This window comes from Nyctereutes procyonoides, unplaced genomic scaffold, assembly GCF_905146905.1.
Source record: "Nyctereutes procyonoides isolate TBG_1078 unplaced genomic scaffold, NYPRO_anot_genome, whole genome shotgun sequence".
Lineage (NCBI taxonomy): Eukaryota > Metazoa > Chordata > Mammalia > Carnivora > Canidae > Nyctereutes > Nyctereutes procyonoides.
Window position 1 is genome coordinate 22,261,123 of NW_026575040.1, and position 121,896 is coordinate 22,383,018.

At 37.3% G+C, this 121,896-nt stretch overlaps 1 protein-coding gene across 9 annotated transcripts; it reads left to right on the forward strand.

Annotated features, from left to right (window-relative positions):
- Positions 1 to 34,472: 34,472 nt before the first annotated feature.
- ATOSA (atos homolog A) lies at positions 34,473 to 121,688 on the forward strand. 9 transcript variants are annotated; one of them, XM_055320115.1, is made up of 14 exons: positions 35,446 to 35,896; positions 64,480 to 64,594; positions 66,284 to 66,372; positions 96,042 to 96,226; positions 97,469 to 97,671; positions 97,939 to 98,064; positions 99,216 to 101,055; positions 102,803 to 102,922; positions 105,346 to 105,425; positions 106,371 to 106,479; positions 110,837 to 110,995; positions 116,361 to 116,429; positions 118,436 to 118,635; positions 121,104 to 121,688. In XM_055320115.1, exons 3-14 carry the CDS (start codon positions 66,312 to 66,314, stop codon positions 121,255 to 121,257), a joined length of 3,306 nt encoding a protein of 1,101 aa, XP_055176090.1. In that variant the 5' UTR covers positions 35,446 to 35,896; positions 64,480 to 64,594; positions 66,284 to 66,311; the 3' UTR covers positions 121,258 to 121,688. The 9 variants fall into 9 exon arrangements, 8 of the variants coding, with proteins under 8 accessions (XP_055176094.1, XP_055176093.1, XP_055176090.1 ...); XM_055320119.1 differs by lacking the exons at positions 64,480 to 64,594; positions 66,284 to 66,372 and adding an exon at positions 34,473 to 34,617 and having other exon boundaries at positions 35,781 to 35,896; XM_055320118.1 differs by lacking the exons at positions 64,480 to 64,594; positions 66,284 to 66,372 and adding an exon at positions 35,043 to 35,409 and having other exon boundaries at positions 35,781 to 35,896.
- Positions 121,689 to 121,896: the final 208 nt, after the last annotated feature.

The following is a 121,896-nucleotide window of genomic DNA, read 5'->3' on the forward strand; positions in this document are numbered from 1 at the left end:
GACTCATACATGTGCTTTTTTATACTTGCAAAACCTACTCTAGGAAACTACATTTGGCTTCCAGCTCCGGTTTGGCACTAACGAATGTTTCTTGGGGAAGTCGTCCAATAAAGGTAAGCCTCAGTTTTCATCTTTAAGATAAAGGAGTTAAAGTAAATGATCTCTAGGGCTTCTTCCAGCCCTTTGGTTCTTTTACAGTCTATACCCCAGATTGCATTCCACACTTGTGAAAGTGGCCCTCAAACCTGGGCAGTAACAGTGTGTTATATTAATGAGTCTTTATCAAATGGCCCTGGGTGTCCTCCATCCTCGTAGGTTAATCAGATCAAGTGGCACCGGTTTAATCAGAAGTTAAATGTGAATGCTGGGAGAAAATGGCAAATAAACAGTACTTTTTTTTGCTATTTCCAAACATTTTTAGGGGCAAAGCCACAGGCAGTATTTTCCATAGTATTCCTGTTCCAAGGGATATTAATAGGATCTTCTTGAAAAGGGAGGGTTTTTCTTTTTTTGTTTTTGTCACTTGGCTAAACAATATCAAATTAGTTTCCTTTGTAGAGAACCTTTTAATACTTATAGAGATTATTAATTATTAATCTCCAGGAAGAATATTTCTTACCTTTTAAGAATTAATGCTTGCAACATAGCTTTGGAAGACATTTGTGGAAACATTTGGGATGCACTGATTGTCGCTAGCACCTCAGAATTTATACCCAAATCAAAATGTAGCTTTTGGTGATGGCTAAATGAGATATAAGATGATGAGGTTATTTGTTTGTTCCCTCATAAACCCAAGTGCAAGAATTTACCTGCCTGCATGTCAGGTCTTCAAATACTCCCCCTAGGAGATAATATACTTAATGCAATGCCTAATCAGATCTGTCATGGTAATTGGGGGGAATGATACTGGTTGTTTTAAAAGTTCCCCAAGGGCAGCCCCAGGTGGCTTGGCAGTTTAGTGCCTAGGGTGTGATCCTGGAGACCCGGGATTGAGTCCCACGTCAGGCTCCCTGCATGGAGCCTGCTTCTCCCTCTGCCTGTGTCTCTGCCTCTCTCTCTGTGTGTCTCTCATGAATAGATAAATAAAATCTTTAAAAAATAAATAAATAAAAATAAAAAATAAAGGTTCCCCAAGAAGTCTGTTGAAATAAAACTCTGGACTGGATGTAATCCACGGAAGGAAGTCTTCTTATTATTTAATATTCTTATTATTTACTCCTCATTTTTAAAATCTAACCCAGCATGGGGCTTGACCTCACAACCCTGAGATCAAGAGTCACATGTTCTATTGATCTAGGCAGCCAGGCACCTCTCATTAACATTTTTCATCAAACTTAACTCCAATGACTTTTAGCTATTTTTGAAAGTCAAATCTATCCCTGTGGCAGACTGTATTTTGTGAAGATGCCTGCAATAATTCCATCCCACAAACTCTTCCTACAATGAAAGCTTGAGCCAGATTATAAAGATGTCAGGCACTCTTTTTTTTTTTTTTTAAGATTTTTTTTTTAAATTTGCTTCAGACAGAGATAGAGAGAGCATGAGCAAGGGAGAAAGGCAGAAGGACAGGGAGAATCTGACTCCTTGCTGAGCCAGGAGCCCGACGTGGGGCTTGATACCAGGATCCTGAGATCCTGACCTGAGCTGAAGGCAGACACTCAACCATCTGAGCCACCCAGGAACCCTATGTTGTGTACCCTTGCTCTGTTGTTGTGTCTTACTCTCTTGTGACCCTCATTCTTGGAATCCAGCTACCATGCTATGAGGAGGTCCAAACAAGCATGTGCAGAGAGACCACATTGAGAGACCATGTGTAGGTGCCTAGTCAATCACCCACATCAATTGCCAGACATATGAGTAAAGATATCTCTTGGGACACCGGGGTGGCTCAGCAGTTGAGTGCTGCCTTTGCCCCAGGGTGTGAACCTGGAGTCCTGGGATCGAGTCCCACATTGGGCTCCCTGCATGGAGCCTGCTTCTCCCTCTGCCTATGTCTCTGCCTCTTTCTCTGTGTCTCTCATAAACAAATAAATAAAATCTTTAAAAAAAAATGAGTAAAGATGTCTCCATCATATTCCAAACTTCAACCATTGAATCACTCCACCCTTCTTCCCAGCTGCAAACCTAAAATCACAGAACAGAGGCAACCTGTCCCCTCTCTGCTGGGTCAAAATTCCTAATGCACAGAATCTGTGATCATAATACAATGATTATTTTATGACCTTAAGTTCAGGGTGGGGGCAGCCCCGGTGGTGCAGCGGTTTAGCACCGCCTGCAGCGCAGGGTGTGATCCTGGAGACCCTGGATCGAGTCTCACCTCAGGCTCTCTGCATGGAGCCTGCTTCTCCCTCTGTCTGTGTCTCTGCCTCTCTCTCTCTGTGTGTCTCAATAAATAAATAGAATCTTAAAAAAAAAAAAACTCTTAAAAAAAAAAGTTCAGGGTGGTTTATTAGGCAGTCATAGTAACTAAACAATCAGCAATGGATAAAATGTGTTCCTGCTGAGGAAATTCAAAAGAATGTGCCAAAAGTTTTATTTCGTGAATGTTTAGAATTTGAGATTTATCATCCTTGCATCTTGGACCTCTTTGTATTAGAGATGTTTAGATTTGGTACCCAAATCACCAGCATTTAGCATTTGACTTTCTCCAAATCATAAGTTATTGTTAAACAGAAAATGTCCAGGGATTTTAGAATCCTAAAACGATCAGCATGTGCAACTCAACGTTTAGAAGCAGAGCTCATGAAAACAAATGCTTTGAGGAGCCTAAGAGATAAAATGAGTGAAGAAGAGATGTGGCCTAGGGAAAACAAGAGCTTTTCAACCAAATTACTAGTGTGTGACTTCCATGGGAAAGTCACATGGTCCCAACTTCCCTTCTGAAACTTTTGAGGAAGCCCTATTGGCCAATTGCAATCCCTGCCTTGCACCAGATCTCTTTTACAAGCTCCAAAGGACACTTAGAGCCCTGGGACATCCCCAGAATCTGAATTCTTTTGATGTTGAAACATAGATTCAAAGGTCATTCTCAAATTAAACTCACTGAGCCTGACAAATATGCTGGTGCCACAGGGTAGTCTTGATTAGACTCCTCAGCAAAAAATTAGTCTGAGAACTAGAAATAGGTCATTTGCTCTATAGGATCCCATCAAGTTTCCAGGAATAAATCAATTTCATAAATTTGGTTTGGATTCCTGAGAATTCTGGGCTCTGTGAGCAACAGTTTGTCTCCCCCACCAACACTTCAGAAATGTACATTCATTGTAACCTGTGAAAAAACAAGCAATTCCTTGTTTATTGTTTTTTAAGATATATTTTCAATCAATAGATTATTATTTTAATAATTGTCTTCCCTTTTAGATGGGAAGCTTCCTTGGGGGAGGCTTTGCCTGTCTTGTTTGTTCTTGTATCCCCTGCATTCAACACAGTGCCTGGCACACATTAAGTATACTTACAATAATACTTAGTCAATGAATGAACTGTATCCCACTCATTTAGTCCATGCACATACAGTAAACACTTACTGTGTGTCAGGTATTGATCTTGGAGGTGGAGGGGGATGCCTGGTTGGCTCAGCAGTTTAGTGCCTGCCTTCAGCCCAGGGCATGATCCTGGAGCCCCAGGATCGAGTCCCACATTGGGCTCCCTGCATGGAACCTGCTTCTCCCTCTGCCTGTATCTCTGCCTCTCTCTGTGTCTCTCATGAATAAATAAATAAATAAAATCTCAAAAAAAAAATCTTGGAGGTAGGATAACGTTATGAGCAATACGTTGGCCCAACTCTGGGCCAATACATAGAGGCCCAACTCTGCCTTGGGGCACTTAAAATTTAGTGAGGGGAGCGGCCTGGAGAGAAATACCCAAGTAAACAAATACACTCAATAATTTCAGGTAGTGCTAATAGCTCTGAAGAAAACAAAGCAGTGTCTGGTGATTGAGGGGAAAATCAGGGCTATTCCTTAGAAAGACTCTTATCACTAAGCTAATGAATGATGAGGAGCCAGATATCTATATAAGGGAAGAGCGTTAACAGTGAGATGAGTGTTCCAGCAGCAGGTATAAATCTTTTTTTTTTTTTTTTTAGTATTTTATTTATTTATTCATGAGATACGGAGAGAGAGAGAGAGAGGCAGAGACCCAGGCAGAGGGAGAAGCAGGCTCCATGCACCGGGAGCCCGATGTGGGATTCGATCCCGGGTCTCCAGGATCGCACCCTGGGTCAAAGGCAGGCGCCAAACTGCTGCGCCACCCAGGGATCCCTCCAGCAGCAGGTATAACCAGTGCAAAAGTCCCAGGGCAGGATTTGGCTTATTTAGAGGATATGATATGTTGAGAACACAGAGTAGCTGGACCACAGTGGAAGAGGTCATGTGACTGGGGATAAAGTTGAGATGCTGGCAGGGGCAGAACAGGAAAGACCTTGGAAGCCACAACACAGTGGGATTCCAGGGCTGCAGAGCAGCAAGCTGTAACAGGAGTCAAAGGAGCCTGTCCATCTTCGTGGACCTAAAATAACATATAAATGCGCATATATGAGGAACAGAAACCTCACTAGTTACAGCTGCAATCTTTCAGGTGCTATTCTCAGACCAGGATTCTGAACTTAAGGACACCTGCTGCCTTTCTTTGGGATCAGCTGCCAGCAATATAGCACCCTGGGGGCTGGTCGGCCACTCACTAGCTCTAGAAACTTGGAGTTCTGAGTTCTTGTGTGGCAGATATCAACCTGATTCAACATCATGATCATTATCATTATCTCATTAAAAAACAGCCTCAACTTTACTGTGGGTTGAAGGAATCAGACTGCAGTATCATCAGGAACCAGGCCTTAACAACAAAACTATTTGGGGTGGGCCAGGCTGTCACAGTCCAAGGGCTCCCTCTTCCAGTAAGCCAGGGCCCCAGGCCTCCCCCTTTAGGGACTTCCTTGTGGGCTGCTCCTACCACAGACCCCGCCCTCTGCCTATTTACACCAGAAGCAGCAATCTAGATGGGCCTAGCTAGCTGTTGTCTCCAGGCTCCGGTTTTGTCTTCTGTGGCAGAGAATGCTTCTGGCCTTGGTAGAAGGGACTTAGGAGGTATGTGTCCTGAGAAGCGGAGGAGTGAAAGGGGGATGAGGGTGTATGGGGGTATGTGGTGGGGTGAAGAGGTTGAAGAGATTAAGCTGGATGGAGGGCTCAGCTTTGTAATGGGATGAGGTAAGAGAGATCTGGAATATTCCAGGAAGATAAAGCAGAGATTTGGTGCAACCTTGGGAGAGGTGAACCAGGCCTGTATACATTGTTATGTTAAAAGGTCACTGTGAAAAAATAATCTATAACTTGACATTTTGTAACCAGTAGCTTGGTCCTTTAAGAGAGACAGCAGAATTCAAGCTTTGGGGCAAAGTTCTGCAACTACATGAAGATGTTATGTGAACTTTTCAATTCAGTAGTAACCACTTTACTACGTAAAGTCCAATGATTTTGCAATGATAGATGATCAGCAAGAGCCGTGCAGGTTAATAAATACTGACAAAGGAGCTCCAAGGTAGTTACCATGCCAAATGTAAAATTTCAAAATAATCGATCACAGGGTTTGGGAACTAAAAGGGAATTTAGACATCCTCTAATCTGGAGGAGGCAAGACTGACCCACTTGCCTAGACATGTTTTGTATCATGAAGGCCAACTGGCAGAGCCTGCTACCTCTACTGACTCAGTTGTCACCAGTCCCTAACGCTCACCTCCTGTCAGCCAACGCCACGGAATTGTGTTACATGGCTGGGCCCCATAGAACTTGACATTGTGACCACTAGTCAACCAAGAAACCCATTTTGCTAAGTAGAAAGGGAGAAGACTTGTATGATGTGTTTTTTTTTTTTAAATTTTTTTTAAGATTTATTTATTCATTCATTCAGAGAGAGCGAGGAGAGAGGCAGAGACACAGGCAGAGGGAGAAGCAGGCTCCACGCAGGAAGCCCGATATGGGACTCGATCCCGGGTCTCCAGGACCACACCCCGGGCTGCAGGCGGCGCTAAACCGCTGCGCCACCGGGGCTGCCCTTGTATGATGTGTTAATAAAAACATTGCCTATCTGCAAACAATTGGATAATACTGGGGTGAGTGACACAAGATTTAAAGTGAAACGCTAAAGCCGAATTTGCTCAGGGCCCTGGAATAGAAAAAATATATCATTTTGAATTGGTGCTATATTATTTCTTTCCTTAAAGAGTTTAACAGAAACTGTCTTCAATCCCAACAATTTTGTGGGGTAGATTTTACAAAATAAAATTATTTCCTCTTCAAAGACTGAGAAACAGAGGCAACTTCAACACCCATACTTTGATTCAGAAAAATCCTCCAAATCCTGACCTCTGTTATGAAATTAGTAGGATAAGCAAACGTCACAAATCTTTTTTTTTTTTTTTTTTTTTTTTTTTGTGGACAGCAAAGCAAGGTTTTTTGAGCAATAGCAAAATGCTAGTCAAAGCTCCTGAGGAGGGAGGGAACCGAGAGGGTTGCTTACAGACATCACAAATCATGCACTGCAAGCAGGTGTCCCCTGCTGGTTAACAACAACCATCCTCTCAAGTGCTGTGGTTCGCCAGGAATCTGAGGATAAACTTTCTAGCAAATGATAATGGTTGTGGGGATTACTCCTTTTCTCTGTCTTCCCAGTCTTTACATCTCAGGAATCTCTCCCTTTCTTTTTCTCAATTCCTCTTTTTTCCAAAACAAGAAAACCCAATTCCTTTCGTTTTGGTTTTGGTTTTGTTGTCCTTTACAATTATGGGTTATACTGATTAGTTAACTGATCACACTTTAGCATAAATACATTTGCATGTTTGTGTTACCCTGGCCAATTATTCACATTTGAAGATTTTGTCACAAATGAAAAGCTTTGCTGTCCAAAGGATTAAGATTCAGGTGAGAAGTTTATTTTGGGTAGGGGCTAGGAATTTGATAGCCTTGACTCTTGAGGCTGGATAGAAAATATACTTGATTTACCGTTTGGAACCTGAAAGAAAGTCCTTCTCCTTTTCCCCACCCCCTTTTCTGTTGAGGAAGCAGGAATTTGAATTTCCTCACCTGTCAGTGAAAGGAGAAGGTTCCAGAAGGAGTAGGATGCTATGGTTGTAGAATCACAGTCCCCAAGCTTCGGAAAGTGGGACTGACCCCAGCTTCGCTCAGAGGGATTAGCCTACCCTTCATTTGTTCATTTTTCTTTGTCCTATTTACTACTGTTCTAATTTGATAGTCACTGCGATTTTCCCAGGGTAACTCCACTCCTTTCTTGAAGTCCCAGAAAACATCTGTAAACCTCCTGGTGTTTCCACTGTCTGCTGATAAGGTTTCTGTGGCACAGAGATAGTGCGAGTTGCAACTAAGATTTTCCTGGCAAAGTTTATCCTAAACAAAACTGCTCTGGGACTCACATGTGAAAGGCAAATGAATTTAACAATGCGATTTTGTGTCTTTAATGAGCACTTCTTACAAACATTCTGTTATTAAACTTTTATTTACTGAAACATTGTAAGAATAGTACAGAGAACTTCTGTATATCTGGTACCCAGATACACCAGTTTTTCAACATTTGCCACATTTGCTTTATCATTCTCTCTGCCTCACACCCCTCCCTGCTATTTCATTTTTTTCTGGATCATTTGAGAGTACATAGCAAGTATCATGCTCTTTCAAAGTGTATATTTCCTAAGAACAAAGATATTCTTTTAAATAACCACAATAAAATTAACAAATTCCAGAAATTTAATCTTGTTAAAATAATCAACAATCTGATTCCAATTTTGTCAGTTGTCCAAATAATATTCTACTCTCCCCGTAAAATTATATCCTGTCTCTTTAGTCTTCTTTAATCTTGAATAATTCCTTAGTCTTTCACGACTTTGACATTTTTTAAGAATGTAGATTATTTATTTTATACATTCTTTAATTGGTTCATCTGGTATTTCCTCATGATTAAATTCAAATTATACACCTCTGGCTGGATTATTAGATTGATGATTTTGTGTTCTCTCCAGATTCACATCTGGAGTCATATGGTATTTGTCTGCATCTACTAGGTGATAATGATTTTAACCACCCAGTCATTGTTTATTTCTTCTCTGTATATTTATTACTTGTACACTTGGAATCAATAAACACTCTTTGGAAAGACAGTTAATTCATCCAAATACCCTGCTCCTCATCAAGCTTTCTCTCCTACATTTAGTATCCATTCTCGTTAATCTAAGATTGTTCAAACTGATCTTTTCCATGATGGTTGCAAAATGGTCATTTTCCAATTTTACACCACTGCCTCCACATTTAATTAAGCAAGATCAGCTGTGAGGAAAAATCTTCCCTTCTGGGCCATTTTAAGTGTATTTACAGCTGTCTTGATAAAATTCACATATAATATAATCCACCCTTTAAAATCTACAATTCAAAAAAAAAATCTACAATTCAGTGGGGTTTTTTTTTTGTAAAATATATATAATATGAAATTTGCCATCTTAACCATTTTTCAGTATACAGTTCAGTGGTATTAAATATATTTGAACTGTGCAACCATCGCAACCATCACTATCATCCATTTTAATAACTCTTTCATCTTATAAAACTGAGATTCTGTACTCATTAAACAGTAGCACGTTGTCCCCCAGGTCCCCAGCAACCAGCCCCTGGCATCTACCACTATACTGTCTGTGTCTATGGTGTTGACAACTCCAAGTACCTCAGTGGAATCATACAGTATTTGTCTTTTTATTACTGCCTTCCTTCATTCAGCATGATGTCCTCAAAGTTCATCCCTGTGTAGTATGTTGCAGAATTTCCTTCCTTTTAAGGTGGAATAATATTCCATTGTATGGATATGCCACATTTTGTTTACTCTTCTATTAATGGGCACGTGGTTTGCTTGTACATTAGCTATTGTGAATACTGCTAAGAACATAGGTGTACAAAGATCTCTCCAAGACCCTGCTTTCAATTCCTCTGACTATATACCCTGAAGTGGAATTGCTAGATCATAAGGTAATTCTATTTTTAATGTTTTCAGGAATTGCTATAGTGTTTTCCATAACAGCTATGCTATTTTACTTTCTCACCAACAGTACACAAGGGTTCCTGTTTCTCCACATCCTAACCAGCACTTCACGAAGTATCTTTTTTTGATAGTAGCCAGTCTAATGACTGTGAGGCGATATCTTATTATGGTTTTGATTTGCCTTTCCCTAATGATTAGTGATGCTGAGTATCTTTTCACGTGCTTATTGGCCATTTGTACATCTTTGGAGAAATGTCTATTCAGGTATTTTGCCCAGTCTTTGAATTGGGTTTTTTGTTTTTTTCTTGTTGAATTTTAGGAGTTCTCTATATATTTTGGATATTATTCTCTTATTAGATATATGATTTGCAAATATTTTCTTCCATTCTCTGGGTTATCTTTTCACTGTGTGAATAGTATCTTTTAATGCACACAGTGTCTTAATTTTCATGAAACCCAGTTTTTCTATTTTTTCTTTATTTCCCTATGCCTTAATGTCATATCTGAGAAATCACTGTCAAATCCAGTTTCGTGAAGTTTTGTCTATTTTTTTCCTAGGAGTTTTTTTACATGGTGTCTTACATTTAGGTCCTTAGTCCATTTTGTGTTGATTTTTGTGTGTGATGTTAAAGATGATAAGTACTGCCCCATTGGATGAAGCAAGGGTAGCAAAATCTTGCAAGTCCTGAATCTAGGGCTGATGGGTAAATGAGTATCCATTGTGCTATTCTCTCTATCTTCGTGTATGTTTTTTTGTTTTTGTTTTTTTCTGTCCCATCCTACTATGCTCCCCCATCCCAGCCCTGCCAACTCTGGGTTGTTACTGTCTGGGGATAGGTCTGTCAGGGAGGTTCCATTGATTGAATGGTAAACCCCATGAGGGACGTGGGCTGTCATGGTCACTACCGTGTCCTCAGCATCACCCAGCACAGTGTGACAAATGGTTAAACCAGTGAATGAGCACATTCTCTGTGTAAAGAAATCATCACATCAATTTAAAAGAAAATACTAAATATTGTATATCAAGTTTCTTCTTTGGACCAAGCTTGTGCTAACTGCATTATTATTATTAATAGTGGTGATTAGTAGTAGTAGTAACAACATCAAATAAAAAATGAATCCTGACAAGCCATGAGGTTGCTTGCTTTTCTTTAAATCCTCCACCCCCAATCATGCTCCCTCCATCCGTCCTCCCCCTAGTCCTATTGCTTCCATCTCTCCTCCATCTCCAACTCTTCATCCATTACAACCCCCTTCTCCTCTTCAAGGAAGTAAAGGACTCAACACAATGAACCAACTAGCCCTAACAGACACATACAGAACACTTTACCCAAAAACAATGGAAGACACATTCTTCTCAAGTGCACACAGGACACTTTCCAGGACGACTATATAGACCACAATGTAAGTCTCAATGGATTGAAAAATTTACATATCTGGGGCACCTGGGTGGCTCAGTGGTTAAGCGTCTGCCTTTGGCTTAGGTTGTGATCCTGGGGCCCTGGGAGTGAGTCCCACAGCAGGCTTCCGGGAGGAGAGATTTAAGAATCTTAAAAAAACAAAAAAAAAACAACCACAACAGGACACTACTATTCTCATCCCAGAAAGACTAAAATTTAGAAGACTGAAAATATTGAGTATTTTTAAGGATGTAGATCTCCATATTGCTAATGGAGGGTGCAAAATGACATAAACTCTTTGGAAAATCATTTGTTCGTTTCTACTAGGGTTAAATGTACGTTTGCTTATGAAACAGCAATTCTATTGTTATTTCTAACAGAATTGAATGCAAATGTTCTATCATTTGTACATTATATTCAAAGCAGCTTTATTCATAATATCCAAATGACGGAACAACCCAAATGTTTATCAACAAATAAATTGTGACACATTTATATCATGGAATACTACCCATCAATTAAAAAAAGAAATAATTGGCTCTAGCAACAAGATGGAGAAATGTCAGATACTGTGTTTATGAAAGCCTGACACAAAACAGTTGTAGTATATAATTCCGTTTATATAAAGTTTAAGAACAAGCGAAAGTAAAAGGTGTTTATGAAAATCAAATAGTAATTAATGCTTCAGGAAATAGAATGAGAAGCACATAAGAGAATCTCATGGGATACAGGAAATATTCTATAGTTTTATCTCAATGGTGGTTATCTATACATATGTAAAAATTCAAACTATATGCTTAAGATTAGGGACTTTACTATATGTATTATTACTAAGTATAATAAACTTGTTCAGATCCTCAGAAGTGGTAGTACTTTGGGAAACTCAAACTATGGCATAACCATTTGGCAAATGGTTTTAATATGGTCCCAAACAGTGGACCCAGTGGGAAGAATAAAGTTATTTTGGGGGAGTAAAAGAATGAAAATTGAAGTATTTTGAAAGTAAAAACACACTGCACAAATGCACAGTGTTAGCACAAGCATGTCCAGCCTTGGACCAATGAAAACCTGAGTTAAGCCTGTGTCTCAAGAATCACTGAACACAGTTATAACATTGGCCTCAGTACATTTTTTAAAGTTTATTTTTATTCAAATATAGTTGTTATATAACATTGTATAAGGTATACAACATGTTGATTTATTTTTTTAAAGATTTTATTTATGAAAAAAAAAAGATTTATTTATGTATTCATGAGACATACACACACACACACACACACACACACACACACACACAGGCGGAGACACAGGCAGAGAGAGAAGCAGGGCTCCATGCAGACAGCCCGATATGGGACCCGATCCCAGGACTCCAGGATCATGCCCTGAGCTGAAGGCAGACGCTTAACTGCTGAGCCACCAAGGCGTCCCCAATATGTTGATTTAATATATTTATATATTTCAATATGATTACCACCTGAGCACTAGCAAACACCTCTGTCATGTCTATTTCCTATGTTCTCTCTTCTTTATCATGTGTGTCTTCACACCCTTAGCACTTAGGACTGAAGAACATCTTGTTCCTTTCTGCAGGGGATGGAAAAATATCTTTGAGGGAGATCATTTGGCGAGAGAGAGAGGGATTCACAGGGTGCCATCTCTAAGGCCTGACACTCCCACATTCTTGTCATTCCAGATAGGTTCCCCCAATGCAACCTTAAATCCCTACCTCCACCTACCTCCACTGGCTTGTAAGGCCCTCAATGTTGCTCTGATACAGTCTCCTGTCTCCTAATTCGTCTTCTTGCTTTAGATCTCTCCACCCTGATTCCACTGTCCAGCAGCCATAATGACTTACCCAAAAAGCAGCTCCACTGAAGTGCTTCCCTTTGTCTCAGAATAAAATTCCAAACTGGTGGTAAACAGCCTTATCTCCCCCACAGGCACACTACACAAGTTCTCAGAATGTGATATCAAGTGGAAATGTCCCCAGGTTACGATCACCTGGCTGAGAATTCTAAGGGTGTCTTTTTTTATTTTTTTATTTTATTTTTATTTATTTTTATTTTTTTATTTTATTTTTTTTTTCATTTGTACATTTTTAAAATTTAAATTCAATTTGCCAACATATACTATAACACCCAGTGCTCATCCCATCAAGTGCCTTCCTTAGGACCTGTCACTCAGTCCCCATGTCCCCACCCTCCTCCCTCTAAGGGTGTCTTATTCTTGCCCCCTACTGTTGCATCTGAATTTTGGGTTCGAGATTCTGAAGGATACTAGTGATGTCAGCAGCAATTCTGTCATTTTCCTTCCTGCCTTTGTCTCCCTGAATTGTCAGCTCTACAGTTTCTAGATTTCCAAACCTAAAGGACATTAAACACTAGACATGGGCCTTCCCCAAACACAGCTTCCTCTTCTGTAGTGTTCAGAATATGTATGGGTGTGGCATCAAGTACTTTATTCTCAACATAGAAATCCTTCAGAATCTGAAGTTTAGATGTTTGGTATGAAATCAGATTAACTACCAGGGGAGGAAGGTAGATACCTATTCTTTTTCCTCCTACTTTCATAGGTATAACACTACAATCTTCTTGGAAGGGCTATATACATGCCAAATTAAAACTTGCTCAGAACCAGATTATGTTAAACTAAAAATCTCTCAGAAGAAATAGGGAAGAATGAAAACATGTATTAAAGTCATTGTGTAGGGGCGCCTGGGTGGTTCGGTCAGTTAGGTGTCTGCCATTGGCTCAGGTCATTATCTCAGGGTCCTGGGATCAAGCCCCGCATCTGGCTCCCTGCGCATCGGAGAGCCTGCTTCTCCTTCCTCTGCCATTCCCTCTGCTTGTGCTCTCTAACTTTATCTCTGTGTCAAATAAATATAATTTTTTAAAAAGTAAATAAAGTCAGTGTGTAAAATGCCCAAACTTGGGTATTTCCTAGGCAGCACTAGGTTTGTAAGCCTGTAATACATAATCCACAGTGCAAAGGTTCAAAACGATCGTTCAAGACTTAGCTTCAGGGAGTCTCTCACCACTCCTTGACATGAAAAATGTTGTGAGTTTATGTATTTGGGGAGAAAGGGAGTCTAGCTTTTAGATTCTCAAGGGGATCCAGGACCTCTTTAAAAACCAAGAAAAATAAGTCTTACAGTGATTAGGCTTATTATTTATATCTAGAAGCAACTACTCTTCATATTTACCCAGAGCACATGCAAATAAGTGATATCTAGCTGATTGAATGCTATAGATGCTTACAATTCCTGAGCACAAAGATAATTGATAATATTGTTGTTTTAGAATTGCTTCTCTACTTTATTGGGAAGAAAGCAAGACACACTTTTTGCTTGTTTTACCTGTCCCATGGAAATTATCTCTGGTTCAGTTATTTATTTCTTTTTTATTATTTAATTTTTATTTTTTATTATTATTTTTTTTTATTTTTAATTTTATTTATTTATTTATTTATTTATTTATTTATGATAGTCACAGAGAGAGAGAGGCAGAGACACAGGCAGAGGGAGAAGCAGGCTCCATGCACCTGGAGCCCGACGTGGGATTCGATCCCGGGTCTCCAGGATCGCGCCCTGGGCCAAAGGCAGGCGCCAAACCGCTGCGCCACCCAGGGATCCCTATTTTTTATTATTTTTAAAGATTTTATATATTTGTTCATGAGAGACACACAGAGAAAGAAGTGGGCTCCATGCAGGGAGCCCGATGTGGGACTCATTCCTCGGATTCCAGAATCACTCCCTAGGCCGAAGTGAGATGCTCAACCACTGAGCCACCCAGGCGTTCCTGGTTCAGTTTTTTAATATACTTACCTCAAATAATTATTTCTTTAACAAAAGAAAACTCTAATAAAAGGAAAGATTATCCTTGCTTGTGGTTAGAACATCTAATTGTCATCAAAATATCAGTTCTTTCTATAAATTTAATGTGATCCCAGTAAAATTACTAACAAGGTTTGGGGTTTTTTTCTTCTCCCTGGAGCTAAATAAGTTACTACCAGAATTCATGTAGGAAAATAAGTACACAACAAGAGCTAGAAGGCTTGAAGAGGAAGACCTGTGATGGGATAAGGGGAAGGGACTAGTCCTATTAGATAAGTAAAACATACAAAAAGCTTTTATTCTTAAAACCATGTGCCACTGGAACAGGAATTAAAGTGATCAATGGAATGGGAAATCCAGAATAGTCCTAAGTATGTAAGGAAGTCAAGTATATGATAAAGATGATTTTTCAAATCATGAGGTAAAAAAAAATTTTTTTTAATGAGGGTGGGTTGATACCATAATACTACTGGATAGTCCTTTAGAAAAAGATAAATTAGATCCTTTCTTCGCAGAACACACAAGAATAAAGTTTAAATGCACCAGGAATCTAAATGTAAAAAGGTCAAACCACAGTAATACTAAAGAAAACATGGGTAAATTTCTCTATATTGTGGGTATAGAAAAAAAATTTTTTTTCAATTTTATTTATTCATGAGAGACACAGAGAGAGTCAGAGGGAAAAGCAGGTTCCCTGCAGGAAGCCCAATGAGGGACTCCATCCCAGGACCCTGGGATGGTGACCTGAGCCAAAGGCAGATGCTCAACCACTGAGCCACCTAGGCGCCCCTCCTGTTGTGGTCTTAATTTGCATTTCCCTGATGAGTCCTATAAGGGCCGGTTGGAGTTTGCCTCCTGTTTATTCCCCATGTGTTTATCCTCCTTTTCCAAGTTTCTGTTCAAACTTTTTGCCCAAAAGTTTGGTTGGCTTTTTCTTATTGATTTGTAGGAGTCTTTTTTTGGTGGTTCGGAATCCTTTGTCAGATATATATATTACAAATATCTTCTAGTGGGGACTTGCAAGCAGATTTATCTATAAGTAAATGGAATTTCATGATCTTAAGCTGAGGACTATCGGAAGACTGAGGGGAAAATCTTGGCCTATTTCATCATGTTCTCATAAATTAAAGAAGTAAGTCCTGATCTCAGATCAATTTTCTTAAAAGGTATTTTGTTCAATTCAACTAGCCATTTTTATGAAGTATCTGTTAAAGGCTTCTAGAGATTCCAGAGTAATTAAGATGGTCTCTTCCCATGAGGTATTACTGTTGAGCAAGAGAGGCAAGCAAGTCAACCAAGACTGCCATAGAATGTGAAAAGACATGTATAATGTGCATTGGAAATGTGAATGAAGGGAAAACTAATTTGGCCTTGAGAGGAGGCAATACTGGAAAAGGATGAGTTTTGAAGATGTGGCAGGAATTTTCCATGGGTGGGTAGGCCTTGCAGGAAACAGGAACAAGAGCCCCTGGCTGGCTCAGTCAGTAGAATATGTGACTCTTGATGTCAGGGTCCTGAGTTCAAGCCCTGTGTTGGGCGTGGAAACTACTTAAAAAAAAAAAAAAGGAAAAGGAAAAGGGACTGTAAGGAGCAAAATGCCCAGAGGAATGAAAAGGGCAAGTGCCAGGAGCAGTGGGGGTTGGGAATACATAGGAATTAACAGGAATCCAGTCAGGTTGAATTACAAGTATTTCTTAATTATGATATTCTATTAGTACATTTTTAAAAGATCTAGCGGAAGACCTAGTAATTATCATAATTTCAAAGTAATGATTATAGATGATGAGGTACATGTTTCAACTGTAATGTGATATGAAAATATCTGTAATTTCTATTAATGACTATCATGAGTTCCTCTAATACTATGGTTTGTTTCTTACATTCATAATCAAAGGAAATGCTAAATTTCAGTCAGATGTTTTAGTGCAAATAGAAATGTACTTTTCTCAATGTCACAGATCTAGTGAAGTCTGGCTATGCATCTCAGACTAAGATCCCTGTGATTAGAAGGACACCCTGAGGATAAGTCAGAGGTAGGACAGGCCACTTCAGTGGTCCAGATGGGCCTGAATGGAGGCTGAGGTAACAGGCGGAGGGCAGTGGCTCATATTTGGAATCAAATCCAGGTGTGTGTGTTGGAAGCAGGTGGGGAGATGGTTTGGAAAGTGGGAGAAGGGAATGCCTAAGAGGAAACTCCCTCAGGTTCCCAGCTTGGCTAAGAGAGTTGATGGCATCCCAAACTACACTAGCTTTTAGCTGGATTGTAGTAATTGTGTACTAACTAGCTAGTGAGGTCTGTTCTTGCCTCACTAAGGTCTAATTTCAACAAAGCAGTCAGTGAACTTTTCAAAGATAAGTAAGATTACATAATGTCTCTGTTCAAAGCCATGCAATGGCCAAAGTCCTCCCAATAGCCCTTAGGGCCCCATGTGACCTGGACCTCCATCTTCTCTTTCATCTCTTACTACTCTCACCCCCATGAACTCCCTGGCCTCCCCCATTTACTATGATGCAGCCAGTTGCTCTTCTCAAGTGTGCAAAAGAATGTTCTTGCCTTGGGCATCTGCACTACTCTTCCTTCATCTGAGACAGTCTTTCTTTAGACAGCCACACACTAACTTCCTTAACCTTCTTCAAGTTACACCAATGAGATGTATCTGACAACCCTCTTTAAAATAGCCTCTCCTTAGGCACCTGGGTGGCTCAGTTGGTTAAGCATCTGCCTTTGGCTCTGGTCATGGTCCTGGGATCAAGACCCACATTGGGCGCCCTGCTCAGCCAGGAGCCTGCTTCTCCCTCTCCCTCTGCCCCCTACTTGTGCTAGCTCTATAAATGAATGAATATGCAAGCAAGCACGCAAGCACACGCAAGCAAGCAGGCTTCTTCAAGTCTCACTTATTCTGTTCTATTTGTTCCTGCCTTCTGACATACCAGATCACTTACTCTGTTACCTACCTGTTCTCAGTAGAATAGAAGCCTGTTGCAGACAGGGACCTTTGTTTTGGTTCCTGTTGTGCCAAACCTCTAGAACTGTGATTGGGGCTCAGCAGGTGCTCAGCAAATATTGTTTGAATGAATAGGGGATTATGGTGCATCTCCAGGAAAGGAAGGGCAGGAGAGGAGCAGAAGATTTTAGGGAATGAATGTTATTGATTTAATCAACATGTGGGTTGTGCTGGTGGATGCAGATAGCTAGGTGGTCTGGAATTCAGGAGAAAGGGTGATTTGTACAGAATTGTAGATTTGAAAGCTGTTTGTGAGAAATACTTGAAGCTGGAGCCCATCCAGAGAGTACCTGTAGACTGATGAAAGAAGAAACTGACATATTTAGGAGGAAAACTAATGTTTAAAAAGTAGTTAAAAAAGAAGTGATTAGTTTTTTTCTTCTTTTTGTTTTTTTGAACTTAAGGGTTTTTTTTGTTTTGTTTTTTAACTATTGTTAGAAGCTTTTTTAAACTTCATTTAAATTCAATTAACATATAGTGTATTCTTAGGTTTAGAGGTAGAAGTGATTCATCAGTCTTATATAACACTCAGTACTTATTATATCACATGCCCTCCTTAATGTCCATCACTCAGCCCATCCCCCACCCATTTCCCTCCAGCGACCCTCACTTTGTTTCCTATGATTAAGAGCCTCTTAAGGTTTGTCTCCCTCTCTGATTCCGTCTTATTTTTTCCTCTCCTCCCACATGAGCCTATGTTTTTTCCTTAAATTCCACATATGAGTGAAATGATAATTTTCTCTGATTGACTTATTTTGCTTAGCATAATACCCTCTAGTTCCATCCACGTCGTTGCAAATGTCAAGATTTCATTTTCTTTGATGACTGAGTAGTATTCCATTGTACATATATATCACATCTTTATCCATTCATCTGTTGATGGACATCTGAGCTGTTTCCATAGTTTTGTTATTGTGGACATTGCTGCTATAAACATTGGGGTGCAGGTGTCCCAGCATTTCACTACATCTGTATCTTTGGGGTAAATACCCAGTAGTGCAATTGCTGGGTCGTAGGGCAGCTTTATTTTCAACTTTTTGAGGAACCTCTATACTGTTTTCCAGAGTGGGTGTAACAGCTTGTATTCCCACCAACAGTGCAAGAGGGTTCCCCTTTCTCTGCATCCTTGCCAACATCTGTTGTTTCCTGACTTGTTAATTTTAGCCATTCTGATTGGTGTGAGGTGATACCTATTGTGGTTTTGATTTGTATTTCCCTGATGCCAAGTGATATGAGCATTTTTTCATGTCTGTTGGCCATTTGTATGTCTTTGGAGAAATGTCTGTTCATGTCTTCTGCCTGTTTTTTGATTGGATTATTTGTTATTTGGGGTGATGGCTTTTTCTACTCTCCTTTATTTCTTTTGTACACACACAGAAATTATTAAATTTAAAAGTGGAAAAATATATGTGTTCAGGGAAACTGGTAAGACAATGGATTTTTCTAATTTTGGCAACCGTGCTCCTGTAAAACAGTGGGGTTTTGTGAGTGTTATAAATGCTTTGTTTCAGCATTATTCGTGTTTTTGTATTTTCTAGCTGACACAAAGGCACCGGGTCAAATTCTATGAATTCTTGAGTGTCAAAGGAGACAGGGTAATTATCTGCTTTAATTCTAAGCAATCATATATTAAAATGTACTCGGAAGACTAAGTGTGAAGTGCAGGGACTGATGGGAAAAGCTGCAAAATTTAGGATCTACGTTTGAAGGAAATGTATCAAAATACAAAGTAGTCACATCATATAGTGAGTGCACTTCATTGAGAGAACTCATTTATAGTTGCTGAACAAAAGAAAGGAGTGTTAGGTGTCAGAGAGAAGGAATTAAAGTGTGTTGGTACTGATCTCTGCATTTCTCTCAATTACTATCTTTTTTCTTTCTTTTTCGGAAAACCTTTACTATTCACAGATTTTTACCATAGATGAAATCTAGATTTTTTTTTCTTTTGGTAAATTGCATTAATTGCATTAATTGTTTCTATTGCATTATATTTGTGGATTAGGTTTTGGGTGCTTTTATTTTTTAAATTTTTTTAAAGATTTTATTTATTCATGAGAGACACAGAGAGACAGAGGCAGAGACATAGGCAGAGGGAGAGACAGGCTCCTCACAGGGAGCCCAATATGGGACTCAATACCTGGACTCCAGGATCACGCCCTGAGCCAAAGGCAGACATTCAACTGCTGAGCCACCCAGGTGTCCTTCTAAGGCATTTTAATAGGAATGGAATTAAATTTTGTTAAGTGTACTTTTCAGCCTCACATAATCATTTGGTTTATATTTCCTATAAATGGATAGGATGGTGATTTGTATTCATAGACATCATAATGTTGAAGCTGTTCTGTATTCCCACAATAAACTCTTAGTCATGATGTAATAATCCTTTACTATACCACCATGTTCTGTGCTAATACTGTATGTATTTGAGGTTTTTTACTTCCTATGTTCATAAATATGATTTGTTTCTTGTGGGTTTTTGTTTTGTTTTTGATGGAGGGGGAATGCTTTCCATTTGGTTTGTTTACCAGGATTATTGTTGGTCTCAGAATGAAATGGAAAGCTTCTTATCTTTATCTTTTTGTTTCCTTTTGTTTTTGCTGTGGGCAGTATGTATAACAAAGAAATCCTCTGTTCTTTGATGGTTTGGTGGAATTCTCATGTCAACTCCTGAAGTCTTCCGGGCCTGATAGCTCTCTCTAGGACAGATCTTTGGCTCTTCTATTTCTTAGATGATGATTAAGTCTAGTCTGGTTCTCTACCTACCTGTTCTTGATTCCACTTTATGGTTTATATTTTCCGTAAGACAATCCATTTCAGAGTAATTTTCCAATTTGCAAAAAAATCATGTGAATAAAATTTTGTCATAATTAAAACTATCTTCTGTAGCTATAGTTATGTCCTCTTTCTAATTTCTAATTGTTGCTTAAAGAGCTGCAGATATTTAAACTGCAACATATTGAACTGAAGACAAGAAATAATTTCTATAGTGGTCCTCTAGAAATCAGACTGTCTCATACTGCAATTAGAAGTTCAGGTGCTTAGAGCTTTGGGAATCATGGAAAGAAAAGCCCGATAAAAAATTTGAATGGTAGAATATAAATGAGAGTATCAATCCCTTGATGCTCTGACTAAAACAATAGCTTAGAGAGTCTGAGCAACTTTGAAGAGTTTAAGTGTTCCTGAAACTCTCTACTCTCACTGGACCATCTTATTTTCTTGGGAAACACATTCACTCTTAATTTTAGTTGATCTAAGAATTATAGCATTAAAATTTTTTGTTTGACTATTGAGTTACCAGCAGGATACATCAATGTCAATTCCTTGACATTTCAATTTCACCAAGCACCAGATTCCATCTTCTCCATTTTTCTTCAATCTGGCTTAATGAATCACTTATATCTTTATTTTCAGCTTTGTTATCTTGGGCAATCCATGCCATTAATTTTCAGTTTATCTTTTCCTGAGGATGAAGAAAAATGGCCTTTTTACATCAGAACTCCCTTTCATTTGTAGGTGGCACTATTGTAAAATGCTGGCATATAGATGTCATCACTTTATTCTTTTCTGTTGACTTCTGCAAGCCTCATCTTGTTACTATGCTTCTGGCTCTACTCAGTGGCCATGTCCTACTTAATAATTTATAGTTCTGTTAATCCTGTTTTCTATCCTTTGCTTTGTTTCCAGATACAGTAAATCTTAGAAAACTCTGAACTAAACTTTGTTCTAAATGTAGGTATTTCTAGATTAATGTGTGAACACATGCCATACCCTTATCAATGTAATATATTTGGAAAACCATGAATATTTAAAGCAAACTATAGATCACAAGTTTCTGAGACATACTAAGTTTAGGTTCATCCCTATAATACATATTAAGACCTGAATGGTCTAAGTATTTCAGACTAGACCATAGCACCATACAGGCAGGAGTCATGTCACTCTTATTCACTACTAATTTCCTAATGCTAGTACATGTCTGGCACATAGCAGGTAATCAGTACATATTATTAGTTGAATAATGAATTAACATCTGTAGGGAATTGAATTCATTGATGTATCTTGACATTTTCACTCATGATTTGAAAGTAATATAAAATTGCATTAGATGCCTTCAAGTTGTAACTATCAAAGATGTTTGAGTTGTCTTTGTTATAGGGGTTTATTGGAAGGATTCATGGAACCATGAAAGTAACAAAAAGTCTCAAAAAAGGGTTCACAGAAAAATGGACCATCATTCCCATTATTTAAGACTGGCAACACCTCCAGCAGCCTACTTGCAGTTCTTGGTTTAAGAGCACTTAATGCTCTTTCAGAACCGGAAGTCTGTTATTCATTTTTCCATTGTTCACCATTAGGGAGGCCTCTGTGTCTGTTCCAGCTGTAAATCTTTATGTCTGAAGCACATCACTACCCTTCTACCACCACCATCATAAAGAGTATGATTAGCTAGTCACTAGCCAATATAATGTATTACTTCTGGGCTGAGTTCTCTAGTGATAAACAACTTCACAGGCCACTTGCCAGCCTAGAGACAGTTGCCTTCAGGTCATGTATTGATCCTTAATTCAATCACTTGTGGCCAGGGGAGTAGGGTTACATGGCAAAAAAAAAAGATTACAGAAGAGACAGGTACCCTAAGTCATCTTGTACGGCCTAGTCTTCCAGTACTATTAAAAGCAATAACCAAGGTTTGTCTTGTATCAATATCTAACCATCCAAATGGCCATACTGGTTTTATTTTATTTTAATGCTGCCACATCTTTGCTGTGTGGATTTCATTTGCTAGACAAGCCATCAATACCTGTCATGTTTCCTAGAATCATCACAGTGTATCCTGATGAAGAGACAGAAATAAGCCATAATTTACTGAGAGGAAAAATGTCATGTAGAGCACATTGAAGAGAAATTCAATACACAGGCACTTATGAATAAGAACTGGAGAGGATTTTGTTTTGTTGGGTTTTTTGTTTTGTTTTGTTTTTCATATGTGACATTCCTATAAATCATAAAACATTTCTGAAGTACATTACTCTCAGAAAAACAATTTTGGTGTGATCTCTGCATGTTGGATTTTGCTGGTACACTTCATGAAGTCATGGGTAATGGCCTTTCTGGGATATAGTACAAATGGTGTTGAATTCCCAAAATAGGTGTTCAGGGTAAATCTATCGACTATTCTCAGAATTATGCTACACTGACCTGGTGCAAAGTAGTGATCTGATTCAACGCAACCACACCGTGAAATTCCCAGTTGTGAGGTACTTTCTGAATACACAGTGAGTTCAATTGGGCCCAGGCTACCTCTGTCCATTTATAAAGAGTTTTGAAGTTGTTTCCTCTCTTATGGATGACACGATTGCCAAATCAAAAGAGTATTTCTCGGTCCTTACTTTATTTATTTTTTTACTTCTCTGCAACAGCCAACATTGCTGAGTACCTTTCCTTCTTGTATGCCATGGTATCTTCATCTACTCCCATGGAGTGGCCACCATTTGTATGCTAATGGTTTCAGAGTAATATGTATCTAGATTAGACCTCATCCCCCAAGCTCCAGAGCAGAATCTTTCTTTACCTTCAGAATGTTTGTCTAGATACAGGTTTTTCAAACTTAGTGTGTCTAAAACTCAGTACTCTATTCCCTACCCTTATCCCAGCCTTCAGTAGCCAATCTGATGTTTCTTTTGTATTTCCTACTAGTACATGGTGATCTACCAACTATTCCTAGCCAGGTTGGGGTGGAGTGGTGGAGGCAAGAATGTTGTCTTCTTTTTTTGCCTATAGACAATTACCCAATTTCTATCCTTTCGGCCTCCTAAATCTCTTTCCAGTGTATCTTCTTTACTCCATTCCCACTGTTATTGCCTTGGTTGAGGTCTGCATATTCTTGGGGTTGGCCCATTGAGATAGCTTTCTTGCTACCACCTCTCCCACCATCCTTTTTCCATCACCATCTTCCACTTTGTTGCAGAAGCCAATTGTTTCTGAAATAATGTAATTATTTATTAAAATTTTTTAGAGTTTTCCACATGATAAAATCCAAATTCACTGCTAGGACTGTATTGGTTTGCTATTGCTGCAATAATGTGGCATAACAAACATCTCCAAAACATGCTGACATAAAATAAAATTTACAGTAATGGACATATGAGTTGGCTGTGGTGGTTCTACTAATCAAAGCTGAGTTGATCTGTGGGTCAGGAAAGGTGGTTAGTTCTTTCCACTTGTCTCTCGTCCTCCGGGGATCACCATGTTAGCCCTAGCAAGTGTTTTTTATGTTAATGGCAGAGGTACAGGAGAGCAAACAGCCAAGTTCTCTTAAGGTCTAGCTCAAAACTATCACTTTAGTTTCATTCTCTTCTTCAGAGCAAGTCGTGTGACTGAGCCAGGAGCTGGGAAGTTTATTCTGACTTAATATTGAGAGAGACTGCTCTTTTTTTGAGAGAGAGACTGCACTTTTATGGGAAAAGCAGGGAGATTGGGGTTGTGGTGGAGGATGAAGAATTGGGGCCGATGGCAAAAGACAAACAAACAAAGGCCTTTGTCTAATGCTGTACCTATCATTTACATTTAACTTCCTTAAATATGACTTTCTCTATATTTTTAAGAGATTTTATTTATTTATTTGATGGAGAGATAGAGCCAGAGAGCACAAGCAAGGGGAAAGGGAGAGGGAGAAGCAGATTCCCCACTGAGCTGGGAGCCTGAGGCAGGGCTCAATCCCAGGCCCCTGAAATCATGACCCAAAGACAGATGCTTAACCAACTGAGCCACCAGAAGCCCCTAAATCTGACTTTCTAATATGGCATCTTGAACAAAGTATGTTCTATCATGCTTCAGCAACAAGCTGTTTCATCTGTTAGGAACAACTTCCCCATCGCCATCCCACCCAATTTCGCCTGTCCAGTGAGCTCCTCTTCATCCTACAAAACATAGCTAATATGTTCGCCTTTCCTTCTTCAGCAACTCCTTGTCCTAGAGAGAAGAGATTTTTTCTTTTTGGGCTATTTCCCTTCTGCATGAATTTTTTTTTCTTGTAATAAAACTAAGTTGTAGTTATTTATTTACATGTGTAACTCCTTTTTAGATTAATAAAATTATTTGATGGTAAGTACTAGCTTTTCTGGCCTTTGTCTCTCTTGGGCTCAGCAATGTATTTGGCATACAAAGCTCAATGAGCGCTGAATTGAATTAGACTTATGTTAGACAGAAATGACATTTTGGAAATAAAGACCAATTACACTGAGTTGCAAGTACAGAATTTTGCCTGTGCAATTTATAATAAAGAGGCAGCTAATGTTCCCTTCTCTCTGAAGCATGGCAGTATGAAATTATTGAGATATACACAACAGTCAAATAAAGGAATCACTTCTGGAACTCTCTTTATGCTTGTAAAAGAAAAAGAAAACTAGGAGAATTCTCTTAGTGCTGAACTGAGCTTTTGGGTTCCAACAGAAGCAGCGGAAGTTTGATTTATTAAAAATACATAACAGATTACTCTATCATGCTCTATCCAGTATCTGTGAAGACTTTAGTATCAGTTATGTGTTTTACCATTTGTAAAAAGGAGTTGGGATTTTCTGCATTATTTTTGTGCAGTCTTACAATCTTTTGTTTCTGAAAAACCTAAGATGATAATACAACCTAAGAAAAGATTTTTTCTTACAAACTTTTTTGAAGGATAACACTCTGCTTCCAAATTTTATTTCTTGAAATACCTGATCATTTAATTTACCATTCACATTTTGAAATGGAGATTATTGCTATTCTTTACATCTACTTTTCAAGTCAAATAGTATGGATCCTTTTTTTTTTTTTTAACCATGAAATGAATATAGTAGAATTCTCCTTAGAATGCAATAAACCGGGTGGTGGTGGGGCAGCTGGGTGGCTTAGTCGGTTGGGTGGCTGCCTCTTGGTTTTGGCTGGGGGCATGACCCTAGGGAGGGTGGGACGGAGCCCCATGTCAGGCTCTGCACTCAGGAGGGGTCTGCTTGAGGATTCTCTCCCTCTGTTTCTCCTCCCACTCTCTCTTTCTCTCTAATAAATCTAAAAAAAAAAATGCAATGAACTAATATATTCTGATGAATAGATGTAAAGAATCTATAATTTGATTTATAGTAGACTTAATGGCTCGACCAGCTCATGGAGAGTTTAACTGTTTAGTCAAGTTCACCCATTACTACTTCTCAAAATAGCTTACACTGTTTGGGATAAGGTAGGTAGCTCTGAGCGTGATCCTTTAACAGGCTTGAAGAAAAATAACCTCTGTGAAAATTACTAAATCAAATGTGTGTTTTGAAGGGTCATACACCGCTATGCTCTAAGGTGCACTCTCATTAGGATGTGTGGAACTTTTGATGGGACCAGAGCAAGCGGCAAATTCCCTTATCTGAAAATTCGCTGCTCAAAGGCCCCACTGGTTGAGAATAGAGGATTTTCAAATGTCTTTTGTGTTATTGTTATTGCTAAGCCCCCCAATTCTATTTTTTTTTAAAGATTTTATTTATTTATTCATGAGAGACACACACAGAGAGAAGAGGCCGAGACACAAGCAGAGGGAGAAGCAGACTTCTCACAGGAAGCCCAATGTGGGACTCGCTCCCCAGACCCCAGGATCGTGCTCTGAGCTGAGGCAGACGCTCAACCGCTGAGCCACCCAATAGTCCCTAAGCCACCAAATTCTAAAGCAGTCCTCTCTAATAGAAATATTATGTGAGCTATATATGTAACTTTACATTGTTAAAATATCTAAATATGATCGTATTTAAAACATGATCATTTCAACATGTAATCAGTCTTTCCTTCTTTCTTTTTTTCTTTCTGGTTAAGATTTTTATTTATTCAGGAGAGAAAGCGGCAGGGGTGGGGGAAAGGCAGAAACAGAGGGAGAAGCAGGTTCCCCTGGGAGCTTGGAGCCCAATGCAGGACTTGATCCCAGGAGCTGAAGGTAGATGCTTAACCAGTTGAGCCACCCAGGAGCTCCTGTAATCAGTACTTTTAAAAGTATTAATAGAGGGATCCCTGGGTGGCGCAGCGGTTTGGCGCCTGCCTTTGGCCCAGGGCGTGATCCTGGAGACCCAGGATTGAATCCCACGTCGGGCTCCCGGTGCATGGAGCCAGCTTCTCCCTCTGCCTATGTCTCTGCCTCTCTCTCTCTCTCTCTGTGACTATCATAAATTTAAAAAAAAAAGATTTTTTTTAAATAAATAAATAAATAAAAGTATTAATAGAGATGTGTGGGTTTTTTTAAAAATATTTATTTATTCATGAGAGAGAGGCAGAGACATAGGCACAGGGAGAAGCAGGCTCCTGGAAGGGAGTCCATCCCAGGACTCTGGGATCACACTCTGAGCCAAAGGCAGATGCTCAACCACTGAACCATGCAGGCGACCTGGTTTATATTTTTTACTACTAAGTCTTTGATATCTAGTGTTATACTTACAGCATATTTCTATTTGTGTGCTACATTTTCATTAGAAATAGTTGATCTATAAATTTCCTTAAATTTGCAGTTGGAAAAAGTAGATTCACATACTCAAGTTGTTCCAAGCATGCTTCATTTTCTAATAATGAAACCAAGAACCTATCATTAAATTAATTAATTAAAATTAAAAATTCAGTTTCTCAGTTTCACCAGCCACACTTCATTTGCTCAGTAGACACATGGGACTAGTGGCTACTGACTGGCTGGAGCAGTTCTGGAGAACAGTGATGGCTTTAGATATTCTTCAGTAATTACTTGAATCTTTGTGCTGAGTCTGGTACGGCTCAACATAAGAACTACAAAGGAACTTGAGGTCATAGTTCATCTTTGCCCTTTAAAAAGATAAAGTGAATATGTGGTTTTAAGATCATAAATGTGGGGGCAGCCCCGGTGGCTCAGCGGTTTAAGCACCGCCTTCAGTCCACGGCATGATCCTGCAGACCCGGGATCGAGTCCCACATCGGGCTTCCTGAATGGAACCTGCTTCTCCCTCTGCCTGTGTCTCTGCCTCTCTCTCTCTGTGTCTCTTATGAATAAATAAATAAAATCTTTAAAAAAAATCATAAATATGTATTCAGACAAAAGACCAAGTGTGGCTCTAGAACACATGGTGAGGTAAGATTTTGGGCTCTAAAAGTCCAGAAAGGTTTAGGTTTGGGAGGGAATCAATGCTAGGGGACATGGAAAAAGCCCAGAGGCAGGAAAGTACAGGGTTTGAGTGGAAAACCAAACTAAATGGGACCAACATGAGGTAGTGATTAAGAACTGATGCACCTAGAACACTCTCTTTCACCATACACAAAGATAAACTCAAAATGGATGAAAGATCTAAATGGGAGACAAGATTCCATCAAAATCCAAGAGGAGAACACAGGCAACACCCTTTTTGAACTCGGCCACAGTAACTTCTTGCAAGATACATGCACGAAGGCAAAAGAATCAAAAGCAAAAATGAACTATTGGGACTTCATCAAGATAAGAAGCTTTTGCACAGCAAAGGATACAGTCAACAAAACTAAAAGACAACCTACAGAATGGGAGAAGATATTTGCAAATGACGTATCAGATAAAGGGCTAGTTTCCAAGATCTATAAAGAACTTATTAAACTCAACAGCAAAGAAACAATCCAATCATGAAATGGGCAAAAGACATGAAGAGAAATCTCACAGAGGAAGACATAGACATGGCCAACATGCACATGAGAAAATGCTCCGCATCACTTGCCATCAGGGAAATTCAAATCAAAACCACAATGAGATACCACCTCACACCAGTGAGAATGGGGAAAATTAACAAGGCAGGAAACCACAAATGTTGGAGAGGATGCGGAGAAAAGGGAACCCTCTTACACTGTTGGTGGGAATGTGAACTGGTGCAGCCACTCTGGAAAACTGTGTGGAGGTTCCTCAAAGAGTTAAAAATAGATCTGCCCTACGACCCAGCAATTGCACTGCTGGGGATTTACCCCAAAGATACAGATGCAATGAAAGGCCGGGACACCCGCACCCCAATGTTTATAGCAGCAATGTCCACAATAGCCAAACTGTGGAAGGTGCCTCAGTGTCCATCGAAAGACGAATGGATAAAGAAGATGTGGTTTATGTATACAATGGAATATTACTCAGCCATTAGAAACGACAAATACCCACCATTTGCTTCGAGGTGGATGGAACTGGAGGGTATGATGCTGAGTGAAGTAAGTCAATCGGAGAAGGACAAACATTATATGGTCTCATTCATTTGGGGAATATAAATAATAGTGAAAGGGAATATAAGGGAAGGGAGAAGAAATGTGTGGGAAATATCAGAAAGGGAGACCGAACATGAGAGACTCCTAACTCTGGGAAATGAACTAGGGGTGGTGGAAGGGGAGGAGGATGGGGGTGGGGGTGAATGGGTGACGGGCACTGAGGGGGGCACTTGACGGGATGAGCACTGGGTGTTATTCTGTATGTTGGTAAATTGAACACCAATAAAAAATAAATTTATAAAACAAAACAAAACTTATGCACCAAAGTCATGCTTTTTTTTTAAGATTCTATTTATTTATTAATGAGAGAGAGAGAGAGAGAGAGAGAGAGAGAGAGAGGCAGAAGCATAGGCAGAGGGAGAAGCAGGCTCCATGCAGGGAATCCGATGTGGGACTCGATCCTGGCATTTTGGGATCACTCCCTGAGCCAAAGGCAGAAGCTCAATTGCTGAGCCACCCCGGTATCCCCAAAATCATGCTTCTTGAGTGTGAATCCTGGTCTGATACTTCCTAATTGCTTGACCTTGGGCAGGTCATTTAACTTCTCTTTTTCTGTTTTTTTTTTTTTAATTTTTATTTTTTAATGATTTTACTTATTTATTTTTGAGAGAGACTATGAGCAGGGGGAGAGGCAGAAGGAGAAGCAGACTTCCCACTGAGCCAGGAGCCAAAGGTGGTACTAGATCCCAGGACCCTGGGATCATGACCACACCCGAAGGCAGACACTTAACCGAATTGAGCCACCCAGGTACCTCCTTTCTGTTCATTTAATTATAAAATAGGGATAATAATACTTCACAGGGATGTTGTGAGGATTAAACAAATTAATCTCAATACAATTATTCAGAATAGTACTTACCACTTAAGTATTCAAGAAATATTAGCTACTGTTATTAACTGTGTGGCTATTTGCTTGCTTTTGGAGTTTATATATAATAAAACAACCAGAACCATTCTATTTGGAACTTGTATCTCAAAGCAGTGAGCCCAAGTTTATATAAACTAATTTACAATCTAAATGTACAACCATTTTCAATGTTTCTGAGCCTTCGTTTTCCCCATTTGAAAATTTTGGAATAATTTAATCTATTTCATAATGTTATAGACATTAAGTGAGCCCATCAAGGAAGCAGACTTCTTCCACTTACTAACAGTAGCCTTAGGAAAGTTACCCCTCTAAGCCTCAATTTCCTAATCCACAAAATAAGAAGGTGGTATCAGGATCAAATGTATAATATGTGTGAAGTGCTGAGCACAGTTACTGCTACAGAAATGAACAATTATTAACTTTTGTAAAGATTTAAATCTTGATGACTCAGAGACCTCTAGCAACTCAGCATATCTGATTAAGGGTTTCCATGGCTGGAAGTTTAGAGGCTTTTGTATTTCTAAGTACTATAGTCACTTCACAGACAGGAACCAGAAAGAATCACTTTTCATTTCCTTATACCTGTGGTTATAGAAGGTAGACAAACAGGAGCCTCAAAAAAAAAAAAAAAAAAAAAAAAGACCAGCCAATCAATTTAAGGGAAGGTGGAAGATTGTTTCTAGTAAACAGTACCTTAGCAACAGCTCCAATCTTTCTCCCTTAGAAACAAATGAACTGTAATGAATTTAATGAACCATTGCAAACAAGTTAGCTTTGGAAAAGATAGCTTGCCTTTCCTCTTGTTGCTTCAAGAACTAAAAGTACACAAATTCTTTTTTTTTTACTCACTATGCAAGACTAGCTTTATCTCCACATTTTAATCACTTCTACCGTTCTTTATTTCCACAAAACTTGATGAAATAGATTTACCAATCATCATATTTAAAATAGTGTATTTTCATTTGATGATTCTCAATTACTTATTCATGATCATCCTTTAGCTGAGAGAACACAAAGTTGTTCTTTTGTGGTACTTGAGCAATTTCTTTCACATTTGCAACTGATTTACTGTGGTTTTTACCGAATTAAAGATTCCCATGTTGGGGCACCTGGGTGGCTCAGTGATTGTTTGCCTTTGGTTCAGGTCACTATCCCAGAGCCCTTGGATTTAGTCCCTCATCAGGCTCCCTGTGAGGTGCCTGCTTCTCCCTCTGCCTATGTCTCTGCCTCTGTGTGTCTCTCACGAATAAAATAAAATAAAAAAATAAAAAAATTAAAAATTATTTCCATGTTTAGGCGACCATTCAGAACCTGGAACTTTAGAAAACTTGCAATATCAGCAATACAATTTATGGGCCAAGAAAAAAGTATGGCAATAGTCTTTGCTAGAGTTCTGTGTTAGTTTCTTAAGGCTCAAGTAACAAAATACAGCAAACTTGAGGGGCTTAAGACAACTGAAATTTATTCCCTTGTAGTTCTGAAAGTGAAAAGGGTGAAATCAAGGCATTGGCAGAGCCATGCTCTCCATGAAGTCTCTGGGGGAGGGAAGACAGATCCTTACTTGCCTCTAACTAGATTCTGGTGGCTCCTGGCAATCTTTTGTATTCTTTTGGCTTGCAGCTGCATCATTCCAGTCTCTGTCACAGGGCCCTCTTCCCTGTGTCTCCTCTGTCTTCAAATTGCTCTCACTTTATAAAGAAACTAGAAGTTGGATTTAGGGGCCCACTTCCATCCAGCATGACTTTATCTTAACTATATCTCCAAAGACCCCATTTCCAAGTAAGGTCATATTCACAAGTACAGGAATTAGGAATTCAACATAATATTCTGGGGGGCACAGTTAACCCACAACACGTTCCTACTATCATGAGACTTCAGCCCAAGGACAGTGAAAACGTATCCTTCACATACGAAGTCAATGCTACTCACTGATTTCCCAACTCTCTAGCTTTGACCCAGTAAGGAGAAAATGCCAATTAGTATTAGGGGTATAGTTTACAGACAGGTACAAGAAAACTTTATTGGTCAATATAAAGTTTGACATGTATTGAACTCCTACTCTGTGCCAGGTACTTTGCTTGGTGCTAGACATAACAGAAGAAAAAGGTACCCATCTCTGCTTGGTGGACCTCACTTTGGTAGCTGGACTTGTTCCATGACCTTGGTAATAGTAACAGCCTTGTATTAATAAAGTGAGCAAACCAGTTATCGTCAACACCTCAGCCAGTAAAAGAACTTAGAAAGACCTCCATTAAATACACAGTTTTGTTATATGCTGCCTATTTCATTTTTTAAAAGGCTTTATTTATTTATTCATGAGACACACACACACACACACACACGCACACACACAGAGAGAGAGAGAGAGAGAGAGAGGGAAGCTCCATGCAGGGAGCGGGTCTCCAGGATCACGCCCTGGGCTGAAGGCGGCGCTAAACCGCTGAGCCACCTGGGCTGCCCCCTATGCTGCCTATTTCAACAGAACCTGTAAAAGTTGAGGAGATTATGTCCTTGCTGAAGATGAATTAACTTTTTTGAAGTTAATTATAAGTCTTCTAACGCTAGGGGAAAGCAAAATGGAGAGCAATTCAGACGGAAAAAGGGTAAGGTTCCTGTCAACTGTTTTGACTTCCTTGCTTCACCGACCCTTAACCTCTCACCAAGTAGGAACCATTGATGTTTGCTTTGCTTGGGTGCCCCCAAAGTGCAAACACATTTATCACGAACACTTAAAGAGTTGCCATTGTGGAAAGGTCCTTATTTCCAACCCACTCTGGATATGTTTTATACAACTATAGAATTGCTTTAGAATTAGAAAGCAAAGAAATTACCTTTGTTAGGGTCAAAACACTTCTTTTTCATAGGCGAAAAATGTGACTTGACCCAAGCTGTGCAACCATAGTAGTCAGTACTTCAAGCTCCATAAGAGAAATGACCTTGTTTTTCATCACCTTATATTGAGACTAGCATGTAGGGATGCTTGGGTGGCTCAGTGGTTGAGTGTCTGCCTTTGGCTCAGGGCATGGGGGTCTGGAGATGAAGTCCTGCATCGGGATCCCCACAGGTAGCCTGCTTCTCCCTCTGCCTATGTCTCTGCCTGTCTCTCTGTGTCTCTCCTGAATAAATAAAATCTTTGAAAAAAGAAAAAGAAGGAGAGACTAGCATGTGCCTAGCAAATAGTGAGTGCTCAGTAAGTGTGTGGTAAGTGAATGAAACAATTGGAATAATGATTTGCCCTAATGATCTCCAATTTTTAAACAGATTTAAGATTCCTAATAAAAAGCTTCAAGTTAGTCTAACAAATGTTCAGACATCATCATTTATCCATGTGCTATAGAAACTTAATTATTTAAAATGATTATTCTTTGTGCTCCATATTATCCAATATTCTCAGCTTCTGCTCTCAACATTTTTCTGGTCTTTATACTTTTTGCAAATTAGGCAGAGGAAGAGGAGCTAAATCACAGATCTAGCTCCCAGATCTGTTCACCCACTAAGCCTTTTACAATAGCTGTTATCTGGTCTCAGCTGTTGTGCTAAATTTAGGATTTTGGATTATCTGGAAGTGTTCTTTCTGTCTCCCATTACCAAGGTTTTATTGAGAAGTGACTGTAGAACAAGTAAAATTTCATAAAGGAAACTACATAATCCAGTATTCAATAATATCAAAGTCAGATCCACTGGGAGTTAATATTTGTAGCCATTACATAGATTATGGAACTGTTGCCATTTGACAGAAGTTTTATCTTCATGATACCAGAACATTTCCCTGAAAATGAAATGTTACCCTCCTGAATGGTCTGCCCTGTTTGGGTTAGATACAATCTTAAAATTAATCACTGCAGCTGTCCATGTAATTTTACCATACATATCAAAACATTTAGAAAACTAGTATTTTTCATCATTGAAATTTCATGTTTTTGATAGACAGGAGGCAAGAAAATTTTGCAATTTCCAATCCTGTACTTACAAAAAACTTCTCTGATGTAAAAGTAATACTGTAAGATTTTGGGAACTATGGAATAGTACAAAGACTTAAGTAAATCATCTTTAAACCTATGCTAATACTTTCCTGTTTTGATTCTTGTATGCAAAATCATTTCTAAAAAAAAAAAAAACAAAACCACTTTTTCAGATGAAACCAAAGAGCCTTGCAAATTTTGTACTTCTCTGTCTCTGTTTTAAGCTCACAACCCCCCCTCTGTACTTTGTCTCTAAACTGGGTAGCTAATAGCTTCAGCCCCTCGTTAAGACTGCCTTTTTTTTTTTTAATTACAGCAGATCCTTGTCATCTGTTTAAGTGATGACACGAATCACAACACGAAATGTCATCATGTCACATTGTTATAGGACAACAAAATTACAGCTCCTCAACAATAACACGGTGTCAAAAGTGTCCTCCTGCCATGAGTCAGTGTTTTAGACGTTATAAAAGTTATTTTTAGCCCAGCGAGTACCTCGGGAGCTTGGGTTCCGAATCCTACTAAAATCTCTAGTGATCTTGGGGGAAATGTAGGGTGACAGGGGCTTCTTGGTCTTTGCCTCCTCACTCGCTGACGCATGGCTGCCCACTCCCGTCTCCGCCACCTTAGACCCGGGTTCCACCATGTGCTGCAATCCACTTGGGCCCGGCCACAGCCCGGAGCCAACGTCCCGTGAAGGAGGAGGAGGAGGGGGGGGGGAGGAGGAGGAGGAGGAGGGGGACTATAATTATCCTCCCCGGCTGGGGCAGGCCCTGGATGACATCTCCCCAGTTACCCTGTGCTCTAATAGCGCAGCGCCGATTCCCGGTTCCAGTCGCGCCGCAGCGGGCTTCCAGGGCGGGCAGGGCCCGGAGCACGGTCGCGGCGCCCGCAGCGTCTCGGGCCTCCCGAGCCTCCCGGGCTCCGCGGGCCCCCCCGCCGCGCCCCCGCCGCGCCCCCGCCCCCGCCGCCGCCCGCACCTGCACCGAGAGCCGGGCCCGGGGCTAGGGCCCCGCGGCGCGCGGGCTGTTACCATAACAACCGGGCGCCAGCCGCGGAGGCCGCCGGGGAGGAAGTGACGAGCGGTGGGTTGGCTGTTGTTGGGACACGTGACCCGGGCCGTGTTTTGACAGGGCAAACAGCAGAGAAAGAGCTGGGCGAGCAGGGGGACCGGGAGCTGGGGCGCCAGAGCTAGAGACAGCGGGCGGGCGAGGAGCTGGCCGAGGCGCGGGGCAAGCGGGCCGGCCGGGGCGACGGGCGGGCGAAGCCCGGGGGCCGCGGGGCTCGGGTGCGAGTCGGGCAGGGGGGCGGGCTGGGCGCTGGGAGCGGAGCGAGGCGGCGGCCGAGGCGGGGGTGGATGGCCACGGGGGCTTGTGCCCTCGGGCCCCCGTGGTCCTCTAACGCAGCCCGGGGGGCCGCTGCGCGCCACGCTCCGCTCTCGCCGGCCCTGCGCCTCTCGGAGCCTCGGGTCTGCGGCGGGGTGTGATGTGAGCCGCCGGGCGAGCGGCGGAGCGAAGTGCCAAGAGGAGGAGGCTTGGGGACGGGAGACGAGAGCGAGTTAGTCAGCAGAGGTCGGCGGAGGGAGCCATGAAAACAACTCTCCGGCGGGGAGAGGGGCCGGCGCTGAGCTCCGGGCGGCGGAGCTGAAGGAAATCCGGGGCCCCGGGGGGACGGCGGGGGCCGCGGGGGGGGCAGGCTGCGCGGGGCAGGGGCGAGCGCCCGGCGGTAAACCCCGCTCCCGGGGCTGAGCTCCGGCCTGGCCGCGCCGGGCTGGGCGCTTGGCGGGGGGGCCCCCGGGACTGCCCGGTAGAGTTCGTTTGGGGCTGGGGGCTGGGCGCGAGGAGATGACTCGCGTTTCCTTCTGACCCTTTTATTGTGTAAACTCGGCCGCGGCGGCCGCAGGAAGGCTAGCCCGAGGGTGATCGCGCAGGTGAGGCCCCGCGGGGCGGGCGGAGCTCCCGGCGCGGCGCCGGGGTCCTGAAGAGCTTCCTGCGCCCGGGCACCCGGACCGAGGATCTCCGTGCCGGCCACTGCGGAGGGGCCACTCTTCCCAGCGGTGTTTTTTTTTTTTTACAAAGGGGTTAGTTAGCTTGTGTTGTTTGAACCTCCCCCCCCCCCACCTCCTCCTCCCCTCCGCTTGCCTGTACCTCCAGGTTATAAATAGACCTTTCTTTGGTTCGGAGACTCTGTGTCAAGGAAGGACACTTTGGCCCGGAGAGCGCTCGGGCGGGGAAGAGGGTTGCTCGGTCCCGGGGAGATGGGGGAGGCGGTGCACAGAGTTTTGCTTTCTCTCTCTCTCTCTCTCTCTCTCTCTCTCTCTTTTTTAAAGAGCTGCCGATGGTTGCTGTCACCGCAGTTAGTGCCAGGAAGAGGCCTGTTAACAGGAGGTTTACTTGCAAGGACCCGGGTGTCAGAGCGGGACTCGATTAATTTTATTTTGGTCTCTTTTAGCGTTTTGAAAACGGAGCAGTAGCCACAGCATCAGCGGCAAGCCTGTGGAAAGACCCACAAGTGTATTTCACAGCACCCTGGGTGGAAATTGAATGTGAAAATGAAGCCAGACCGAGGTAAATGACTTCCTTAAGCAGAATTTTTTTTTTTTTTTTTCCCTGTGCCCCATTTTAGAAGTGTTAACCTGATTCTGGGGCAGGATCAATTCTTTGCCTAGTACATATGACTACTTGTTTCTGTTACAGGTTCCAGCTGGTGAGATAGACAAGGGCGCACGGAAGGAGAGTTAGGATCTAGATGGGAGGATTTATTCTTCAAAAATGTTTGTAAAGTAGTAGTTTCAAGGGATACTCTAGGGTAACTCAAAATGAGATGATCAAGAACAGCATTTGTATCTTTTGCCACAGTAGTTGACATCATTTGAGATTTACCTTACTTATTTTTAGTCAATCTAACCGCAGCGTTAGAGTTTACAGACTTTTTCGACTTGAGATTTCGAACTTGATAAATTTAGAAAATTGAAGACAGAGGTGACATATGTTATTATGATTATTGCCTTTTTTTTTTTTAAGCTGATTTTTGTGCTTTAGGCAGACCAAAAGTTTGCAAAGTACTTCAGGGCCTTAGGTAAATATCAGTATAAGTAAGTGTGCCATTTCCTTTCCAAACTTGTATTTTCAGGATTTATGGGAATAATGTGTACTCTGTCTTTTGCAAGGACTTCAAAGGAATAAAGACTAATTTATCAACCTTCCTTTGATTAGTGGCAAGGACCAAGTTTAGAAGATTATTAATATAGAAGTAGTTAGGCGTGAAGGCTTTTCAGTCAGATGGAGGTTTGATTCCAAGGAACATTATTAGAAGAGGATTATTGTATTTGGTAGAGAGCTCGACTAAATGACAGAGTTGCGGCTTTAGGATTGGAAATGTTAATTTATCCTCCTATGAATTAAATTGCTCTTTTTAAAAAAGATGTAATAAACTGGTTAATATTTCCATACTTTTTAAAAAGTGTATTAAAAGACAAATTTTCTTCTCTAGTTAAAATACGTCTTTGGTAATACATTTAAGTTGCCCTAGAAAGAAGTGGAGAAAGCCATATTTCCTTCTTAAGTTAATGGTTTAAATTAGTTTTAAGTGTTTCTTAAAATCGGCTACATATGCATGAAGTACTATCAAGTGTAATGTTACTAAGGAGGTTGCTTGTGTAAAATGCCAAGTTGAGACTTTGAGATTACATCAGTGACTTTCGAAAAATGGCCCCAAGATCAGTAAATTGCATGTCAGAATAAACAAGCAAATAAATCAAAGTTGCTATTTGTTTTGGGTTTTTTGTTGTTAAAATTTGCTTTAAGGTTGTAAGCTTAAAAAATAATATTTGTACACGTCTCTATTTTAGCCAAAACTAGTACCAAACACAATAAAACATATATATGTATATATATTTACACGTACATAAATAGTGATTACTAAGAAAAATAAATGCATTTATTCATGAAGACTCATAAGGAAGTGACTTTTTTCTCCTTAAAATTATAGCTTTCTTTAGCATTATGATGTAAAAATGATGGAATTGCAAGTTTGGTATTGAGACTATATTTCATAATAGTAATAATATGGGTTTTTAGGCCCGTAGCCTTTAAGTAATATTTTTTACTTTGCAAAATAGCATAGGTAAACAGAAATGAACTTTTCACAAAACATATTTAACTCTTACTATGTGAGTGTGGTCTTGTTCTGTTTTCTGTTTTAAAATTTGCTGTCACAACCCACTGAATTGATTTCTTGACTGCAGTTGGAAAGGCACAGTGATGGGCAATACTTAGCTAGATGACAGTAATATCTCATTTTTTTCTACATTGGTGATTAAGAAACTATGAATTTTCTGTATAATTAAAACTTTACTTTTTAAGTGCCAAAAATATATTTTTCAGTTGTTATCATGTTATGTGGCTAGACCTCTAAAATAGTGCTAGAAATGCCCTGCAGAGGTATTTAAATTTATGAACTTTTTTTTTTTTTTTGGTAAGATCTGATTATAAATTCTCATGCTGTCAACAGTCTTTGTTAAAATGTTTATTCCTCCCTCCTTTTAATTTAAATGCTTTTAGTCTCTGGGCTAGAGAACTTACTCAGTAACCACACTTAACACTGAGTTCTCTATAAAATAAGAGTAAATAGGAGAACCCTTTAGATTTCTTTCAGAACTCTGAGTAAAGTAGGTGAATTCCACTGTAGAGAGAAACTCTGAGATATTTGCTTAATGGGGTACAGCTATGTTTCCAGAGAGTTTATTCTCAATAAGCAGCTGGTTGGCTAGTTTAAAAAGTCTGGTTTAAGTGAGGAACCATAAAAATAATGGGTTTAATTATTTGCCCTGTCCTTTTATCCATGCTCCAGGTTCTTCTTGGAGGTGAAGTGGAGTTTGTTTTTCAGTTACCTATGATCTTTCTTGTATAAATCACACCAGTAATATATACCTAAGATTTCTAGTTTTGACTTCTTAAAAGTGGAATAAGACTTTGCAGAGCAATCTGAGAATGGTATCTTTTACATTTTAAAAACATTTTACAATTATTTGTTAAATTTCACACAATTTTATGTGTCTTATGTACACAGAAGTCAACAGGGAATTTGTTTTGGAAGGAGAGGTAAATATATATGCTCATCAAATGTGTTCTTTCCAAGGCATTTAGCAGTTTTCACAGAAATACTTTTTTTGTACTCATTTCATTGGTTTATATGATATTTATTTATTTATTTATTTATTTATTTATTTATTTATTTATTTTGGTTCATATGATATTTAAATGAATTAATTATAAATAGGGTGGCATAAACAACTTTTGAGAACAAACACCAGAGTCTAAACATGCAACTCCTAGTAGAAATAGAAATGTGCAGACAACTAGAAAGTACCTTATTTGCTGCTGTTGTCTTCCAGTTTGCTTTTTTGGAGGCTGTGGATCTTGCTGACTGATGAGGGAGAAGTCAGGAGAGCTCCTACTGAACTTTCAGATAATTAAGATGTTATTATGTAGGACAATGGCTACATTTCACAGTAGTTAATAGTATTTTACCATAGTCTGAGGTTTAAAAAAAAAATCGTGGGGGAGGGGCAGAGAGAATCTTAAAATAGGTCCCTGGCGGAGCAGCCCAGCACCAAGCCCCACAGGGGCTGAATCTCACAACCCTGAGCTGAAATCAAGAGTCAGATGTTTAACAGACTGAGCCACTTGGGTCTGTTAAAATTAAAAAAAAAAAAAAATTATTTTCACATAGTTACATAACATTACTTGGGCAATGCAGCCAAAGATGAGTCTTTGATGTTATCATGAGCACAGGCTTTGGGATCAGACCTATGTTTGTATCCTTGTTCCATTACTTGCTAGCTAGGTAATCTTCATCAAATTACTTAATCCTGGAGAGTCCCAGGTTCTGTGTACAATGGGAGTAATTCTAATTTCTCATAGTTGTTAGAAATATGACAGCGGTTAGCACATAGTAGGTTTTAAATCAGTGGTACCTTTTATCATTTTAAGACATTTTAGATGCCTAATGGTTGGCCAGTTAGAAAATAATGTTCAGCAGAGGAAAGGAAATAATCATGTACAATAACCTCATACTCTTGTTTAGCATTCATAGTTCAATCTGTTAAGGCTCAAGCATATTTCATTGGCTCTTAATATATAGTCATCTGATAAAATATAAAAGCTATGAAAGGATGCTTTACATATATGTATAATTTCTTTATGCTATCATTTATTAGCTTAAAATGTAAGTGGTGGAATGAATGGACTAATCTTTCTGGGAATAGATTTTTTTAAAATCTCTTAAATGCATTAACTGTTGACCAGAGCTGGGCAGCTGGGAGGTTCAACAATGTTAGTCTATCTTATACCTAAGGATGCAAAGTTTGGACCTGGTCCCAGATAGATATTGAATGCCCGGTATAAGAAGTCTGAAGTGTGGCTTTTGCATGGAAACAATGGCAATGTTTTATGTTTTTAACATTTGATAATTATTTGTGTTATAAATGTGTGGTATTTCTGAAGTCCTAAATTTATGGTATTGTATGAAAACCTAAGTAGAATAAAAATCTCTTTAATTTAAAAGATAAATGTCAGCTTGCAATGCTTTGTGCTTTGGTTAGAAACAATTTTTTCATCAGACATTTCTAAGAATGTTATCTGAGCTTATCCAACAGTTACAAAAGACTAAGGTTTATAAAATCTAGTAAATCATCAACAAATTAATAAGCATATCTTTCAATTTATATTTGAATGCATAGTATAGCATTTATGATTCTTTTTTTTTTTAATTTTTTTTAATTTTTATTTATTTACGATAGTCACAGAGAGACAGAAAGAGAGGCAGAGACACAGGCAGATGGAGAAGCAGGCTCCATGCACCGGGAGCCCGACGTGGGATTCGATCCTGGGTCTCCAGGATCGCACCCTGGGCCAAAGGCAGGCGCTAAACCGCTGCGCCACCCAGGGATCCCTGCATTTATGATTCTTAAACACTAGTGTAAAACCTGTTCCACAAACAAAAAGCCAATTAAATGTTTTTTATTTTATTTTATTTTTTATTATTTTTTTTTATTAAATGTTTTTTAAAGTTAAAACTGAGAGGAGTACTGTCTTAGTTTTTTCCTATTATAATAGATTAAATATTTGTGTCTCCTCCCCCCACCAAATTCATGTGTTGAAATCCTAACCCCAGGAAATGATGATGGTTGGAGGTGGAGCCTTTGAAAGGTGATTAGGTCATGAGGGTGGGGACCTAATGAATAGCATTAGTGCCCTTATAAAAGTGGCCCAAGAAAGCTCTTCCACCATCTGAAGTTATAGTGAAAAGAGAGGCATCAATGAGGATGCCAGCTCTCACCAGACTCTGAATCTGCTGGTGCCTTGTGGATCTCCCAGGCTCCAGAACTGTGAGAAATAAGTTTCTGTTGTTTATAAGCCACTTTATGGTATTTTGTTACAGCCTAATTAACTAAGAGACTCCCCTCTTCTCCTTTTTATTGTATTATAAATTGCACTTTAGAGTTAGTATTACAGCAGTTTATGAATTTACCTAGGGTTTAAGGCAACCCTGTTAACCTCAGGCAATTGCTTCCTAGGCAACTGAAATAGGAGGAAAGACGTGGTAAGACCTAGAAAAAAAAAGTAGCAAGGGAATTAGTTGCCTTGTTTATTTGCTTAAAATAATTCATTGTTAGCCAGAAATGACATGTCTGAGGAAAAGAAATGTTGACTAGATTAAGTAGAGCAGCCTTTTATTAAATTCCCAAGTGGAGGTGGTGGTGGTAATATTAGTAATAACCGCTAACTGTTGTGTATACTATGTGCCAGGCACTGTTCCAAGTAGTTTACATGTATAATTCATTTAATCTTCACAGTTGCTCAGGGAAGTAGATGCTTTTGTCACCACCATTTTATAAATCAATGAGACTGAGTCAGAGAGACATTTGGTAAGTTACCCAAGGTTACACAGCTAACAAGAGGGCTTGCCAGCTTTGAAGCAGGCTCAAGTATATACTCTTAATCCTCTGACTGGTAGCAGTGAGTAATGTTAAATTGTTATAAGATACTGGGACCAAACTGGCCTCCAGAAAACACTAAATCTGGGTAAGCATTGTGATCTTGGAAAACTTACCTTCTTTGCCTCACTCTCTTCATCTTTACAATGGGGAAGTAGTAGTACCTTGCTTAGGGTTATTTTTAGTATTAAATAACTGTATTTAAGGTGCTTAGAACTGTGGCTGGTACATAGTAAACATTCAAACCTGAACTGCTTTTGTTATTATGAGACATACTTTTAAAAGTCAGTTATTTAGAGAAAGATGGGGAGGACAAAAGAAAGGAGTTAATTCAACTGCACATATACTTACTGTGATTTCAAGTCAAAAGTTACGGTTAGTCTATCATCCATTTACACTTTTGGGTCTTGATACGTCAGTAGCTATTAAATAATTGCTGGCTTGATAGAACTTCTGAAATTAGATACTACCAGGATTGATATAGCCATTCCCTGTCTGTTTTTGCTAGTCATCTAATAAGAAGGAAATGATTCAGTGGATGGAACACTGTCATTTCTTTGAAGCATGAGAAAAAAAATTGGAAGGTAGACTTGAGAGGCTAAGGTGTGTATAGCGAGCATGACTTAAAAGGTGATTTCCTTTTGAAAAAGTGAAGAAACCCATGCAAACTGAGCATGCTACATTGTAAGTAAGTATAGAAAAAAAGGATTAAATGAAGAAAATTTTACATATTTACTTCTTTTCTCTTTTCAGTCTAGTATCTAGTTATGGGAATGTTTTTTTCCCATTTGAGGCTGAGGATATTAAAAACACTGAGGTAATATTAAAAAACTGCGGTAATATCAAACTTAGAATTCTAACTTAATATTGATCTTTTTTTTGTAGTGTAAAAGCAGAATTGTTGTACCTGGAAACAGTACTTCTTTTTCAGTATGTAAACCAAAGTCAATTTGTCAATAGTTAATTCTGTCTTTGCTCAAATGGATGAAAAATCAGAATAGTTCATTCATCTTATCAGATTTTTCATAATAAACTGAAACAGTATAGACTGGGTCACAATGCCAGTATTAAGTCAAAATATTAGACAACAATTGATGTGTAATACTAATAATACTTTGCTATAATATAAGTTGAGGGTTTTTTTTTTCATATTTTCCTTTTCATATAAAAGATACTCCTCCCATAAAATTGTAATAAGGCCTTTTGCATTTTTTTTCTCCTTGTCCACCATACCCAGCCCTACAGGTTACCTTGTAGGTTTTTGACTACCATTCAGGGCCTTATATGGACTATTCCTTCTGCCTAAAAAGCCTTTTGCTACATGCATCAAATTGATGGCTCCTTGTCATCCTTCTGATCTTGGCTTAAATGTCACTTTTCACAGAGGCTTTCTCTGACTACTCTATCTAAAGTGTTCAATTAATGTTAGCTGCTATTATATTTATTTTATTTTTTTTTAATTTTTATTTATTTATGGTAGTCACACAGAGAGAGAGAGAGGGGCAGAGACATAGGCAGAGGGAGAAGCAGGCTCCACGCACCGGGAGCCCGAGTGGGATTCGATCCCGGGTCTCCAGGATCGTGCCCTGGGCCAAAGGCAGGCGCTAAACCGCTGTGCCACCCAGGGATTCCTGCTATTATATTTATTGAATTAGATGTCCTTTGTTGTCCTTTTTTTCCCCTCAAATTTTTATTTAAATTCTAGTTAGTTAACATACAGTGTAATGTTAGTTTCAGGAATAGAATTTAGCGATCCATTACTTATAGTATAACACCCAGTGCTCATCATAACAAGTATCCTCCTTAAGAGATGTTATGCTTTTTTTTTTTTTTTTAAGATTTTATTTATTCATGAGAGAGAGAGAAGGGTAGAGACTTAGGCAGAGGGAGAAGCAGGGCCCATGCAGGGAGCCCAATGCCGGATTCAATCCCAGAACTGCAGGATCACGCCCTGAGCCAAAGGCAGGCACTCAACTGCTGAGCCACCCAGGCGTCCCAAGAGATGTTATACTTAAAAACAACTTCAGGTTAAAGCTCTATATCATATTTGGTGTACTTGATGAAAGGATACTGATGCATAAAACTCTTAATCATTTCATGAGAGAATTGGCTGTAGGATTTCTTTAAACTTCCTACATTGCTTTCTCTATAATTTATACCTATTTTATTTATTTATTTTTAATTCATGAGAGAGGCAGATACACAGGCAGAGGGAGAAGCAGGCTCCATGCAGGGAACCTGACATGGGACTCGATCCCAGGTCTCCAGGATCACGCCCTGGGCTGAAGGTGGCGCCAAACCGTTGAGCCACCTGGGCTGCCCCTATACTAATTTTTAAAAAATTTAAACCCACAGAAAGGTAGAATCATACAATTAATGAAATACCTTCTCATAGGTTAATTATGAACACCTTACCACCTTCGTTTTATATTTCAATAGGTAAGTGGGTGGATTAGATAGGTAGACACGGGGGGGTTTCATTTTTATTTTTTGTTTTTATAATTTGAGAGTAAGTTGTAGACATGACACTTCAACCCTGAGTACTTCAACATAGAACTGACTAGTATCAGTATGTGAAAGCTGACCATGTACATTTCTTCCCATTTCTGTATCAATTTAGTTGCTTGTAATCCTCATTAGTGGCCATTTACAGCATGGAAATTGGCAATACTACAAACCAGGTTTTTTTGCCCTCTCTAGAGCCAGTTGTTAGACATTTGCCATCACACCACTGCATGTACCTCCTAAAAGTAAGAACATTCTTCCACGTACCTGCTGTACATTTATCATACTCAAGAAATCAAACACTGGCATAATGCTAATATCTAATATACAGTTTAGATTCACATTTCCCAAGTTGTCCCAATATAGTCTTCAGTCAAATTGCTTTCTATTACAGAAAAGAAGTTAAACCCTGATGTTGAACAACATTTAGAAAGGTTTTAGAGCATATCATGAGAATATGTAAAGGTAGAAGTGCATAGAAGTACTGCTGTTTGGGGAAAAAAAAATCAGGTCATGTATATAGGACAATTAAGATATTAGCAGATTTTTTTTTCCTTATTTAGCTTTAAACAAAAAGTTACTTGGACAAAATAGATTTAAGAGAATAATGAGTATTGATGAAATTCCAAGATTTTTTCTGTTTGAAAAGATTTGAATTGAGAGGAATTATGTTTTTAAAGCCTCAGGCTACCTCTCTGATCTCATTTTTTTTTTTTTTTAGTATTCTAATATCCCTGTAGTCTTGGCACATTGGTCTTTTTCTTCAGTCACCACAAGCATATTAATATTGTGGGGCCTTTACATTTGCTGTCCCCTTATGAAATACAAGTCTCATGACCCTGTCCTTTATTCCGTTTGACTTTGTGCTCAGTTGTCACCTCCTCAAAGAAGCCTTCCCAACCATCCTATGAAAAGCACAGCTCTTTTATTTTTTTCTGTACACTGCATTACTCTCTTCATATCGCTGCTTGACTGGGTGTTCTGTATTTATTTATTTACTTTTTTGTTTTTCTCCCTAGTAGGAATGTAAGCTTCATGAAGGTAGGGACTTAATGATGTTTATTCACTGCTGTGTTTCCCCATATGTGGACTGATGCTTGACATTTAGTAGCTGCTCAATAAATACTTATTATTAAGCGAATGTTGCATGAATTTTAGTATCTTTGTGATATGCCATAAAAGTCTTTTTTTTTTTTAAGATTTTTATTTATTTACTCATGAGAGACAGAGAGAGAGAGAGAGAGAGAGGCAGAGACACAGGCAGAGGGAGAAGCAGGCTTCTTGCAAGGAGCCTGATGCGGAACTCCATCCCGGCTCCCAGGATTATGCCCTGAGCTGAAGGCAGACGCTCAACTGCTGAGCCACCCAGGCGTCCCCATAAAAGTGTTTATCACTGGAAAATTTTATTCATTTTTCCCCCGTTAGTTTTGTAACTCTACGGATTAATTTTCCAGTATCAGCTTTTGTTTCTAATTGGGAATATTTATATCCACTTCTCAAAGTTACTAGAGAATCAAATGAAATAACTACATAAACATAAGACACTTGATAATTGACTGGTAAAAATGCATACCATCAGACTTTGTAGGAAATAATGAATTTCAGCTGGAGTGATTAATTTCATGGCACAGATCCATCAGAGGCAACAGCTGTGTTGAGCCTTAAAAGACATAAGACAGTTATGTTTGGGTTAGATAGGTGGGAGTTTGAGATAGGTGGAAGAGATTTAGGCAGGGAGGACTGGAAGAGAGGACAATCTGAGCAATTAAGATGTTTTAAGGGATAGCAGGTAGACTAACATGAATTGTAGGGCTTACTTACAAATGAGGAAAATTAGGGTTTTGAATGTCACACTAAGGGGTTCGAGCTTCATTCGCTTGATAGAGGGGCACCATTAAGTAGTTTGGTCTGATTGAAGAGAACTTTTTGGAAGAATAATTTGGCAGTATATTTCTTTTTTTTTTTTTAAGTTTTATTTATTTAACCTCTATATACCCGATATGGGGCTCAAACTCACAACCCTGAGGTTAAGAGTCCTCTGACTGAGCCAGCCAGGTGCTCTTGAGAGTATATTTGTATTATTTAATTTCATTGTAAGCAAGCAAAGAATTACTATTGAGTATCTGGCAGTCTTAAATCAGTTTTTAGCTCTCAAACTTATATTATGACCTGGTATTCTAAAAATTACCTGACACTCATCTCTACTGTTGGCTAATTTTTTCTTTTTCCTTTGCCACCATTCTTTGTAATATATGAGGGATTAGTGTTCCCTTTTATGAAAATTCTTGGGAGTATTAACATGTACATAATATTACAATGTCATAGCTATTGTTTTATGATCCTCTTTTGTCAGAATAGTTAAACTACATTATTTTAAAGCAGCTCTGTGTTATAACAAATAGGAGAAAAACAGGATAAATTTGGAAATTTTTCTCTCATTTCAGACATTTGCTGGCAGAAACGTCATAAACTCTGGGATTAGAGGCCTTTGTACCTTCCAACCACATGTGAACTATGGGAGTAAGGAGATCCCCCTCCCCCCCAATACTGAATAAGCTTTCCTACCTTTGTTAAGGAGGGAATGGGTATGTCTTCTCCCCGCTACCCAACAAAATAAACATTTTCACACCAAAGCTTCAAGGAAAAAAATTTTTTTTGGCCATAGGAGGGATTTGTTCAATGTATTACTAGTAGAAAGCACAAAGCAGGAAATCTTAGATCCTGTCATTCATAACTCCTTCAAAATTGTCTGAAATGTGTGTTCTTAAGTTAGATAACTCATTTAGAAGTTGGGATAAGGAATATACCTATGCTTTTGAGGAAGTGTATTCAAATCTCAGTAATTATTTTGTCCATTAAATGCTGGTCCTGGAGGCATAGTTCTACAGTCCAGTATATAACAACTGTGATCTGTGCTTTTTCTTTTAGCTTCTGTTACAGAGTTCAGGTATCTGCCAGGGAACTCTGAATAGCGAACAGTGAAAAAAAATCCTCAGGTTACACAGTGGTACAGATTAAATTCCATTACCAAGAGCTCAGGACACTAAAATCCTTTTGTTATTCTGAAATTACTTTGAAAATCATGCTGTTGCTAGAAATCAGAGTTGGAAAGGTCATTACAAAGTGTGAGTCTCTTTCATTTTTACAGTAGGAAAACAAGACCCAGAGAAAAAGAAGTAACCTATCCAACTATGAAAGTAAAACTCAGATTTCCTGCTAGTCAGTCTAGTGTGTCTGCACTTCTACCTTTAGCAAGAGCACAACTGCCTCTAGGTTCTGCACCAGAAATGACATAATGATCAATCAGCCTTCCTCAAGGAACTTGGAAGAAACAAAGACTAGGTGATTATATATTAACATTATTCTCCAAATAGAATAGAAGAAAGTCAACGGTAATAGTCTCAAAGTGAAAGACCTTTCATCCTTGAAATGGGATGGTAAAAAGAATATAATGAAATTAGAAATTAGAGATAATGTCAAATTTAAACATCAAGAATTAGTAGTATAAGCTTATTATTTAGAAATACAGAGAAAAATCTGTCTTTAATTTTATCATATGAAAAACAGGGATAGCTATAGTACTTAAAGGGCTATCATAGTGATTAAATGAAGTAATCCATGTAAAGTGCTTAGAATAGTATTTGATTATGAAGAAATGGTAAAATGTTACTTATTAATGTATTAACATTTCTTCAAAAATAAGATAAGTACAGTTTTTAGAAAGATGTATTTATTTATTTGAGAGAGAGGATAGTGTGAGGTAGGTAGGGGCTCAGGGTGGGTAGAATCATCAAACAGACTCTGCACTGAGTGCAGAGCTCAACTCAGCGCTCGATTTCAACCACCCTGAGATCAGGACCTGAGCCGAAACCAAGAGTCAGATGCTTAACTGACTGAGCCACCCAAGCACCCTAATAGGTATATATTGCAAATGTTCTACAAAGGAACCTACAAGGACTAAGAGGGTGACTAACCAAGGGCCGGGAAAAGTATCTTTGGTTAGGATGATTAAATAAGGCCTCTTGGAGAGTAAGGCAAGGATGTGAAAGAGGCAATTATGTAAGGATTGAGGGAAAGAACATTCTAGGCCAGAGGAGTAGTATGTGCAACGATCTTGAATTTAGAAAGAACCTGGCATGCTTTAGGAGCTGAAAGAACATATACCTTAATTTTTTAAAAAAGATTTTATTCATTTATTCATGAAAGACACACACACAGAGAGAGAGAGAGGCAGGGACACAGGCAGAGGGAGAAGCAGGCTTCATGCAAGGAGCCCAACGTGGGACTCGATCCCGGGACTCCAGGATCACGCCCGAGGCTGAAGGCAGGCACCAAACCACTGAGCCACCCAGGGATCCCCCATATACCATAATTTGTATTTCCTTCATTTGCTTATTTTAGATAGTCTCCTTTACTAGAATATTTGTTCTCCAAGGGTTGGGACATATCTGACTTCTTCCCTCACACCTGTGACAGTAGTTGGTAGGGAGTTGGCATTTATCAGACACTTGAAAAAACATTTAAGTGCCTGTTGTATGCTTAATCACCATCAGTACCTTATGATGAGGACTGTATTTTCCTTTCTCCTTTCAGACAGAAGTGTGGTAGGATGCAGTGAATTGTACATAGCTGACTTTTTTTTAAAAGCATTTGAATAACTGACTAGTATAAATTATTTCAAATATAAAATATAAATTTTATATTTTGAAATAGTTTTAGGGAATAAAAACATTTTTATTTAATTAAAGTAATTTGAAAAATCAAGTAATTTGAGTTAACCATTTTACCACGAAATTCATATTTTCCTGGTGGATCAGATGAAAATGCTCCCTGGGATGGTCATGGTTTATACCTGTTACCTCTGTCTAATCCTATTTCACAATTGTCTTCCTTCACTCTAAATGTGTCATTGTTTATACAAAGAATTTTATGGTCACCCTAATTACTAGCCATTTTGGTGTTCTAGCACACTCTGTAACTCCTATTTCTTTCTGTATTAAAATAGCTTAAGTATAGCTTGAGGTAGATCATTTGCCCCAGCTGTGTTCTGTAGGATATTACATATAATATTTTATAATTTGTGTGGACTCTTGTTTAAATCAAGGAATTAACAACATGGAATGCTCACTTGGATTTAGTACAAAACACTTGAACTTTGTTTCAGAAATGCTTGGTTTCTGAGATGTTTTTATCAAAATCACATATTTTGACAAAATGTTTTTATTCAAAGTCATCTGAATTCTTTTTTTTTTTAGTCATCTGAATTCTTAAGAAAAATGCCTTCTGTGATAAATTAACGATTACATAACATTGGTAAAATAACATCGTTTTTAGAATTTATTGTTAAATATAGTAAAACTTTATAGACATTTGGATCCTTTTCCTTCTCTTCTCTGAAACAAATATGCATTGAATGCTGTGCTGGAAATGCAATGATGAGTAAGAACTAACTTGTCCTCTGGAAAGGCCTCTGGTTGTGGTCTTTTCTGACTTTTTTCCTGAGTCAACAGACAGATCAAGACTGGAGGGTTAGTTACCCAGTGCTGTGTTGAAAGAGGCTTAGGTGGGGGAGTAGGGGACGTGGCCCAGAGGAAGAACATATCAGATACCTGCACAGATCTGTAGAACCCCTACATCCCACTACCCTCTCTTATTTGTAGTGATCTCAAATTTGGTTTGAATGTAGAGTGTGTGTGTGTGTGTGTGTGTGTGTGTGTTAGATATTTGTTTTAGAGAATGTGGAATGGAAATTTATTTCTCAGTAATTGCAAGTTTTAGTTGAAGTGCTCAGTTCATGAGGCCTTCTTAATTTTGCCCCCTAGTCAGTGTAATAACTAAAACCTTCCTTGTCCAAAAGGTTAGAAACTATTGAGGCAGTCAATGATAAGTACTTTTCACCAGGTTTCTGGGTGACATCATTGTATTAACTAAAATAATGTTGAAAATGAACAGCTTTGAAAGATTGATTGTGGGCAGCCTCGGTGGCCCAGCGGTTTAGCACCGCCTTCAGCCCAGCACCTGTTCCTGGGGTCCTGGGATCCAGTCCCACGTCAGGCTCCCTGCATGGAGCCTGCTTCTCTCTCTGCCTCTCTCTCTCTCTCTCTCTGTGTGTGTGTCTGTCATGAATAAATAAATAAAATCTTAAAAAAAAAGATTGTAGCATTTAAATGAGGGAAAAAAACAACTGTCTACCTCTCCACAAAAAGCTATACACAATAAATTACAGAATTTGTACATTCTGAATCTTTAAATATCTCTAAGCATTTGTGTCTCTGGTAGTGTAGTGTCATTTCCTAATAAAGAAGGATTTATAGAACTGGCAGCATGTGAGGTGTATGAGTTTTGATTGTAAATCTCCAGCAACTACTTCTTTTTATTTTTTATAAATTTATTTATTTTTTATTCATTTATGATAGTCACACAGAGAGAAAGAGAGGCAGAGACACAGGCAGAGGGAGAAGCAGGCTCCATGCACCGGGAGCCCGATGTGGGATTCGATCCCGGGTCTCCAGGATCGTGCCCTGGGCCAAAGGCAGGCACCAAACCGCTGCGCCACCCAGGGATCCCGACTACTTCTTTTTAAAACTCTATTTAGTAAAATGAAACTTAATATCAGCCTTTTATTTATTTTATTTTATTTTATTTTATTTATTTTATTTTTGAAGGATTTTATTATTCATTCATGAGAGACACAGAGAGGCAGAGACATAGGCAGAGGGAGGGAAAGGCAGGCTTCCCGTGAGGAACCTGGTGTGGGACTCGATCCCAGGACCCCAGGATCATGACCTGAGCCAAAGACAAACGCTCAACCCCTGAGCCACCTAGGTGCCTCTCAAACTTAATATCAGCCTTTAATGTGTACTTCCAAAGTCCATGTTGGTTGAATGTGATAAGGTTGAACCAAATACCTTTTGGGACATGGCAGGGGATTGTGGTAATTAAGAGAGAGTATCACATGGAGAAGTGGCTTTAACATTTTTTTAATCAACCCACTGTTACAGACCAAGTGTTGGGATGGCTGCTCCAACCTAACACTCTGTCCCCCTAAACAGAAGTCATTATTTAGTCTTGTTCTGTGGTAGTAGCTGATATTTTGTTTTTCCCATTTTATTTAAAAAGAAAGTGATAGTTTCAATCCTTTAAATTAATTTGACAGCACTTTTAATCCTATGGATTGTTTTCACATTTAGAAGAACTAGAAAGACTTGGATTCAGGTTCTAATTTTGTCACCTGCTCTGTATAACCATCAAAACCTACCTTCTCTGAGCTTCAGTTTCCTCATTGGTGGAAATTGAGGTAATTTCATTTCATAGGTTTTTCATAATGACATAGCCTGATTTTGTTAGAATGACACAACCTGAATAAAGTGGTTGTGCCAGGCATTTAATAAGTACATAATTAATGGCTATTTTCAATTGTTTCCAAAGTTTGTAAGCTTAGGGAGTTGGGAATAATAATGGTGAATCCTGTTCAGAGGAAAATTAACTCAGTTTTAGATGTGTTAGCATTCGAGGTGTTAAAGGTAGCCAGATAGTTTAGTCATATTATTTGGAAATAAGACTATATGAAATAGTCTGAAATTAGCAAATTTTTAAAAATGCAAGCAAATTTTGCAGACTTAACAATTGTCTTTCTTAAAGCTACATGAGGTTTATTTAATTCTATATAACTGTTTCACTTTACCAGCTTTCTGCTGACGTTGTCCAAAATTTATAATATAGAATCTGTCATTTGTATGACTTGGCATAAGTAATAGAGGTAAAGTACCAGTGATAGGTAGTTGTGGAAAAAGAAAAACATAGGACTATGAATGAAACCTGGCTTAGGTGATTGAACTAGGTAATCCATCAGCTGCCTTAATCTTTAAGGTTCAGTTTCTTTATCTATAAAGCATTCTTATTTCACAAAGTTCGATTGTCAAAGGGACAAATGAGTGTAAGATAACATTAATTTCCATTGAGATACTTTTAGTAAAACATGGTTTTTAGCAGAATAAAAAAATTCATGATTGCTCTAGATTTTAAGACTGAATTAAACATAGCATTCTTTACAATATAACAGCAGGAGATTAACAGCATCTTAGAACTTGTATTTAAAGAAATAATGGGTATAGGTAAAGAGGAACCCACATGCATCTGGGCACATGTTTTATGTAATGATGATAATCACTTATAAAGAGAATTATAGGATATTAAAGTGAATTGTTATATCTGATATTCATACTTAAGTCAGACTAGTATGTGTACAAGATAGTATTAGACAAAGTGTTTGTCCAATAGCTTAGATTATAAATAACCCCTGTTCTAGCTCATTTTAAACAATGTAGTAGGAATGATGCCAAAAAACAGGCTAGAACATTTTCTTCTCTCCAAGATCTGAGATTTTGTAAACAAGGCTCTGCTCCTGGAGCTAATCTAGGTCATCATAACCCAAAATCTTTTGAAGGATGAGAAACTCAATTAAGTCTCTTAGGTACTTTTTTAATATTTTAATTTTAAGAAATGTTTTAGTTCTTAAAAACAGTATTTTTGGATTGCTGCTTGGCCACTTAGCTAATTTGTACCATTTCATAATGAATAGAAATCACTGGGTAATTATTTAGGCTATAATGGTGGCTAGAAATCCTTGTGTGAGTGGAAATTAATTAACTTATTATGGCTTAATTTATCCCAGTACTGACCTAACAGTATAACATTTTGTTTTTGAATAAAAAGTGACTTAATGAGAAAAACCATAAATTTCCTAATTTCTAAAACTATTAACAATGTTAAATTTTAGTTATTTAGTCTTTACTGGAAATTATTGAACTGTGAAATGTGGTGTTAAATGTGGCATTACTTAAGAAGCTTTAAAAATAGCAGTGTTGGGCAGCCCAGGTGGCTCAGCGGTTTAGCGCCACCTTCAGCCCAGGGCGTAATCCTGGAGACCTGGGATCAAATCCCGTGTCGGGCTCCCTGCATGGAGCCTGCTTCTGCCTGTGTCTGTGCATCTCTCTCTGTGTGTCTCTCATGAATAAATAAAATCTTTTAAAAAAATAGTGTCATAAATCTTTAGTAGTGAAGATTTAAATTTTATCTTTTTGTTATTAATATAGTATACTATTCATTAATAGTAATTGCCCTTTATCTGTGTATGTGTGTATATATGTGCATATTTGCCATTTACTAACATTCTGTAGGCCTAATGTTTGTATAAGAAAAGAAGAGACTTGAATTGCTTGAGAGCCAAGTCCTGGGCTAGGTGATTTATAACTCTTAGAGAAATTATTATTCCCACTTTTACAGAGAAAGAAATAGACTCAGGTTACATAATTCAATTTGCACAGCTTATTAAGTAGAAAGATCTTGAACTCCTAGACTCTCTGGCTTTCCCTCATTTTGTTTTGCTGTTTTAAAGAGTCATTCCAGTAATGAGGTTGATTTTTGTGCGAGCGTGTTTACACTGCTATGCCCTAGAAGACCACCAGGGAAGGTGATATTCTATGTGTGTAGAACATTGCTGTTTTCAAAGTCATTTTATCCTATGCTATTTGATCCTAACAACAAACCAACATTGCAGGCAAAAAGGAAAAGAAAAAAGGATTCCTAACTTAGAAATGAGCAATTTCAGAGAAGTACGTAAGATTATAAAATTGATTAGAAGTGGAGTTTAAATTAGAACCCAGATCTGTGGTTCCTGGTCAGTGTTCTTTCTCCTTTTATTTTCTCTGGATGATGTATGTGATCTATAATCATGAAGTAGTGAAGTTTCACAGATTGAATCTTTTATTGCGTCTTCATGTAGTAGTGATCACACCATACCTATGGCCTAGCTTCCTGTTTAGCAGTCAAATCCTGTTTTCCTGTACTATGGGTAATGTATCAGTGACAGATCTGAGGTATAATGGGGCTGTAAGAGTACTTATTGAGTAATAAATGGAAAATGTTGAGATTTCTATAATTAAATTTTATTCTTGTATGATGCCATATTTGCCTTATGGAAATGTATATTAGAAAGGAGATGGGGCAGCCCGGTTGGCTCAGCGGTTTAGCACTGCCTTCAGCCCAGGGCATGATCCTGGAGACCCAGGATTGAGTCCCATGTCGGGCTCCCAGCATGGAGCCTGTTTCTCCCTCTGCCTGTGTCTCTGCCTCTTTCTCTGTCTCTGTGTCTCTCATGAATAAATAAATAAAATCTTGAAAGAAAGAAAGAAGAAAGAAAGAAAGAAGAAAGAAAGAAAGAAAGAAAGAAAGAAAGAAAGAAAAAGAAAGAAAGAAAGAAAGAAAGAAAGAAAGAAAGAAAGAAAGAAAGAAAGAAAGAAAGAAGATGTTAAGGGAAGGATTGGTCAAGAGCATGCATGTTAGATTCAGGAAGACCTAAACTTGAATGCTGGCTTTGCCCACTTCTAGTTACTTGGGCAAGTAACAAGCCAGTTTCCTCCTCTTTGGGGATAGTAACTGCTGCTGGGTCACAGAAGATAGGTATGTAAAGAGACTAACACCATGCCTGAGCCATGGGCCTACCTATATAAAAACTGTTGAATCATTACCTTCTTTTATCTTTTCTAATAGTTATATATTGTTTTGTTTAGCATATATCCAAGCTAGCATGATTATCTCTGAAGTATCTTTTTTTTTCAAAGATTTTATTTATTTATTCATAGAGACACACACAGAGAGAAGCAGGCTCCATGCAGAGAGCCCGACATGAGACGCGATCCAGGTTCTCCAGGATCATGCCCTGGGCTGCAGGCGGTGCTAAACCGCTGCGCCACCGGGGCTGCCCATCTCTGAAGTATCTTAAAAGCAAATTATTCCCAATTATTTCTGCTAACGTAGGGCACAGATGATCTGAAGCATTTAATGTTTGAGATTTTTCATTTTATATTTATTTTATTTTAATTTTTTAAAAAAGATTTATTTATTATTTATTATTTATTTATTTATTATTTATTAATGAGAGACAGAGAGAGAGGCAGAGACACAGGCGGAGAAGCAGGGTCCATGCAGGGAGCCTGACAGGGGACTGGATCCTGAGTCTCCAGGATCTCGCCCTGGGCTGAAGGTGGTGCTAAACTGCTGAGCCACCAGGGCTGCCTGGAAGGTCTCCTTTTTAATTTATTTCCTTATATTAGTATATTATAAGTAACTTCTATTTCCTGAGCTATCTATTTGGAGAGCACTGTTATGACCATGCTATATGTGTTGCAGGGGAAAAACAGGGCTTTTCATGATTGGGGGTTTGAGAATTGAGAACCTAGGATTAACACTGAGTATAGAATTTCATATTATTCAGATTCTTAACTTGTAGACTTTTGAGACCTACAAAGTAGATAACATGCCATTCTTTTACAACATACCCATTTATAGCTTTGTGTACTAAGATAAACAAAAGCAGGGAAAAGCAAGTATTCTTCAGAATTAAGTAAAGTGCCATTTTGAAGTTTATTGGAAAACTGGAAAACTGGCAGCCCAGAAGAAACACTTAACTAAATCTCTTTGTTGGATTTTAGTTTTTAAGGTGGCATGTCTTATGTTTTATTTTATTTATTTATTTATGTTTTATTCACTTATAATGACATGTTTTCAACTAAATTTAATTTTTTTAAGGAGGGAGGGCAGGAGGAGAGGGTAAGAGTCTTAAGCAAGTTCCATACTTAGCGCGGAGCCTGATGGAGGGTTCGATCTATGACCCTGAGATCATGACCTGAGCTGAAATCAATAGTCACCTACTGACTGAGCCACCCAGGTGCCCCTGACTAAATTTAATTTTTATAAGTTCTTTTTGTATGTTAATCAGTAGTTTTAGATTATAGATAGAGGCTATCATTAGCCTTTAATTAGAAAGTTTGAAGGTTATAACTGAAAGGAAATATTCCAAAATAATTTAGGTATTAAATATATCTATATTTATATAAATTATATAATTTATAATATTTATATTTATATAATTATGTAATTTAATATATAAATTAATATATAATATTTAATTTAGGTATTAAATATATTTATATTATATATTCATTTTATGTTTTTGAGAGTGGAAGAGATTAGTTTTGAATTACAAACTTATTCATCAAAAAATTAAAAAAAAATTTTAGGGTCCCTGGGTGGCTCCGTTAAGCATCTGCCTTTGGCTCAGGTCATGATCTCTCATGGGTCCTGGGATCCAGCGCCACATCAGGCTTCCTGCTCCACATGGAGTCTGCTTCTCTCCCTCTCCCTCTACCCATCACTCATTCTCTCCCTCTCTCTAATAAATGAATAAAATCTTTAATAAAAAATTTTTATTTCCTTTGACTTCTAGATGTGTGACTTGAGTAAATAAACTCAGCACTGATTCTCTTATTTGAACAATGCAGATAATAATACTTGTTCTGGGGGATCCTTGGGTGGCTCAGCGGTTTAGCGTCTGCCTTTGACCCAGGGCGCGATCCTGGAGTCCCAGGATCGAGTCCCACATCAGGCTTTTGGCATGGGCCTGCTTCTTCCTCCTCCTGTGTGTCTGCCTCTCTCTGTCTCTATGTCTATCATAAATAAATAAATCTTAAAAAATAATAATAATACTTGTTCTGTTTAGCTCCCATGATTTTGAAATCAAATCAACTATTATTTGGGATATAAATCAGATACGATGCTAGGTAAGCAATAATGTAAACAAACTAGTACTTCTCTTTAAAGCACTTACAGGTATTGGAGGAGAATGTCATTAAACCAGTCATTTTGCAAATAATTATTTAACTTCTATGAATTAAGTACTAAGGAGGTACAGGGAGTCTAAGACTAGTCTTGGATCAAGGAAAGTTGCCCTGGGAAAGAGAAATTTAAGCTGGCACTTATCAATTGAAGGGATTGTGGGAGACTACTCCTAGTAGAAGAGGAATAGTATTTGCACAAACTCTCAAGTTTGTTTGTTTGTTTGTTTGTTTGTTTTTAAACTCTCAAGTTTTGAAGAAGCTTAGGATCTTTAGTAACCAAAAGTCCAGTCTGGCAGACAGCACCTTTCAGCCTTCACAATAGACCTGTGAGTTGACTATTTTACAGATAAGAAAACAGAAGCTCAAAGTAGTTTAGTAAATCATATTGGGTATTATTGTTTGTAAATGGCAGTTTCAGGTTGTTTTTTTAATTAAATATTTTATTTATTCATGAGAGAGGAGAGAGGCAGAGACACAAGCAGAGGGAGAAGCAGGCTCCATGCAGGAAGCCCATTGTGGGACTCGATCCTGGGTCTCCAGGATCACACTCTGGGCTGAAGGCGGCGCTAAACCAATGAGCCACCCAGGCGGCCCTCAGTTTCAGGTTTTGAACCCAGGTTGGTTGGCCTGACTCCAAACTAATGTTCTCTCCACTGTGCCATTCTTCTCTGTGTCACTTACCTCACAGGCTTCTTGTGCTCCCAAACACATCTTCCCTCCTGTTATTTCTCAGAGGGCTTAGCAGCTCTCCGTCTGGCTAATTGTGGAGCCAATGATCCGATTCTTTCTTTATGGTAATAATGACGTTTAACTCTTACAGGTTCTGTACTTTGTACTCTTATTTGTATACTCTAAAACCGCAGGGATCTTAGAAGCTTTTTCAGGGGTAGGAATCTTGTGGACTCGGGCTGATTTGAAACTGCAGTGTTTGTGGCCTCTCATTTAAAAATAGCCTCATGTTGCTCATGGGGTGCCTTAATAGAGCCAAAATTTCCATCAGCCTCTGCTCCCTACCCCCAAGACACTCCAGATAAACAAAGATCCGAGTAATAAACAGTAGTGCTGCTCCTGTAGCCTCTGCCTACGCCTGCAAACCTCTGTCATACTGAAATCCTAAAGCCACTGCGAATAATGCATTTTATTGGAAAAATGTCAATAAAAAGATTTTAATTGCCTTAAAAGCTTAAGAAACACTATCCTAGTTTATGTGATGTTCAGAGGAAATATTCCCTAAAAGGGAATTTTTCTGATTCTTTGTTTTTCTCTTAACACTGACATTATCTCCCCCAAAACATCTTTGTAGGTTGTTGTTCTTTTTTTTTTTTTAAATATTTTTTTTTATAATATATTTTTTTAAATTTATTTATGATAGTCACAGAGAGAGAGAGAGAGAGAGAGGCAGAGACACAGGCAGAGGGAGAAGCAGGGTCCACGCACCGGGAGCCAGATGTGGGATTTGATCCCGGGTCTCCAGGATCGCGCCCTGGGCCAAAGGCAGGCGCCAAACCACTGTGCCACCCAGGGATCCCTGTAGGTTGTTGTTCTTAAAGCTTAGGAGATAGTATAGACTGGTACATTGAAACCTGGGATTGGAAACCTGAAGAAAATCTCCTGTGCCTTCAATATCTCCAGATAATTTTATGATAAAATAGATGAATTCAGGCTAAATGTCATTTTATGTAAAAAGATGTTTTGATGCAAATACCTAGTTAAATTTTTATTGTTCTGAGAGTTTGTTACGAAACTGTTTTCCCTTTTTAGGTCTTTTTCTAATCTGTTAACCTCAATTTTTCTTACTCCTTAAAAGGCACTGTGTAAATTTGAGAGGGACTATTTGATGCCCGATTCCATTTTAACTATCTAACAGGTTGTCCTTTTCTAGGAATTTGTGAAGTCTGTTGTAAAGTAATTCTTTGTTATAGGTAGATGAAGGTTGATGTTTTATTCTAATTGTACATTTTTAGATTTCTGTGGTTTCAGAGGGTTTCTCTTGGTTGAACCTGATTTACTTGAAAGGTGAAATAATAAGTTGATTTCCTCTACCACCCCTTTGTCCTGTTTTCTGTGAAATACTGCCTGAAGTAAATGTTTGCCTTTTGAATTTCTCTCTTCTAAAAACATCCAGAGACACGCTTTTTAGGGGCTTCTGCTAGAATACTCCTGTCATTCTCTCTCGTTCTACTGTTCTTTCAAGTTGCCTAAACACAGCTGAGTTGGTAAGAAGAGCGAAGACAACATGATAGTGCTGCCAAGTAGACAGGAAGCTGTAGCGGACCCGGCAAGCAGGGGCGGCGAGCACACGCTCCATCCAATCAGCTGTGAGTGCTGTTGCTATGTGCGCTCTTACTCTGCTGCCTTTGTGGAAAACCTTACACAGAGGGAAGCGGAATCAGCACCCACCGCTGAACATTTGTTTTAACCACTGCAGACATCTGGATCCCTCAGTTAGTGACTGTGTAGCTATTGACAGCCAGAAGGCAACTTCTTTTATACAAGGATTCCAGTATGGTTTTCAGTGGAAACAAAGGGCTTCACAGAGAAGGTGTGTAATGAAGTGTTTTTAACGGCTTTATTTTTAAACTTCCAATTTTCTGTAGCTGTTTACCAGTGGTGGTGTTTGCTTTGCATAGATTTTTTAATAACTAGGTCTAGAAAAATGATCTCACTGAAAAACCTTGAACTTAGGGAATTTTCTTTAGCTTCATATTGTCTTTGAACAGCCTTGCTTAAAAAGATTATTAAAATGCTGCTCTGAACAATGAGTAGGAAGAAAAGAAGCCAAGATACAATGATAGAGGGAAAATGTGGTAAAAATGAGATACCGGGAAGAGAATGGGGGTTAGCCAGAAGCATTAATCGTTATTTGGGAGCAGGGGGTATTTTTTAAAATGAAAGCTGTTAAAGAGAATGTATTTATAAAATAAGTTACATATTTTTAATTGATTTCATTGTTTCTGAATTTGACATTGTCAGAATTTAGCTTAGAATTTTGGCATAGTTTAAGACATTTACGTGCTATCTTTTTATAAAGGATTTCTGAAGATGCTACTTCAGATTGTACAGTCTAATTATTTGATCTGTAGACTAGTTCTGTGCAGTTCAGATAAAGGATGGTAGTTTAATCTAACCACAAAGTCAGTGTCATGTTCTATTAAATCTGCAAATGGAAAGTGGAAAAATAAAGGATATTTAAGACATTACCACAAATAAGTTAAGATAGTATTATAAAATTAGAGTAAGCCTCTTAAATGTAAGAATTCTATACTTTGTCTTAAAACTGCAAATATAGTAAAATCTTACTAAATTGAACCTCAGTAATTAAATATTTTTTTATAATTGAACAGAATATGGGGTACAATTTGGTTTTATGGGACCTGGAAAAAACCAGTTTATCCAACTGATACGAAAGTTTTAAAATATCTTAAAAGTTTTTTACATAGTCTCACATAGAGTTTACATAATTGATTTAGCTAATGATTCTTTTAAATTAATTGAAGCAGGACAGAAGGCTAATAGCATATTGCCATTGATGAATAATTTTCTTTTGCTTATTCATTTTCACCTGGTTGTAAATGGCTTTTTAATTCACTCAGTGATTTATGTCTGATGAATAATATACATTTAAAATTAAAATTAGAGCTTTATTTCTCATTTCTATAGGGATTTGTTTTGTTCTTTTCAAGAAGTACCTGTCATTTAGTAGGCTTAGCAGTCAATGTTAGCATGATTTTAGGAGGGATATTTCTTTTCTTTGGAGAGAACTCAAAAGATATCTCATGCTTTGGTGCCCATCACTAATCATTTTTATTGATACATGTATTTGTGTTAAGTTAAAGACTTCAGATAATAGATGCAAATTTATAAAATAAATTGTCCATAAACATTAATAGTATTTCACATGAACATGCTTGTTACTAAACTTTAAAATAAGACTCTGGCATTTCTTAGTTTTTTCAGTGTGTTAGGTTTAGCCAAAAACATGAACTTGATAGGAGTTATCATAAAAAATTGTAGCATAATAGGGACACCTGGCTGGCTCAGTTAGAAGAACATGTGACTCTTTTTTTTTTATATAAATTAATTTTTATTGGTGTTCAATTTACCAACATACAGAATAACACCCAGTGCTCATCCCGTCAAGTGTCCCCCTCCGTGCCCGTCACCCATTCACCCCCACCCCCCGCCCTCCTCCCCTTCCACCACCCCTAGTTCATTTCCCAGAGTTAGAAGTCTTTAGAACATGTGACTCTTGATCTCAGAGTCATGAGTTTGAGCCCCACGTTAGGTGTAGAGATTACTTAAATAAAACCTTAAGAAAAATTATATAGCAAAATAAAGGGAGCTATTATATTCTTTGATCTTGATGGCCTCCCCAATATAAAGAACTCATGTGCAAAAGAAGATCTGTGAGAGGACAGGGGTTGAGAGGCAGAGGATGATAGGACTCAAGTTCATTAAATATAACTCTAACCACATGGGGAGCCATTGTAGGTGTTTCTGTTTTCTTAAGCTATCTTTCTCCTCAATCTTTAATTTTATTTTGAAATATGGAACCACAAAAACTGAAATTTTGCTTTAATTGATTTGCTATTTTTTCCTCTTGATTCTTTCTTGAGAATTAATAGACTTCCCAAGAGCAGGCTGGTTTTATTCATATGCTGCAGAAGATAAAGGAACATGATATTGGCAAGAAAGTTTAGTCTACTGGTGTGTCACATAAAAGCTTTGCCATTGTGTTGCAGGAGGAATAGTCTTGGCAGAATTTCAGGTTTTGTTCTTGGGCTCAGTACCTAAAGATGTTTTTTATACTGGAACATCTGAAAGTTCCTGTCTAGTATCAAAACCTCAGGGTAATAGTTGATGTTTATTGTCTGGTCAAATATAGTAACATTCAACTTTTTGAATTTATTATTTGACAATATAATTTTTATTGTCTTACTCTATTTCAGATCTTTAAATTGGTTATACTTTTATGTACTTGTAAGGTAGAAAAATAGTTCAGTTCCCGAAAATAGGGATTTCTTTTTTGTCTTGTCCACTTACTAATATTTATCAGATGCAATAACTGATATAACTGATTTTATTTTATTTTATTTTAAGATTTTATTTATTTATTAATGAGAGAGACAGGCAGAGGGAGAAGCAGGTTCCGTGCAGGGAGCCCAATGTGGGACTCAATCCCAGGACTCCAGGATCACACCCCAGGCCAAAGGCAGGTGCCAAACCGCTGAGCCACCCAGGGATCCCTTGATTTTATTTTAAATAAAGTTATTTTTGTTTATTTTGGAATCACCAAGCAATAATATGTAAATAGTGTTTCATGTGCAGTTCAAAAAAATTCTGTAACTTAAAACCTCAGGAAGGGGTGAAAATCTGAGTTTTTCTTTTCTCTCCAAATCTTCTGTGAAATCTTTTTTTTTTTAATCATTCTTACTTTTAAGTAATATTCCAAATGTTTGATTCCAATATGTGTGCTTGAATGCTATATGATACAATTTTGTTTATTGTCCCCCCCCCTTTTTTGCCTCCTCCTTGCAGATTCCATTATTTTTTCATATTCTGAATCCCAAAAAGGTTTGATGTCAGCTGAGTAGGGACGTTTAGTCATGACGTTTGTCAGGCATTTTCATTTAGCGACATGCTGTTGCATATACTCTGTTACTTTTGCAAGAATATAGTAAATCTTATTAATATTTTTGATCTTCAGATGTTGCTATATCTAAAATCAAAGATCGAGGTTTTAAAAATTTAGTCATTTGCAATATTGCTTGAGTCTGATTATATAATCCTTTGTGATGAGGCTAAGTTAAAAGTGGTAGCATGATGACCATTAATTGAAAAACTAGAGATAGCTTCTTGTTCCTTCTTTGCTAGTCTTCTCAATTTTATTCAAAGACTTCTGAACATCAAAGGATTTGAATTATAAGCTTTATGATAAACTTGTCAAAATGGCTTCGAAAAAATAAGGTTTATACATAGTTGGGCCTGAGATTTTGCTTGAAGCTTCTTGTCATCCTGAGTATGAAAGGGAACTCCCAATCAGTTATATATGTCTCTGTTATTTAACATTTTATTGCTAAATATTGATTTCTAATTTCTTAATATTTTGAGATTTTTTGTGGAGAGGTTCAAATATGGGGTGGCTTATCTATTCTGTGTGATTTATTTTTTAAAAGCTTTATTTATTTGTTTGCTTGTTTGTTTACTTAAAGGGGAGAGAGAGAGCAGGGGAAGGATTAGAGGGAGAAAGATAAGCAGACTCTATGGTGATTGTAGAGCCTGTCAAGGGATCACAACCCTGAGATCATGACCTGAGCCAAAATAGTCAGGCACTTAACCTACTGAACCACTCAGGCACCCCTGATTTATTATTAGTTAGCAATATAGGGCATGATTTCATCTCTTTGAGCAGTAGTTTCAATTAACATAAAGAGATCTAATTGTGGAATTTAAATGACACAATGTAAGGAAACTACTTAGGTTAGTGGCACTGAGTTAACATTCAAAAACGTGAGATTTTATAATAAAGTCTTTTAAATTATTGTACATTTTTGAGTTCTGAGAATTTTAAGTGTAGTTTTTCAGACTTCCCCCTGAATTTCACATATGTTGATAGAATTTTAGGTTTCTCAGTTTTCTAATACTTCATGATCTAGGGAGTCATAGAAATAAATGGAATTTGGGCAGAAGAAAGGGCATTGGGTTCATAGAGAAGTACATGACTACATTTTTGGAGAAAGATAATAGAAGGAAATAATGGGTAAAATAGAAAGGTAAGTAAAGAAGGAAAGACCAAAAAAGTATTCTGTTTGATGTAGTGTTAACTTGTGTGTGTGTGTACATGCGCATGCATGTGCACATAAGTATCCACAAATGCTGAGCTGACTGACTAGAGTTGCTAAATCCATTAGGGATTTGTTTCCTGGGAAGTAACTTGTTTCTGATTTTTCTTTTGAATCCCTCAGCTAGAATTAGGCTAAGGGTGACCTTGTAAACTCAAATTTCCAAGACAATATGTTCAGAAAATGGTCTTTAGTCATTTTAATAAGTACACAAAATTTCAACTGACTACAGATTTTTCATTGCTTTAGATGGTCATAATTTAACATTCTTTTAGGAGAGAGATATAATCTGAATTCCCATCCTGGCTTTCATATTTTCATCAAGTGCTAAGATTTTGTGATTCCTATACAAACGTGTGTTTTTGTTTTTGTTTTTAAGATTTTATTTGTTTACTTTTGAGAGACAGAGAGAGAGGCAGAGATATAGGCAGAGGAGAAGCGGGCTCCATGCAAGGAGCCCAATGTAGGACTCGATCCCAGGACCCTGGGGTCACCCCCTGAAACAAAGGCAGACGCTCAACTGCTGAGCCACCCAGGCATCCCTATATAAACTTATCTTGATTAGCTCTCCTACTTGCTGAAGATACTGTTTAACTTATGGAGAGTTAGAGAATAAACAAGTGTAAAGAAAAGACCATTTTCCAAATGTATTGCGTTTTATCACTGTTAATATGTTCAGTAGTACTACCCAACTAGCTAGCTTCTGCTTTGGGTCCAGAGATTATTTTGCAACTGACAAAAAGGATAGGAGAACCATTTTAGAAATAAGTATCCTGGTTTTACCTAATTCCATTGCATTGGTGTATTTGGCTGTGTGTGGGAGGGGTGTAAAACATACTTACCTTAATTGCTTTTCTCAAAAAAACCCACACAGAAATCAGAAAAAAGAACAAAAGAGAGATTGCTCTATGTCAGTGTTTCTCAGTTTGGGGTACTGACTTTTGCGAATCTGCTGAAAACTGTGAATCCCCTTACTAGGAAAAAACTCCACATCTATGCATATACACATTTGATTTTGAGGAAAATATTTAAAGTTCATAAATTCTCTTAGATTAATAAAGCTGTTGAACATACCTTGGTTTTAGAGAATAAAGGTGTTAATTTAAAATTTTGTTTTGCTTTTTTAGCACAGGGTCATCTGAGTGTACAGGGAAATCTGGAATTTGTGGTTCTGAGAGATGGTACTTTGTTTCCTTCTCTGACACCGTTTTCTCAGCTTTTTTCCCAGGATTCTTTTCTGAGGTATGGAGTGATAATACCATATAATTAGAAATATTCCCACAAAGGACAAGGAAGAGGACAATATTTGCCAGTTGAGGATTTTTTGGGCTCTGAAACAGTGATGAAGAATTAGGTCTAACAGTTTATGCAGAACACAGAGAAATTAGATAGGGTTAGTGCAGTTAAAGGAAATGAATAAAATTTGTATAACTCTAAGTTTGTGCCTGTGCATCCATGATGGCATGGCTTAAAGCACAATTCTGGCAACCTGGACTTAAAAGAAGCAAGATAAATGGAAATTTCCTCAATAACACCAACTAGTTTTAATTCTTACACTTTAAATATCAAGTCTTCTGGGAGCTTTCTCTGATTTCCAAGATTGAGTTTCTTCCTAAGTATCCTCATGGTACCCTACTCTACTCCTGTTATTATTTATCACATCACCATGAATTAGACATACCTAGCATCTCTATCAGACTATCCTCTTCTTGAGGGTAGCACAACTTGAGCTCCCCATTGCCTTTGAGAGAAGAACTAGATTTCACTTATGTTTTTGAGAGGTATATACTTCTTTTTCAATTCTTATCTTCTAGCCAGTCTTCAAAATTTCTTAAAATTTAACTTTCTTTTCTAGAGTTTAAGCTGCCCCCAGTTTATCATATAAGCAGCCAGTAGATTATTATGATGAATTCTATTAATTCCTGGAAAAGGAACAAAATTTCAATAATCAGTAAGGGAATTAGAACTCAGAAAGTGCTCTCTCTCTCTCTTTCCTTATTTTTGACAGTTTAAATGTTTTTGCCCTAGACTATAGATTTAGTGATTACCTAATCTAACTTCATTATTTTGAAAGCAAATGTTTCCTTGTTCAGTTAAGAGAATTAAATTGGGGTGCCTGGCCAACTCAGTAGGCAGAGCAACTCTTGATCTTGGGGGTCATGATTTTGAGTCCCATGTTGGGAATAGAGTTTACATAAAAATTTTTACTTAAAAAAATTGAAAAAGAATTATACCCAAAAAAGGCATGAAAGCCAACAAAACATTTTCAGTACAAAACTTTTTCAGTACAAAATTTAGTCCCTAGGGATCCCTGGGTGGTGCAGCGGCTTAGCACCTGCCTTTGGCCCAGGGCGCGATCCTGGAGACCCGGGATCGAATCCCACGTTGGGCTCCCGGTGCATGGAGCCTGCTTCTCCCTCTGCCTATGTCTCTGCCTCTCTCTCTCTCTCTCTGACTATCATAAATAAATAAAAATTAAAAAACAAAAACAAAAACAAAATTTAGTCCCTCTTGACTAAATTCAGACCTGCTTTAGGAAGCAAAGTTAAGGAGATTCTAACTAGGTTTAGCACAATGTTTCAGGTGATATATTTGTAGAATTTTATTTCCAACTTTGAATTTTCAAATTTGAAAAAAATAGAAAACCAGTTGGCAATTAAAATATTAAACCCAAGAGAATAAAATAATTATCTGAAAGGTAATAGCAAGCTTTTATCACTTTAATCAGAAATAAGCTGAAATAAGAAAATCAGAAATAAGCTGAAATAAGAAAACAAGATATGATGGAACATTGACCATATAATAGAACAAATGTTCTAGTGCTTGTTCATGTCAAACAGCTAGGCTGGGCAGCAGGACCAACTTGTTCTTGTGGAGCTTAATGGGTTAGAGGAGAGACGCAAATTCTGACTTAATTTTATTTATGTTAAGTTTTAGGAAGGGAAAAACGTAAGGTGCAATGAACTCTTACCAAAAGAATAAAAAGCCCTGGAAAAGTATAATGGAATCAAATGAGATGGGTAAGAACCAATGATGAATTATGTGTCTAAACTTAAATAGAGATCATCTCATTATTTTTTACCATATTTATTTATTTTTAAAGATTATTTATATGAAAGAGAGGGAGTACGAGCAGGGGGAGGAGCAGAGGGAAAAGGAGAGAATTTTCTTTTTTTTTTTTTTTTTTGAAGATTTTATTTGTTCATGAGAGACACACAGAAAGGCAGAGTTAAAGTCACCCAGGTGCCCCTCATTCTTTCATTATTATTCCCATATAATTAACATACAGTGTTATATTAATCTCAAGTATATAATATGTGATTCAGCAATTCTGGACATTACCATAAACTCTTCACCTATTTAACTCATCTCTCCACCTTTTGTCCTAAATTTTTACCTGTAGAACTTTTTCTGTGAGTGGGGCTTGAATTTACTACCTTGAGATTAAGAGTCACATGCTCTGCCAGCTGAGCCAGCCAGGCACCCTAATCTGTAGAATTTTGATTAAGTGGTAAAGTTAATTTTTTTACCCCATATGAGTAGAAATTATGTTAGAAAATATAATCAGTGGGGAAAAATGTAATGAGAAAAATCCCATGCATAAGAACTACAAACAAATCTAATCTTGGATGAACTCAATAGAGAAATTTAAGGCTTTTATGAAGAAAATTTTAAGTCTGCCAAAGAGTGTTTTAAAAGGCTTACATAAATGGTGAGATTTTAATCTTTAATACGCAGTTTTCAAAAAAAATTGTGATTTTTGAGGCACTAGTTATAATTTGGGAGAATTATTGATAATTAGGTATCTGAAGATCAGGAAACAGTAGGAATGTTAAGAGAGTTGGAGTGCTCTCCTGATGCACAGACAGATGCATCACCTCTTTACCACAAGGTTTTTCTATGATGTGGCTTTAAGAATATTGGTGCACTGCTGGAGGGAAGGATTAAAATAACTGAGGTAGGGCTGTGAGGCCTGCATGAGGGGCAGTGCTGGAAACAGGAGGAATTCTAAGTGATCCATTGAAATGCAGAGGGTGGGATATCTTGTGGTGACTCTAAGAGAGAATGAGTAGATCAGTTTGGCCAGGGCGTTGGATGCATAAAGGTAATAATGAGAGAAATGAAAAAAGGTAGATAGGGTTCTTTTTCATCTCATCTCTCATTACTCTCCTTTATGCATCCGATGCACCAACCAAACTGGGAATGGTGAGGTATCAGTTATGGGAGATTGTTAATAGAAGAAGTGATGCCTTATCACTGACTGTTTATTGTGAACAAGACAAAGGTGTCGATGATTCTAAGATTTCAAGTCACAAAAGGCAAAAATAGCTGGCCTTGGGACAAGATTTGTGATCTCACTAGCAACCCCATGACTGTTTTTAGTTTGTGGTTGAGTATATGTACCAGGATCAGTTTGTGCTTGTGGCCAAAGTGGTACTAACATAAATGAGATAGTGTTTTATAATTTGAAAAATGGACACAAGTAGGGTCAGATATTGTTTAAGTTGGAAGGAGACACCTAGTTTCACACATCTTGATTTTATAGTTTGCTGAGGGTCACAGAGTTTAATTGACCTTTTCCAGGGTCTTGGAGCTAGTTTATTACAAAGCTGAAATTAGAATCCAGGTCTTCTGGCTTCTAGTACATGGATTTTTTTCATGCTTTCTGCAAGTTGCTGTAATACTTTTTTTTATTAGATTTTTGTTTTACTGAGAGATCTGTGAATTTCAAGATCCTTTACAAGTATAAATGTTATTAAGCTCTGTTATTTAGATGCCAAAATTTAGGGGAAAGATATAAGTTAAATGTGGAATGCAAGGAGATTAGTGAGTTTATTTTCAAAACAGATGATTTTGGAAAAATACAACAACAAATAATTGCTTGATCATAATAGCTATGTTCAATTGATTATAGTTCTAATTGCATATGAATTGGCAGAACTAAAACCAGTTTAATCTGATTCTAGGAAATATTCTATACTTGCCTGACTGAAGTTGATGATAATGACCACAGAGTCATCCAATAAAACATTAATTAAAAGCATTACATTAGCATTAAATTCTACTGCTTGATCATTATCTTTATCAAAGAATAGTGCCTTTGGCAGAGTTAACCATTTTAAAGAGGAAATAGAACAATATGAAACTGCCTTTGAGGAAAAAAATTAGAAGAGAGTATTGTTTCTCACAAACCTTATACTGAGGTGATATCCTTACAAAAGACATTTACAATTAAACTGTAAATATCCATTCTAAATAACTGATCTCCCCACATTTGCTCAGAGGTTAATGAATGAATCCACTTGAACAAATAAATGGTTACAAGGGTGGCATTGTCTGCCTGCTTCAACTGGTTGAGTCACTAGAAGAGCTGGTGGGTATTCTTTCTTGGTGCTATTACATCACCTCTTTTTTTTTTTTTTTTTTTTCTGGCAAACTATCCTTCTCAGAGACTTCTGGTCTCTTGCTCCCTTTTTAAGAATTGGCCATTTTCCACTTTTGTGAAACCTGGTCTCTACCCTTTCCATCATTGTTCCCTCAAATAATAGATAAGCTTCTGATTGAGGTAGAAGCAGTGGAGAGGGAGGGGAAGGACCCCGTTAGCTGGGCTCTTGGTTACTATTCACACAGGCACTGAAGTCAGATAGCTTTCAGCTTAGTACCTTATGATAGGGGTTCCCAAAGACTGTCCTTAGACCCATGCTGGTCTAGCATTAGCTTTTCCTTTGTCTGTGGCAAGATGACAGCCTTTCTCAAGGGGACTGTCCTTTTCTGTGATTATGCTTTCCAATTTGTTTTTAAAAATTTTATTTATTCATGAGAGACACAGAAGAGAGGCAGAGACATAGGCAGGGGGAGAAGCAGGCTCCCTCTGGGGAGCCCAGTGCAGGACTTGATCCCAGGACCCCAGGATCATGACCTGACCCAAATGCAGATGCTCAACCACTGAGCCACACAGGTGCCCCTATGCTTTCCAACTTTTATTATTAAATGCCTTTTCTTTTCCAAAATGATAGTGAAAGTAAAAGATAGGTGATACTCTTTTTCTAAATTGCTCTTATTTAAGCAGTAAAATATTAAAAATTTTTAGTTTTTAAAATTGTTTATATTGTCATCGATACAGATCATCTTTGTATAAGTTTATAAATTATTAAAAATTATAAATATAAAATTTTATATGTTGCTATTAAACTTAATGGACTTTATACATTTTCCTATATCATACAATTATTTTAATAGCGATAGGATATTTTATCATGTTGACATCACTCACACTATTTTCTATAGGCAAATTAAAAAAAAATTTTAACTTTCCTTTATTTATTTATTTATTTATATTTTTATTTTTTTTCTTAAAGATTTTATTTATTTATTCATGAGAGACACACACAAAGAGAGGTAGAAACACAGACAGAGAGAAGCAGGCTTCATGTAGGGAGCCTGATGTGGGACTCGATCCCAGAACTCCAGGATCACGCCCCGGGCCAAAGGCAGGCGCTAAACCACTGAGCCACCCAGGCATCCCTAACTTTCCTATTTAAAAAATATATATATTTTATTTACCTGGGAGGGTGAGCCACAAGTAGGGGGAGGGGTAGAGGGACAAGCAGACTCCCTGCTGAGCAAGGAGCCCCATACCAGGCTCTGTCCCATGACCCTGAGATCACAACCTGACTCAAAGTCAGATGCTCAACCGACTGAGCCACCCAGGTGCCTCTAAAGTTTCCTATTATCGCAACTATAACATGGATTTTCAGTATGATTTTAATTTTTATTTTTTTAATTAAACTTCCTCTCTGGAGAGATTAAACATTCTTTGTGTTATTCTTTTTATTTCACATGTGAATTCTTTTTCTCTTTTCATTTAATTTTTGAAATAACAGTAGCTTAATTAAAATAGCATATAGAATAATGCAACAGAAATAAGAACACTTTGTAAACATACTAGAGAAACATTTCCACTTGTATTTTTTTTCAAGATTATTTGGGTTTTGTACAGTTTAATATGACATTGCTTTCATTTGTGTATATTTTTCTATTTCCAAGCTGAGAAAGTTCTCATTCCACAGGTCAAATAAGTACATGTTGAATATTCTACTAGTTTCCATATTAAAATTATAGGCATACCTCATTGTGCTTCACTTTAATGAGCCTTGCAGATAATTGTGTTTTTTACAAACTGAAGGTTTGTGGCAATCTTGCATTGAGCAAGTCTCTTGGTGCCATTTTTCCAATAGTATTTATTCACTTCATTTCTATGTCATATTTTGGTAATTTTCCTGCAATATATCAAATTTTTTCATTATTATCATATTTAAATTGCTATAATCTTGTGATAAAACTTTCATGAAGAGTTGCTTCCTATGGATGAGCAAAGTAGTTTCTTGAGATGGAATCTATTTTTGTGGAAGATTATTGAAATGACAACAGAAGATTTAGAATACAACATGAGCTTAGTAAAAGATTGACTCTCATTTAAAAAGTATTATGGGTAAAATGTTATCGAACAGAATCATGTGCTATAGAGAAATTGCTCATAAAGGAAAGAGTCAATTGATGTGGCAAAGTTCATTGTCTTATTTTTAAGAAATTGCCACAGCCCTCCAACATCAGTTACACCCCAGTTAGTCAACAGTCACTAACATTGAGGCAAGACCCTCCAGTATCAAAAAGATGAACTCCCTAAAAACTCAGGTGATGGTTAGCACTTTTTACCAATAAAGTAGTTTTTATTTTATTCATTCATTCATTTATGTATTTTTAAAGATTGTATTTATTTATTTGACAGGTAGAGAAAGCACAACTGGGGGAACAGCAGGCAGAGGGAGAGGGAGAAGCAGGCTCCCTGTGGAGCAGAGAGCCCAATGCAGGGCTGGATCACAAGGCCCTGGGATCGTGACATGAGCTGAAGGCAGATCACTGACTGAGTGCCCCAGGCACCCTTATTTATTCATTTTAAAAGATTTTATTTATTTATTTGAGAGAAAGTGAGAAACAGAGCATGAGTGGAGAGGGACGGGCAAAAGGAGAGGGAGAATCAGATTCCTTGCTGAGCAGGGAGCCCAATGGAGGGGCTCCATTCTAGTACCCTGGGATCATGACCTGAGCCAAAGGCAAATGCTTAACCAACTGAGCCACATCTTAATAAAGTATTCTTAAATTAAGGTGTATACACTGCTTTTTTAGATGTAAACCTGTTACACACTTAACAGACTACAGTATGGTATAAACATAACTTCTGAGAAGCCCAAAAGTTTAGTTGACTTACTTTATTGTGATACTTGCCTTATTGTGATGGTCTGGAACTAAACCTGCACTATCTCTGAAGTGTGCCTTCATACTTTACATGTGCCTCTTTTTGCAAGGTATTTATTTTGATGTATGATCTGATGTGCTGTTTTTCAAGGTGTGTTTCAGAGATCATCTGCATCAGAGGCATATAGAGCTTTCTTATTAAATATGCAAGCTACCTGAGCCAGAATCTGGGAATAAGACCTTGAAATATACATATGAGATGATACTTGTATTAGAATCATATTGCTGCTGTAATTTACACCTTTATGTCTTAACACAAATTTCTAGTCTTGCAAGTCTGTAGTTCAGAAGTTGAAAATGAGTCCAAAGGACTGTGTTCCTTTTGGAGGCCCCAGCAGAAAATCTGTCTCCTTAACTCTTGGAGCTTCTCAGGGCCTCCCATGTTCCTTGGCTCATGGTCTCTTCTTCCATCTCCAGAGCTAGTAATGTGGATATTCTTTCCTTTCTGACCTCCTGCAACATGCATATAAATTCAGACAGTACCCATCTATAACAGACTTATTCAGTCACATTTCTAACAAATATGGGATGCCCAGTTAAATTTGAATTTCAGATAAATGGGTATTTTTTTGTAAATATGTTCTATATTGAAATTAAATTTTAACCAACATCCTGTATTTTTATTTGCTAAATTGGGCAACCATAATCATAGAAAGTAAATGACTTTCCATAATTCTGTCTCACACCCCCAGAATTAACTATAAAAAGTAGTTTGGTATGTTTTGGGGTTTTCTGTAAATAATTAAGATCAGCTGTATATCAGTGTTATGCATTTTTATATGCAGTGTTCTGCAACAACCTTTTTTTTTACTTGCTACATCGTAACAGCTTTTTGTGTTCATATCAGCAATGTTTAAAAGTTTAACTATCACATTTAGTAGTATAATCACTTAAAATTTTCTTATTAAAAGTAGTAAAATTGTGAAAAAGTAGATTTTTTTGTTTTTTAAGTACTACACTATTTTTAATGGTTTCAAATTATAATCAAATATAATAATGACATTTAGGATTAGCCCATTTCTAGATCTTAAAGACATTACAGAGACTTTACCTGGGAGAACTTTGTGGGGTTTTTTTGTTTTTAAGATCTTATTTATTTATTCATGAGGGACAGAGAGAGAGGCAGAGACATAGGCAGAGAGAGGAGGTGGCCCCTTGAGGGGAGCCTGTTGTGGGACTCCATCCTAGGACTCCAGGATCATGCCCTGAGATGAAGCAGACACTCAACCACTGAGTCACCCCGGTGTCCTGAGAACTTTGTTTCTATTGTTAACCAAAAAGAGTTGAAAAAAATTGGTGGTTAGATCTACATTTGACCCAGTACCAGCAATGAGCGAAGACTAGGGAAGTAAGTACTAAGATATGTTATTTCTAGAGATTTTTTGTATATTTTGTGATGGTCACATAATCTGTCTAGACTTTTTCTGATCATTCTTTAATGTTTCATCAGAGAATTTGTGAAAATAATTGAGATGAGCTACATGAAAGTATTAATGACTCAGAAAAATTACAATGTAAACAATATGCTGTATTGACTTCAATTAAAATGATTCTAAAACTCTTAGGCCTACAATATTAAAAAATCTATGTAAACTTGACTTTGAGATGGACTTTAAGATGCAGGTTAAGAAAAATCACTTTAGTGATGGAACTTTTCTCAGTTTTAGGATCTCTTTCATGTGTTTAAGAAAGGACATTTGTGATTTTTTGCTAACTTCAAGATAATAGAGAAAGAGAGACCTTAAAGATTTGTTATAAAAAAAAAAGATTTGTTATAAAAAGTTTAAAGGCTCCCCATTACAAAATGGAATTGAGATTTGAATACATTTAGTTTCTCTCCCAAGACTCCCTAACCAATCATCACAAATGTTTGAGTAAAAAAAATTTTTTTTGAGTCAGCTGACATGTTATTTTTTATTACAATGTAAAAAATGAACTTGGTACAATTTCCTTATTCTTTTTTTTTTATGATAGTCATACACACAGAGAGAAAGAGAGAGAGAGAGAGAGAGAGAGGCAGAGACACAGGCAGAGGGAGAAGCAGACTCCATGCACCGGGAGCCCGACGTGGGATTCGATCCGGGGTCTCCAGAATCGCGCCCTGGGCCAAAGGCAGGCGCCAAACCGCTGCGCCACCCAGGGATCCCCAATTTCCTTATTTTTATAGCTCTCATACAACTATAAAACAAAAGCAGTTTATTTTTATTAATTTTTTTAAGATTTTATTTATTTATTCAAGAGAGACAGAGAGAGGCAGAGACACAGGCAGAGGGAGAAGCAGGCTTCCTGCAAGGAGCCTGATGTGGGCATGATCCCGGAGTCGTGGGATTGAGTCCCACATCGGGCTCCCCATTGAGGAGCTCGCCATGGGGAGCCTGCTTCTCCCTCTGCCTGTGTGTGTCTCTCTCTCTACTGTGTGTCTCTCATGAATAAATAAAATCTTAAAAGCAGGGGGATCCCTGGGTGGCTCATTCAGTTAAGTGTCTGCCTTCTGCTAGGGTCATGATCCCGGGGTGCTGGGATGCAGCCCCACATCGGGCTCCTTGCTCAGTATGGAGCTGGCTACTACCTCTCTCTCTGTCTGCCACTACCCATACTTGTGCTCTTTCTCTCTCTGTCAAATAAATAAAATCCTACAAAGAAAAACAACTAAACTAAAAGCAAACCTGTAGAACCAGTACACTTTAAATGATTATGATATATTACAAACTTAAGTCAAAATGTGGTTATAGTACTTGGTATTATAGGCCAAATCTTTTTGAGTTGAGTATGTACCTTGCTATCTGCTTGTTGTATAACCCTCTGTCAATTTTTGTTGTTACCATAGGCCACAGAGACATTATGCTCACAATATAAAAGCATCATCTGTTTTTATTATTATTAATAAGCACAGAGCTATTAAAGTCATGATATTTAAAGACTAGCAAAACTGTAAAAGTAAGTTATAGTTGTAAATATGAATGTGAAACTGAAATTGGGACACCTGGGTGGCTCAGAGGTTGAGCATCTTGCCTTTGGCCCATACCATGATCCTCTGGTCCTGGGATCGAGTCCCACATCAGTTCCCTGCAGGGAGCCTGCTTCTCCCTCTGCCTATATCTCTGCCTTTCTCTCTGCGTCTCTCATGAATAAATAAATAAAATCTTTAAAAATTAAAAGAAATTAAAAACTGAAATTCTAAGGCAATCTTTAATTATCATTAGCCACTCAGATGATTCAGAATAAGTTTGTGCTTATTTTTGGAGGTTTTCACTGAAACTAAATCACATGTTAAACTTGGAGAGAGCTGTCAGGTCCCCAGAATGTCCACAGAATCCCATATGAGAACCACCTCTACCTCAGTTATTACAGATGGATATATGCAAATTCATGGTTATAACTGAAAACACAACTCCAGTGTTCATAAATTAAAGTGTGTCTCTGCTTTGCTTGTACCACCACGACTTTCTCTATTTGGGCCCCCTTGACTAATATCTTCATTTCCTTCCTTTGTGTGATATTAAGCTTCCAACTAGAGCAGTAGTTCTCAGTCCTCATTGCACATTAGAATTGCCTAGGGAGCTTTTAAAATAATATAACACCTAGTATTGAATGGATACATGAGTTTTGTTTCTGTTTTATTATTGTTGCTGTTGTTTGGTTTTAAAACTCTCCAGTTTGTTCAATGTGCTGCTAGGATTCAAAACCACAAGATTCTAGACTCTTGAAAATTTCTCAGGCACTTTGGCTTATTAAGGATCAGTAGAACTATGTATTACATAATGGTGTTTATTGTGTGCTAGATACTGTATTCTAAAGAACATACTGTTACCTCAGGAAATTGGTGATACTGTAAGATAGATATTACCTCCATTTTTTTCAGGAAAGTGAGGTTTAGAAAGACTAAATAGGTTTCCTTGACTACATAGTTATTAACAGCAGAACCAGGACTCAAATTGTCTGTTAACCATAAAACTAGAACTATCCAGTCTTTTTACCCCATTATTACACTAAAGATTTACTTTAACCAATTATTATTATTATTATTATTATTATTTTTTACGATAGTCACACAGAGAGAGAGAGGCAGAGACACAGGCAGAGGGAGAAGCAGGCTCCTTGCACCGGGAACCCGACATGGGACTCGATCCTGGGTCTCCAGGATCGCGCCCTGAGCCAAAGGCAGGCGCCAAACCACTGCGCCACCCGGGGATCCCTAACCAATCATTATTAAACATATTTTGATGGAAGTATTTTTATTTTGATTAGAAATATATAAGGCAAAAAAAAAAAAAACAAAGAATTATATAAACATTGGGGTGCCTGAGTGGCTCAGTTAGTTAAGCATCTGACACTGCATTTTGGCATAGGTAATGATCTCAGGGTCGTAGGATCAAGGCCCCTGTTGAGTTTTTCACTAAGCTTGGAGTCTGCCTGCCTGAGATTCTCTTTCCCTCTGCCTCTTGTGTGTGCACACACTCTCTCTAAAATAATAATAAAAAATTTTTTTAAGCATAAAGTATGAATGCAGTTTGTATGAACACCTGCACAATAGCTGTGTCTTTTTCCCCCTTCTGAATTGAGGGGGAAAAAACTGAAATTGAACAAATTGAAGTTTGTTGGATAAATTATTTCTGTCTTAAAAGACTGGATTTCTTTTCGAAAGAGGCTGAGAAAGCATTCAATTAGTTATTTGTTTTCAGGGTTATTAAAATATATTGCATTTAGGGCAGCCCAGTTGGCTCACCAGTTTAGTGCCACCTTCAGCCCAGGGCCTGGTCCTGGGGTCCTGGGATCGAGTCCCACGTCGGGCTCCCTGCATGGAGCCTGCTTCTCCCTCTGCCTGTGTCTCTGCCTCTCTCTCTCTCTCTCTCTCTCTCTCTCTCTCTCTCTGTCTCTCATGAATAAATAAATAAAATCTTAAAAAGTATATATATTGCATTTAAATCAATCTGATAAAACTGGTAATTTTAGTTATTTGGTTGATTTTAAGTGTGCACACTTTCTACATTCAAAATCTTTGAAATCAGTTTGTTTCTTGTACCTGATGGTGCATTTTAGTTTAATTAGCGATTTTTTTTCTTTTTTAGTGAAAGATAAAATAGTTGTCTTAAAATTGATATCTTAAAAAATTGATATTTTAGGTTTGATAAATTGACAATAGTGATTGCTACCCAAGATGACCAATATATTATCAGCCTATTTTTGGAGGTAAAACAATGTATTATTAGTATTGTTGTAAAAATAAAGTAAGGTAAAACATTCATCATAGTATATAGGCACCATGGTAAGAGCTTAAGAGCTATCAGGTGTAATTATAACTATTGGTGTTAAAACTGCGTGGTAGATCCCCTAACCACAGACCAGAGAGCAGTGTACAGCAATCTTTCCTTCAGTATAAATGGAATAAAATGTTTTCCAGTTATTTTCTATAGACAAGTGCTTTTATAAACAGAAATCCAGCTAGCATTAAATTTGTATTTTCCAGACTCCTGTATTTACAGAATGTTGAAAGCGATAGTTGTACGACATATTGTACTCCTTGGGGACTCTTTTTCTGGCATATTCTCAAAATATAGAATTTAATATAGATACTAAATAGCCTAATCCAGGGCAATTTTGTCCAAGAAACTCAGCACTAGAGATTATATGAGTAACAAGGTTATTGTCAGTAGACTTCAGAATGTCAGTTATTATAAGAACTATGCTTCCTTCAGTCACATAACAACTTTTTACTTGTGATGCAAATCCAATAACAATGTTACAGAGGCAACATTTCTCCCTTCCTCCAGTAACCTCTTTTATCCAGGCCCTGAAGACTTCTTAAGTATGTGCATACCTACCAGGTATTAAAATGTTTAATGTAAATATAAACTATGTTAATATAAGTCTGTGTAGAGGCTATTTTGTTGTTGTTGTTCTAGGACAGTAAAGACTCATCTGAACTTTGATACTTATCATTTCTGCTTGTGAAGTTGCCCTCTATAATTTTTGTTTTTATTCTTCGTAATTCATGCTTCCAGAGGGAAACATCTTAAGTACAATTTTGGGATAAGTGAATATATTATTTTCATTTCTCATTTTTATTTTCTTAATGAAAAAGTAAAAAATAAGAATATTTTTCTAGCATTTTATAATGGGTATTTTTTTTTAATTAATAAACTTTATTTGATTAGAATAGTTTTAGTTTTACAATAAAACAGCACAAAATACAAAGTTCCCATATATGCCCTGTCCCCACAGATATACAAGCTCTCCCACTATCTACATTTCATGCCACATGCCACAGTGGTATATTTATTATAATTGATGAACCTATATTGACATATTATCATCACCCAAAGTCCATAGTTTACATTAGAGTTCACTCTTGGTGAATAAGAATATATTTTTTTCTGGCATTTTATAGGAGGTAAATATTTTTTAACATGGTTATTTTTTTTAACTAAAAGTAAGTAATATACATTGAAAAATGATATTTTTTGGCAGTTCTTTGCTTCATAAAAAATTTCTTTTGCATTCATGGGGCATTCTAAATTAAGTAAAAGATGGCATTTCTTTGAGGGATTTATTTTACATGCTTATTTATAAAATCAAAATGACTTTATTATAAGCCTTCTCAACCTGATAAAGGATATCTATGAAAAATCTATACCTAATATCACATTTAGTGGTGAAATATTGAATACTTTTTTGCTAACATCAGAAAGAAGATATGCACTCTAGCCACTTCTTTTATTTTTTTTTAAAGATTTATTTATTTTAGGGAGAGAGAGAGAGCGCGCACCCATGGGATGGGGGTGAGGATAGGCAGAGGGAGAAGGGGAGAGAGAGAGAGAAAAAAAATCCTCAAGCAGATTCCCCACTGAGCACAGAGCCCAATTCAGGGCTCAGTCTCACAACCCTGCGATCATGACCTGAGCCAAAAATCAAGAGTCAGATGCTCAACTGACTGAGCCACCTAGTGCCCCTCACTTCTATACTATATTGTTTACCTAGCCTTTGCCATAATGAAAGAAAAAGAAATTGGCATAAAGCCTGGAAAGAAAGAAGCAAAATTCTATTTGTAGTGACATAATTGTTTATATAGAAAATCCTGATATAAAAGGTACAGAAATGAATGAACTATTCAAGAGTATCACTGCTTAGTAGTTTTAATACCAATACATATCATAAGAAATATCTGCCTGAGGAAGTTAAGGATGTTTCACCTGTGCCTCTATTATGTAGTTTTTAAACTGCTTCTTAATATAGTTTGGGCTTTAAATTGTAAATAACAGAACCATTACAGAGATTTAGGCCAACATAATCACATTTATATTTCAGATAGAATTCTAACAAGGGAGATGGGGCTGGATGGGAAAGGTAAGAGACTAGATGCAGGGAGATCAGTCACAGAGGCATTGTAGTATCCATATAAGAGATCATGCATGGCCTTAATAATTTTGACAGAGGTCATAGACGGAGGAAGAAAGTGGCTAGAGCTACTTTTGGAAGTATAATTTATAGGACTCAATTACCAAGTTTTTTGCTTGGCCAATTAAATATGGGTAATGTTAGACTATATGGAGAACTCAAGAAGGAGGAGCAAATTTGGCATTGGAGGAGTATGAGTGGTAGGTAGGGAGGAGTAGGATATAATATTGGACTTAGTGAATTCTAAATGTTTTTATCATCTTTATTTTTGTTTTCCCTTTATTTCTCTCTTCTCTCAATTTTCTCCATTTGCCTTTCCCTTGACTTTATTAAGTAGTTACACCATAGAACAGAAGTTTTCTGTTTTTTCATTTTGAGTGAGAGTAATTTAATGATTCAGTGTTTGACATACCTCACTTCAGATCATCACAATTGTATAAAGTGGTAGGATAGTTACTGTAATTGCTAAGGGGACTTCCCTTCCCCCTAATTTTTTTGTCCTCTCTTCAAGGAGACTCTTAGGCTCTGTCTGGCTTCCCTTCTCCTACACTTCAGCTTGAAACCTTACTTGAGACAGTAAGGATGGGCAGTTGTAGGGCTCACCTGTTTATTTCTCTCTCAGAGAACAGTGTCCTATACTGTCTTTTGTCTAGGGTCTGAAAACAATTGTTTTGTGTATTTTGTGTGATTCAAGGTGTATGGGTAAATCAGGTCCCTATTACTCCATTGTGATTGGAAATAGCCCAATGACTACCAAAATCAAACCAGTCAGCCTAGCCACCTCATCTGCCTGGTGAAAGAATTTGTAAAATGGGTGAATAGACATTAGCTGTTTCCCTTTCAGTATATCCACCGGTGGGAAGATCAGATTTGTACTAAAGTCCTGCTTTCCTTGTGTACAGAGGCCCAACCTAGTAAAAAGTTCTTTTTCCCCTAACACTTAGGCTTACCATTTTTTTTTTAATTTTTATTTATTTATGATAGTCACAGAGAGAGAGAGAGGCAGAGACACAGGCAGAGGGAGAAGCAGGCTCCATGCACCGGGAGCCCGATGTGGGACTCGATCCCGGGTCTCCAGGATCGCACCCTGGGCCAAAGGCAGGCGCCAAACCGCTGCGCCACCCAGGGATCCCCAGGCTTACCATTTTATAAATGAAGAAATTAAGTAACATGCCTGAATTTGCCCAGGATTGGACTCACTGGATCTTGCTATCTTTGTGAAAATGGTAAAATTTTGAATTTCAAATTCTACAGTGAATGTTTTACCTACTACGGTTATGAAATAGTTATTTTATTAAAGATCAATTTGGGGGGCACCTGGGTGGCTCAGTTGGGTAAGCATCTGTCTTCGGCTCAGGTCATGATCCCAGGGTCCTGGGATTAAGTCCCACAGCAGGGTCCCTGCTCAGTGAGGAGCCTGCTTTTCACCCTCCTCCTCTGCCCCTCCCTCCTGCTTCTGTGCTCTCTCTCTCTCTGTCTCAAATAAATAAACTCTTAAAAAAAAAAAAGTCAATTTTGTTTTTAAACCTTTACATGAATTTTAATTTTTACTTTGACCATCAGTTGTATATAATTTCATTTCATTTCTGAAGTTAGGAGGAGTTTATGTTTCGTTGAATCAAATATGTTATAAAGGAAATACCCCCATGAAACCAATAATTTTTCTTTCTTTCTTTTAAATGCTTTCTTGATTTACATTCTGATCCTTTATATGAAAACTTCACCAGATATGTCTTCTGACTTTAAGGAGGAATGCATTCATTTGTAGTGGGGTTTTATTTTATTTTATTAATTTTTTAAAAAAGATTTTATTTATTCATTTGACATGGAGATAGAGCCAGAGAGCATCAGCAGGGGGAATGGCAGAGGAAGAGGCAGAAGCAGGCTTCCTGTGGAGCAGGAAGCACAATGTGGGGCTCAATCCCAGGACCCTGGGATCATGACCCGAGCTGAAAGGCAGATGCCTAACTGACTGAGCTACCCAGGTGCCCCTATAGTGGGTTTTTAAATATTTGTCAACTAACACTGAGTTTGCTGTTTAATGTTAAATAATAATTGAAATGTAATCTCAGTTCCTGCCATAGCAAAGTATGCCAAATCAAGGGCAGTCTCTCTCTCTCTCTCTTTTTTTTTCCTAGAAATTAGAATTATTAGTTCAGCTTGCCTACAGTCACTCAGTATTTGAATTTGCATCTACTTGAACATAAAGCTTATTTTTTTCTTCCAGTTAGGCCTCAGTTACAGGAACATCACAGTGCTATTAAAAGAATATCAAATTTTAATATTTCAGGTTGAAAATGAGTTATATGGGCACCTGGGTAGCTCAGTCCGTTGAGTGTCCAACTCTTGATTTCAGCTCAGGTCGTGATCTCAGGGTTGTGGGATCAAGTCCTGCATCAGGCTACATGCTCAGTGTGGAGGTGGGATTTTCCTCCTCTCCCTCTGCTCCTCCCCTCACATGCGTGCGCGTTCTCTCTCTCTCTCTCTCTCTCTCTCTCTCTCTCTCTCACAATCATTAAAAATGAAATGAGTTATAATTTTGGCATCTTATTTAACCCTTAGCAGAATTAATCTTTAAGATCATTTATGTAAAACTAACAGAAGAAATGATATGAGCAATATAGTTACCAAACAATAAATCCTCTCTTAGATACTAGAGAAATAATTATGAGGGATGCCTGGGTGGCTCAGTGGTTGAGCGTCTGCCTTCAGCTCAGGGCATGATACTGGAGTCCCGGGATTGAGTCCCACATTGGGCTCCCTGCATGGAGCCTGCTTCTCCCTCTGCCTGTGTCTCTGCCTCTCTCTCTCTGTCTCTCATGAATAAATGAAATCTTAAAAAAAAATTATGAAAACTACTTGCTTAAGTTACAGTCAGTATTTTATGCTTACTAAATTGAAGCACTGTACCTTTTGAGCACTTTGTGAACTAAAATTCAGATCGAGTTGGTCTTTTTGCTTTAAAAATTTTTAACCAATGGATATACAGCTAACTTTTTTTTTTTAAGATTTTATTTATTCATAGAGATGCAGAGAGAGAGGCAGAGATACAGGCAGAGGGAGAAGCAGGCTCCATGCAGAGAACCTGACATGGGACTTGATCCAGGGTCTCCAGATCACGCCCTGGGCTTCAGGCGGCGCTAAACCGCTGCGCCACCGGGGCTGCCCATACAGCTAACTTCTTATAATTAAGGGAATGTTATTTAAGAAATACTAACATGGTCCTTGGCTGGGTATGGTATTGATTTTTATAATTAGCTTCTTCAAAGTGAGAATTAAATCATATATTTACAAGTATTTTTTAGTGCCTTTTATGTGCTAGTCGTAGTCCTTGGGTATTGAGTCTATATCAGTCAACAGAACTGATCAAAATCCCTGCCATTGTGGAGTTTACAGGAGGTAGACAGGTGGTAACAATATAAAACACTAAATGATATAATTTGTAAGGAGAATCAGCTTGGCTAATAGAAGTGATTTAAGTTCTGTCACAAACATAAAGGCCCGTGACTTCTAGAAGACTACCTCACAAGATGCAAACAACACCTTAAGGAAGTGAGTGTAGTTGTACAACTTCGTTGTAGCATAGACTAGCTCTATTGTATAGTTAGTGATGTTTACTTACCCCAAAAGTAAATATTGTGCTAATTTGAAAGCAAAGGGCTGCCTCTTCAGTTTCATAAGAAAATGTGAGTCATGCAATTACTTGGGATGGCATTATATTTTAGAACATTTTAGTTACTTGTCCAAATGACAAGGAAATCTTTGAACTTTTCATTAGTTATAGCTTTCAGTTTTGGTGTTCAATGCAGAATAAGTCTTGCTTGAAAGCATGGTTGTTACATGAAAGAGGTAAAATTTATTCTAGAAATAATATATATCAAAATTTAGGTTTAAATATTTGTCCTATCATTTGCATTTATCAGCTTTTTATAGTATAGAAAGTTAAACAGTACTAGAAATTGAGTATTTTTCCCCTTTCTTTTATACTGTGATTCTTCACCTTAATATTTTCATCAAGAATCCTGAAGCTGGCAGAGTTTTTTAGAAGTAGTGTAGTCTGACAAAAGTCAAAGAAACCTAGAACAAAAGAAGTTAATAATGGGAGAATGTAGATAATATGAATCCCAGTTTTTGTTTTTTCTTTAAAGTAGGTTCCACACCCATCATGGAGGCGAATGTGGGGCTTGAACTCACGACCCTAAGATCAAGACCTGAGCTGATATTATAAGAGTCAGATGCTTAACTGACTGAGCCACCCAGGCACCCCAATCCCAGCTTAGTTTTCACTACATAGTGCTGTCTCACGATAGTGTGGAATTCCCACATGTCAGTTTTCCATAGAAAATTAGAAATTTTTTGGAACACCTGGGTGGCTCAGTGGTTGGGCATCTATCTGCCTTTGGCTCAGGGCATGATCCCGGGATCCGGGATTGAGTTCTACATCGGGCTCCCTGCGAAGAGCTTGCTTCTAAGTACAAAGAGTACATAAAGAATATGTATATTACAATTTCTCACATAGTGACTATACAAGCTCATCAGTCTCTTATGTGATGATTCCTGTGTGTCTTGCTTCATCTATAGCTCCACCATCCATACTTGAAATATCCACTGTTTTGAATTTTGTGTTAATTATTCCTTTGTACTTCTTTATACTTTTATCACATTTGTATGTAATCGCCAGGTATCTTGTTTAATTTTACTTGTATTTTTTTAAATTTTTTATTTATTTATGATAGTCACAGAGAGAGAGAGAGAGGCAGAGACACAGGCAGAGGGAGAAGCAGGCTCCATGCACCAGGAGCCCGACGTGGGATTCGATCCCGGGTCTCCAGGATCGCACCCTGGGCCAAAGGCAGGCGCCAAACCACTGCGCCACCCAGGGATCCCTTTTACTTGTATTTTAAACTTTCATGTAAATAGACTCATCCTAGTTATAGTCTTCTATAACTTGGTAGCTATCACTTGTTCTTGACTTTATGTCCACTGTTATATTGTGTCCTGTTATGCATATACCACAATTTATCCACTTTGGAGTATTTGAAAGATGGGAGTTTGGGAAAAGTCTGAGAAACAATTAAGAAACAGAGTATTGGCTTTCCTTAGACGTTTTCTCCCCCTTTATTTGTTCAATTTCCTCCAGCTCTATTCTTACTGTTTTCCTTATTCTTCTTTTAGATTTTCTCCCTTCTTATTTTTCTTGTTATTTCCGCTTCATATATTTTGTTTCTTTTTATTCCTTTCCTCTTATTTTTTCCTCTGTATTTTGATTCCAAATCTTAATTATCTTATTCTGTTTGTTTCTTAAAAATACCCTTATCTCCTCACAAATGACTACAGTGAAGTTAGTAAGGAGCCAGGAGGGGAATATGGATGGCACTTATAAGCTAGAGGCTTTGTGTAATTGGAAATTGCAATTGAAGAAGGAAAGGAAATATCTGTTATGACTGCCCATTATAGTCCTCAGGGAAGAGAATTGCCTTTCAGAGTTGTATGGTATACAAGTTTTACCTTCCTTAGCCTCTGATGAACTCTACTCTTTTGTGGCCTAGAAAATATCTTTATTAACAATTGGAGGGGAAAAGCCAACACAAAGTTGCACAAATTAGATTGAGCTTTTTATGAATTTGCTAATTGTTTTATTACTATAAAAAGTTGTTTATTTTATTTTCTGCCTTTGTAGCATTTTTAGTTAAAATTATTTTAATGGAGGGCAGCCTGGGTGGCTCAGCAGTTTAGCGCCGCCTTCAGCCCAGGGTGTGATCCTGGAGTCCTGGGATCGAGTCCCATGTCGGGCTCCCTGCATGGAGCCTGCTTTTCCTGCCTGTGTCTCTGCGCCTCTCTCTCTCTCTCTCTGTCTCTCATGAATAAATAAATAAAATCTTAAAAAATTTTTATTTTAATGGAAGATATGTAAATGCTAATAAAGGCCATATTTTTTGGTCATACAGGCTTTTAATCTATTTAATATAATCTGAGTTTAAATAATATAAAATGTATGCCTTTTTAAGGTTTTGCTATAATGTATCATAGTGTTTTTTAAAAACTATAAAACATTTTTAATTGCTATAGTAAATGACTTTATGGTAAATTCAATTTGGTAAGTTATTGCTGTTTTATATTATGCAATATTTGCAAAGATGGAAAAAAGGTTACTACTTATTTTATTACTTGGCTGTAATTAACTTAGAGAACATTGAAACTAAGTGTGGCCTGAGTTCTGAGTACACAAGGCCTGTCATACCTCACATTTCAGAATTTTTAAAGGTAATTTTTAGTCTAGAAACTAGAAATATTCAGCTTTTAACATTATTTAGATCCTGGGGTGCCTGAGTAGCTTAGTTGGTTAAGCATAGGCTCAGGTCATGATCAAGCCAGCCTCCTGGGATCAAGTCCCACATCAGGCTCCCTGCTCCTCAGCAGGCAACCTGCTTCTTCCTCTCCCTCTGTCCCCAATTGTGCTCTCTTTGTCTCTGTATCAAATAAATAAATACTTTTTTAAAAAACGCTATTTAGATTCTGTTTCAAAAAGTTCAAAGTGCTACCTGGCTGGCTCAGCCAGTTAAGTGTCTACCTTCAGTTCAGATCATGATCCCCAGAGGCCCAGGATGGAGCCCTGCATTGGGCTCCCTGCTGAGCTAGGAGTCTGCTTCTCCCTCTCCCTCTGCTGCTCACTCTGCTGCTGCCGCCCCTGCTTGTGCTCTCCCTCTCTCTCTTAAATAAATAAATTAAAATCTTAAAAAAAATTACTATTAAACTTAAAATACCTAAGAATGATTAAGTGAATATCTTATGTTGGATTTGTTCACAATTATCTTAAGTTTTTGTATGTATATAAAATTTGCAAAATACTAGTTCCTGTAAGTCAAATGTCTACAGACATGAGCAGTAGCATTAGAAAAATTTGAAAAACATTTTAAAGCATGGAAAATAATTGAAATACCCTAATTTTCACATGTCAAATCCCTAAGCCTACCTTTTGTTCATTTCCATTGGTTATACTGGTTGTGCTAATTATTAAGTGTAGAGGATTTATGATTAGAGAACCACGGCCTTTCCTTTGGTTTCTGTGAGATTTCGTGTGAAGTCTGTGAGACCTGCCCCTCAAAGTTACCTGCTCTCAGTATTTTAGAGAGGACACTATCAGATGGTAGAAGTGGGTATCAAGTTGTAATTAACTAAATAAATTATCTTGAAAAGTGACTACTAAGGTCCAGGAACATACATGAGTATAATAATTTTAGTGGTGGGAGAGGCAATTAACAACTCTTTATTATAATTTTAGTGTGAATAAGTTAGATTTTCAAAAAACGTAAATTGAAGTTAAAATAGAACTGAAAGAACTTCTCATACATTGCTTGATATTCCTAACCACCTTCAACCTGCCATTTGTTGTAGGGCTCATCATTTGAGTTTACCTTTCCTATAATATCTGAATTCTTCAGAGCTTGTCATACTTCAACATAGATCTTGTTGATCTACAAATGCTAATAGCTACACTTAAACACTTTTTTATTTTGCTTATAGATTTATTGAGCATCTCCTATATGGCAGGCACTGTCCTAGGCACTGGTAATAGAATAATGACTATATTATATTTGGCTCCTACAGGTGTAGAGCTTATGGTCTAGAGATATACAGCCATCGTAGTAGTGTGAGAATTGCAGTGGGAATGCATGAAGCTTATAAGAGGATTTTTTTCTGCATTTGCTTCCCACCTAAGTTGAAATTGAACTGAAATCAGGAACTAGAAAGAAGTTGGTAGATTTTCAACTTCTCCATTAGAGAATATGCTGCTTGTAACTGTATTTTTTTGTTAAGCCTTTTAATTCCTGCTTCTCTTCCCTCTTTGGTGCTTTCTAACTCATTCAGAGTTTTTCTTTTGCAACTGTGAAAGTGTCAGGTTTAGTTTGGGTGACCATCGCATGTAGCAATTCGTATCATATAATATAGAAGAAATACACCTGGGTGGAAGCCCCTTATGTATCAGTGGCAAAAAAATAGGATTCATTTCATGGGAAGAGATACATACCATTCTTTTTTTTTTTTCTTTTAAAGATTTTATTTGGGCAGCCCAGGTGGCTCAGCAGTTTAGTGCTGCCTTCAGCCCAGGGCCTGATCCTGGAGCCCCTGGATCGAGTCCCATGTCGGGCTCCCAGCATGGAGCCTGCTTCTCCCTCTGCCTGTGTCTCTGCCTCTCTCTGTGTGTCTGTCTCTCATGAATAAATAAATAAAATCTTTTTTTTTTTAAAGGCAGAGGGAGAAGCAGGCTCCTCGAGGGGAGGACTCTGGGATCATGCCCTGAGCCAAAGGCAGACGCTCAACCGCTGAGCCGTCTAGGCGTCCCATTGCCTTCCTGTGAATTCTAACTTGACTTAACCATTTTACATGGCTACTACTCTGCATTCTTCCCAGAATGGTCTTTTCAGGATGCCTTTGTCTGTTTTTAAATGCAGACAATAGTACATTGAGACACTTTATTAATAAGCAGATGTAATTGTACAATTTTGCTAAACAGTATAAGAATAATGTTTCTAGGTGGGATATCTTCTTGCTCTTTCTAGAAGTGCATAATCTAGACCTTTCCATAATATATAAATTGAAAAAACTTTAAACAGGGAAGACACAAGTCAGGAAAGGAGTAGTCCAAATTCATTTAGTACCAGGAATCGTTCAAGATATGTCTCTCTGAGTTGGTAGGTTAGACTCTTCAGTCATTTTTGTGTGAAATGAAAAATAAACATGAACTTCTGTAACTGAGAATTAAGAACTATTGGTAGCAGTAAGCAGATTTTTAGAGATAATTCTCTACTTTGTGATAATATACGTGTGACTTTGGGCAAATGATTTTACAAAATTAGTTTTCACATCTTTAAAATGAAAGGAAGACCTGTGTCATTGTATTTGTATTTATCTTAAATTTAGCAAACACTTCCATAGTGATCACTATGTGTTATATAATATTCTAAATATTATAACAAATTAGTTATTTCTTGTAACTACTTTCTGAAGGTTGATACTATCATCATCCCCATTTAATAGAAAAACTGAGGCAAAGAGGGGCTATATAACTTGTAGAAAGCCAAACAACTAGCAAGTAGTAGAACTGGTTGCTTGACCTCAGAGTTCATGCTCTTAACTATTAGTCTATGCTTCATCATAAGAATTAAAAGGAAGAAGCACTTGATAAAATACTTCACAACTCAAGATGTTGGTAATCATCTTTGTTTAATTTGATGCTTGGATTATGTGACAAAACGTATGGCCAACTTTTGAAAAGATAGATTATTATAAAAACATATATATGGGGATCCCTGGGTGGCGCAGCGGTTTGGCGCCTGTCTTTGGCCCGGGGCGCAATCCTGGAGACCCAGGATCGAATCCCACATCGGGCTCCCGGTGAATGGAGCCTGCTTCAGAGGGAGAACTCTGCCTGTGTCTCTGCCTCTCTCTCTCTCTCTCTCTCTCTCTCTCTGTGACTATCATAAGTAAATAATAAAAAATATATATATATATGACTTAGTTTTCCAGATGACACTTCAGAATATTGCAATGCTTTAATTATAATTTTGCACTATGATGATTATTGTATTATGTAGATGTATAGCAAAAATATTTGGTTGAAATCAAGCCACACACAGGTCCAGAAAGTTGCTTTTAAAAGTAAGTCCATTATAAGTTTCTTTATAGATCAGTTGCCTTTTTATTAATAGAGTACTGAGGACTTTTAAAAATTCATTTTATGTTTTATTGTTGCTTAATAACAATATTTTTGCATGTGAAGAAATTATTCTGTAAGTGAAAATATTTATGTGTAAATAATATTAATAAAATAATAGTGCACATGGGAAATTGCTTGTTTATCGTGACAGCCGCTATTCTTTGCTCTAGTCACTAAAGTCAGCTTTGCTTTTTATTCTCTGCTTAAAGACTTCTTATGGTTTGTAAATCAAGTTGCACTTGAAATGAAGAAAACTGGATTCTAATTTCCAATAGTATACAGCTCTGAACAAGAAAGATGGCATCTTTGTGTCTTATTTTCTTCATCTGGAAGTAAGGTAGATTAGGCTACATGATTTCTAAGAACCTTTACAATTCTCACTCAAAACAGAGCCATACAACACATACCTTTGAGATTAGAACATATAGATGAGATACCAAAACCTTTTTGGTGTATATAGATTTTAATCCATTAGGAGATGTTCATCCATGAAATATTAAAAATATTATTATACCATAGGGACAGATATTTGAAAAATAAAAAAAAATAAAGTAAAAAAAAATATTATTATAAAGAAATGGCTGGGCTAATATAATGCTGAGTTATTCCTGAAAGTTGATTTGCACTAAACTATCCTTTCCTTTTTCATGACCACATTTGTGATAAGTGCCCCATGTCTGGGCAAAGGTTGGCTGAAGTTAACAGTACAGTCTGTTCATAGAACACAGTGAAACTTAGCCATGTGGAGGTAAAATTCATGAGCTTGGGACTGTGCTCTAGCACTCTGAAGTAACCATTCATAGCCTAGATGTAAATTCTAGGGAAGAGTATAAAATCTGTGAAAGATCAGTGTGAAAGTGAGTTAGGAAGGACTCTTTTGTGGACAAAAATTGGGAATCGGGAAACTCTTCAGAAATCTCAGACTTGTTGGAAATGAGAGAAAGAAGCCATGTTTTATAGGTTAAAAAAAAGCAACAGTGGCACAAGGAGGGAAATGAGTAGAATATGGTATAGGGAGCAATTTGGCTGGAACAGAGACTATGTGAGGAGCAGTAAAAGAGATGAACAAGCAAAAGTGGAGACAATGAAGACTCCATAGGTGGAGTCTGAAGTAGGGTCACCTCACTGTATATCTCCAAGGGGCAGCATTCACTTCAGAATCTGGTGGGGCACAGCCAGGTATGGTGGTTCTGGCCCTAATGTCAAACTTAAAGAATTCACTTTGGGATCAACAGGCAGTTGGGTAGCCAGTAAAATAAACGCAGAAAGCTTTGAGCTGAGAAGCATGTAATAGAATGGCTTTTCAGGAAGATTAATTGGACTAGGGTACAAAGTGAGTAAGAAGGGACTTAGAGTCCTAAACCATAGCTAGGATACTATTGTAGTAATTCAGGTATAAAATAAATAAATAAAATATTTTAAAAAATATAAGAGCCTAACTTAGGTAACTGTCTTGAGGTTAAAAAGGAAGTTTAAATCCAATAAAATTTTATGTTTTATTATTTATTTAATTTATTTATTTGAGAAAGAGAGTGAGGACAAGCGGGATGAGGGGCAGAGGGAGAAGCAGGCTCCCCGCTGAGCAAGGAGCTCCATGCTGAGCTCAGTCCCAGGACTCTGAGATCATGACCTGAGCCGAGGGCAGACACTTAACCGACTGAGCCACCCAGGCGCCCCAGGGACATTATTTTTACAGCACCTCCCAGGTTGTTCTACTTCTCTTGTTATTGTATTCCATGCCATGAAAAACATGGAATCTTTCTACTACCTTGTCAGGCTTTCAAAGTAAACTGAACAGCATATACAACAGCCCAGTGATGTGTAAGACATTCTTCTTCCATTACATCTAGACAGAGTCTTGAAGTAGCTTTGAGCCATACTGGGTTTTTGTTCTAAATGACTATATGATGAGTACTGGTTCAGATGGGCTCCTAGTTAGGGTCTCTTGAAAAGGAGATAGTGGTTTTGGCCTCTCGCCTGGGTTTTGTTTGTTTGTTTTGTTTTGTTTTGTTTTTTTGAGCAACTTCTGAATAACAGATTCATAGACTCTCTGAATGGAAAGAACTCTTGCAAATCTAACTGAGCTACCACTTGATAATCTAAATCCCTCCAACCCCCCCCCCCCCACTCCTGGCATGTGTCTATGAGTCTGTCCTTGAATACCGCCGGTGATGATAAAGAATTTACTTCTCATGTGAGTTAGTCCATTTTATCTATGGATCACTCTGATCATAGTTTTCCCAGTGGCCAAATTGTTTACCTCTTTTGTTGAGCAGATGGGGAACTTTAAAAAACATGGTTAAACTCCAGAGCCAAAAGTGCAGGCCACTACAAGAGCAGCATAGCTCCCAGACAGACTGGGATGTAGTCATAATCCTTATTGAAGTCTTAGAGGTAGGACTCTACAACTATGTTTTGAGTCATCAATCACCAGTCTTCAAAGATACATCCTTTATAACCTTGAAAATTTATAAATGCTTTGTTTTCTTCAATGTTATGCTTTACATCAAATAAATTATTTCTTCTAAAATTGTTTCTTCTAAAACTAACTACTAGTAAGCCCCAGCAGTCCATATTTGTCTAGATATGAAATACTTTTTGTAAAAGCAAATTGTTTTCAGAAGCCCTAAGATAATAATTTATATCTGGAATAATCTGTGTCCTCAAAATACCAGGTTATATCTATTGAATTTTAATTAGCATAACAAATTTCCCATTTACTATTCATATTCCTTATGGTAAACTCTGCTGTCTGGTGTTTTAGAGGTTGACATTATAGAAATTTTAACTATACAACTTTTCTAATGGCTACCATGATTTAATATTCTCATTTCTTAAAATTCAGACACCCATAAATTTATCCTGAGAAATTCCTAAAGACTGTCATCACATAGTCCACATGCATTTAGGTAGTATTTTAGTTTTTATAATACCACTGTATAATCCCTGCTATTCCTTGTAATTTTTTTTAAGATTTATTTACTTATTTATTCATGAGAGACACACACACACAGAGAGAGAGAGAGAGAGAGAGAGAGAGAGAGGCAGATACACAGGCAGAGGGAGAAGCAGGCTCCATGCAGGTAGCCTGACATGAGACTCCATCTCAGGTCTACAGGATCACGCCCTGGGCTGAAGGCGGCCCTAAACCGCTGAGCCACTCGGGCTGCCCCCTTGTAATTCTTATGTAATATTTGTATAGATAACTAATAGGTAACTACTGTCATCTCTAATCTTTTTTTTCAAATTTTTCATTTAAATATTTAATGCTCTGGCTAGCTCAGTCATGCAAAGGATTATAGACTCCAGTCATGATTTTGGAGAGCTTTTTTTTTGCTTTTTATGGTTTTTTTAAAGTAAGCTCTACCCCCAATGTGGGGCTTGAACTCATGCCCCCAAGATCAAGAGTTACATGCTCTACCAATTGTGCCAGCCAGGCACCCCTGGAATTTTTTTAGCTTACCATCTGAGGAGATGATGACTAACTCAGCCAAGTTTTAGCAAATGCTGTGTTATTCAAAAGTACTTTTCACAATAGTTTAGTTTTTATCAACTTGATGATTCCTACTGTGTAAGCCATTCTCTGCTGGGACTGTAGCGATAAATATAGTTTTGCAGGCATAAGGATAACACTCTTATACTCCCTACTTTTGTGCCCTTTCCCTTTTCATTCTTTTTTTTTAAGATTTTATTTACTTATTCATGAGACACACACACACACACACAGAGAGAGAAAGAGAGAGAGGGGGGCAGAGACACAGGCAGAGGGAGAAGCAGGCTCCATGCAGGGAGCCTGACATGGGACTCAATCCTGGGACTCCAGGATCACGCCCTGGGCCAAAGGCAGGTGGTAAACCACTGAGCCACCCAGGGATCCACACCCTTTCCCCTTTCTTAAGAAAAAACTTAGCAGGTCAGATGAACTACAGATCTTTTTTTTAAGTAGTAGCACATAAAGATGAGACTTACTACTTAGGTTGTCCACCATCCTTGTTATTCACATGGAGTAGCTAGCTGTCATCTTGGCGTCCCTCAGCATTCCATAGATTAGGAGCCACTGCTCTACCACAATTCTTAGCTTTCCAGGATTACCTGACAAGTTTAGGGGAAGAAACAGGATGAGCCCAGAGAAATCTCCCAGGAGCCAAAATCATGCCATGTAGCCCATGACAAGTCTTAAATAGCCTCGAAAATCCACAGAACCAACAGAGAAGGGGATTGAGTAGAATCTTTTACATCTTTTGCTTCCATCTGAAGGACACCACAGGAGACCCTTGATTTTTAATCTTAATTGGTTTCTTTTTTTTTATTTAAAGATTTTTACTTATTTATTCATGAAAGACAGGGAGAGAGGGAGAGAGAGACAGACAGACAGACAGACAGACACAGGCAGAGGGAGAAGCAGGCTCCATGCAGGGAGCCCGATGTGGGTCTCAATCCTGAGACTCCAGGATCACACCCTGGGTCAAAGGCAGGTGCCAAACCTCTGAGCCACCCAGGGATCCCCCATCTAATTGATTTCTTGAGGAAAGTTGAAAGCGAAGACTACTCTCTTGTTTGCACATTATTGTAAATTAGAGTCCTATTCCTGAAAACTACAGATCTTCCTTGACTTCCAGTGGTTATGTCCTGATAAACCTATTGTAAATTGAAAATATCTTAAGTGAACAAAGCACTTATTACTCCTTAGCTAGCAAACAAAATAACTTAGCCTAGCTTGCTTTGAATGTGCTTAGGACATTAGCCTGCATCTGGGGAAAATCATCTAACACGAAGCCTATTTTATAATAAAGTGTTGAGTATGTTGTAAAATTTACTGAATACTGTACTAAAAGTGAGAAATAGGATGGTTGTACGGGTACAGAATGGTTGTAAGTGTATTGGTTGTTTACCCCCTCCATCATATGGCTGACTGGGAGCTGGAGCTCACTGCAGCTGCCCAGCATCACAAGAGAATATCCTACCACATTGCTAGCCTGGGAAAAGTTCAAAATTCAGAGTAAGGTTTCTACTGAATACATATCAATTTCACACCAGTGTCAAGTCAAAAAATCATAAGTTGATTAAGGATTGTCTGTAATTCTATACAATAAATGTTCTAAAATGTGTTACTAAAATATAGCATATATATTATTTTACAAACATATGTTAAGGTATATCATTGCAATATTTATAGTTGCAATGAAAGAAAGCAAGTATGGGGTGGTTAAGGACCTAGATTCTGGAGCTAGACTCTGTAGATTCAAATTCCAACTTTGCTACTTACTAGCTGGATGATCTTGAGAAAGTTACTTTTCTATGCTTCAGTTAGTTATCTGCAAAATGGTGCTAACATTTCTCACCTTTGGAGCTGTTCTGTGGATTAAATTAGTTAATGTATAGAAAGTACTTAGAACTAGCAATGCCTGACAATATTACTAAGTGTTGGCTGTTGTTTTATGTGTTGCACATGGACATTTTGGGGACATTTTTCTGAATGGTTTTGAAATACCAGCTCAATAAAGTTGGCTTTTAAGGCTGTTTCTTTTCCTTAAAGCCTTCCTAAAGCTAGAAATAAGCATTCTTCATCATACCCTTCAAGGCTATTCACATCTGACTCCAGTTTCTTTTCCTTGCTTCTCTATACAAATTTTCTACTCAAGCTCCATTTTCTAACTCCTGCTTCTGCTCAGTGCCTACCTCTTTTTTTTTTTTCAGTATAGTTGACATACAATGTTATATTAGTTTCATATGTACAACATAGCAATTCAGTTTATGCTATGCTCACCACAAGTATAGCTACCATCTGTCACCATATAACACTATTACAGTATTATTGACCATATTCCCTATGTTGAGACTTTTATTCCTGTGACTTACTTCCATAACTGGAAGCCTGTATCCCCACTCCCCTTCACCCATTTTGCCAATCCCCCAACCCCTTCTGAGAACAGTCAATTTGTTCTCTGTATTTATAGGTCTGATTCTGCTTTTTGTTTATTTCAATGCCAACCTCTTTTGCAAAATTTTACCACTGTTATCCAAACAACATTGGAATTTATCACATGCTGTAGTATCCTATTTGCTTTTATTTTTTGTTTTTGTTTTTTGTTTTTAGATTTTATTTATTTATTCATGAGAGAGAGAGAGAGAGAGAGGCAGAGACACAGGCAGAGGGAGAAGCAGGCTCCATGCAGGAAGCCCGATGTGGGACGCCATCCCCAGTCTCCAGGCTCACGCCCTGGGGTGAAGGCCGCCCTACACTGTTGAGCCACCTGGGCTGCCCTCCTATTGACTTTTAACTCATTTGTGAATCAAAAACCTTTTGCAACCAGGAGCTATATGCAGTACAACTCTGTATCCCCGTCACCTAATAAGTGTAGTAAGTACTTAAGTTATATGTTGTTTACTTGGATTGCACAACAAATTGAATTTTGTGTTTGTGCATTTGCACACATGTTCAACCTGTGTAGCAGGTTAACACTTTTGAAATTTAACTGTGTTTTGTTTGCAAACTTGGAGCATTTATGAGAAATTTAAAAGTTACGTCAAGTAAGTAAAAACAGCTACAGATTAAATTGTTCTGAACTGTACAGTAATCAAAAAACAACACACTTTATATGTTGTAATTTGTGTCTGCATCGCCTGGTGGATAATTACAGCATTACTCTTTTTGAAATTAATACTGTGGTATAGCATAGGCAGAGAAGGACTCCATAACTCTGAATGTCCACAGCACAGAACTGGGGTTGTGAGAACAAGGAACTAGATAGATAAGAAAGGAGCAAGGGAGAGGGGAGAAACATGCATTTGAATTTACATCTTCAATGTTTGACAATAATAATAAAGCATCTTAGCTAAAAATGTGACACAAGACTTTTTAATCTTTTGGTTATTGGTGGGTTTTTACATATGAAAACTGTTGCACTTGACATCCAAAAATCTAAATATCTATAGGATTATAAGTGTATTCCTGAATTCTTAGACATTTGAAGTTCACATAGAAACAATTTTGTGCTGTAATTTTAACTATCTTTGTCTTTTTTTTTAAACCATCTTTGTCTTAACTGAAATTTGGAATAATCCATCCTCTCCTTACCCTGTATAACTTGTGAATCAAGAGTTTACTGTATTTTAATTGCCTCATTTTTATTTCCCTTTCCCTCTTTGTTAGTAAATATACTTGAATATGGATTGTGATATTAGGTATTTTTGACGTAAAAGGTGAGCTCTTATCAAAAATACATTACATTGGAGACTCTTTCTTTTTTTACATACCAGATACTCTAGATGAATATTTTGAATATGATGCAGAGGAGTTCTTGGTCTCTTTGGCGTTGTTAATAACAGAAGGACGAACACCAGAATGTTCTGTAAAAGGTCGCACAGAAAGTTTCCATTGCCCTCCAGCACAGTCCTGTTACCCAGCAACTACCAAACATGAATGCAGTGACAAGCTGGCTCAGGTAAGAATTATGTGTTGAGTATTTTTTATTTATCTTTTATGTCAACTGGTTTAAATTCGGTCATCATCTTTGGTACGTGATAATTATAATGTTGACATTTAAATATAAAATCGGTTAAAACTATAATGAAAATCCTAATTCTGGACCATGGCTAATAATCTTGATCTTAATGCTCTTGAAAGCACAGCAGGTGCCTTTGTAGATCAGCTTGCAGGTTGACAACCAATTTCATACCTGCCTTCTCCCGTGCCAGATTTAAAATTATTGTTACTATTGACTTTGTGTTTATTTAGTAGAATTATCTTCATGATTATTTTCCTCACATTAGCCAATTTCTCTCTGATAGTCCTTTCTTTTTTCCTATGTCAAGATATTTTTTACTATCATATAATGTTTAAAAATATTTATTTTGGTAGGTAGTAAAATTTGTTATAAGGATTTTTCTCAATAGTTTGTTTCTTAAATATAGTCTTAAATTTTATACTTTTTTTTTTTTTTGCGATTTTATTCATTCATGAGAGACACAGAGAGAGCAGGGAACCTGATATGGATTTGATCCTGGGACTTCAGGATCACACCCTGGGCCAAAGGCAGATGGCTCAACTGCTGAGCCACCCAGGAATCCCTTTACACTTCCTTTTTTTTTTTTTTTTAAGATTTTCTTTATTTATGTGAGAGAGAGTGAGCATGAGAGAAGGGAAGGAGCAGAGGGAGACAAAGAAGCAGACTCCCTGATGAGCAGGGAGCCCAATGCAGGCTTGGTCCCAGAACCCCAGGATCATGACTTGAGTCAAAGGCAGATGCTCAATCACTGAGCCACCCAGGTGCCTCAAATTTTACACTTTTTAAATCTTGTCTATTTTGATCATTTAATGAAAATGAATTTTTAATATTTTGCTTTCCTCTTTCTTCTGTAATGATGATGTAATTTACATACTAGGCTGGGCCATCTCAAGGCCTGTCAGATTTGTGTTGTGGCAGTTATTTTTCTGCAAAATAGAGCAAGAATATCCCTCCAAGAAAATTTGCATCACAAATGTTTAGTGCTACATCTCACACACTAGAACTCACTAGTGTTAACCCATTATTTAATGATGAAATCTAAATAGATAAGCCTAAGCAAAGCTCTGCAATTGATAACTCATTTCTCATAGAGTTGTCTTTTACAATTATAATTTTAAAATTTAAACATGAAATTTTTGGCCCATCAAGACATTTTGCTTATATTCATTTTCTCTCAAGTGTCGCCAAGCCAGAAGAACTAGGTCTGAGGTCTCATTGTTGTGGAAGAACAACCTTCCAATCATGGTGGAAGTGATGCTACTACCAGACTGCTGCTACAGTGATGATGGACCCACCACAGAAGGGATTGATCTTAATGATCCTGCAATTAAGCAAGATGCATTATTATTAGAAAGATGGATATTGGAGCCAGTTCCTCGACAGTAAGTTGCACAGAATTATAAGTTGTTGGTAGATCAGGTTTTCCATTGCTTTCTATAAAGTATTTTAATAATATATCATGTCATTGAATTCTTCTATTTATGTAGTAAAATTTAAACATTTCGTACTTGTGTGACTTGAAGTAACACTAGTAAGTGCACTTCTATACTCTTGAAAGCACACATCCTAAATGTTTTAGCTTCAATCTTTCTACAATTCAGTCATTTTGTACTTGCTGACATTTAAATGATACTTTTTACTTCCCTTAGGAGTGGTGATCGATTTATTGAAGAAAAGACTCTTCTATTGGCTGTCCGCTCATTTGTGTTTTTTTCTCAATTAAGTGCTTGGCTGAGTGTTTCTCATGGTGCTATTCCACGAAATATTCTTTACAGGTATGTCTAGGGCAAAATAAGAACAGTGCATATTCAATTATGTTGGTTAGATACTGAATATTTTACCTTTTAAGTAGTTTATTTCCTTGATTCCTAAATGTAAGTAGATAAAATTTACTGAAGTTTTTCTCAAAAGTTAGAGAAATTTAAATGGGAATCAGTATGAGTTTTGCTTTTTGGGTTAAATTTGGCATAGAATAGTTTTCAGAACATTTTTTAGCTTTCAAAACCAATAGTGGATATAATGCTGCCAGTGTATACACAGTAGAAAACTTTCTGGGCTGCTGAGTTTCCATAATGGTATACTTACTTAATTTTTGTATCTTGAAACCATAAATTTACAGGCTGCTGAACAGCTATCTAATTGTCTCTGTAGGCAGGTGGCCATGAGATGAAGAGCATTTCTTAATCACCTTGTATAAAAGAATTAGCTGACTCTATTTATTTAGTAGTAAATACAAAGTCCGTTTTTTCTCTTTTGACAAGTAACTCATAATATTCTTAAGCTTTAGGGACACCTGGGTGGCTCAGCGTTGAGCATCTGCCTTTGGCCGAGGGCATGATCCTGGAGTCCTGGGATTGAGTCCCACATCGGCCTCCCTGCATGGACCCTGCTTCTCTCTCTGCATAAGTCTCTACCTCTCTCTCTCTCTCTCTCTGTGTGTCTCAAATAAATAAATAAAATCTTAAATAATAATAAAAACATTCTTAAGCTTTAATGCTTATGTGGGCTAGTATTCTTAAAAAAAAAAAATACATCTCTCAAAATGTATTGCATCTGGGTGGCTCAGTGGTCAAGCATCTGTCTTCAGCTCAGATCACGATCCAGGGGTCCCAGGATCAAGTGCTGCATCAGGCTTCCCATGGGGAGCCTGCTTCTCCCTCGACCTATATCTCTGTTTCTCTCTCTCTGTGTGTCTCTCATGAATAAATAAATAAAATCTTAAAAAGAGATACTCTCTGTTCTAAACTATTGTACTTTATTTGGTTTTATTAGAATGACATGCATGGTAAAGTAGCTGAAAGTAAAGCCTTGATAGTAATTAATGCAAACAAAGATCAGTCTATGACTGCTTAAAATTTTTTATAATATACTATAATGTTATGAATTGTATAATCCATTGATTCTTTATTTTTCTGTATGATTCTAGAATCAGTGCTGCTGATGTAGACCTGCAGTGGGATTTTTCACAGACTCCAATTGAACATGTGTTTCCTGTTCCTAATGTTTCTCACAATGTGGCCTTGAAAGTCAGCGTTCAGTCCTTGCCCAGACAATCTAATTACCCAGTGTTGACCTGTAGTATTCACACTAATATTGGCCTTTATGAGAAAAGAATTCAAGAACATGAACTTAAAGCCCATCAGCACCGCAATTCTAATGAAGCTGAACAATGTAGTACGAATAGTTCACAGCGTCTGTGTAGCAAACAATCTTGGGCCCTGGCACCCGAAAATGTATTGCATGCAAAAAATGGCACAACTTCAGAGTATACTGCAGCTGTCAAAAATGTCAAACTGTATCCAGGCACTGGCAATAAATCTGACTATGGAACATGTCAAGCTAATATTCTGGGCTTCAGTGGTAGAGGAGATAGAAAGTCACATGAAACACCAGTGAGAACATTAAAATCATTTTCAATGATTGATTCCAGTGTGGCTAGCCACCAGAGTTCCTGGCAATCAGTTGGTGAGACTAATCCTTTAATAGGCTCTTTAATTCAGGATCGACAAGAAGTTATTGCAAGAATTGCTCAGCATTTGATTCATTGTGATCCAAGCACTTCACATGTTCCTGGACATCCATTTAATATGCAAGAGTCTAGTTCACTTAATTCAAAACTTTTCCGGGTTGCACAAGAAAATGAAAACGTGAGAAAATGTAAAGAAACTTTCTCCATTTCTTTTGGTAGTCCGGACCTTTCCTCCTCAGAAGATACCAACGAGGGAAAAATTCAAGTAAAACCAGAAACTCTTCGAAGTGCAACCGGCATTTCTGATGGTCTTTATTCTCGTCAGTCTGTTGGTGAGACTAATCCTTTGATAGGCTCCTTACTCCAAGAGCGGCAAGATGTTATCGCAAGGATTGCTCAACACTTGGAGCATATCGATCCAACAGCATCACATTTATCCCGGCAGTCATTCAACATGCATGACTCCAGTTCGGTTCCTTCTAAGGTGTTTAGGAGTTTGTATGAAGATAAAAATTTGTTGAAGAAAAACAAGGATGACCCTTCCATTTCCATTTCTAATACAAAATTTTCCTTTTTGGAAGATAGCAGTGAAGGGACAAACTTAATACCCAAAAAATCATTGAGTTCTTTTAAATGCGATAGTAAAGTCAAGTCCTCTTTGAAACCTCAAATAAGAAATCTGTATCAGGACAATCCTAGTGAAATCATCCAAAATACATTTCAAGAGAGACAGAACAAAACCGCTGGTATATTGACTCCCTCAAATATGCCTCACTGCAAAAAAAATAACTTAGATTTGACAGTCAGATTGGAAAATACAGTTTCTGAGTGTCAATTTAAGGAGCAAGACATTAGCAATGAAACTGATAAACAGTATTCAAATTGCAACAATATTGAAAAACAAATTTGTACAAATAAATATAAAGAAAAAATAAAAAATGAAAATTGTAATCCAGAATCTTTTAACAATTATCAATTAGAGGATTCTAAGAAAAATGACTCAAAAATAAAAACTGCTATGTTGGAAATGTCTGGATATTTGAACAAACATGAAAACAAGTGCTCAAATAAAGACTTTAAAAGGCCCAAAACATGTGAGCAAAATAATCAACTTAATAGTATAGAAAATTATCTCAGTAATAATGAAGTTTTCAAATGCAAAAAGCCAGACCAATTGAAAAATGAACAGGATAAGAAAGAAGAGACAATTGATGAAAAATCTCAAAACTGTTCTCAGAGAAAGAATATAAAAAACTGTTTGTCTACATGTGAACGATTAAAAAGTACAGAGGCGTTGGTAGGTAACATCTGATATTTCAAATATAATTCTCATTTATTATAGTTTGAATTTTGTTTTACAGGAAATTTAGTTATGAATGCCCAAGGTGCCCACTAATTATAATACACACAGTCTATTAAAATGAACCTGCAATAAAAGTAGTATTAACATCCTTTGAAAATAGCCATCTTAATAGCAAATGTTAGGTAAATTCTTCCTGTTGCCATTTTTGGTTGTTTCAATATTCTGAACAATTGCTGGAGAGTAAATAGGCGTCAGAAATGAAATTCGTATTAACTTAATGTATTGTTTGTTAGTAGCTCTGGCCTAAAACAGTGTCCCCATTGTGCTATGCCACTGCTCAGCTAAGGATTTTAGGAATGTCTATGGTGAAATCACTAGGCTGTTGGTCAGAATACTTGGGTTCCAGTCCTGACTTCACAATTTGGTCCCTAAGTCACACTGACTAAGTCATGTAACTTTTAAAAACTTCAGTTTCCTCAGCTTTAAAATAAGAATGATAAATCTCTTGTGCCTATCTCAGTTGTGACAGTCAAATAACAAATTTTAAATATTTTGTAGGGACCCCTGGGTGGCTCAGCGGTTGAGTGTCTGCCTTTGGTTCAGGGCGTGATCCCGGGAGTTCCGGGATTGGGTCCCGCACGGGCTCCCTGCATGGAGCCTGCTTCTCCCTCTACCTGTGTCTCTGTTTCTCTCTCTGTGTTTCTCATGAATAAATAAATAGTCTTTAAAAATAAATAAAAAATAAAAAGTTTTGTAAACCTTCGATGCACTATGTAAATAAAAACTTCAGTCATTTCCATTTGATTTACCTTTCTACCAAACTATTTTGAACTTTAGAAAATTATTGTTATGCTTAAATTTACTAAGTACCCAAGCCCTTTTCTGAATATTTTACACATGTTGGCATACTTAATCCTTCCACTAAACTATGAGGTTAGGTGTTATTACTAACTCCAATTTAAAAAAGAGGACCCTTAGCTTGGAGAAGTTAAGTATCTTGTCCAAGGTCACAAAGCTAGTAAATGGTAGATAAGTCTTTCTGGATTTTTATGAATTTCTTTTTTTTTAATTTTATTTATTTATTCATGAGAAACACAGAGAGAGGCAGAGATATAGGGAGAGGGAGAAGCAGGCTCCATGCAGGGAGTCTGATGTGGGACTTGATCCCGGGACTCTGGAATCATGCTCTGAGCTGAAGGCAGATACTCAACCACTGAGCCACCCAGGCATCCCAGGATTTTCATGAATTTCTGGTGTTTGCGTTTAAACTTGCCTAATTGTTAAGGATTAGCTTGTTTCCTGTATCACTTCAAAAACATGGTACTGCAGCTGCATTAGATATATTTTTAAGTTTGCATTTACTGTATTTCTCTGTTATGCTCCACCAAATTATATGCTCTGAGAATGGCTCTTAATATCAACATAGTTTTATATTTTAGAATATTCTATTTTTTTCTACCTGTGAGTAGTTGTTTAGTTAACAAATTAAAAATATCAAATGTTAGCTTACCAGATATTAGATTGAGTATTTATAAATATGACCATATATTGATAAGGCAATTATATTTGGACATATTTTCTTTAGAATATTTGAATTTATTCAGTATCCTAGAAAAAATTTAGAAATTGTTTTCTGATTAAATCTTCACCACCAAGGATGTAATACCTCACTACATATTAGAATAAGACTAAAACCAAAAATTACTTAAATATTAACATTAAAATCTAATTATTTTCCTAGCAGAAGACTATACCACTGAAACATTCAAGTGTCTGGCGGAAACATAATTTTCATTCCTTAGATGGAATTTCAACGAGAGCCTTTCATCCTCGAACTGGATTGCCTCTTCTTTCAAGTCCTGTAAGGTTTTTTTCCTCTTATTCCATATTTAACATTGGAAACATCTAAAATGTTTACAGATCATTTTATCCAAATAGTATTTGAAAAAATTTAAATAACTTTAACAGAAATTTCCAGTTAGAAAACATTTTTGATGTATTTAATAACTATGTGTTAATATGGGCAAAGGCTAAAATTATGAATAAAAATATTAGGATTATAAAATTTCTCTGAAAGTCTTTTGTCTAATATTTTAATTATTATTACATATAAAGGAAATATTTAGTGTCAAACGGGTTTGTAAGTAGATTTTTATCTTTGCACTGAAGCTAGTTGATATCAACAGCTGGATCATTTGACATCAAATTTGTGGTTGTCTTTGATGTGGAACCCATGCAACATCTTATTTTAAGACATATAAATTTCCCCACTCTACATTTACAAATAGATTTGTAGGTCAGAGCGCAAAGGTTAAGAGTGTTGCTTTGGAAAAAAAAAAAAAAAAAGAGTGTTGCTTTGGAGTCACAAAGACTTCACCCTACCTGTGTGACATTTGTGACCTTATTTGAGTAATGTAATCTGAGCCTCAGTCTCTTCATCATTAAAAAAGGGGTGAAAATGTCTCCTTTAGTGTTGTGAGGATGAGTAGTATCATTTCTAACACGTAGTAAGCCGTCAGTAGTTAGTTGCTCTACCTTCCGTTTCAGTTAAACCTGAGGCAAGTGATCAGTATCATAGCAGAAGTAAAAACACGTATATTTTGCTACAAACATAAGATAATTTTTGCTGTTTTATCTGTATTTTTTAAGTAAACTCTCAAGCATACAATATCTGGCCTATATTCAAAAATAATTGAGTAAGAAATCTAGAATTTAAGTTTATAACTTTAATTTATAATTTATTTTAGAGAAGCTAAATTCTAAACAATTTAAAATAATGCCAAACATTTGACCTACCTAAAACAACTAAATCAAAATTCTAAACATGAAAAAACATTTTAATTGCTGTACAAATATAGATGGATTAACAGTGGCCTAGAATCAGCTGAAGAGCAATTGAGTGAATGGGAGACATATTAAGAAAGCACTTAGAATGAAGTACAGAAGGGAAAAGAGATGATAAAAGGTAAAAGAGCCACGGAAGATAAAATGAGATGTTTAGTGTAAGTCTAGTACAAATTCCAAAAAAGTAGATGGAAGAAGGAAAATGCAGTGTCAGAAGAAATTAAGGTAAAGAACTTTTCAGAATTGAAGACATGAGAGGTTTTTTTTCCCCTAAGATTTTATTTATTTATTCATGAGAGACACAGAAAGAGAGGCAGAGACATAGACAGAAGGAGAGGTAGGCTTCTGGCAGAGAGCCCGATGTGGCACTTGATCCTGGGACCGGGATCACACCCTGAGCCAAGGCAGATATTCAACTGCTGAGCCACCCAGGCGAAGACATGAGAGTTTAGATAGAAAACTTCACTTTGAGCTCTGACTACAAAAAATAGCATGGATGCATACATGATATTCTAGAAAACAAGTCTTTCTAATTTGCATGTTGCATGTGATTTTACCTTTGATATCTGGATCTTTCATTTTTTAGGATATTTTTAGCTAGACGGTGGTGTGATTGGTGTCTTAAATGTAATATGGTATACAATGGTGGTTGAACATCCAGGGTAGTATTTTTCAGACCTATTCTCTGTGAAACTCCAGGGTTCTTGGAAATGTACAGTGGGGTAGTGGTAGAGCTGGGCAGGACTCCAGGCTCCCGTCACTATTTAATTATTCTTTCTTTTTATTTTAAAACTATCAATCTTTTATTCCCCCCAACAAAATACAGAACCCTTGAACAACACAGATTTGAATTGGACGGGTCCACTTATATATGTGGGTTTTGTTTTGTTTCTGTAAACGTATTTTCTCTTCTAATTTTCTTAATAACATGTTCTTTAGCTTTAAGAATATAACAGTATATAACAATATACAAAATGTGTGTTAATCAGCTATTTATGTTACTGGTAAGGCTTCCAGTCAACCGTAGCCTAGCCAAAACTTACATGTTAATTTTCAACTGCCCTGGGCAGAGGGTCAGTGTCTCATAATCCTTGAGTTGTTCAAGGGTCAACTGTATATAATAAAGTAAAAAAATAAAAGTCTTTTTTTATATATTAGGATCCCATGTAAGATTTGGTTTTAGAAAAAAACAAATTCTGCTTCTTAAAAAGTCAAAACCTGGTAAAAGTGCTTTTATTAATTATCTGTTTTCTCCTACCAGTTAATAAAATGAGAACATAAGAACAATATGTAATACAGAGCATGATTGTAAGTAAGGTGTTTTGGGAGAAGTTTTATTATTTGTCAGATATGCTTAGCTTTCTTTTGAAAAGTGTTCTATCAATTCAAGAAAAAAATTACAGTGTTTTTAAATATCACAAATGAATATTTTGATCTTAGGTTCCTCAAAGAAAGACACAATCAGGTTGCTTTGATTTGGATTCTTCATTACTGCATCTGAAAAGCTTATCGTCTAGAAGGTATTTATTCTAAAACTCATTTGTGTATGTGAAATAATACTACACTCATTTCTAGTCTTGGGGAATAAATATTTTCTACAAAAATCACAATTTTAACAGGAATATTATTTTCTAGTTGTCATTTTCAATATTATTTCACACACAGTTATTAAGGGTGAAGAAGGGAGAAAGTAAGACAGTGAGTAGCTATATTGGTCATCATAATAAACACTGTTTTTTTTTTTTTAATCTTTTTTTTAATCTTTTTTTTAATCTTTTTTTTTAATTTTTATTTATTTAGGATAGTCACAGAGAGAGAGAGAGAGAGAGAGAGAGAGAGAGAGAGAGAGGCAGAGACACAGGCAGAGGGAGAAGCAGGCTCCATGCACCGGAAGCCAGATGTGGGATTCGATCCCAGGTCTCCAGGATCGCGCCCTGGGCCAAAGGCAGGCGCCAAACCGCTGCGCCACCCAGGGATCCCAACACTTTGGTTTTAACACTTAGTGGGCTTGAGTATTTCTGGTCAATCACCTTCTCCTTTGCCTTATGCTTCTTTGCAAAAAAGCCTTAGAAATGTGTTCCATGTTGACAAGTAAATACCCTCATTATTTTCTTTAGTCACATAATTTTGCCTTTGTATTCTCATTTTTCACTGAAAATGAAGACTGAAAGAAGGCTGCATTGTATATTTCTAGTAAATGCCACTATATGATAAATTATACATTCAATCCTGGAACCTTCCAGAGTTTTACTTATATTTTTTGTCAAATATTATAACACAGACTACAAAATCAAATCAGGATTTTAAACTAGGTATTTCCTATCTTAAAATTTGGTAGGATTAATTTTTTATCATGTAGTTTAAGTAAATTTGAAATTGATCAAAGTCTCCTAATTTAATTTTGTACAAAAGGTAAATTAGAAAATGTGTTTAATATGTTCGTTTGTTAATTTTCTTTTTAATAGTCCTCGACCATGTTTAAACATTGAAGATGATCCAGATATTCATGAAAAACCATTTCTGAGTTCTAGTGCTCCACCTATTACAAGTCTTAGTCTCTTAGGAAATTTTGAGGTAATGTTTTTAAGAATTATTTAAAGAGTTGACATTTCTTATCCTAGATCCAAGGTGTTATTTATGTTATTTGTTTGTGAAAAGGAAGTAAATAAATGGATTGTATTTTTCAAAGCTTTGAAATCACCTTCTTTCCTTTTCATTTCCTTTTGCCTTTACTTTTTGTAAGAAGTAAAGTTAGAATTGTTGGCAGTGACATCCTCAAATTGGGTACCTTGTGAGGAAGATAGAGGACTTACGTAAAGTGGAGTGAGGTGTCCATTACTCTGGCTAAAGGAGGGAGTTAACCACACCTTACATGGTAGTACTGACTCTGATACCCAGGAATGAGAATGGTGGGCTGATAACACCCCCTTCATGATCAAGAAGGTTGATATTCAAAATCAAATAGTTCTTTACACTATATTTGTAACTTTGTTTCAAATCTAAATCTATTCTAAAATAAGACTATTTTTAAAAAATTGATGGGTAAAGGTCTCCAATAATGTGCCATTTTATTTAATAAGAATAGTCCTACTTGGGATCAAGATATCACTTCAGAGATGTTGAACTCTCTCTATTCTCTGACAGTATTTTAAAATTGCATAAGGAAAAAAAATAAAAAAAAATAAAATTGCATAAGGCCACTGAGTGTCAGCAGTTCTGCAATCTTTGTATTATAAGAAAATTTGTGAAGGGAAAAAAGAACATCTGACATGTAAAAACTTGAGGAAAGGGAAGATGGTTACAAGATTAGTACACTGAAATGTATTTGTACATTTGTACAGTTATACATACATTTTCATTCGACTTCAGTAGAAAAAGGTACAGAGAAGTTCTGAGACTGTCCAGCTTATAGGTCCTTTTTAATTTATAGCTGTCCTGTGTATCAAGAGTTTATTTCTTTTTATTGTCACCATATGGATATGCCACAATTTGTTTATTCATTCACCTGATTTTGGACCTTTGGGTTGTTTCCAGTTTTGGTCTATTACAAATAAAGCTGTTGTAAGGGGTGCCTGGGTAGTTCAGTTGGTTAAGCATTTGATTCTTGATTTCAGCTCAGATCACGATCTCCGGGTCATGAGATTGAGCCTCGTGGAACCCGCTTAAGATTGTTTTCTATTCCCTCTCCCCTCCGTCATTTGTGTACTCTCTAAAAAAAATAAAACAAACAAACAAAAACACCTGCTGTGAATATTTATATATGCATTTTTGTGTGGACATAAGTTTTCATTTTGCTTGGGTAACTACCCAGAATGGAATGTCTGGGTAATATGATAGGTATATGTTTAACTTTTTTTTTTTAAGATTTTATTTTTTCATTCATGAGAGACAGAGAGAGAGAGAGGCAGAGACACAGGCAGAGGGAGAAGCAGGCTCCATGCAGGGAGCCCGATGCGGGACTCCATCCCGGGTCTCCAAGATCACACCCCAGGACAAAGGTGGTGCCAAACTGCTGAGCCACCAGGGCTGCCCTATGTTTAACTTTTTAAGAAACTGCCAAACTGTTTTACAAAGTGGTAATACAATTTTTAATGGGATAAAGAGCCCTACTCAGGGCTCAATCCCAGGACCCCCTGATCATGACCTGAGCCAAAGGCAGGCACTTAACCAGGCTGAGCCACCCAGCATTCCTCACACCCAACATCTTTATCCATTGATCTATTGATGGACACTTGGGCTCTTTCCATAATTTGGCTATTGTAAATAATGCTGCTATAAATGCTGCATGTATTCCTTTGAATTAATATTTTTGTATTTTTTGTGTAAATACCCAGTAGTTTGATTACTGGATCATAGGGTAATTCTATTTTTAACTTTGTAAAGAACGTCCATACTGTTTTCTCTAGTGGCTTCACCAGTTTGTGTTCTCACCAACAGTGCACAAGGGTTCCTTTTTCTCCACATTTTTGTCAACACTTGTTTCTTACGTTTTTGATTTTAGCTCTTACGACAGGTCTGAGGTGATCTCTCATTGTAATTTGAATTTGCATTTCCTTGATGATGTATGATGTTGAGCATTTTTTCATTTGTCTGTTGGCCATCTATATGTTTTCTTTGAAGAAATGTCTGTTCATGTCTTCTGCCCATTTTTAAATTGGATTATTCAGTTTTTGGGTGTTGGGTTGTGTAAGTTCTTTACATTTTTTTGGATACTAACCCTTTATCACATATGTTGTTTGCGTATATCCTCTCATTCAGTAGGTTGCCTTTTAGTTTTGTTGATTATTTTCTTTGCTGTGCAGAGGCTTTTTATTTTGATGTAGTCCCAATAGTTCATTTTTGCTTTTATTTCCCTTGCCTCAGGCAACATATGTAGAAAAATGCTATTATGGCTGATGTCAGAGACATTACTGCCTGTGCTCTCTTCTAGAATTTTTATGGCTTCAGACCTCACATTTAGGTCTTTAATCTACTTTTTAAATCTATTTTCTCTAATAAAGGTTTTATTTATTTATTCATGAGAGATACAGAAAGAAAGGCAGAGACATAGGCAGAGGGAAAGAAGCAGGCTCACTGTGGGGTGCCTGATGTGGGACTCAATCCGAGGACCTGGGGATTACAACCTGAGCCAAAGGAAGATGCTCAACCACTGAGCCACCTAGGTGCCCCTGAATTTATTTTTGTTTACGGTGTAAGAAAGTGATCCAGTTTCATTCTTTTGCATGTGGCTGTCTAGTTTTCCCAGCACCATTTGTTGAAGAAACTTTTTCCCATTGGATATTCTTTCCTACTTTGTTGAAGATTAATTGACCATATAGTTGTGGATTTCTGGTTTTTCTATTCTGTTCTGTTGATGTATTATATCTGTTTTTTGCCAGTACCATATTGTTTTGATTACTACAGCATTGTAATATAACTTGAAGTCTAGAATTGTGATGTCTCCAGCTTTGCTTTCCTTTTTCAATATTGCTTTGGTTATTTGGTGTCTTTTTGGGTTCCATATAAATTTTAGGGGTTTTTTGTTTTTTTGTTTGTTTTTTTCTAGTTCTGGTGAAAAATGCTGTTAGTGTTTTGATTTGCGTTAAATATGTAGATTGCTTTGGATAGTACAGACTTTTTTTTTAAGATTTTATTTATTCATGAGAGAGAGAGAGAGAGAGACAGAGATACAGACAGAGGGAGAAGCAGGCTTCATGCAGGGAGCCTGATGTGGGACTCCATCCTGGGACCCTAGGATCATGCTCTGGGCCGAAGGCAAGTGCTAAACTGCTAAGCCACCAAGGGATCCCCTAGTACAGACATTTTAACAATATTTGTTCTTCTATTCCATGAGCGTGGAAGTCTTTCCATTTATTTCTTTGTGTCCTCCTCAATTTCATCAGTATTTTATAGTTTTCAGGGTATGGTCTTTTTTACCTCTTTGGTTAGGCTTATTCCTAGGTATCTTACTATTTTTGGTGCAGTTGTAGATGGATTGTTTTCTTAATTTCTCTTTCTCCTGCTTCATTATTAGTGTATAGAAATGCAACAGATTTCTGCACACCGATTTTGTGTGCTGAGACTTCACTGAATTCATTTATCAGTTCTAGTAGGTTTTTTTTTTTGCAGTCTTTAGGGTTTTCTATATATAATATCATGTCATCTGCAAATAGGGTTTTACTTCTTTCTTACTAGTTTGGATGCTTTTGGTTGTCTAATTGCTGTGGCTAGGACTTCCAGTACTATGTTGAACAAAAGAGGTGAGAGTGGATATCCTTGTCTTGCTCCTGACCTTGGGGAGAAAAGTTCTCAGTTTTTCCCCATTAAGTATGGTGTTCACTGTGGGGTTTTCATAGATAACCTTTATTATGTTGAAGTGTGTTCCCTCTAAGCCTACTTTGTCGAGGGCTTTTATCTTGAATGGGTGTTATACTTTATCAAATGGTTTTTCTGTATCTATTGAAATGATCATATGGTTTTTATCCTTTCTCTTGTTGAAGTTATATATCACATTAATTGATTTGCAAACATTGAACCCCACCCTTGCATCCCTGAAATAAATCCCACTTGATTGTGGTGAATGATTTATTTTATTTTATTTTTTATTTTTAAAAAAATTTTAAAGATTTTATTTATCTACTCATAGAGACACAGAGAGAGAATGAGAGGCCGAGACACAGGCAGAGGGAGAAGCAGGCTCCACCCAGAGAGCCCAACGTGGAACTCATCCAGGGTCCCCAGGATCATGCCCCAGGCTGCAGGCGGTGCTAAACTGCTGCGCCACCGGGGCTGCCCCTGATTTTTTTTTTTTTAAGTGTTGTTGGATTCCGTTTGAGTAGCTACCATTTTCTAGTGCTAGAAAAGATAATAATGTATTTCTTTAAATGAAAAAAAAAAATGAATATGTGTCAACTTCTAAAATTTATTTCTTAAAAATTATTTTGTCTTTCAGGAATCTGTCTTAAACTATCGGTTAGATCCTCTTGGCATTGTTGATGGTTTTACTGCTGAGGTAGGGGCAAGTGGTGTTTTCTGCCCCACACATTTGACTCTTCCAGTCGAAGTGTCATTCTACAGTGTTTCAGATGATAATGCTCCCTCTCCTTATATGGCAAGTATTTGAAAAATTGTCTTTGTTGGCTAAAATCAACCAATTTAATGACAGATGTCTTTAAATTCAAAGAGATTTAAGACTGCTTTCTGGCAATGCTTGAAAACATTAAGCATTTCCTAACAAAACTGAAGGCTGAGTAGAGACTAAAATATCAATATGTTGCCTCATAACTTCTTTTCCAGGTAGCTCTAACAACAAATTTCCTCTTTGGTATTTGAGGATCTGCTGAAAATTTACTTGTTTCTATGTGATTTGAAAACATGATAAAACTTTGATTAGTGACACTATAATTTCATATCTCTGAGAGTTTACACAAATTCTCAAGTGCTTACTGTGCTCACTGGTCCCCAAGTGTTATCTTCACACGTGATCCTCATCTCAGGAAGATCTAGGTAAAGATTTGGTGAATTAAATCTTCAGTCAGATTCTTTCACCGCCTTTTTCCTATTTGTTTTGAGATGATTTTTTTCTAATCTTAGCTATTTCTGTTTCCATACTAATGTTCTAATGGAGAGAGTAAGAGCAGTTCTGAACTTTATGATCTTATGATTTCATCTTTCCCATTTTTAAATTCTGATCGCTTGAAGATAAAATAAGCCTTCAACTGCAAAAATGATACTGCATCCTAGTGTGTGTTTAGTATCAGCCCTTTGCAAAGGACAGAGAGGAAAAAGAGACTAATGATACAAGTCTATAAGAAGTTTACAGTGATGATATCAAATATAGAGTCAGATCTGTGTTTTCATGTTAGATCTTACTTTGAGAAGCACAAATTGCTATAGTCTCAGAACTATACTGTTCTGGCCTTGCTACTTGAATGTCCTAGCTTACCACATGGTCCTATTGATTCGTCTCCTAAGATCCTTCTCTTCAACCTTCTTGATTTTCAAGGACTAAAAGTTGTGAAAAGGGATTCTATGCAATTGAGAAACAACAAAGGAAAGGAAATTATACATTTTGGGGGACTAAATATAGCCTATTCATTATTGGCCCAGTGTGCTCAAAAAAGTTATTTTAGCCTTACTCCATTTTAAGGGTGAAAAAAATTTTTTTTTAATTTTATTTATTTATTTGAGAGAGAGAGACAAAGAGAGAGGGAGAGTGAGTACAAGCAGGGGGAGGTGGAAAGGGAGAGGGAAGGAGATTCCCCACTGAGCAAGGAGCCCCATAATCCTGGGCTCCATCCCAGGACCCCAGGACCATGAGCTGATCCGAAGGCAGACACTCAACTGACTGAGCTACCCAGGTGTCCCTGAAAATTTTACTTAAGAGCCTGATCAGTGTTTCACACTTTGGTTTAAAAAAAAAAAAGAAAAAAAGTTTTGTCTGCTCATTTACTCAAGTTTTCTTTCCCCAGTAATATTTACACTTATGGATCATAGATCATAATCCTAAAGATGCACAACATTATCAAAAACAGATCCACCCCTTCACAAACCTGTCCAATTGTGATAATTGAGCCACCTGTTAATTCATTTTCCATGGAAAGCTATATTCACTTTTCCAGTAGGATTTTGAAAAAATAACAGCTAATATCGGATAACTAGTAACATAGAATGTACAATTGACTTAAGTTCAGTATCAGAATAAATGTATTATGCTAAAATGCTTATGATATTAGAATAGAGCTATAAAGGTATCCATTTTGCTTTACCAGCACATAAATAAGTCTCATCAGTTTCACATATTCTATTGGCACTTAATAATTACAGAATGGAGATATAAGGTCTACAATATTGTAATCTGTCATAATGTATAAAGTCTCCATTGACCAGTAGGGTGGCTTAGAAACAAGATAAAAGTAAATGGCTGGAAATGAGCTCAAATAAATATATTTAAGTGAAGTTTACAAGTAAGAGAGAATTTGAACTACACTTTTTTTTTTTAAGATTTTATTTATTCATGAGAAACAGAGAGAGAGAGAGAGAGAGAGGCAAGAGACACAGGCAGAGGGAGAAGCAGGCTCCATGCAGGGAGCCTGCTATAGGACTCGATCCCGGGACTTCAGGATCACACCCTGGGCCAAAGGCAGGCGCTAAACCTCTGAGCCACCCAGGGATCCCCTGAACTACACTTTTAAAAAGCAGAACAGCATTAATCTTTGACCCTGATTGACATCTAAAAAACAAGATTGGGATGCCTGGCTCAGCAGTTGAGTGTCTGCCTTTGGCTCCGGACATGATTCCAGAGTTCTAGGATCAAGTGCCACATCAGGGTTCCCACAGGGAGCCTGCTTCTCCCTCTGCCTATGTCTCTACCTCTCTCTCTGTGTCTATTATGAATAAATAAATAAAATCTTTTTTAAAAAATTAAATTAAAAACATAGGATTAAGAGATAAAGGGTTTTGTCACTTTGTCTCCAGAAAGTACACACAAATGATTACAGCTTTTGATATTGGAAAGGGTATAAATCAGATTATTGAGTTGACTTAATCTGTCCTTTAAGATTCCCTGACTTGCTTTTCTATGATAATATTCTTCAATAAACTTTCCATTATGTAATTAAATTTTTCTAGGTTAGTTTATTCATTAAGAATGGGTTCCTTTTGTAAATGACCTAATTCAAATCTTAGACCACGAATCTTTCCTACTATAAATTAATAAACTTAATTTTGTTTCTTCAGGGAATCTTATTTATATTTTGGTAGTTTGGTATGTTTTCAAAGGACTGATCACATTTTGATAAGATAGTGTATCATAGACCAGCAGAACTGAAACACCAAATTCCTACTTTTTACCTTGGGACCTCTCTTCACAAATAATACAAATGGCTCATAAAAGTAAAATTTTGCACAGAAAATTTTGTCTTTGTGGTGTAGAAGTGGTACAGGACTTTTCACTAAATAATTCCTTAAAAATTAGCTCAGAGTCACATAATCTCTTTGTCCAGCTTGGATATCAGTGGTAAAAAAGTTCTCCAACTGCTACATTGCAATATTTCACTGTTTAGAAATTATTGAATTGGTGAAACCAGTAAAAAATGGTCTAAAGAATATATGCCAGTGGTAACTTCAGTTATCATTATTAACAGGATCACATATTATTTTTTGTATTTGTAATTCACCAAATTAAGATACACTTTGTTCAGTTTTACTTATTTCATATTTTCTATAGCAGAGTAATTTGAGGAATTTTTGTCTGAGATTTTGATCCACCTTACTTTATATTAACCTTCTATTCCATTCTACAATGCCAGAAGAAAATGTATTTCTCTTCTTTATGTATAATAAAATAAATGAAAGGTAGATGCATTAATATGCTGCCCAACTAAAATAAATTATTAAATACAATAAATAATAATTATAATAATAATCTTAATGAAATTCCAAGTAAGTTCTCAATTTCTGTTTAAAATTCCTGATTTGCCAATACCCCTACTGATCTTACATTGCTTAAGATGATTGTAAAGTGTTGGCATAAAATATAAGGTTTTAAGATGTGCATACTGTCTGTATAAATTCATTTTAGTTACCATTACCATGTTCTGAAAACTATTAAAATTGTATGTATTAAAGGAAATAAGTAGAGGCTTTATAGAAGTTTTGCCCCACCAGTTTTCATATATGTATTTACTGGAAGGTAGCAAGGAAGAACAATAATGTATTGCACGTAGTAATATAATTATAAAGTAGCTTTTATTTGGGTATATTTTACTTACTTTTTCTGGAACTAGGAAGTAGAGGGGCATTATATATCATAGCTTTTTTTCAGATGAAGCAGATTATTAGGGAGAAATTGTTTAAGCTTCATCAGTGACTCTTTTTGTTTAGGAATACAGTTTGTTGAAAGCTTTTTCTCATGCTTTAAATAACCATGTGGTAAATCAGATTAGACAAGAACGACCTATGTCCTTTCAGTGCCCTTTTCCGTGAACATTTCATAATATTAATATGCTAATTTAATAGTCTGAGGATGGCCCTTGATTCACATAGCAGAGTTTGGCCCTCCTTTTTACCCTTGTGCACTTTATTCCTCCCTCAACTTTCATCTGTCTTACAAATCCAACAGAGAGGGATCCCTGGGTGGCGCAGCGGTTTGGCGCCTGCCTTTGGCCCAGGGCGCGATCCTGGAGACCCGGGATCGAATCCCACGTCGGGCTCCCGGTGCATGGAGCCTGCTTCTCCCTCTGCCTGTGTCTCTGCCTCTCTCTCTCTCTCTCTGTGTGTGACTATCATAAATAAATTAAAAAAAAAAAAAAGGGGATCCCTGGGTGGCTCAGCGGTTTAGCGCCTGCCTTTGGCGCAGGGCGCGATCCTGGAGTCCCGGGATCGAGTCCCACGTTGGGCTCCCGGCATGGAGCCTGCTTCTCCCTCTGCCTGTGTCTCTGCCTCTCTCTCTCTCTCTCTCTCTCTCTCTGATAAATAAATAAATAAATCTTAAAAAAAAAAAAAAACAAATCCAACAGAGATGTTTGATGGGACAGTCCTATTTTATATTTACGTTTACTTAAGGTCATGTTTTGGCATGTACAATATGAAACGATGGGATATGAAATATTGAACATGCAATATTCAACTTAACTACTTAAAACTGTTACCCCAGTTAAAACAAACGAATCAGCCTTTCTTTCTTAAAGCTATCTAAGAATTAAATATCACAGTTACCACCTGTAGTCTTTGGTCATCATGGTTACCTAGAAACTTTCACATATTAAATCCTAGCTTTCCTTATTTTAATTTATGCTTGTTTCCCGTTGTTTGAGCTTCTGTGCTGATTAGAATATTATTCTCAGAAAACTATATAGTACAGTAGTGCTTCTCAAACTTTATCATATGTACATATATAATATCATCTGGGGGATCTTAAAATACAGCTTTGATTTGATAGGTCTAGGGGGAAGCCATAAATTGTGTGTTTCTCAGTAGTTTACAGGTGATGCTGATGATGCTGGTATGTCTTTAGTCAAAAATCCATATTTTAATTTAACTTACTGACTGAAGAATTAACTTCATTGTTAGCTGAGACCTAGGCCCTTCTGCATTCCTGACTTTTTGTATGTCCAAAGAACAATAAATTGGTTGCTTCTTCATTTCCCTCTTCCCATGTTATATAGAAGGGAATAATCCTATCTTCTCCCTTTATTTCCTTTTTAGTTAAGGAGCTTCTTCTGTATTGTATATCTTAATAGAAATTGCAAGCACTGTGATATGTTATTTATTGCAACATCTCCAGGAAGAACAGTAAATTGTTTTCTTTTGGGTGGGACCCTCACTATTCCATACTCTGAATATATCTATTGATGGGAATATTTTTTCATATAAGTAGAATTCTAAAATTTTAGTAATTATGTGATTTATATTATTCTTAGTCTTTTATATAAATTTGCTTGAGTTTGTACTCAATTTGTCTTCTTTTTTTCAAGGGTGTGATTACTTTAGAGTCCCTTGGTAAAAGGGGTTATCGAGTACCTCCTTCAGGAACGATACAAGTGGTATGTGTTTTATAGCCTACAATTGCAATAATCATTCTCTCACATACATATAGAACTTAGCCCTTTCTCCTGCTACTGCTGCTGCAACAACTTTGGTAAGTAACAGTGGGGCTGCAGCTTTCTTTGGAGTTTCCCTGCTCTGCCCCAGGAATGGCCATGTTGGGGACCTTCATAAAAGGAAAGCATAAATAATCTAATGAAGGTGAATACTTTAGAAAAATAGTTTATGACAGTTTACATAACTTAAATAGAGCTATTTTCAATGTAATTAGAACTTAACATTACTAGTGTCTTCTTATTAATATAATTAGCCAGATTGAGATTGACTTACTTAAAAGGAGACCTCAAATATTAGTATTGTTTTGTCAGGAACAAAATTATATTATCCCTAGTGTAATAATTTCTAAGTTAATTTACTAAGATGGTTACACAAGGTAGAAATGTAGTCTGACAGATGTGTGGGCAGAGAAGGTATCCTTTCCTTTTGGTCTAGGTGTTGATCTAGTTTTGGCTCAGGAGAATTCCTCTAGCCCAGAGCAATCATTCATCATCATTGGTCTTGGATTCTCAAAAGAGTTATTTGATATCAAGGCCAGTTTGCGATTAAGTTCATCTCCAAATCAGATCCAGGATAATCCTGCAGGCCCAGAAGTCTATTACAAAGCTGGCTCTTGCAGACTGAAAAGAATCTGATATTTCTCAGTTATACCTCCATAAAGCCAAAATTAAAAAATAAAAATAAAATAAAAAAATAATAAAAAATAAAGTCTAGCTAAGTTCCTTACACTCGGAATCTGGTCTAATTTAATAAACCTTTTTATGACTTTTGGCCTCAATGTGATCAATGCTTTACCAGACCACTTTTACTCATCACCTTTGTTTGAATACAGCAAGGAGTCTGTTTGAGGACTGCAACTTTAATGATTAATTTTAAATCTGAAATTTAGGTTTATCTTTCATTCCTTATATGGTTTAATTATGTATAAACATGGTTTGAACTCTTGGCTTACTAGTTGTTGTGGTTGTTCACTGTATTAGCCTTAATCTTAAGACTCACGAGATTTCGAAAGTTGGATCATAATATTGATATATTTCTCATTTTGATTCAGTGAGTGATGTCCAGTGCCACGGATGAGCTTCTGAAAGCATGGGCACCAAGTTACCTATTGATGTGTTGGTAATTTGGTTAAAGTCAGATCAGCAGCTTGGGGTCTTGTTTAAAAATTAGTACTTTAAAAAATAGTATTCCTCCAATTATTGATAGCCAAGTATCAATTGAATTTACTTCAGTCTTCACCAAGGATACATATTTTGGTCTATTATGATATTGATGATTTTTTAAAAGTTTAGTAATCACTACAGTTTTTGCAATGAATCCAACTGTGAGAACATTAAGTATTTTTCAGCCTCCTTAGTAACTAAAAATAATGAACTTTATTTTCTAAACCTGGAAAATTTTCCAAATAATAAAGTTTCTCTTTTTTGAGAACATATTTTTTATTTTATATAACTATATATACCTAATATACCAAAAAAGTCTAGTTTTACCTAGCTATTTTATTTTAAATTTTTTCTATTTACTCACTATCAAAATTTGAAGAAAATCAACATTCTGAGCACTTTGCAGTTGATATACTGTAATAAAGCTAATGTTTGAAATAAGTGAACTGGGTGTTCAGTAAGAGTATATTTTGCTTACTTTAATGGAAGCATTTCCTAAAATCTGAATAAAGAGTAAAAGCTATGTGTTGTCTCATATGAAATTTATGACTAAAATTTTTTATTTGTTACAGGATTTTATAATGGGAAATAAAAATTAAACCATTTTTTAAAAATATTGCATATAACTTCATCAACTTCAAAATGTTAACTTTAGTTCCCAAAATTGAATTATATCCACTGGGATTAACTTATTATTTAAAAACCTATTTTATTATTGGCACAATCATCTTACATCAAATCAACAGGTCACTTTTTAAAGAATGATTTTTATGTTGTTTCTTTAGACCTTATTTAATCCTAATAAGACTGTGGTGAAGATGTTTGTTGTGATATATGACTTACGAGATATGCCAGCCAATCATCAGACATTCCTACGACAAAGAACTTTTTCTGTACCTGTTAAACAAGAGATGAAGAGAAGTGTTAATAAAGAGAACATCCGACATACAGAAGAACGGTTATTACGCTACCTCATACATCTGAGGTAATGTTTCAGATAAATATGAAAATACGTTACTTCAGAAGAACAACTCCAAAAATTTAGTGTAACACCTGTCACTCTAACTAGACCAGTGTCCTTTGGAATTTGCTTTATTTGAAAACTCTTCATATGCCAAGATGCAGAAAACACATGGCATATCTTCCTGCAGTCATTGTTACTTGTTGAATCAGGAGAGTTTTCATTTCTAGCTATATAATGTAAAATATTTTATATGAAAACAAATGCTGACATATCTAGGGTGGTCGAAACATTTTCAAAACCAATGGAATTTTAATATGAACCACATACGTGGTTCCGTATTTTCTAGTAGGCATATTAAAAAAAAAGTAATAAGAAAAAGGAAAGAGTAATGTGTTTTATTTAACCCAACATATCCAAATGTTATAATTTGAGTATATAATCAACATAAAAATTATGAATGAGGTATTTTACTTTCTTTTATCAGACTATTTGAAATCAAGTATAGATTTACATGAACAAGCACAACTCAATTTGAACTAGCTACATTTCAAGTGCTCAATAGCTACATGTAGCTAGTGGCTACTGTATTGGGCAAGGAAGTTTTTAACCTTCATTCATTTAACAAATATTTATGTGTCAGATATGCTTCTGGGCATTAAGGAAACAGCAATGTGAAAATCTCAGTTCCCAAAGAGTTTATATTCCAATAATTCCATCAGAAGTACTTTCTCCTCTAACTTTTGCTACCCAAATCACAGCGCTAGGTTGTGGGAAACTGTTTGCCCTTGGGGTCCAAATTGCCAGTATTCTAGGGTTAGGTTTTCGGCCCTGAAATCGTAGTGTAGCTCTCAGGCAATGAGCAAATCTATTGTTTAACAGAGAGCTGAGTATCAGCCTTTTGCTTATAACTTTGTTCTTAGTAATTTTCTGATGCTGTTCATAGTAAGTTCTCAATCACATCAGTGAGAGTAATTCATTTTAGCCTAACTCCTTACTCCAAAAGTCCCAATTCATAAGAAGGAGGCACCTCTCATCAAGGCTGCAGGCAGCAGACCTCTTTAATCTGCTGTGGATGGTGACCACCAGCTATCCTTCAGTAGATCTGCTGTGTGGTATCTGGAATGAATAAAGAATGAGCTGTCCACTCAAGTCCCATGTTTGAAAAAGCCCATAAATGGATTCTCACATAGTACTGCTTAATTGGTACTCTTACCTTGGGGTCTTCTGCTGGGGTTCTGCATCCTAAGGACATGTTCAACTGGTTCAGTGTTTTTAAACCCAATTCTACCCTACCTGTCATGAGCCTAATGGGAAATGTTATACAGATTGTGGGAATGAAAAATCTGAAAACAGATTTGGAAGGCTTTTATAAAGAGAAATGACATGAAATAGTAGACTATAAGGATAGCTCCCAGCCCAATCTAGGATGAGATTCAACTCTCTCTAAACGTTCATTTGATACCATTCCTCTTGAAGTTTAACCACTGTAGCCATACATAACCAACATTGTCCAAAGCGAACGTCAACTACCCCAGCCTTTATAATCCCTACATAGTGATTAAATACTTTAAATCCTGGAAAAAAAGCCTCTTTGGGAAATAAACCATATATGTACAAGTATGTTGTACTTCCTAAAGGTCTCAGTTTTCTTCAGATTGAGAAGGTGAAAAAATTCAGACAGAATGAGTGAGCTGACATTCAGCTCACATGTAACTGACCACCAGATTTTTCAGCTAATTTAGAAGTAAAATTCGCAAACCCAAAGAGTATTTCTGCTTTGCAAAGGGAAAAGCGGAGAGATTAGCACTAAAGCGTATATTTGTATGTTTGATCGTCTTCCAGATAAGCTTATATGTATTATGTTATAGATATTAGGGGAGGATAGACAGTTCAATATACAGTTTTCATAACCATTTTCATTTCACTACAAACTTTTGTCTTTTTAATGATGATTAGGGTTTATTTACCTAGCCATTACCAATGATAGCAGTAATTCTCCTCAGTACTTGATTATTTTCTGTCGTGACTTTTCAAGTATGGAATCCCTTTTAATGTACTCACAATTGGAAGAGGGCACATTATATGAAATGGGATGTGACCAGAGGATACTAGGTCTGCAAAGCCCAAATGTAGTATGATTGACTGATGTGAACTGAAACCTGACACTGTAGATGAGGGAGTGTGCACGGGATATGGTATCAGGGATGAAAAGTAGGATGGTGTGTGAAACAAGCAAGCCTTATAGAAAAAACATCTCTGATACTATGAAAAGCAAAGGGAGTATGGAATGTTTAGAGAGTAGTAAGGAAGAAGCACTTAAATAGCAGCCAAAGCCATAGAAGACTAAATAAATATCATGTTAGAGAGTTACTCTTAATATTGTAGCAATACTAATTCTTCCTATTTTGAAATTTTAATTACTCAAGTTTGTTTGTTTTAAAGACTCAGTCCCTGAAATGATGCATCTTTCTGTTTGCTTGTTTGTTTAGGTTCCAGAGTTCTAAATCTGGAAAGATCTACCTCCATAGAGATGTACGGCTCCTGTTCTCAAGAAAGTCCATGGAAGTTGATAGCGGTGCTGCATATGAACTCAAATCTTACACTGAATCGCCAACAAACCCTCAGTTTTCACCAAGATGTTGATAAGGAGTGACAATTTAAAGTATTCGCTCAGTACCCAAGTTTGAAAGTAAAAATTAGTGTAGAACGGAGTGTACCAATTAACAACCAGGAGAGTGGATCCTCTCCTGTTATCTTGGACCAGTTTTTATTAAAGGATTCCTGGAATGAGATCCACATATTCCAAGTAGACTGGAAACACTCATGTCCTAATAATCCTTTTTGTACTGTTGAAACCACTTCATTGGATGTGTTGCAATAGCAAAAATCCCCCCAGTTAGAGTAGTGTTTACACATTTTATTTCTCAGTTATTTAATATTTAATGTTTTCCTTAATACTCAAGTGATGTTTGTCTCTAGTGTTCTAATGTAGCACAAATCCTATGTAAAATCATACTATGTATTTTTGACATTAATGTTGAAATCCAAAATATATGCACAAGTCTTTAATTTTGTGTGATGTGTTTTAAGTACTATTCATTTAATTTATTGGAAATGAGAATGAAATGTTGAGCTTCTTTAAGATTGACGCACTATGCAAGCATGTGTACCTTTTATATCTCCCAGGTTTAGTTTTTACAACATGCCACCCAGGTTGCTGCCTCACATACTAGTCCTTTAACATGCTGTTTTGGCAGTCCAGTATGGACTAAACTGCTTCAC

Coding starts and splice junctions, on each gene's coding strand:
- ATOSA (XM_055320115.1), top strand. CDS start 66,312: ATGAACTCTTACCAAAAGAATAAAAAGCCCTGGAAAAGTATAATGGAA. Junction 96,227..97,468: donor GCAGTGACAAGCTGGCTCAG/GTAAGAATTATG, acceptor TTTTCTCTCAAG/TGTCGCCAAGCCAGAAGAAC. Junction 98,065..99,215: donor CCACGAAATATTCTTTACAG/GTATGTCTAGGG, acceptor GTATGATTCTAG/AATCAGTGCTGCTGATGTAG.